Source organism: Schistocerca americana, chromosome 9 (genome assembly GCF_021461395.2).
Source record: "Schistocerca americana isolate TAMUIC-IGC-003095 chromosome 9, iqSchAmer2.1, whole genome shotgun sequence".
Lineage (NCBI taxonomy): Eukaryota > Metazoa > Arthropoda > Insecta > Orthoptera > Acrididae > Schistocerca > Schistocerca americana.
Window position 1 is genome coordinate 111,796,606 of NC_060127.1, and position 144,179 is coordinate 111,940,784.

The following is a 144,179-nucleotide window of genomic DNA, read 5'->3' on the forward strand; positions in this document are numbered from 1 at the left end:
ATGTATTAGTAAATTGCAATGTTGCAGGAACAGTTAGTGTGCTGACACCACAAAAAACTGTGAACCGATATGGTTAGCTTGGTACTGTGGCGGACTCGTTAGAACTAAAAGTCTTATTATATTTAGAAGAATAGTTGTGAACTTTCTACTATTTATTGGTTGTGTAAGAAAAATGGATTCATTTGGACAGCTTTTACAGTTTCTTATGTTGGCCATTAGTAATGCATGAATAAAAGGTGGCTGCTACAAATGTTTATGTTTCAGTAGTTTACAAGCTGTAGATAGTAATGAACAATGAAATAACTAAAAATTCTTAGCTTACACTACTGAACAACATGACTGCCACATATTATGAGAAAAATACTGATTAATAATTGTGTTTATGGGCACTATGAAAAATTACAATAGCATACTTTTTCCGAGAGATTAACAGAAAAGGGAACGTTAGAAAAAGAAGCTGGCCATTATAAAAGACAAATATATTATGGTTTGTAGATAAATACAGTTTCGGTATATATGTAATGTAGTAAAAATATGTAATGTGATAACGTTGATGATGTGTCTGGTGTCAGTATAATGCTTAAGCAGTTACAATACTACATAATGTAACAATTACTCAAATTTAACCAGCATTTCATCTCGTCCTTGTTCTGACAATCTGTGATGAAACTGAGGGTTATGCGTCACGATGAGATTTAAGGTCCCGTCGACACCAAGGTCAATAGAGATGTGTCACGTAGGCCTATGTGTATGAATCTCATTCGCGTTTCCTCAAATTCAGTTTGCGATTTGTGAGTTGGCAAAGCATATTTAGCGTGGACAATCTGTGCGAAGGAGAGTTGACAGGGAGTTACATGCAAGCATATGCAACTAACGGCAATAGTATGAAACAAAGCAGCATGAGGTCGCATGCTACGAACTGTACTTAAGGATGCAGTCACTTAGCGACGAAAATGTGAAGTAGTTTATTTTATTCTGTTCTGTGTACTAACGATATATTAAATGTGTTAGTTGTTAAAATGTTTGATAATGAGCTTTTGTTAAATATAAAACAAAGAAACGGAATAATATTGTAAACTTCCTTATGTGTTTAACGTGAGAAAAATGGCTAGGATTAATTTGCTGTGGCGTATGTTGAGGAAGTACTGTGGGGCAAAGCATACAATGCGATCCCGACTGCTACATTAGCAGCGGAATCGTTATGATGTCTGTCTTTAATGATCATAGTGGACAGTTGCTTTTGTAAACGTGAACGAGGAGAAATTTTAGTGCCTGTATTAATAATGCTACTTGCGAATAAGGTACACGTCACTGAAGTGGATTAATCGTGGCTCTGTTTCTGCATATAGAGAAAAGATAGTATTGAAACGGTCCTATGCATATGGAAAGGTTCTTAATGTATGGTGGCTGGTGTTTCATACTAAGTATTCAGCAGCTTTTAATGAGGTACAAGCTATCTTGAAGACTCTTAGGTATAATTGGTGCAGCTGTTTGAAAATTTAATTAATATTTCCAACAGAGATCGATGCAGTGCTCACTGTATCAACTGAACATTTAAGTATTTTTGTTCTGAGTGTTATCAGAATTTGTGAACAAGTCGTGCAGCATCCATTACTGAAAGTTAAGCTGTGGGCCAATCTCCCTTCAGTGTGATATGTGAAGTTTTTGAGTAACTATTTCGTTATTACCAAGATAGTGTTTTACCTGTTTATTCACAAAGTGTGCATGATCCCAAGTTCGTTTCCTTTGAATAATGTGATTCCATATTCAACGATTGTTAAAGCAAATTTGTACTATGAGGAAGCAATTTCCAACATCAAAAGATGGCACAAATCATAAGGGGAAATATCTTGCTGTCTCTATTTAAAATATCATTTAGCTAGAAATTACGCCATGACGTTGACGTTAAGAGGTAAAATGAGAAAATTTCTATTATAAACGGTAGGCACTGTGATGGTAAGAAAGTTGAAACAGTATATTCGTATTGCGCGTGACGAGGTGCAAGTGATCTTGAAATACTGTGGCAGTTTGTTAGAAATAAGTTCGACCAGTTAACTAGTTTCGTATCATTACTACGAAGTCAAGCTGTGCTTACTTTTAAACTCTATAGTACCTGATGAATAAACGCGTTGTGAGTTTCTTATTAAAATACCAGTCACAACAGCACACCTCAAGTTTGCAGCCCAGTGCAGGTTAGCTGTCTGATTAACATCTGAATATTAATTACTTGAAGTGTTTTTCATGTGATGACAGTTTCTGTTCTTGAGCGCATGCAAGTTCAGGTATTTTATGCTTAAACTGTTTTATGGGATCTGTTAAGGACCCTCCAACAGTCAGCTCAAAATGACAAAATAATGGACAACACAAGTTGTATACCTTCATCTATGCAATGAAGAATTCCCATTAATTATGTTTATTTGTATGAACAGTCGTGTAAAGAACTGTACTGTGATAAAAAGTTTTACTGAGAAATTACTGCATGAGATCACTAGTGTTCCGTAGACCAATTATACAAGGTCAAACGCAAGCCATTTCTAATTAGGAAAGGACTATTTACTTGAAAAGGAATGGTAGTATCGCAACAGCTGAGGTCACTGCCACGCAGATATCTGAATCCCTAATTCATCAAGTGGACCTCACTGCGGAAGGAAGATAAGTTAATTTTTACAGTGCTGATTCAGGTGAAGAACTGAACCCCAGAAGGGAGAATGAATGTGGAAAACTGGTTTTCACCCCAAGGCCAGAATGATTTCTCAAAAGATTTTGCCTAGAAAACAGATTTGCAATAACGAAACCGATGAAATCTCAACTGGAAGAGGCTAATGTGAATGCATCTGAACGCACCGTTCGCAGAAAGTTCAAGAATATTATTTTCAAGGTCCGTCGACCCGACAGAAAACCAAAATTAACAGCCACTATGAAAGCAAAGCACCTGAAGTTGGCTAGACAGTAGTGTGATAAGGATGTGGACTTCTGGAGATCGGTAATTTAACTTTAAAATTATTATTTACGATGTGATATTAAAAATGTACATTTATTCATAGCATATCAATTATGTTTCTTGATGTTTACAGGTATGCTTCAGCAATGGAAGCACGTTTGAAATTTTAACTAATAAATCTCAGTACGTGACAGGAGAAAAATTTCACCCCGACTGCATTATTCAGACCGTAAAACAGGCAACTAAGGTATTTATTTGGTCTGTCATCTATGGCAAGGGAACAGGACTTCTTTAGGTGGTTGGAGGCATAATGAGGCAAGACCGGTAAAAGGAAGTCCTGCAAAAACGGTTAATACCACAGGACAGAGAATGGTTCCCATTTATTTTTTTGCAGGTTGTAGCTCACTGTCACACAGCCAGGTCAGTTTAATCCTTTCTGGAAGAACATCCCTCTGTTAGACTGGCCAGGTAACAGTCACGACATGAACCCCATAGAAAATGTATGGGAACTAATGAAGAAGGAGGTGGCAAGAGATGTCATCACAACAAAAACACAACTCTTAGAGAAGATCATCCATGTGTGGTGTCATCATCCTCAAATGCAGGACGCAGTACTGTCCTGCGTCGACAGCATGCCACGGCATATTAAGGTTTTCATGGCGGAAAAATGGGGCCCAACAAGATATTAAAACTAATGTTTTCACTTCCTTATTTTTTAAATTTTTGTTGTAATTATTGAAATAAAATATTTTCAACAAATACTACGTTTTATTTATTTGTTGTATCGCCTTAATTATGAAGTAGACCACACATAATTATATCATTATAATTTATGTATTAAAAAAACAAATTTCGTTAGACATAAATCAAAATTTGCTTAAAAACTGTAGTGTGTCTTTGCCACAAACAGTGTCTGGCAACAGTGGCCCTACATTTGGCTTTCCGGACAACACTGCAGGGATGTACTCTCGGCAACACGCAGTTTCCAAAGCTCGTGAGACTGTACCTTTCCCACACTGGGCTCCTGAGAGCAGCAAAATGACTGCTACACCATGTCCTCTTCCAAAACGCTTTCCAATAATACAGAAAAATATCTAAATTGTATTAAAGAAATTGGCGAAGTGTGAGTAGAATTTGCGCACTGAGGGTTCTGTACAAACTTAAAAATTGTATATGCATTGTTCATCCATCCTGGGAATCTAAAACTTCAACGACTTTTGCCTGTTATCGATATCGATACAGCCAATATACTGGTCCCAATAATTCCAAGAACGTATCACAAAATCTCTACAGTAGTTTCTCAGACTAGCCGAGACATACAACAATATGCGATTAGTTTAATAAAACAGGTTTTATTTGCTTATTAACGTATTCCTACCAACTTACATTTTATGTTTGCACGCGGTAATGTTCGTCTATAATGTTTTTTACGGCTGATGAGTACAATGTATGTCCAAATGGCAAAAAGGTATTTTTATGTGATGCAACTACGATTCAACCAGTTGCAGACTTTTTACTTTATCAGTACTGGGAAACCATGCTTCTCTCTGGATTACGTGATCGTTAGTCAACGGGAAGTACCCTACAGGTTTTGATGTGTGACTTTGTGAGTTTCAAAATGTATAACGTAAATGGATGAATCTTTTCATCGCATTGACTTAGAAACGGAAGCTCTTTACTCCATCCAGAGACTGTAGACATTAACATGTGATGTGTCATACATCTACCAGTTCTGAAGAAAAAGGATTCCTAACAGTGGAACAGACAGACAAACAGAAAACAAAGCGATCCTCAAGAGTTTCATCTTTACAGATTGAGGCATGCTATCATAATAATTAAGAAAAGATACACTAAGTCACTGTCATGATTCAGAAACTACAGACTTAAAAAAATTACTTGCACGAGTCGGAGAAGTCGCCTCAACTTCTGCAAACAACGTAGCGAAAACTACTCCTCAGTGTATTTACACCTTCAGGATATATTTTGATTCGCCAGTGGCATTTCGCTCCTACAACGTAGTAAAAATCAGAACTCACTGTTATTACAGAGCTTCCTGGAAATGTAATCAGCTAATGTTTTCATGTACCCGCCTGCTTTAGCGTTTTGAGGTTGGGAGAACTGTGCAGACACACACGAACATTCAAGATTCTCCGTAATAATCTTGCAGCTTGGACTGTTTTGAAAGCAAATGTTTCCCTTTGAAATTAGTTTTGTTTCCATGAAGAGTACCTCGTATTCTTCCTTTTTATACCTCGTGGCTACTCCATTTTCTAAAAAAGATTGTGAACAAGCTTAGCAACGCGGGCACTGAACTTCAAGTCCTTGCGTATCGTTTGACTCAAGCGCCACTAAGAACAGGATGCGTTCTTAGAGAAGGTCGGAAGATACTGGGAGATCCCAACTGAATTAAATCATTGTCATACGGAGATTCCAAAATAAGGTATTCGGCTTTAAGGTGCACCCAGGAACAGATACAAAATCGTATAACTGGTTGTTAGTGATGAAGAACAGAATGAAGTATCCGATAATCGCGACGAATAATAACTGTGGAAGGAAGAAGTGGAATACAGAAGTACTGAGGAAGGATGAGAGGAGCTTAAAGTTCTTGAGGCCACAGATACAGCTATAATGAACACCACAGCAAGCAGTTAAGCTCAACTGGTACGTCTGAAAAGGAAAATAACAAAGTCTGGACAGACTACATACACTCCTGGAAATTGAAATAAGAACACCGTGAATTCATTGTCCCAGGAAGGGGAAACTTTATTGACACATTCCTGGGGTCAGATACATCACATGATCACACTGACAGAACCACAGGCACATAGACACAGGCAACAGAGCATGCACAATGTCGGCACTAGTACAGTGTATATCCACCTTTCGCAGCAATGCAGGCTGCTATTCTCCCATGGAGACGATCGTAGAGATGCTGGATGTAGTCCTGTGGAACGGCTTGGCATGCCATTTCCACCTGGCGCCTCAGTTGGACCAGCGTCGTGCTGGACGTGCAGACCGCGTGAGACGACGCTTCATCCAGTCCCAAACATGCTCAATGGGGGACAGATCCGGAGATCTTGCTGGCCAGGGTAGTTGACTTACACCTTCTAGAGCACGTTGGGTGGCACGGGATACATGCGGACGTGCATTGTCCTGTTGGAACAGCAAGTTCCCTTGCCGGTCTAGGAATGGTAGAACGATGGGTTCGATGACGGTTTGGATGTACCGTGCACTATTCAGTGTCCCCTCGACGATCACCAGTGGTGTACGGCCAGTGTAGGAGATCGCTCCCCACACCATGATGCCGGGTGTTGGCCCTGTGTGCCTCGGTCGTATGCAGTCCTGATTGTGGCGCTCACCTGCACGGCGCCAAACACGCATACGACCATCATTGGCACCAAGGCAGAAGCGACTCTCATCGCTGAAGACGACACGTCTCCATTCGTCCCTCCATTCACGCCTGTCGCGACAACACTGGAGGCGGGCTGCACGATGTTGGGGCGTGAGCGGAAGACGGCCTAACGGTGTGCGGGACCGTAGCCCAGCTTCATGGAGACGGTTGCGAATGGTCCTCGCCGATACCCCAGGAGCAACAGTGTCCCTAATTCGCTGGGAAGTGGCGGTGCGGTCCCCTACGGCACTGCGTAGGATCCTACGGTCTTGGCGTGCATCCGTGCATCGCTGCGGTCCGGTCCCAGGTCGACGGGCACGTGCACCTTCCGCCGACCACTGGCGACAACATCGATGTACTGTGGAGACCTCACGCCCCACGTGTTGAGCAATTCGGCGGTACGTCCACCCGGCCTCCCGCATGCCCACTATACGCCCTCGCTCAAAGTCCGTCAACTGCACATACGGTTCACGTCCACGCTGTCGCGGCATGCTACCAGTGTTAAAGACTGCGATGGAGCTCCGTATGCCACGGCAAACTGGCTGACACTGACGGCGGCGGTGCACAAATGCTGCGCAGCTAGCGCCACTCGACGGCCAACACCGCGGTTCCTGGTGTGTCCGCTGTGCCGTGCGTGTGATCATTGCTTGTACAGCCCTCTCGCAGTGTCCGGAGCAAGTATGGTGGGTCTGACACACCGGTGTCAATGTGTTCTTTTTTCCATTTCCAGGAGTGTATATACAAGCAAGGTAGCTGAGAAGAAACGTTATCAGATGAAATACTTCAACTGATCGACAAAATAAGGAAGCACAAAAATGTTCAGGGATACACAGTAATACATAAATGTCACTGACGGAAGAAATAAATACACTAAATTGGCAGAGAAACTGGTATAGGCATGTTACGTAAACAGGCAGCATAAGGCTCTGTGGTTGGCAACGCCCATATAACACAACAAGTGTCTGGCGCAGTTGTTAGTTCGGTTACTGGTGCTACAATTGCAGGTTATCGAGATTTAAGTGAGTTTGAACGTGGTGTTATAGTTGGCGCAAGAGCGATGGGACACAGCATCTCCGAGGAAGTGATGAAGTGGTGATTTTCGCGCACGATCATTTCACGAGTGTACCGTGAATATCAGAAATCCGGTAAAACATCAAATCGTCTACATCGCAGCGGGCGGGAAAAGATCCTGCAAGAACGGGACCAACGACGACTGAAGCGAATCGTTCAACGTGACAGAAGTGCAGACCATCCGTAAATTGTTGCAGATTTCAATGCTTCCCTTGATGACTGCACGACACAAAGGTTCTCGCCTCGCCTTGGTCCGTCAACACCGACATTGCACTGTTGATGACTGGAAACAAGTTGATTGGTCGGACAAGTCTCGTTTCAAATTGTATCGAGCGGATGGACATGTACAGAGGCAACCTCATGAATCCTTGGACCCTGCATGTCAGTAGGAGATTGTTCAAGCTGGTGGAGGCTCTGTAATGGTGAGCGGCGTGTGCAGTTGGAGTGATATTGGACCTCCTGATGCGTCTAAATACGACTGTGACGGGTGGCACGTAAGTAAGTATCTCGTATGATCGCCTGCATCCATTCATGTCCACTGTGCATTCCGACGACTTGGGATATTCCAGACACACTCCCAGAATTGCTACGGAGTGGCTCCGGGAACAGTCATCCGAGTTTAAACACTCCTGCTGTCCACCCAACTCCCCAGACATGAATATTATTGAGCATATCTGGGATGCCTTACAACGTGCTATTCAGAAGAGATCTCCACCCCTACTTACTCTTACGGACTTACGGACAGCCTTACAGGATTCTCGGTGTGAGTTCACTTCAGCACTACTTCAGATATTAGTCGAGTCCATGCCACGTCGTGTTGCGGCACTTCTGAGTGCTCGCGGGGCCCTACACGATATTAAGTAGGTGTACTAGTTCCCTTGACTCTTGAGTGTAGAAAGTGCAGGAAAGCCAAGGCGAAATGACTGTGCGATTCATGTGAACGAATCTAAACACAGATATTTGTCCGAAAGACTGACATCATATGGATAACTGAAAACAACTATTGAAGACACACCTTCAAGATTAGGAGAGCAATGGAAATTTCACTGCTAAAAGCAGAGGGGCGACTTGATAGATGGAAATAGCACAATGAATGTCTGTACCAGGGGGAAACTTTGCGCAGTGACGTGATTAACCCAGAAATGGGAGCCGATTTGGAACATACAGGGAGTACAGTATTTGAGTTTCCAGAATGAGATTTTCACTCTGCAACGGAGAGTGCGCTGATATGAAACTTCCTGGCAGATTAAAACTGCGTGCCGGACCGAGACTCGAACTCGGGACCTTTGCCTTTTGCGGGCAAGAGCTGTACCAACTGAGCTACCCAAGCACGACTCACGCCCCGGCCTCACAGCTTTACTTCCGCCAGTATCTCGTCTCCTACCTTCCAAACTTTACAGAAGCTCTCCTGCGAACCATGCAGGACTAGCACTCCTGAAAGAAAGGATATTGCGGAGACATGGCTTAGCCACAGCCTGGGAGATGTCTCCGGAACGAGATTTTCATTCTGCAGCGGAGTGTGTGCTGATATGAAACTTCCTGGCAGATTAAAACTGTGTACCGGACCGAGACTCGAACTCGGGACCTTTGCCTTTCGCGGGAAAGTGCTCTACCTAGGTAGGCGACGAGATACTGGCAGAAGTAAAGCTGTGAGGGCGGGGCGTGAGTCGTCCTTGGGTAGTTCAGATGGTAGAGCAATTGCCCGCGAAAGGCAAAAATCTCGAGTTCGAGTCTCGATCCGGCACACTGTTTTAATCTGCCAGGAAGTTTCAGTATTTGAGTTCAACAGACAGTTGGAACAATTTCGATAAACTATAGGAACTTCTGCAATCATTGGGCGAAGCGACATTCAAGAATCTATCATTCTCGGTACAAATCAATAGACATTCGGATTAATATAATCCACACCACCCCGAAAATGGCTCCGCCACTTAAGTGCGAGAACTATCGCACAATCAGCTTTACTACTCATTCATCGAAGCTGTTGACAAGAATAAGACACAGAAAAATGGAAAACAAAATTGAGGGTATGGTAGATGACGAGTATAATGGAAAAAATAGAAGATATGTTAGATGACGATAGTTTAGTTTCGGATGTCGTAAGGAGAGCGTAGAGGCAGTTGTGACGTTGCTCTTGGTAATAAAACCAAAACTCAAAACACGTTCATAGAAATTGACGACCTGGAAAACACTTTCGACAATATAAAATTATGAAAAACGCTGAAAATTCTGTCAAAAACAACTATAAATAAAGAATACATATGTTCAAGTACCGAGAGGAAACAATTACACTGGAAGACAAAGAACGAAGAGCTCGAATTAAAAATGGAATAAGACAGGTAAGTATTGTTTCGCTCCTTCTAATCAAGGTATGCGTCGAAGAAGCCGTGGATAACAGATTGGCTGATGACATTGTTGTCTTCAATCAACGCGAACAAGACTTACAGAATGTGAGTCTAATGAGTACAGAATATGGATTGAGAGACAAGATAGACGAAAGTAATGAGGAGTATGAGTAACGAGATTAGCGACAAACATAATGTCAAATTTGGTGACTACGATGTAGACGAAGTTAAGGACTTCTGCAACACTGGAAGCATAATAAGTCACGACAAAACGGTGAGGACATGAAAAGCATATCAGCACAGGCAAAGAGGGCATTCCTGCGCAAGAGGACTCTCCTACTATCAAATATCGGACTTAATCTCAGAAAGAAAGATCGGAGAATGTAGGCTGGGTGCACAACATTGTACGGTTGTGAATCATTGTTTCTGCGGTAGCCATAAAACGAGAGACTCGAAGCGTTTCAGATCTGGTGCTATAATATTGAAAATTAATGTGGAGTAATAAGATAAGAAATTAATTATCTGTAGAAGTGAAGAAGAAAGTAAATATGGAGAACAGTGACAATAACAAGGGACAGTATGACAGAATGTCTACGAATTCATCAGCGAATTGCTTCCATGGTAGTAGAGGGGCCTGGAAAAGGTCAAAACCATAGGGGAAGACAGAGACTAGAATACGTCCAGCAAACAAGTAAGGACGTAGGGTGTAAGTGCTAGTCTCGGATGCAGAGATTGGCACAAGAAACGAAGTCGTGGCTGGCAGCATAAAACCAGTCAGAAGACTGATGACTCAAAAAAAGTTTCCTCCTGTTAGGTGCCTAAAATAAAAATCCCTGGGCATCTTAATTTACCAGCATACAATCGCGACTGGGGCACTAGAACATCTATGAGTATGCTTCAGGGAATACACCTCGAAACGATATTAAGAATGTAGCTGGATGTAAACCTCCAACTGGATTAAATGGTGGAGAATTATGTAATCTTACGTCATCAGCTTCCACTCCTTTAGCTACGGCGGTTCCATTCAACACCTGTTCTCCTACTTCAGCTATTTTTTTAATTACACATTGCGAGGTTTGCGTCATAATATTATCTAAAGAAGCTACATTACTCTCCACTACCTTAATTCTTTCATTAAGTACGGACCGAAGTTCTTCAATCTTATAAAAATAATCCAATTAACAGAATTTCCTTTCATTATCTTTTATGCCGTAATTTTTCTCCCATTTTTGAGCTTCTTTAGTCACCTCCGATTCTACATGATTTAAAAAACTACATATCTTCTGAGTTGCTATACTTTTATTTTTTTTAGGCTGACTCGCAAGACCTTTTCCTTTCAGAGACTTCTTCCTTAACTGGATACGTAGCTTTCGCTTGATCCCTTTCTATTTCAGTAATAGAAGTTTTATAGTTAATCAATGAATTATTCGTTTTCTTCAATGCTGCTGCTAAATCTGCAGCGATTTCATCTTCAACTTTAATAAAGTTTTCATAACATCTAGTTACTGCTTATATGACTAGTCTCAGATTTTAGTTATATTTTTGATCCACTACTGTTAGTGTATAATTTAACAATTAATTCTTGATCCCTGGAACCAACTTTGAGGTTTCTCATCTCCGGAAATCTACGACTGCTCCTATGGGACTCATTCTCGTTATTTTCTTCTGGTGTTTTGTCAACTTCTTATTTATCATTGTAAATTTGCTTGAATCCAAAATTCTTCACCGATAGAGGTGGCACAGTGGTTAGCACACTGGACTCGCATTCGGGAGGGTGCCCGTTCAACCCCTTCTCCGGCCATCCTGATTTAGGTTTCACGTGATTTCCCTAAATCGATTCAGGCAAATGCCGTCATGGTTCCACTCAAAGTGCTCGGCCGATTTCCTTCCCCATCCTTCCCTAATCCGAGCTTGTACTCCTCCTCTAGTGACCTCGTTGTCGACAGGACGTCAAACACTAATTTCCTCTCTTCCTCCTCCAAATTGTTCGTATCAGCGTAGTAATTAAGATGTATTTCACTTTGTTACTTCCCTGTTTGAGTCCTTAGCTAACGATTTTTCCGCTATTATAACATTCCTATGTAGCTCACTACAGCTTCATACATACAGGGTGGTCCATTGATCGTGACTGGGCCAAATATCTCACGAAATAAGCGTCAAACGAAAAAAATACAAAGAATGAAATTTGTCTAGCTGGAAGGGGAAGACCAGACAGCTCTATGGTTGGCCCGCTAGATGGCGCTGCCATAGGTCAAACGGATATCAACTGCGTTTTTTAAAAAATAGGAACCCCCATTTTTATTACATATTCGTGTAGTACTTGAGAAATATGAATGTTTTAGTTGGATCACTATTTTCGCTGATAGATGGCGCTGTAATAGTCACACTCATATGGCTCACAATTTTAGACGAACAGTTGGTAACAGGTAGGGTTTTTAAATTAAAATACAGAACGTAGTTACGTTTGAACATTGTATTTCGATTGTTCCAATATGATACATGTACGATTGTGAACTTATTATTCCTGAGAACGCATGCTGTTGCAACGTGATTACCTGTAAATACCACATAATGCAATAAATGCTCAAAATGATGTCCGTCAACCTCAATGTATTTGGCAATGCGTGTAACGACATTCCTCTCAACAGCGAGTAGTTCGCTTTCCGTAATGTTCGCACATGCATTCACAATGTGCTGACGTATGTTGTCAGGCGTTGTCGGTGGAACATGATAGCAAATATCATTCCACTTTCCCCACAGAAAGAAATCCGGGGACATCAGATCTGGTGAACTTGCGGGCCATGGTATGGTGCTTCGACGACCAATCCACCAGTCATGAAATATGCTATTCAATACCGCTTCAACCGCACCCGAGCTATGTGCCGGACATCCATCATGTTGCAAGTACATCGCCATTCTGTCATGCAGTGAAACATTTTGTAATAACATCGGTAGAACATTGCGTAGGAAATCAGCATACATTGCACCATTTAGATTGTCGTAGATAAAAAGGGGCCATTTATCCTTCCTCCCATAATGCCGCACCATACATTAACCCGCCAAGGCCGCTTATGTTCCACTTATCGCAGACATCGTGGATTTTCCGTTGCCCAATAGTGCATATTATGCCGGTTTACGTTACCGCTGTTGGTGAATGACGCTTCGTCGCTAAATAGAGTGCGTGCAAAAAATCTGTCATCGTCCCGCAATTTCTCTTGTACTTAGTAGCAGAATTGAACACGACGTTCAAAGTCGTGGCCATGCAATTCCTGGTGCATAGAAGTATGGTACGGGTGCAATAGATGTTGATGTAGCATTCTCAACACCGATCTTTATTCAGATTCCCGATTCGCGCGCAATTTGTCTGCTACTGATGTGTGGATTAGTCGCGGCAGCAACTAAAACTCCTACTTGAGAATCATCATTTGTTGCAGGTCGTGGTTGACGTTTCACATGTGGCTGAACACTTATTGTTTCCTTAAATAACATAACTATCCGGCGTACGGTCCGGAAACTCGGACGATCTCGTCCAAGATACCGAGAAGTATACACAGCACACGACCGTTGGGCATTTTGATCACAATAGCCATGCATCAATACGATATCAACTGGCGGAATGTTACGTTATACCACGTACTTATACGTTTGTGACTATTACAGCGCCATCTATCACAAAGCGAAAAAAGTGGTCCAACTAAAGCACTCATATTTCTTTACGTACTACACGAATATGTAATAACAAAAGGGGGTTCCTATTTAAAAAAAACGCAGTTGATGTCCGTTTGACCTATGGCAGCGCCGTGTTACGGGCCAATCATAGCGCCATCTGGTTTCCTCCTTCAAGCTAGACGAGTTTCGTTCTTTGTAGTTTTTTCGTTTGATGCTTATTTCGTGAGATAGTTGGCCCGAACACTATCAATGGACCACCCTGTATAACACAACAAGTGCCATGCGCAGTTGATAGATTGGTTACTGCTGCTCCAATCATAGGTTATTAAGATTTAAGTGACTTTGAACGTGATATTATAGTCGACAGACGAGCGATGGGACACAGCATCTCCGAGGTAGCGATGAAGTGGGGACTTTTCCTCACGACCATTTCACGAGTGTACCGTGAATATCAGAAATCCAGTAAAATATCCAATGGTCGACATCGCTGCGGGCGGGATAAGTTCCTGCAAGAACGGGACCAATGACGACTGAATCGAATCGTTCAACGTGACAGAAGTAGAGCCCATCCATAAATTGCTGCAGATGTCAATGCTGGGCCATCAACAAGTGTCAGCGTGCGAACCATTCAATGAAACATTATCGAAATGGACTTTCGGAGCCGAAGGCTCACTCGTGTTCCCTTGATGACTGCACGACACAAAGGTTTTCGCTTCGCCTGGGCCCGTCAACACCGACATTGGACTGTTGATGACTGGAAACATGTCGTACGAGTCTCTTTTCAGACTGTATCGATCGGCTGGATATGTACGTGTATGGAGACAACCACATGAACCCATGGACCCTGCAAGTTAGCAGGGGACTGTTCAAGCTGGTGGAGGTTCTGTATTGGTGGGGTGCGTGTGCAGTTTGCAGTTGGAGTTATTTGGGACCCCTGATACGTCTAGATACGACTCTGGCAGTTGAAACGTACATAAGCGTTCTAACTGACACCTGCATCCATTTACGCCTGTGCATTCCGACGGACTTGGGCAATTCCAGCAGGACAATGCGATATCACACACACTCAGAATTGCTACGGAGTGGCTCGAGGAACACTCGTCCGAGTTTAAACAATTCCGCTGGCCACCATACTGCCAAGACATGAATATTATTCAGCATATCTGGAATGCCTTACAACGTTATGTTCAGAATATATCTCCACCCCTCGTATTCTTACGGATTTATGGAGAGGACTGCAGGATTCACTGTATCAATTCCCTCCAGCACTACTTCAGACATCAGTCGAGTCCATGCCACGGCACTTCCGAGTGCTCGAGGGGGCCCTACATGATGTTAGGCAGGTGTAGCAGTTGCTTTGGATCTTCAGTGTAGCCGGACGAAGTGGCCGAGCGGTTCTAGGCGCTAGATTCTGGAACCGCGCGACCGCTACGGTCGCAGTTTCGAATCCTCCTTCGGGCATGGATGTGTGTGATGTCCTTAGGTTAGTTAGGTTTAATTAGTTCTAAGTTCTAGGGGACTGATGACCTCAGAAGTTAAGTCCCATAGTGCTCAGAGCCATTTGAACCATTTCTTAAATGACGTAAGCCTGTAAGTAAGTTTATCTGCGTAATATGGTGACACCGTAAGTTTATTTGGGTGATATACGCTGTGTATATAGATTATTAACATAAACGTGGAGCAGTATTTAATACTTCTTTCGATATCACATTTTCGTGCGGTAGCGTTCTCGTTTCCCACGCCCGGGTTCCCGGGTTCGATTCCTGGCGGGGTCAGGGATTTTCTCTGCCTCGTGATGGCTGGGTGTTGTGTGCTGTCCTTAGGTTAGTTAGGTTTAAGTAGTTCTAAGTTCGAGGGGACTAATGACCACAGCAGTTGAGTCCCATAGTGCTCAGAGCCATTTGAACCATTCGATATCACATTTACGTGTGTCGTGATTTTGTGCATTGTTTTAAGTATTTATGATTATGTTTCATATGTTAGTGTACACAGTCTGATCCGTACCAGAACAAAACGCGTGTAACTATAAAAGAAAAAAATTTAAAATTGTTTTAAAAAAGTTGAAAAATATAAAACAAAATAACGAAATTATAAAAATCATAAAAATGTGAAAAAATTATAAAAGTAAATCAGAAAACCTCCCAGAGGAATGCGACCTTGGCGTGGTGGGGAGGTTTCGTGTTTCCTGAGCACCATAAGGCTATACTGGACATGTTCAAATATACCAGGCAGGTAATCGTAGAGGAAGCAGGCTAACGATGCCTAACTCAAGCAACAAAATGCCAAGCTAGAGCGGTGCAACGTCAGGACTATGGTAAAGGAGGAACCAAATTGAAACATACCCCTATTATAGCAGTAAAAAGGCGAATATGTCTCGGGCATATTTAGGAATACAAGGGAAGGGAAATAGCCGTTCGATTTACTTGACAGCTTTAAAAACGTTTACATCAAAATATCTTGAGATATTTGCGCTTTCTGTACTAGGTAACTATACTTCCCCGGTGCAGAGAGCTCTCTTAGCTGCACGTTGTTGGCACACGCGTATCTTGCACTTTATAGGCTTAATTCCCTGATCCGGTGCCTAAAATCCAGAAGACTCGCCAGCATAGTAAACAATATATAATACTATTTGGCTGAAGAGCGTAGATGTAGTAGCTATAAAGTTTTCTGGGTATATAAAATTTCTGGAGATGTATTTGTTCCTGGGTGGAAGCTATTTTCTGATTGCTGGGATGGGGGGTGATTGACTTTCTTCACCGACAGGACCATTTCTACCCCAAATCCGCATGTATGGTAAGGGGTGTAAGAACAAATAGACACAATTTTATGTACTTGGGAAATATCCCAGAGTGGGGTTCATCTACAAAAAGGAAGTAATCCAGAGTGGGGATGCATGCATCCTAAATTTTAATGACATGCTTTGTCATATTGCACAACATGACAAACGCCACTTTGGATGACAGGATGGCACGTGTCACGTCATACGAGATAACATCGTGACACGATGTGTTATACTGCGTGCCACGGCGAGTAACAGCAACAAGTAAAGAAGCACGGGCGAGTCAAGATGTTTTGATTTAAATGTCTTTCAAGTTGCCACATAAGACGGAAAGCTAGTTCCTGTCTTTTACATTCCCAACTCTGCTTACAGCATTTCACCTTTTTATGCTAAGATAAGAGCAGTTTTCATTTTGGTTGTATAGTTGGTAACAAGATAGCAGTTATTAAGCATGTATTGTAACTGCCTTGTGTTAAATACCAATGACCGGCTCCAAAATGTAATAGTAACGTTAATATTTGCAGTAACTATCTGATCGGTTATTGTTTGATGCACCTGGCCATCTCTGAAAAGATCCCAAAGCGTTGGTTGTCGAAGATGAAGCGTTACTCGCTACAGCAACTGGCAGACTTGCGATTGGTGTGATGGTAGAGTTAAAAGCTGTTACTGGAGTGCCGAACGTAAGTACACAGAAAAGTTTCGGCATTGGCGCTATTCTAAATGGAAGACTTTTTGACGCCGTGGATAGAAATTTAGGAGAAGCTAATTTGTACTGGCCTCAGAGGTCTACCAGGTAAATCCGTGGAGATTTTACAAACTGTCGAGAATGATGAAGAAGTGGAAATTTATCATTTTCACGAGTACGTCAGGGAGCGTGGTCCGTGTTGTGACTTGGAAAGACAGCCAAGCCACTAGGATGTAGCCGAAAGGCACGCGTTTAAGCTCACGCAGGCTGGCGTGAGGTCTGGAACAGTTAAAGGAGTTGAGTCTAGTAAAAAAGTACGTAGCTTCTGGAATACTTAACTTTAATCCATAATTGGTAAACATCTGTCTGACGGTACATGCTTCACAAGATAAGTAGCAAATGATAATGGCACCTTGTTAGGTCGTAGCAAAGGACGTAGCTGAAGGCTATGCTAACTATCGTCTCGGCAAATGAGAGCGTAATTTGTCAGTGAACCATCGCTATCAAAGTCGGCTGTACAACTGGGGCGAGTGCTAGGAAGTGTCTCTAGACCTGCCGTGTGGCGGCGTTCGGTCTGCAATCACTGACAGTGGCGACACGCGGGTCCGACGTATACTAACGGACCGCGGCCGATTTAAAGGCTACCACCTAGCAAGTGTGGTGTCTGGCGGTGACACCACAGTCCGGAAATGCACCAAATCGTTCCAGGGCAAGCGCATATCCATATCTCGGAAGTAGTTCTGTAATACGCATGGCTGCCTGAGAGTGTTCATGCTAGACTACACTTACAATGAACGACCAGATATTAAGTGTGCATATTGTGGATTTTGTGCTCACTGCAGAGGTCTGCCGTGTTGAATACAAACATCACACATACCTCCCATTGCTGAATACACACATCATTACCAGCAGCTGTACCAACCATTTCTATCATTAAATGATGGGGGGTCTCCAAGTATTAGGCTAGGTGTGTCTGCAACTTCTTCCTCCGTGAGGAATGGTCTTTGACAATGCTCAACCAATTCAGTCCAGGGAACTTAGGTATGTGGTTGTCCCATCAATCTGGCTGTCTTCCTCGAGATCTGTCTTTGAAGCTTGGACTCCTTTCCAGCACTACCTTTGTTCATTGGACATCATATCTTCTGGCAACATGGCAGGTCCCTTGCCATTTCGTTGTGGCTATTGTCTCCAGGATATCTTTGACATCAGTAATTGACTTGAAGTCTTATGACCTTTTTTGACTTTCCTTGTACATCAAACATAGACATTTGCAAGCCCAGCTATGCAGTTCTAAGGTCATGTCTTGCATATTCATTAAGTACCCAGATCTCACAGATCTAAGTCAGAAAGGGGAAGTCAAACTGATCAAAAACTATTTTTTCCGGTTTGCCATGCTAGAATTGAAAATAGGTGAATATCTTCCAAATAGTCACCTGTCTAGGTTGATGCGTTAAGAGATTACCGATCTTATATCCCCCATCATAGTCAAACACTGGGCAAAATACATGCATTCTCTCATAATGTCAAGTTACTTTTACCTCAAAACGGATTGCCACTTTGAATTAGTCGCTGGTGAATTTAACACTAAGATAGGAACACATAAACAGGGTGAAGCGGTAGTAGGGCCGGCCGGTGTGGCCGAGCAGTTCTAGGCATTTCAGTCCGGAACGGCGCGACCGCTACGGTTGCAGGTTCGAATCCTGCCTCGGGCATGGATGTGTGTGATGTCATTAGGCTAGTTAGGTTTAAGTAGTTCTAAGTTCTAGGGGACTGATGACCTCAGATGTAAAGTCCCATAGTGCTCAGAGCCATTTGAACCATTTTTTAAGCGGTAGTAGGGGGATACAGGTTCACATATTCAAAATTTCTATTTGTTATGATGTAGCTCTAAATGTGGAAAAAGGTAAGCTAATGCTTCGATTTATTGAGGGTGTTTTGGGAAATTCTGGTTTACCTGCAAAAGTGATCCCACGTAAGATGTTAGTGTGACCTATTCCTGACTACTGTTCGAATGTTTGATATCCATACCAGGTCTGATTAATGGAAAACATCGAAGCAATTCAAAGATTTGGCTGCTACATTTGTTACTGGTGTGTTCGAATAGCATGCGAGTGTTAACACAGATGCTTCTGGAATTGGGGTGAGAATTCCTGGAGGGAAGGTGAAGTTCATTTCGAAAAACACTACAGAAAACATGTAGAAACTGCTTAATAGAGCTGACAACAGAAGATACTACTGCCGCCAACACACGTTTCGTGAAAGGACGACGAAGATAAGGTACGAGAAATTAGGGGTCATACAAAGGCATATAGACAGTCGTTGTTCCCTCGTCCTGTGTGCGAGAAGAATGGGAAAGAAAATGATTAGTAGTGGTACTGGGTACCTTCTGCCACGCACCATATTGCGGCTTGCCGAATATTTATGTAGATGTGGATAATTATCGGATCCACGATACAAGTCAGACAGGAGAATGACTACCGTAATTTGCAGAAATTACTAAAATGCCAGTAATAAACATATTTTCCAGAAAGCAAATGAGCGTGGAGAAACTCGAAACATTATTTTAAAAATGTGACATTATACTGTGAATTCTCCTCACACTGTTGGAAATTTCTCTGGTTTTAAACAAATTTAACACTGGCAGTGACCACCAACCAGTATGTGCAAGAACTTAGATAAATGGAAAGGGAAGAACGTTATTTTATTCTAAGTTTGAATGTTTCTTTACATGCAGCCATCGTACATGGAGAGGCACTGTGTAATACAGTTATGGAAAGATTTCTGCAGTATCGGTGAGGCAGAATTTTGTTTAGAAAATTTTCGTTATGTGTTCTTATGCCCACCATCAAATGTCATGTAAGTGGAATATTAACTTTGTTCAGTTGGAGGATGGCAACTAGGATAATCCGATCCGATTCAGTGAGCTAACACTATAATTTTACCGAGGAAGTGTGAGTGAGTGTGTGTGTGTGTGTGTGTGTGTGTGTGTGTGTGTGTGTGTGTGGAGAGAGGGGAGAGAGAGAGAGAGAGAGAGAGAGAGAGAGTGAGTGAGGAAGAACAACAGATAAACAGGGAGATTGAGGGGGACAGAGAAGCAGATAAACAGGTAGACTGAGTGGTAGAGATAAAGAAGGAGAGAACACAGAGATAGATTTAAGGGTTCGAGAGTGTTGTGTACATAGTTCTGCATAGTCAGCACGTACACAACTTTCCCAATAGAGCGCGCCCCGCTAAGCACAACGGCGCAGGCGCAGCGCTCGTCCATCTCCGCACTACGAGATGGCGCTGTCTTAGAGACGGACCAAATTCTGCTTCCGCCGATCCGAGTATTAATATGTAAAGCAGCCAATGAGATTGCTGCTAATGTAGAACCTTTTCTCCTCGAAGATCACACTCGCGCAGTGATACCTGAACGCTCGAGGTTTTATAACGAGTGTACAGACCTCCGATTAGTCCTACCTTACCCCCACAGGCCGTCCTCCTCCACCATGAATCCCGTCGTCTCTACCGTGCCTTCCTCCGCACGCGTGACCCGGACACACTACGACGCTAAGCAACTACAGCGACACATTCGTAATTTGCTCGCAGCTAAGAAATGCCGGGACTGGCGACAGACATGCACCCGTTTAAATGCTACCCTCCCAATAAACTCGTCCAAGTTCTGGTCGGCCTTCCGTCGCCTTACCGGAACTAAACCCTCCCCCCCCCATTATCCTCTTCTCCATGATGTTCACCCTTTCCCTGACATCCTTAGTAAGGCTAATCACTTTGCCTCCTACCTCTCCGATGTATTTTCCATCCCCGATGATCCCCAGTTCGATTACTCCCTCTTCCTGGATATCCGCGATCGAACTGACACCTCTATCCCTCCCCTCATCCTGGTTTCCAGTACTTGGACAACATTGCACACACGGAACTCAATGCCCCTATCACTGCACAGGATCTCATTGATACACTCCGCGCAAAATGCAACACCGCTCCTGGTCACGATCGTGTCACCTACTGTCACCTTCGTGAAGCTCCTGTCTCTTTCCTCTCCACCCTGGCCAGGCTCTACAATGTAGTCCTGTCCACCGGTTACTACCCCAACCTGTGGAAAACCTCCCGTATCCTCATGTTCCTTAAACCTGGCAAACCGCCGTTCGCTGTCTCCTCCTACCGTCCCATTAGCCTTACCTCGGTCTTCAGCAAGGTCCTGGAATCTATCCTCACCCGACGCATCCACCAGCATCTCTGCCAGCACCGCCTCCTTCCCGTTACCCTGTGTGACTTTCGACCGTCCTTCTCTTCCGACGACCTTCTCCTTCACCTCACTCATCTCCTTTCCAAACAGCTTACTTCCCATCGCTCCGCAATCTTCCTCTCCCTGGACCTCGAACGGGCTTATGACCGCGTATGGCATTCCGGTCTCCTCTTCAAGCTCCAAACCTTCGCCCTTCCTATTAACTACGTCCGTCTGATCGGCTCTTTTCTCTCCCGCCGTCCTTCCTATGTCACCATCCATAACTCAGATTCCTACACCTTTTTCTCCTTCGCCGGTATGCCCCAAGGCTCCGTCCTCTCCCCCCTTCTGTACCTTTTGTACACGGCGGACATGCCGCCGCCGTCACCACCCGTCCACCTTCTCCAGTTTGCCGATGACACCGCCTTCCTTGCCCTTGCCCCCATCTTACAGCGCTCCCAACACCTTCTCGAATCCCATCTTGACCGGTTCACCGCTTGGTGCAACCAGTGGTTGCTCAAGGTCAATCCCTCCAAAACCCAGGTGATCATTGTAGGCAAAACCACCCCTTCCTTCCGCCTCCTTGATTTCTATATCACCATCTATGGACGTCCTATCGCCCTCACTCCCACCCTTAAGTACCTTGGCGTCACCCTCGACAGCCGCCTCTCCTGGACTCCCCACCTCCGGACAATCCAAGCCAAGGCACGCTCCCGACTCGGTCACCTCAAGCTCCTCTCCGGCCGTATGTGGGGTCTGGACCCCTCCACTATCCTCCACACCTATAAATCCCTCATCCACCCTATCCTTCATTATGCCCATCCGGCTTGGATCTCCGCCCCCCCTACCTTTTATAAATCCCTCCAAATCCTTGAATGTGATGCTCTCCGCCTCGCCTATCGCATCTGTCTCCCCTCCCCCACGCGGATCCTGTACGATCTCATCCCCTTCCCCCACCTCCTCCTTTTCCTTGAAAGGATACGGATCCTGTACACCTCCTGCAAGCTCGATCCTCCTCACCCGCTCGTCTCCCCGATCCTCTCCCACCACCGCACGATGCAGCGCCTGTATTCGCTCATCCCACCTGGTCTCCATCTCTCCACCCTCCTTACCCTCTCCCAAGGTGGCTTCCGCCAGCTCCCCCTCCCTGATGATGCCCTCCTCCCCTCCATCTACCCCTCCTACCAACTTTGATCCTCCCGCCCTCCTCCTGTGCTTGCTCCTCTGGGGACCCTCCCTCCCTTCTCTCCCTTTTCCTTCCCTCCTCCCTTTCTCCCCCCTCCTCTCCTGGGCTTCCCCTCCCCTGTCCCTGTCCTCCTGCCCCCGTCTCCTCAGCCATTGGCATCCTTTTTCTCCCTTCTCCCCCACCTCACCCCTGTTCCCCTCTTGGCAGGTCCCCGGACTCGCACATGCTCAGTGGACATTCGCGCGCCGGTGATCACCGCCATCAGTGTTTCGTGTGTGCCGTCATGTTTAGTGTTCAGTGTTTCACCGTCACACTCCATCGTTCACCAGTGCCATCGTCTTCTTCAGTGTTTGTGCGTCGTATCAACAGTTTGCAGTGTGGATTATCGTCGAGTGTGAACGGCTCCGTGTTTGTCTTTATGTGTCTACTGTTTTATTGCTCACCGTTCTGTAACTTATGTGTCTTTTCAGTGTTTCTTCTCTTTGTGTATCCTCTGGCTGAAGAGCGCGTTGTATGCCGCTGCCAGCCTGCCTGATTGTTCAGGTGCTAAAATCACAATGAAGTAAAAAAAAAACCTACGATTAGTCAGTCTGCATTACTCTGTAGTCAAGTTTCAGTCTGCGCCTAATAAGATTATCAGTTTCCGCTCGACCAACAGCAGCCTACTGCAGACCGACACTTAAGAGACGCCAAATGCAGATCGACAGCGAGAGAGAGGCCTTGTCATATGGCACTCACGGTGTATACGCTGAAATGAAATGTAAATAATACGTCTTTTGTAGTGGGCGTCGCTCTACTGCAGTGTCACACATGCCGAATGAATAGGAGAACAGTAGAACGTCTGCGTAGGGCCATGTTTTTACCTCCACTGTCACGTGGCTGATTGTGTATAAGGCTCTGTGGCATCATTCAAACACAGCCAAATTGTCACACTAGCTGTGTATCTCTATCAAAGATAAATGAATAGACACTTTGTCAAGTATCAGAGATATGTGAGAATAAGATTAACGTACCAAGACCAAACGAACTTCAGATTGTCAATTGTAAATAGCATCCAGAACCAAGTTATTTTATTATTATTTTATTATTATTTTAATAAATATGTGTGAAAATTAGTCAAGTTCTGTTTAAAGTTGGCCACCGTCAATCTGCTACTCTAAGCGTGCAAGTGGCATTTCTATCGTCTGACCTAACGGCAGAATACAAACACGCCACGATAAGACCACGAGACATATTGCTGATACTCGCCTACTTCATTAGAGCGACAAGTCAAATAATCTGATGGTGTGTGTACCGAAGGTCTTACAGTACGCACACCACAGAGAGTGAAAGAGAGAGAGGCAAACAGAAAGATAGTTCGAGATAGATGGAGAAAGAGAGGGAGAGAGAGAGACTGAATTAGAGACAAATGCATTAACTGATACGATTGGTTTCGTGAGTTACTGACGATGTGGAGAAGCAACGCCATGTGAGTGATGTGTGGAGCTCTTGTTCCCCCCACCCCCTTTCCACTCCCATAGCGGGTCTGTTTGACACCGGAGGTAGTGCGGTGCGATCTACAGATCAAAGGCAGAATTGTTTCATGTGCGGTTCAGCGCTGGCCTGTGTGCGTGGGTGGAATCATTGTGTGCTGTTTATCGATCCCCCCAGTCGGGCATCCCAGCTAGGCATTCCGCGAAACGCAGAGAGAGAATTTGCGGATTCCGCACGGCAGCAACCAGGGGGCTCCACGCAGTTGCATGTGTTGTGTTGCTACAGCGAGTGAATTGCGTTTACTACTCTGTTTGATTGTGTGGTTTTCAGTTCGTAAAATATCCTGTAATTGCCTGAACACCAGTCACCACAATAAAGCACGATGGTAATGCAGAGTGTACGTAAAGGCTTTCCCCAATTGCAAAAAATTATTTGTGAGAACTATGCTAGTTACGGCTGTGCGGTTTGTTGCAAACGGTAACCTGAATCATAAAGCATTTTTCGACTATCTCCCACATGTGCTACGTTTGTAATCCGTAGTAGGTCTATGTCTTGCCAATCACCTATACACTATAACGTAAGTCCACAAAGAAGTAAAGATTCTCATCTCCGAAGAAAGTTGTTGTTCGATCGTTTCCACCGATACATTAGTCCGAGAAGGTTTCGTTCGTGAACTGGGAGCAAGTATTCGCCCCTGCCGCAATGCACCATCTTGTTGAGACTGTAACCATGGTTGAAATTCCAGTAACTGAGATGCAACGTGGAGTTGCGGCATGTCCAGGTAAACGGTTGCGGTAGTGGTAGACTCAGGGAAAATGAACAGTTCAGTGACGATGTTGTGCCTTAAGCCACAACACACATTCACTTTCGGGTTGTTACTTTTATGCCTCTTTTGCCTCTTTTCTTTCCCAGAGAATTTGGAAATTTGTGGTAAGATCTTATGGGACCAGACTGCTGAGGTCATAGGTCCTTAAGCTTACACACTACTTAATCTATTTTAAGGTAACTTACGCTAAGGACGACACAAACACCCATGCCCGAGGGAGGACTCGAACCTCCGACGGAGGGAGCGACGCGAACCGTGATAAGGCCTCTGAGTCCGCGCGGCTACCCAGAGCGGATTCTTTCCCAGAGATATTGAAACTTGCTTCAACGCCCAAAAAACAAATGTTGTGATAGGCATTGTCTGTATTAATCCGTTCCATCATGCTTCCCGCAAACCTTCCACGGCCGGGGCTATCATCTCGCTATAAAACTCGCAATAGCTGCACTTTGGATGCATGGAAATGCAGCCATTTTCGTAAAATCTTCACCACAATGCTATGAGATATGCCCGTTTCCCTGCTTTTTTGCGGACTGTGTTGAAATTCTGTAAATGCGGTATCAACAGTGTCATAACTCACTCTAGGTGTGTCGCTTCTTCCTTAGTCAGCAACACTGTCGGTCTTTTCAATTTTTCTTAAAATCTTCCGATGCCCTTCACAACCGGTGGATCAAGACCACAGGGACTTTAGGACTGTCTGAAGTGTAATAGGTGACAGTGTCTCACGAAACCTCGAAACACATTGCTTTCGACACCGTTCCTCACAAGCGTTTTCTAATCAAACTGAATGGCTATGGAATATAGCCTCAGTTGTGCGACTGGATTCGTGATTTCCTGTCAGAAAAGTCACACAGTTCGTAGTAATAGACAGAAAGTCATCGAGTAAAACAGAAATAATATCCGGCGTTCCCCGAGGAATTGTTGTAGGCCCTCTATTGTTCCTGATCTACATTAATGACGTAGGAGACAACGTCAGTAGTCATCTTAGATTGTTTGCAGATGATGCTGTCATTTACCGTCTTCTAAAGTCATCAGATGACCAAAACGAACTGCAAAATAATTTAGGTAAGATATCTGTATGGTGCTGAAAGCGGTAATTGGCCCTGAATAAAGATAAGCGTGAAGTATTTCACTGGAGTACTAAAAGGAATACGCTCAATTTCGATTACGCGATAAGTCACACAACTCTGAATAATGCAAATTCAACTAAATACTTAGGGATTACAATTCCAAAATACCCTAACAATATGTTAGCACCCACCTACATAGCGAGAAATGATCATCACGATAAAATAAGAGAAATCAGGGCTCGCTCAGAAACATGTAAGTGCTCGTTTTTGCTGTGCGCCGTTCGAGAGTGGAACGGTAGATAGTCAGCTTGAAAGTGGTTCACTGAACACTCTGCCAAGCACTTTATCGTAAATAGCAGATTAATCACTTAGATGTAGATGTATCTAGCTATTTTCCAGAGGGTTACAGCAATAGAATGTTTTTAAACCGAACATTATATGAATGACAAACACTAACTTCACATATTCAGTACTTGCACATACAAGAGCACGGAGCAAACTGCCTCCGGCCAGAACACATACAGTGTATATACAGCTACAGAACATTCCAGTATAATGATTTTTGACATTTGTGGATACTTCTACTATGTACTCGAACAAAATATAGAAATTAAAATATTACAGTCCAGCTGTGTTTCTGAACTCATTCAACAGTTTAGTATCATAACCACTACAACACGGTGCTACTCAGCTTCTTCTGTGACAATTGTGTAGCTGGCGCAGCTGTGGACAAATCAGTTTAAAACAAATTTCTTTCGATTCTAATTAGTGAGCTACAAACATTCAAGCTTTTAATGATGGTTTCTACATTCTGTACATGATTGGCTGTATTGAGGTGAATTTTGATGTGGCGAGATAGCAATTTATGAGAGGTGCTTAAATGCGTGTCCATTTTCCGCAATGTACAACTCAATGTGCCTTCTAAACGACTTGTCAACTGATGTTAAGTTGATGTAACTATCTGGATAAATAACTAGGTGATGTGTGTTCATAAGTTTGCAGAAAGAGAGCAACAGAACGTAAAGAACCTAAAAGAAAATAAATGATGACTAACTGATAACCTCAGCTGCCGACAGGTGTTGCTGTTATACCTCGATGTGGACAGCTGAAAATGTGTGCCCCGACCGGGACTCGAACCCGGGATCTCCTGCTTACATGGCAGACACTCTATCCATCTGAGTCACCGAGGTGAATAGCGCGACTGCAGGGACTTATCCCTTGCACGCTTCCCGTGAGACTCACATTCCCAACTGTCCACAATTCTACATATGTATTGTACCTTACAGACATTTGCCCACCTAATCATCACTCGCGCACGCTTTGGCGATTCCCGTAAGAGTTTGGGCAACCTGTGCGCATTCGCACAGACGAAGGTCAATGGCTGGGTAGCCTTTAACATTATATATATGAAGACAGTAACTTGTTCTCGAAAGAAGAGTAACTGTTGATGACCGTGCAGCGATTCTCTGGAATAAATGATAATAACTGTGGAGTTCACAACTTATTTACTACTCTGTATAACATGATTTCACTTCATTTAAAATAAAGTTGAGAAATAGCTAAGATGTTGGCATCACTTCACATAGAAAAACACTTCTCTTTAGTCAAAACGGACAAGACGCTTCTGATATATGCGAAAATCAACATAAATGCTGTAAGTAAAAGTCACGCCCATATATTTTATAGCCAGCTGTTTTCAGGTTCAGAAGAAAACTGAAACTGAAAATAAATTTCTACTCAGATAACTGATAATATTTAAGTGACTAATGAAACTCTTACAGTAAAACAAATTCAAGTTCTTTACGTTCTAAGATTTTTTCGAATACCTTTAGCAATGTTACGGTAACTAGGGACACTAAATGCATGAAAAGCAGCTGTCTGTATTAAATTATTATTACAAACACTTTCAGTTATCAACTGTCTTCACAGTATCGCTCCTCATCAGATGTAAGCATAAACTGACAGAAATTCATGCAGTACATTCCGTTGAAATGTGTGATTTTATAACCTTACAATTGCAAATAACTCATGTATTAGTTTTGTGTAAATTGTTGACATGTCAAGCTTATTAAAAGAGTCTTTGTTTCTTATCAGAACTTCTGTACAGGGATGTGGTACTATATAGTGTCATTAGTTAAGAAGTTCCAATACAAATTATTATACTTTCAAACTTCTAGATTTTTGTTTTTGAGATTCCATTTCTTTCTGTTACATTTATCTTGAAGTAAGCCATATTACTATTGTATATATGTTTAACTTTAAATGATGAGTCTCAATATAGGCTATTTTCATTTTTAAACTTACTGTTGGTTTTAGATAAAAGCGTCTTTACTGACGAAAATTGGTTCAAATGGCTCTGAGCACTATGGGACTTAACATCCATGGTCATCAGTCCCCTAGAACTTAGAACTACTTAAACCTAACTAACCTAAGGACATCACACAACACCCAGGCATCACGAGGCAGAGAATGACGAAAATTGTTTCTGGTAACTTATACAAAATTATTTATTAATTTTGCAATTGATTATTTTAAGGAACCTTAAGTTACTTCTATTGACATGCATTCTCTTTACAGAGGATTGTATCATAATATATCTATCTGGCCTGATGCTCTTGTTTACGATTTACTTGACGATCGTTTGTAATTGTGTCTACACATGTAATGCACTAGCATTGTACTTGCTCTTGAGTACTGATAACCTGTTGAGTATTCCTTTCTGTGGATATCGTGGATGATCTTTAATAAGGTACAAACATTTTATAATCAGTTCATAATTTAAGAAATATAATAACGATGTTTGTCACTTTCATATTCAGTAAGTTTTAATAGATACAAAGCTGTATTAATAACAACATGTCAAATACTGAACTGACACAGAGGTAATATATGGTTTTTGGAAAATATTGGTTTGTACAACCTGACATATCAATTATATGTACTCTATGCATTACAGTTCGTTTTATGTTCTTATTTACTGTACGCAGATAGCCTGAATATTGTTCATAATCGAAGCTGGTTGTATTAATGAAACAAATGTAGGCAGCTGCATCTAATTCACTTACTAAAATACGGACACATCAGCCAAATAAATGAAGAATTTGTGTTTCTTATGTATGACAGCTTTTTCTATAAGCTTATGGACCAGCTAAGTACTCTCACTGACGACAAGAGACGTTCTAGTGAGTGGGAGTTGGTAGCCTGAGGCGAATTAATCACATTAGCAGTTAAACGTTCGACCGATACGTAGTGCGATCACTGGCCGGCATCAACAGGTAGAGCAGAGCACGGGCTGCACAGCATGCAGGGGCAGCTCCGCTGTGTGTAGCGGGCCGGCATACCACGCCGGGCACAGGCGCAGCCGTAATTAAGCCGGCGGTAGCTAGCTCTTCCCCAGGGGTCTGTGCTGGGCTCATGATTACTTTCCCTCTGTACACATGGCGGGTGCACGATAAAAGCGAGGGGGCTGCTTGGCAATTACAAACGATTGTGTGTACTTGTCTGAGTTTGGGGAAGGAAAATATTATTACTCAGAACAGACCTCTTACCTTTATCATCAGCTGCACTGACAAGTAAATTAACTCAGTAAGACTCAGCTCATACAAACAAAATATTTCTCATTTAGGTAAGTTAGAGTGTCATTTCTGTATGTCACTTGCCGCCAAAATTAAATTGATTGTTTAAACCGAATTTAGTAGGCAGGGAGACATGGAAAACCGTATTGTTAGTTAAATATCTGAAAATCTCAGTCGCTAAGTTGCATTGTACCATATTCTAAGATCAAAACGTTTTCTAGAAACGAAGTGTTAGTTATATTTGAACAGCAAATTACGATTTTTTGTTCATAGACTGGATCTGCTTTAGATGAATTTTATTATAAACAGTTAAAAAACATGAACACCTTCATCTCCTCAGATAGATGTGGGCATTTTGAGAACTGTAGAACTAAGGTTCAAATGGTTCAAATGGCTCTGAGCACTATGTCACTTAACTGCTGAGGTCATCAGTCTCCTAGAGCTTAGAACTACTTAAACCTTACTAACCTAAGGATATCACGCACACCCATGCCCGAGGCAGGATTCGAACCTGTGGCCGTATCGGTCGCGCGGTTCCAGACTGCAGCGCCTACAACTGCTCGGTCATCCTGTCAGGCCTGTAAAACTAAGAGCGTGAGTTATATACTGTTATATCAACCTCATTTTAACCATTAAAAATATGTTCAAGTCATTTGATGCCTGTGGTTCAATATTTATCTCTGTAGCTAGATGTGGATACATTGGATGCTGAGTTTATTAGAGCATGTGTTAACCTGTAACGGCCCAGGTGCGGTCAAACAGACTGCCAGGATTTATTGTTGCTCTATTGTTAGTGTGTAGGTGAAGTAGGAGCACACGACGTTGTCTAGTTGTTTTTTCCTTAACCGGCCGTGGTTTCCTCTGTCAGTAGTCGCTGGACGTAGCGTGGACAGATACTACTGCAACGCCTTTCGTGCTAACAGTCCATCAGACCACAACTGAGCCTTTGTGTTATGGATTCGGCATCCATATCTTCGTTTACTCTTCATGTTATAGACTCTTACTTTGAGGATATTGCTTTAAAATGGTTCGAGAATATTTGAGAAAGTGATGTTGAATTAGATAGCCACAACTAAAATTAAGGTGAACATAATTTGGAATCGGAACAGTGTGAAAGTGAAGGCGAATTAGTTTCGTCACCTGTGAGTTCCTTGAATGAAACAAGTGATCAAAGCTATGAAAACTGTAGAGACCGAAATGGTAATGGTTGTGCAAAAAATATATTTGGTCGAAACAAATATCGCTGGTCATCGAAGCTTCTTTTAAAGTGATCCCGTATTCGTCAGATGAATATCATTCATTTGGCAACTATGCGACCACCTGCTCAAGTAGATAACAATCCAGTATTTCGAATTTGCTTATGACTGACGATATTTTGAGTATCATACACGAGTGGACTAATGAAAAAGTAAAGGAAAACCTGAACATGATCGACGTGTTTACTCCACCACCCTCTGATTATGATGCGAAGATTACAGCCTCCATTTCAAATAAACGGGAGTATTTTCCCCGTAATTGTATGTTTGTGGTCCGTCTTATTTTGAATGCAGGTGATTGTCTTATGCAGAGAACTGATTGTCTCACGTTGATTTTGGTTCCAGTTGGCACCGAAGATAAATATGATTCCTGAACTTTTAAATAAACCACAGATCTTGTATAATTGCGTAGGCTTCCGCGGCCAGAGTCAGACGACATAAAAGTTTTCTGGGTATAGTACCGCATCATAATGTAAAAACTACTGTTGCTGGAGAAAAACCAACGTTTCGGCCACGACTACAGCGCCCTTCTTCTGGGTCTAAGAAGAAGGCTGCTGCAATCGTGGCCGAAACGTTAGTTTTTCTCCAGCAGCAGTAGTTTTTTACATTATGACGCAGTACTACACCCAGAAAACTTTTATTTTCACAGATCTTGTAGTTTGCAAGCTACATCTCATCCTCATCAACTGAGATATTAACGTATATTTTAAACAGGAAATTTTGCATTCCGTTGCCTAAACTAAATCTGAATGTTGTTCAAACCTCATTTCTGGCCAAAGATAATGCGTTTGTACCCCAATAATCGGAGGATATGTTACAGTGCTCATAAATAAAAATCAACCAAATAGAAGAAAGCAAATGGCATGTTTCACTAAGACACAATGTTTGGAATTGAAGATGGATGCACCCAATATACTGCACACCTTTCTGCACAAGAGTTAAGGAAGTCCGATCCAAATGCAGGTTCAATTGCTGCTGAGTATTAAATGAGTTAAACCTGCTTATTCTTGGGAATAAGGTAATATTGTTAACAAGAAATGAAGGTAGGGAATATGTAGATTGAGAGGCGAATGTCAAAACACCCAGACTCGTGAACAGGGGTCGACAAGAGTTTCGTTAACTCAAACCACTTATTGCCCGAACCGCTCGTTTCTGAACCAAAAATATCCTTTTAGAATGAGACGAGTTACCCCAAAATATAATATCATACGACATAAGCGAATGAAAATAAGCAAAGTAGACTAATTTTTGTTTCGAACGATCACTCTCTCCAGATACCGTTCGAATAGTAAAAATGGGAGCATTAAGTCTTTTAACAACATCCTGACTGTGGGTTTTCCAAACTGCTTACCGTTTATCTGGACACCTAAAAATCCGAACGGTTTACTTTCACTAATCATATGCCCATTATGTGAAATTAAAACGTTATGTTTTGTTGAATTATGTGTTAGAAACTGTAAAAACTGAGTCTTACTGTGATTTAGCGTTAGTTTATTTTCTATAATCCATGAACGTAGGTCATGAACTGCAGTATTTGAAACCGAACCAATGTTGCACAAAACATCCTTTACTACCAAGCTAGTGTCATCAGCAAACATAAATATTAGTGGCCCCAACACCGATCACTGAGGCACCCTCCCACTTGACTGTACCCTTTTCAGGCTCCACATCACAGCCATTCTCTACATTGTGATTAATGATCTTTTGCTGTCTGTTACGAAAGTAAGAAGTGAACCAACTGTGAGCTACTCGCCGTATTCCGTAATGGTCTAACTTCAGGAGCAATATTGTATCAGCAACACAATCAAGCCGGCGGCGGTGGCCGTGCGGTTCTGGCGCTGCAGTTCGGAACCGCGGGACTGCTACGGTCGCAGGTTCGAATCCTGCTTCAGGCATGGGTGTGTGTGATGTCCTTAGGTTATTTAGGTTTAAGTAGTTCTAAGTTCTAGGGGACTTATGAGCTAAGATGTTGAGTCCCATAGTGCTCAGAGCCATTTGAACCAACACAATCAAATGCCTTTATTAAATAAAAAAATATACCTAGCGTTAGAAACCTTTTGTTTAACCTATCCAGTACCTCGCAGAGAAAAGGGAATATATCATTTTCAGCTGTTAAACGACTTCTAAGGCTGAACAGTACATTTGATAGGAAGTCGTATGAAATAAAATGATCAGTTATCATTATATACATAGCCTTTTCAGTAACCTTAGCAAACACTGACGGCATAGAAATAGGTCTAAAATTGTCTACATGATCCCTTTCTCCCTTTTTATAAAGCAGATTTACTACTGAGTACATTAACCGTTCAGGAAATTGACCATTCCAAAATGCAAAATTACAAATACGGCTAAATACAGGGATAACATGTGTAGCACAGTACTTTAATATTCTGCTAGGCACTCCATCATATCCATGAGAGTTATTAGTCTTCAGTGATTTAATTACTGACTCAATCTCCCCCTTGTCTGTATCATAGAGGAGTATTTCAGACATCAATATCGGGAAGGCATTTGCCAAGAGAGTTACATGATTCCCTGTAGAAACTACACTCCTGGAAATTGAAATAAGAACACCGTGAATTCATTGTCCCAGGAAGGGGAAACTTTATTGACACATTCCTGGGGTCAGATACATCACATGATCACACTGACAGAACCACAGGCACATAGATACAGGCAACAGAGCATGCACAATGTCGGCACTAGTACAGTGTATATCCACCTTTCGCAGCAATGCAGGCTGCTATTCTCCCATGGAGACGATCGTAGAGATGCTGGATGTAGTCCTGTGGAACGGCTTGCCATGCCATTTCCACCTGGCACCTCAGTTGGACCAGTGTTCGTGCTGGACGTGCAGACCGCGTGAGACGACGCTTCATCCAGTCCCAAACATGCTCAATGGGGGACAGATCCGCAGATCTTGCTGGCCAGGGTAGTTGACTTACACCTTCTAGAGCACGTTGGGTGGCACGGGATACATGCGGACGTGCGTTGTCCTGTTGGAACAGCAAGTTCCCTTGCCGGTCTAGGAATGGTAGAACGATGGGTTCGATGACGGTTTGGATGTACCGTGCACTATTCAGTGTCCCCTCGACGATCACCAGTGGTGTACGGCCAGTGTAGGAGATCGCTCCCCACACCATGATGCCGGGTGTTGGCCCTGTGTGCCTCGGTCGTATGCAGTCCTGATTGTGGCTGCTGGGAAGTGGCGGTGCGGTCCCCTACGGCACTGCGTAGGATCCTACGGTCTTGGCGTGCATCCGTACGTCGCTGCGGTCCGGTCCCAGGTCGACGGGCACGTGCACCTTCCGCCGACCACTGCCGACAACATCGATGTACTGTGGAGACCTCACGGCCCACGTGTTGAGCAATTCGGCGGTACGTCCACCCGGCCTCCCGCATGCCCACTATACGCCCTCGCTCAAAGTCCGTCAACTGCACATACGGTTCACGTCCACGCTGTCGCGGCATGCTACCAGTGTTAAAGACTGCGATGGAGCTCCGTATGCCACGGCAAACTGGCTGACACTGACGGCGGCGGTGCACAAATGCTGCGCAGCTAGCGCCATTCGACGGCCAACACCGCGGTTCCTGGTGTGTCCGCTGTGCCGTGCGTGTGATCATTGCTTGTACAGCCCTCTCGCAGTGTCCGGAGCAAGTATGGTGGGTCTGACACACCGGTGTCAATGTGTTCTTTTTTCCATTTCCAGGAGTGTATTTAATTCGCCAGCAATGCTTAGAAAATGAATGTTAAATACAGTACATATATCTAATTTATCAGTAAGAGAACTATTTTTACTATGAACTGACTCGATATCGTCGACCTTGTGCTGCTGACCAGACACTTCCTTCACAACTGATCATCTTGTTTCAAATTTATCCTGTGAATTAGCTATTCTGTTTGCATACCAAATACACTTTGGCTTCCTGATAACATTTTAAGCACCTTACAATACTGTTTGTAATGGGCTACTGTGGCTTCATTGTGACTACTTCTAACACTTCCATATAATTCCCGCTTTGTTCTACATGATATCCTCATCCAACTTGTCAGCCACCAGGTCTTGCTATTACTGCTAGTACCCCGTTTAGAACGTTCTAATGGAAAGCAACTCTCAAACAGCATGAGAAATGTGTTAAAGAAATCATTATATTTATCATCTGTGTTATTGGTACTATAAACATCCTGCCAGTTTTGTTCCTTGACAAGGTGTAAAAAGCTCTCCATTGCTGTTGGATTACCTTTCCTTCATAGTTTGTAATAATATGTGACATTTGTTTGAGTACAAAAGCCTTTTACTGTTAAAATTTGTACATCATGGTCTGATAGGCCATTTACCCTTTTACTAACCCCTCAAGGAACTCCTTGAAACATAACCAGCTAATCTGTCTCCTGGTAAAGAAAACCTCTGAATTGTCGAATTAATTAAGTGGTGCTCTGATATACCAATAATGTCAGAGTCTACATCTTTAAGCAATTCACTAACCTTATCTCTAATACCTCTTATATTTTGATGAAATGTGTTAATTCCTTCTCTAATTGGGAACGTGACATCCTCTGAAGGTGAGCCCTTAGTTAGAGGGCCTTCCTTTAATCAGGTATGATCTAAAAAAGGTGCAGCTGTAACACCAACTACTATAGGAATTTTTCCTAAAGTGGCCTCAGCACACTGTTACCTATAAGCTTTGCCAGTCTCCCCTACCCACACCTATTGAGGTGCAGGCCATTCCTAGTGAAACCCGACCTACTGATGGACCCAACTGATACCACTGAAATGTGACCTATGCTGACTGCCATCAGTGACCCCTCCAACCCCATGTTAGCGCACCTAACGGCCACATTAAGATGAGGCCGATCATAACCCTGAAATAGTTGCATGAAATGCACATTATGGCCACCAGTTTGAGTAGCTATGTTTACCAGGTCACCACCAACATCATATTCCCCATCCTGATCAAGACTGTTCCCCGCTGAAACTACTATCACTGCCTGATTCTCATTCGTAAAATTCCTACATGATCCCCTATGCTGTCAGTCACCTGAGCCAACCCTGCACTAGGCTTCACAATGCTGGTGACCACGTAATCACTCCCCAAAGTTTCCTGCAACTGCTGGCCCACACCTCTACCATGCAAACTACCTAGCAGCAGAACTTTCTTCTTTCTGTTAGACTTTGTAACTTACCTAGGCCTCCTAATGACGTCTCTCAAAGGCACTAATGTCGCCCTAAGGTACTGCCTCGCCATTGCGTGGGTACTGTGTTAATAATTATGCCCCAGACATTGTGGAGACATTCTTCTAGCGTACATCTATGATACTGGCGCAAACACGGTCATCATGTGGAAGGAGCCCTGAGCTTGTAACCTGTTCACTGCTGCATGTTTACATTAACCCTTGCACCATCACATTGACAATGCGACACAGATATTGCTTCACAATTGCATACTGCAGTCTCCTTCTAGACGTCTCTCCAAAAGACAGATGCCACCCTTAGGAGCTGGCTCGCCATTAGGTGCGCGCATGGATATTGCATAAGTCTCTAGGTCATTGTCGGAGTCATTCTGCTAGTGTACATCTATTATACTGGCGTGGCTACAGTCTTCACATGGAACTTCTCCTGGGAGTCCAGTAGCTTGTAAACGATGCACCGCTTCCCATTTACTGTAACTCTAGCACCCTCACATTAACGATGCTTCGCGATTCCATACAGGCTCCCTGTCGACGTCTCTCCAAGAGACTAACGCCGCTCCCAGGAATTGGTTCGCCATTAGTCGGGTACTGAGCTACTGCATAAGCCTCAAGGACATCGTCGGAGTCATTCTGCTAGTGTACATCTATAATACTGGTGCGGCTATGGTCAGCGTATGGAACCCCTCCTGAGAGTTCCATTTATTTATTTATGTATTTCATTAACAGTACAGATTAACCCACCGCCTTTAAATTAAGGTGGGTCGGATGCTTCTGAATCTGACAGCAAAGACTTATCGTTGTTGTAGTCTTATTGTTATATCGTTGTTAATGCTTTTTTAAATAATATAAAGAACATAATATATAAAGATATCTCTGAGGGTACAGTGAATTGTATGCCTAACAATTGTTAAAATGGATGCATATAATTTGTTACTACCTAGTTGATGAGAATATCATTTATATAATGCAAATGTCAAAGAAAAATTAAGAAAAATGTAATACAATGAGTGTGGTGAAAATAATTGACAGTATGTAGAGGGAAGTGATACGCTGTATTTGGATGTGTAATGTAGTCTAAGTAGCATGTTGGTTGATAATGGCCTATTTCTATCTATTTCAGATGAGAAGGTCTCGGTACAACCGCGAGCTATTATCATCTGAAATGGTTTGTGCTAATGTATGTTTACACAGATTATACAGATTAAATTCTGACTGAGCACTTCATACATGGGATACATGAATTTTAGCTTTACATGAGAAATACACTTATGTTTGTAATTTGTTTGTAGAAATAGAATATAGTTCATTGCTACTTAAATGCTTTATTCTTTAAATAACTTAATACATTACTGATGTATAAAATTCATTCATAGTAGCTTTGAATAGAGAAGAGAATATACTACTGTCTGCACACAGTAAGACGAACAATACAGTACTGCTTGTGTGCAGTATACTTTAAACATTATGCAGTATGTCATTGGGGAGGAGGAACCTCGGAATAAAAGTTCTTCGAGCCTTCTCCTCCCAAAAGATATTGCCTTATTACTATAGTCTTAGTATGTGGTGCCAGTGTTTACTTGTTTTATGATTTTTTAGTTGTTTGTGACTGCGTTGTGGCATGCAGTGTCATGCATTGTTGGTTTTGGTCCCTTAGATGCTGATCTCTTCTGAGTCATGCTCACTTACTGTTCCTTCCTCGGTTTCGGAATTGTGGTCGTGTCTGTATCCTCCCATGTGGTTTATTGTGTTGTTTGTGTTTGTCTACGCCTCCTTCTATATAGATTTCGGCGCTTGTACTCAGAGTGTTCGATACAATATCGGCTACGCTATTTATTGTGCTCCAGTCACCGGGATTACGTACTATTCTGGCGATGTCACTGTCGTTCTGTATAGTTCTCACTTAAGTGTACTGGATACGGCCCGTGGCCTGTCAGGAAATGGACCATCCCCCGGCTTGGGTCGACATATTTCAGTTATTCGCGTACGTCAGGAAAGGAAGAGTGTATTCGGCGACCCTTGTCGGATGCACACCACTCTCTCTGCCATGTTTGAATTGGTAATTGTTTCAGTTGTGTTTTGTTGATAATGTTGGTTCCCGTAATTTCGGTGATTTTATCGAACCTATCCTTCTTAAGCCAATAAAGTGCAGCTCTATAACGTATTGTTAAGTTTATAGGGCAGTTCCTTATCGCAACGCAAAGTGCCTGTGGTGACGTAATGTTGAAGGCTACACTCATTTCCAGGAGTACACTACGTTGACTCGTCTTGAAATTGTCTTGTTAATCTGTGTGTTCAGTCTGTAGGCCCAAGCACTTGCGGCGAAGCATGTGAAGGATTCAAATATTGCAACGTGGTAGGTCCTTATAGTCTTAAAAGGTAATTTGTACTGAGTTTTGTTTAGTCTTGCTAGTTTATGCCTAACTTAGGAGGCTTTGTCAATTGTCAATTTTATATGATGGTTGAAAGCCTGTTCTTCGTCAAGATGCAGTCCGAGATAACGTGTTGCTTCCTTTCTCTGTATAGTTTTATTGTCTAATTTTAAAATTGGACTCCTCTGTAGTGTCCCTCTGAGCAGTAAATATTCAGTTTTGTTGGGAGCGATTTTAAATTTATTTTCTCTGCACCATCCGCTAATTTTCTGAAGCAGTTGCGTGCCTTTGGTCTCTGGTGGTGCTCTAGAGTTCGCTGACACCACTACGAGCCGGTCATCTGTGTAAGCCACCACACCTCTTACCCTGTTGTCACTGTCCAGGGTGTTCAGCAAGGGCTCGAATGCGTTGGTCCGAAGATCGAGCCCTGTGTGGGTATCCCTTTGTTATTCTCTTGACAACCTTCCGTGTACCAGCCCTCCACTCCGCCACTCTGCCTCTGCAGTAGTCGAGGGGGCTAGTGTAGAGGGAAGCTGATAGCCTCATTTCCCTTAACCTGGCGGAGACGGACGGCCACCACAAGTTGTCAGAAGCTCCGGCTATGTCGATTACTATGGTAGCCACGTATTTGCGCTGATGCTGCTTGTAACTGTCAGTGCTTGTTTGACGGCGTCTTCTATTTATGTCTACATCTACATCCATACTCCGCAAGCCACCTGACGGTGTGTGCCGGAGGGTACTTTGAGAACCTCTATCGGTTCTCCCTTCTATTCCAGTCTCGTATTGTTCCCGAAAAGAAAGATTGTCGGTATGCCTCCGTGTGGGCTCTAATTTCTCTGATTTTATCCTCATGGTCTCTTCGCGAGATATACGTAGGAGGGAGCATTATACTGCTTGACTCCTCAGTCAAGGTATGTTCTCGAAACTTCAACAAAAGCCCATACCGAGCTACTGAGCGTCTTTCCTGCAGAGTCTTCCACTGGAGTTTATCTATCATCTCCGTAACGCTTTCGCGATTACTAAATGATCCTGTAACGAAGCGCGCTACTCTCCGTTGTATCTTCTCTATCTCTTCTATCAACCCTATCTGGTACGGATCCCACACTGGTGATCAATATTCAAGCAGTGGGCGAACAAGTGTACTGTAACCTACCTCCTTTGTTTTAGGATTGGATTTCCTTAGGATTCTTCCAATGAATCTCAGTCTGGCATCTGCTTTATTGACGATAAACTTTATATGATGATTCCATTTTAAATCACTCCTAATGAGTACTCCCAGATAATTTATGGAATTAACTGCTTCCAGTTGCTGACCTGCTATATTGTAGCTAAATAATAAAGGATCTTTCTATCCATGTATTCGCAGCACATTACACTTGTCTACATTGAGATTCAATTGCCATTCCCTGCACCATGCGTCAATTTGTTGCAGATCCGCCTTGCGGAAGTCAAGAACCACGGCATCTACCTGGGAACCCGTGTCTATGGCCCTCTGAATCTCGTGGACGAATAGCGCAAGCTGGGTCTCACGCGATCGTCTTTTTCGAAACTCATGTTGATTCCTACAGAGAAGATTTCTAGTCTCCAGAAAACTCATTATACCCGAACACAATATGTGTTCCAAAATTACACAACTGATCGACGTTAGAGATATAGGTCTTCCCTGAAGCCGAATTGATGGGGCGTTAGGGCAAGGAGCCGTCTGAGCGATTGTAAACGATCACACTGGAGCCTTTCCAGTACCTTGCCGAGGGTGCTTAAGAGGCTGATAGGTCGGTACGTTTTGCGGTCTGCTGGCTCTTGTGATTTCCTGATTATTACTACATATACAGTTTTTCAGAGGCTGGGAATTCTGCCTGTTACTAGTGCCTCGTTGAACATGTTAGTAAGAAAAGGTGTGATTTGTGTTACTCTTTGTTTTAGTTCTGAAAGTATTTTGTCTGAGCCGGGTGCTTTTCGGTTCTTATGCCTGCTGATTAACGTCGCGACTTCTTCTTGCTAGAATAGCATGGTTACACTGCCACTGATGTATGGTTGCCTCATGTTCTCTCTTAGGTCAGCGTGGTGTCGCTCGTCTTGTGTGGGGTCGCCATCCGGGAGGAGCCTGTTCAGAAGATATCCTGCTGTGCTTCTCCATACTGTGGTCATTGTGCCGTCAGTTTGCTTTAGCATTGACAGAACTGTCAGTGTCTTAACTCGTTCTGTTTCTATCTTGAATGGTTGTCCTCAGACGTCGTTCTGTATCTGGGTTTTTACAAAATTGGTCCACTAGTATTGCCTTGTTGTCTTTAGTTGTTTCTGGTATTTCTGCTTAGCGTCACGATACAGATCACGTGCTATCTGTCTTCCAGGAGCTGTCTTTGCTTGTTGGTAGTACTTTGTTTTGTAGCGTGAATCCTTCCCTAGTCTTGCCAGTTCTGTCGACCACGGTGTTTCTGTCCCCACCCAGCTTTTGCCCGTGGTATAGCTGCTTCCTGTGCTCTTTGTAGAACATCTGCCAGTACAAGCGCTTTGTAATTTATATTGCCTTGAACAGTGTATAATGACGACGTCTCAACAATATCTGGAACTTTTTGCCAGTCGGCTCTTCCTATGAGTAAATGCTGCTGTTCATGGTCAATTTTATGTGTATTGATGTATCTGTCTGTGGTTATGAGCATTGCGTTGTGGTCGCTGTGTGCGGCTCCATCTAATACTCTCCATGTACTGACTAGTGGAAGAGATGTTGCGTTCCCTAGAGAAAGATCTATCTTACTTACACCATCGGTCTCTCTGCGGTAGTTAGGTGGCTGATCCTTCCTATTCAGTATGAAGAGGTTGCATTCATATACACGTAAAGCACTAGTTGCCCTCTGTCGTCAGTTCTGAGTTCCACAAGGGCGATTTTGAGTTGATATCTGTTACAGTGAGCAGCCTTTTTCTTTCTAAGTGTCGTGCAATTTATTTTGTCTAAGATAGGGTCTTTATCATACGAGTACTGAGAGTACATAGACGACATGAGCCATACATCCTGTCCGTCTGTTATTTCTGCTGTGGCAATGTGTTCAGAGCAAAGCTGGGTGATCTGTGTTACTAGGAGGTTTTTATTAACTACTATTATCGCGGCTTTCGCGTTCGGTTTTCCTGCTATTGTGATGTAATGTGAGGGGAGCCCTGAAATCTTCCCGCCTCCCAGAAAAGGTTCCCGAACGCAGGCGAGGTCTGCTTTTGTTTCTTCTAAGAGCCTACCTACTTCCATATTTACTAGGGTACGTCCCTGGCAGTTTAGTGGTATTACCTTCAGAAGGGATATCTAGTGAAGGAAAACCACACTTGGGTGTTGTTTCTTTAAAATCCAGAAACACATTTCCATGTGCTCTCACGAAGTCCTTGTATACTTTCTCTAGATTTAGGCCCTCTCCCCATCGCGCATATGCTTCCCCTAAAGGCTTACATAGTTCTTTTGGGGTCGTTGGCAGATTTTCAACTCTTAGGAACATCCTGTTTGTTCTGTTGTTGGGAAGCAGATTTTATCCCCGTTTCCATGCTTAATTCGTATTACATAACGAGGAGCTGTTTGAAATATATCCTTATTTTCTAGTCTGCTAAGCCGTAGGCTAACTTATAAGTATCCGTAGTTTACATAATTAAAGGTATTCAGCTTGAGGTCCTTGGCAGTGTCGGGTTGGTGTTCTTGACTGTGTTTGTTTGTTGGTTCGATTTCGAGTAATTTTGTAGCGCAGCACGTCTTTCCTGCTTTATGATTTGTGGTAGTATGGAGTTTTATGTATTTACGCTGAGTATTTCCCCTAGTAGTGACTTGTTGTTTTTGACCTCTAACGGGGACTAGTTCGTAAGAAGTGACTGTTCTTTGTCCGTTTCTGGGGTGGTTGTGTCTGGTGTTGTGCCGTTGCAGGATGTGTCTTTCTGTTCTGCTACCTTTCGTAGTGACTGTGTGTGCTATCCCCGTAGAAAACATGTGATGTTTCAGGTGCCTGGCAACCGCATAGTCAATTGCACCCTTCATGCACATAACGTCTATATAGTCGGTAATTCTGAAGTACCTACGCTGTATTGTCTCCCAGAACTAAGCATTAGTGTTGGTATCTGCATTTGGAGGTTGTAATATCCCCATGTGTTGCCGCCACGCAACGTCACGCCGCCAGCCTCTCATCCTAGCCGACGGCGATTTGTACCTTGGCCTGTTTGTGTAATTAGTTACGTCTGTTCCTGCGTGTGTTAGAGGAGAACATTCAGTATTGTAGAACACTCAGTATAATGTCGTTTATTTAAACTGAACTACACTTCTCGAACAATCACTATATACACACAAAAAAAAAACTTGTAGACTACCATTCATCAAGAGTGTCTGTGAAGTTCGTCGGAGCTGGTTCTAGCTCGGCGAGAAACTGGCTGTATTGCTGCTGCGATGGCCTTATAAAGCCGGCGGAGGCCGGCGGAGTACTCCAACTTTCCCTGTATCTGTGAGGCGACCTCTGCAGAAAAAGGTTCGCATTAGTCTCTAGCAAGTTCTGATTGTTTTGGAGAATTGTTTTACTCTTGGTTGCGCCTGCAAGTACTTGTGTATGTTATATGGTACACAGGGGTGTCTTGAGTGTATTCTGCCTGGCAGGGGCCGTCTACGGCAGACGTAACAGTTAAGGGGATAGGTTTCTGATAACTATGTTTGCACTCCTTATTAATGGACGTTGTCCAGAACATCGTATTCGGTGCGCTCTACTTGTCTTTCGTAGAGCTGTTTATATGTAGGACAGTCTGGCCCCCCTACCTTACCGCATGTTCTGTTTCTGTGTTTGCATGGTAGGCAGCCTACAAAATTATCCTGCATGCATTGTGACTTTTTGTGTCTCGGTTTTGCACATCTCCCGTATACTGGATCTTTGTTGCAACACTTCGATGGGTGACCGCAGCCCTAACAGTCAAAACATTCTTGTACAGCAACAAAGTCGTTGATATACAAAGATTAAAACTGAATAAAAGCTGTAGTGTTGGCAGAAGAGCCAACACTGTTTTTCTAGAGGAGGCCTTAATGCACGCGTTTAATTGCATGCTGACGGGCGTGAGGTCTGGAACAGGACAATAACTTGAGAATTGCAAATAAAGTACGTAGTTGATATAATACTTAACTTCAATCCACAATTGTAGAACATCGCTCTTGATGATACATGCTTCACATAGTAAAGATCAATTGAATACGGCGCCTTGCTAGGTCGTAGCAAATGTAGCTGGAGGCTATGCTAACTATCGTCTCGGCAAATGAGAGCGTATCGGTCAGTGTAGCTTCGCTAGCAAAGTCGGCTGTACAACTGGGGCGAGTGCTAGTAAGTCTCTCTAGACCTGCCGTGTGGTGGCGCTCGGTCTGCTATCACTGACAGTGGCGACACGCGGGTCCGGCGTATACTAATGGACAGCGGCCGATTTAAAGGCTACCACCTAGCAAGTGTGGTGTCAGGCGGTGACACCACATTCCTCCCCCGCAAATCGGCGAACGTTTGCGTTATAAGGCTTCCGCCCGCCGTGGTGAGGACCCCATGTTGACGTATGCGACGAGGTGGGGAGCCTAACAACAGGCGAGGCTGTGCCACCCGCACCCGGCCATTCGGTCCGAGGGGGGCTAGGAAACGCCTGAAAACCTAGTCCAGCGTGCACGCCAACATGCGGTTTATGCGCCCGTAGAGAGACAGGAGGGGCCGAAGGTTCGATCTCCATCGCGTCGGGGTACCCGACGGGCGAAGACGACATCTGGTCCGGAGCCGGCAAGAGTTCCAAGTCGGAGGACAGCTGGTCACGGGAAGCGATCGGCGGCGCATGACCCAGGGAGGCGCCTGGCGGCTGCAGCGAAGCGACCACTGTGGGCGGCGCCGGCGGGAGAACAGGCGGCGGCGGTGGCGGCGTCGCGTCGCCATGTGGCAAAAGGGAAGGCAGCGTCGGTAACACCTGGGGATGAGGCGAGCCAGTAGATTGGTCCCCAGGGCGCTGACCGGACGGCACCGTCGCTGAAAGCAGACGGGGAGCGGCAGAACCCGTGCGACGACAGAGGCGCAGCTGATTGAGATGCCGACGCACCTCACCAGAGGCCCCCAAAACCAGATACATAGCGCGGCCGAGGCAGCGAAGAATGCGCCCTGCGAGCCAACGCCGTGAACCTCGATAGTTGCGATAGTATACAACGTCGCCTGGAGCAAAAGCAGTTGGCTGCCGCTGCACAGGAACCGGATGTGGCGGATGTAGCAAAGACATCAAGGTTCGATGAGGACGACCGTGGAGCAACCCAGCCGGCGAGCTACCATCTCGTGGCTGAGAGCCATACGAAGACAAAAAGAGCAACAACGCGTCCTCCCGAGAATGCGACGCTTTCAACTTCAACATCTGCGACTTGAAAGTCCGGACCAATCGTTCAGCGGCACCGTTTGACTGAGGCGAAAACGGCGCGGATGTCAGATGTTGAATACCATTGGCCTTGCAGAATGACTGAAATTCTGCGGACATGAATTGTGGGCCATTGTCGGAAACAATAGTCTGTGGAAGACCTTCAATGCAAAAGATAGCGGATAACGCTTTAATGGTGGCTGAAGACGTCGTGGAAGACATCCTGACAATTCCAGAATGAACCAGCAAAATCGATGTGTAAGAGTTGCTAAGGGGAAGTGGCTTTCGGCCATGCAAAGAATTTCCGCGGTGGTGCGGATTGTTGTTCGGCACACGCCATGAAAGAAGAGCAAATATTCGTAACCGCAGCATCGATTCCGAACCAAGTACAGTGCTGACGAGCAAGTTGTTTCGTGCGCACTATACCCCAATGTCCTTGGTGGAGAAGCCGTAAGACAGAGGACTGTAACGAACGTGGGACCACGACCCTGGACTGATCATTATCAGAACGCAACAGCAAAACACCACGTCGAACAAAAAGTCTCTCCTTGTGAGCAAGAAATCGGCGAACCAACGGATCCTCGATCCGTGATTTCGACAAGGGCCATTGCGTAGCAACAAAACGCAAAACGGTAGCAAGGACTGGGTCAGCATTTGTGGCTGTAGCTACACGACGAAAATCAATCGGAAACGATTCGACCACGTCATCGGTTTCCGAATCAATGAACATGCAAGCAAGTTCGGAAGGATCGAAGGCTCGATCCTCAGCAACAGGCAAACGGGACAACGCATCGGCATTTCCGCGCTTAGCAGTGGACCGATACAAGATATCGTAGCGGTACTGCGAGAGGAAAATAGACCAGCGAATGAATTTCTGCGATGTACGTGAAGGTACAGGCTTGTTCCGATGAAAAAGCGATGTCAAAGGTTTGTGGTCTGTGATGATGGTAAAGTGACGACCATACAAGAAATCATGGAACTTAGTAACACCAAAGACGAGAGCCAAAGCTTCTTTCTCTATCTGTGTATAATGTCTTTGCGCAGACGAGAGCAATTTGGACACAAAGGCAATAGGGCGATCATGCGAGCCATCTTTGTGCGCAAGCACAGCACCGATCCCGAAATCCGATGCATCTACAATCAACAAAAGGGGTTTCTGGGGATCGAATGGCGTAAGGCAAGTATTTGAAAGCAACGCCGATTGCAACTGGCGAAAGGCGCGTTCGCATTCCGTCGTCCAGACGAACGGAACACCTTTACGGCGTAAGGGATGAAGCGGAGCTGAAATGGAAGAGGCATGTGGTATAAATATATATGGTAATAATTAATTTTTCCCAGCACACTCTGTAGCTGCTTCAAATTCTGCGGCGAAGGCAAGTCTTGTATGGCACGGAGGTGCTCTGGACTGGGATGTATGCCTTGGGCATTGAGTACATGGCCCAGATATGGTAAGTCACGAGCAAAAAACACACATTTGTCCTTCCGCAAGCGAAGACCATTTTGGCGTAAGACCTGAAATAATGTTCTGAGATTGGCTAAATGTTCTTCTTCCGTCTTTCCGGAGATCACAATATCGTCCAGATAGTTTGCTGCAGTAGGGACCGAGGCACAAAAAGTTTGCAGATATTGCTGAAACAATGCAGGGGCGGATGCACACCCGAATGGCAGTCTTTTGAATCGGTACAAACCAAGATGTGTGTTAACCACCAAGACGCGCTGGGATTCTTCGTCCACCGGTATTTGCAAGTACGCATCTGCTAGGTTCAACTTCGAAAAATATTTCCTCGGGCACAGTTTGTCAAAAAGATCTTCCGGGTGGGGTAAAGGATAAGTTGCAATCACTAGTTGTGGATTCACTGTAGCTTTGAAGTCCACACAAAGTCTCAATTTTCCGGAAGGTTTTGGCAAAATTACTAAGGGTGAGGCCCAGAGAGAAGCCTGCACACGTTCAATCACACCTTGTGACCCCAAATCGTGTAAGGTTCTTGCGACCTCATCACGCAATGCGTGGGGAACATTGCGCGCTCTGAAAAATTTCTGTTGCGCGTTTGCTTTCAGTTCCAAATGTGCTTCATAGTTCTTAGCGCAACCAAGGCCCGATGCAAAAATGTCCGCAAATTCTTCACATAGACGAGAAACACTGGCTGAAGGCACAGTCTGGTTCACTGATAGGACCTGATTCACTATAGACAAGTTAAACAACTGAAATAAATCTAAACCAAACAAGTTCACTGCAGAAGAAGAACGAAGTACGTAAAATGACACAATTTTTGTTTGTCCTTTGTATGTTGCAAGAAGGCTGCACTGTCCTAACACAGGGATATTCTGACCAGAATAACTATTTAACTTCACATTTGCGACACGCGAGGGAGGTGTGCCCAGTTGTTTGTACGTGTCTTTATTGATCAATGAAACTGCAGCTCTGGTATCGAGCTGGAATGGTATCGCGGTGCCATTAATCACCAAGTCTACAAAAAGTTTATTGTCCTGCTGACAACAAGAGCGACTGTCTCGTGCAACATGAACAGGCACTGGCACAGGAGCACTTGCTACTTGACGTGATTTCCTGAGATGTCGACGTTCACTCTATGTGGGATGCACACAGTCACTTTTAGAGAGAGTGGCACTGGGCGGAGTGGAATTAACTACGTGAATGTCCATGGGCGAAGGTTCAAGAGACTGAGTATTCTTGGTTCGATTCCGGCGCGAAGCAAAGGGCCTGGAATGGCTGTGATTGTCCAATCTGAGCTTTTTCTGGCAAACACTCTGAACATGTCATTTTTTATTACAGAAGAAGCAAATAGCATGGCGTGACGGGCAATTGTCACGCGAATGTCTAGTAGCAAACCGCAGGCATGATTTCAGCACTGCATTTGCTTGCTGCCGCGGGACACGTGGTTGAGAGCTTGGCGGCAGCTGCGCGGACGAGCGCGAGGGCTGTTTACTGTTCCATGCAGCTCGCCCGGCGGACCGGTTAACGTGACACACGGCTGGCGAAGGTTCAAACGATTCCTGAGCAAAGTCAAGTGTGTATTGCCTATCCAATATGTCTATCACTTGTTGAAGGGAGGGATTGACTAGTTTCAAAATTTGCTCCCTTATACGAACATCAGAAACGTTCTGTGCAATTGCATCACGCACCATAGTATCTGAATAAGGGAGTCCACATTCAGACTCAAAAGCACAGTCCCTAGTAAGGCCTTGCAAAGTTGCAACCCACTCCCGATTAGTTTGACCGGCCGTGCGTTTTGTACGAAAGAAAGTATACCTTTTTGCAACTACATTGACTGATTCTTTGAAATATGCATCTAATGCAGACAAAATTTCTGCGTAGGACAGAGTTGCTACGTCGCGTCGGGGAAACAATTTCACTATCACACGGTACGTCAGCACCCCTACACACGCCAATAAGTGAGGCTGCCTCTCGAATTCTGTAGGCGGCGAGATGGAATCCAAATTGGCGTGACCACTCCGTCCAGCTTTCCAGTGCCGCATCGAAATGACGAAAAGGCGGTGCAACTGCATGTTGTGGCTGCGGTAGCGGTGGAGCGGCGGCGGCCGCATCGTTTTGCTTTGCACGTTGACCCTGGACGAGCTGTCCAAGGGCATCCAATACGGCCTGCGTCTGCTGATTCTGCAAGCGATAAAATTCGGACAGTACATCTGGAGATTGTGGCGAAGCCATGACACAAGTAAATTAAGCAAGTAGAAAAAAGAAGACCCTTTGGAGACTCATCGCCAATTTGTAGTGTTGGCAGAAGAGCCAACACTGTTTTTCTAGAGGAGGCCGAAATGCACGTGTTTAATTACACACTGACTGGCGTGAGGTCTGGAACAGGACAATATCTTGAGATCTACAAATAAAGTACGTAGTTGATATAATACTTAACTTTAATCCACAATTGTAGAACATCGCTCTTGATGATACATGCTTCACATAATAAATATCCATTGAACACGGCGCCTTGCTAGGTTGTAGCAAATGTAGCTGAAGGCTATGCTAACTATCGTCTCGGGCAAATGAGAGCGTATCGGTCAGTGTAGCTTAGCTAGCAAAGTCGGCTGTACAACTGGGGCAAGTGCAAGTAAGTCTTTCTAGACCTGCCGTGTGGTGGCGCTCGGCCTGCTATCACTGACAGTGGCGACACGCGGGTCCGGCGTATACTAATGGACCGCGGCCGATTTAAAGGCTACCACCTAGCAAGTGTGGTGTCTGGCGGTGACACCACAAAAGCCCCTTGTTTTTGAAGCAGCCATAATCGTATTCTTGGCTACAAAATTGTTTACTGACCTCTTCATCTTTGTCCCGTTGTAATTTTTATTTTAACCCCGTTATGGAACTCATCTTTAGTAATGTGTTCACTCAGGTTTATTTCGCAGAGCTAAGAATCCTGGCCAGTTAAATATGTTGAGACACGGTGCATTGCCAGCAGGGATCTGAACTACTTGGGTTCTTCATACCTAATGTCCTTAAGTTGTGCTGTTTCTTCTGTTATCTTTTTCTTGTCTACTTCTGATTCTGTTTCAATTATTACGGTGTTTACTGTTGACCTGATTTATTTCATTTTTAATTTGTCTTGCTAGCGGTTAATTGTTTTAGTGATGGTCTCTTTAATGGTTCTTGCATCTCGGTTGGTTTCTGGTTTAAAGAAAAGTGTGCTGAACCGTTTAGCTTTTGTTTGTTGAATGCGTTTCTGTTCAGCGGCAACCGCTGCAAATGAGAGTGAAGGGGTTTATTTTCTAATTTTAGTCTCTGATTTTCGGATTTGAGCTCCGCTATTTCTTGTTCCATGCGCTGAATGCTTTCCTGGTCTTCTAGTGCGTCTGCAACCGCTAGTTCTTTTCTGTGTCTGGTGTTTTCAGTTATGAGCACTTCATTTGGTCCATAAAGCCTTGCTTGACCTAGTGTGACAGCCCAAATTTTGTCTCTAACCTGCGAGGTAATTGTGGTTAACGCGCTTTTTTTTTTAGTTCATTCTGGAATTCCGCTAAGATCTCATCTAAAGCGCTTGTCATTCTAGTTTCCACTTTATTTCTTTTGGGAATTAACTCTTCCACTAAAATACAGACCCATATCGTTAACGTCGATATGCAGGAGGATTTTGAAACATATATTGTGTTCGAACATTATGAATTACCTCGAAGAAAACGGTCTACTGACACACAGTCCACATGTGTTTAGAAAACATCGTTCCTGTGAAACACAACTAGCTCTTTATTCACAAGAAGTGTTGAGTGCTATTTACGAGGGATTTCAGATCGATTCTGTATTTCTGGATTTCCAGAAGGCTTTTAAAACTGTACGACACAAGCGGCTCATAGAGAAATTGGTGCTTATGGAATATCGTCTCAGTTATGTGACTGGATTTGTGATTTCCTGTTAGAGAGGCCACAGTTCGTAGTAATTGACGGAAAGTCATCGAGTAAAATAGAAGAGACTTCTGGCGTTCCCCAAGGTAGTGTTATAGGCCCTCTGGTTTTCCTTATATATACAAACAATTTGGGAGGTGATCTGAGCAGCCGTCTTAGGTTGTTTGCAGACGACACTGTCGTTTATTGACTACTAAAGTCATCTGAAGATCAAAACAACCTACAAAACGATTACAGATCTGAATGGTGTGAAAAGTGGCAGTTGATGATAATTTCTTGATAGCGACCTACATAGGGAAGAACGATCACCATGATAAAATAAGGGAAATCAGAGCTCGTACGGAAAGATATAGGTGTTCATTCTTACCGCGCGCTATAAAAGATTGGAATAATACAGAATTGCGAAAGTGGTCCGATGAACCCTCTGCCAGGAACTTAAATGTGATTTGCAGAGTATCCGCTTAGATGTAGCTGTAGGTGTAGACGTACACTACTGGCCATTAAAATTGCTACACCACGAAGATGACGTGCTACAGATGCGAAATATAGCCGACAGGAAGAACATGCTGTGATATGTACAAGGTTGGCGCCGGTGGCGACACCTACAACGTGCTGACATGAGGAAAGGTTCCAACAGATTTCTCATACACAAACAGCAGTTGACCGGCATTGGCTGGTGAATCGTTGTTGTGATGCCTCGTGTAAGGAGGAGAAATGCGTACCATCACGTTTCCGACTTTGATAAAGGTTGGATTGTAGCCTATCGCGATTTCGGTTTATCGTATCGCGACATTGCTGCTCGCGATGGTCGAGATACAATGACTGTTAGCCGAATATGGAATCGGTGGGTTCAGCAGGGTAATACGGAACGACGTGCTGGATCCCAACGGCTTCGTATCACTAGCAGTCGAGATGACAGGCATCTTATCCGCATGGCTGTAACGGATCGTGCAGCCATCTCTCGATCCCTGAGTCAACAGATGGGGACGTTTGCAAGACAACAACCATCTGCACGAACAGTTCGACGGCGTTTGCAGCAGCGTGGACTATCACCTCGGAGACCATGGCTGCGGTTACCCTTGACGCTGCATCACAGACAGGAGCGCCTGCGATCGTGTACTCAACGACGAACCTGGGTGCACCAATGGCAAAACGTCATTTTTTCGGATGAATACACGCTCTGTTTACAACATCATGATGGCCGCATCCGTGTTTGGCGACATCGAGGTGAACGCACATTGGAAGCATGTATTCGTCATCACCATACTAGCGTATCACCCGGCGTGATGATATGGGGTGCCATTGGTTACACGTCTCGGTCACCTCTTGTTCGCACTGACGGCACGTTGAACAGTGAACGTTACCTTTCAGACGTGTTACGACCCGTGGCTCTACCCTTCATTCGATCCCTGCGAAACCCTACATTTCGCCGGCCGGGGTGGCCGAGCGGTTCTAGGCGCTACAGTCTGGAACTGCGTGACCGCTACAGTCGCAGGTTCGATTCCTGCCTCGGGTATGGATGTGTGTGATGTCCTTAGGTTAGTTAGGTTTAAGTAGTTCTAAGTTCTAGGGGACTGATGACCTGCGAAGTTAAGTCCCATAGTGCTCAGAGCCATTTGAACCATTTAGCTAAACCCTACATTTCAGCAGGATAATGCACGACCGCATGTTGCAGGTCCTTTACGAGCCTTTCTGGATACAGAAAATGTTCGACTGCTGCCCTGGCCAGCACATTCTCCAGATCTCTCACCAACTGAAAATGTCTGGTCAATGGTGGCCGAGCAACTGGCTCGTCACAATACGCCAAACATTACTCTTGATGAAGTGTGGTATCGTGTTGAAGCTGCATGGGCAGTTGTACCTGTACACGCCATGCAAGCTCTGTTTGACACAATGGCCAAGCGTATCAAGACCGTTATTACGGCCAGAGGTGGTTGTTCTGGGTACTTATCTCTCAGGATCTATGCACCCAAATTGCGTGAAAATGTAATCACATGTCAGTTCTAGTATAATATGTTTGTCCAATGAATACCCGTTTATCATCTGCATTTCTTTTTGGTGTAGCCATTTTAATGGCCAGTAGTGTAGATTCCACTCGTCTTATTGCCCCCGTCCTCCTGCCTGTCGGAGACGCGTCACTGTTTCGACGCCCTCCGACTGATGTGTAGCTCACATTGATTCCCGGAGTAGGTTCGGCATTTTCGAAAGTAGCAGCGACTGCCGCCAGTGGGGAGCTGGTTGTGTGCTCCAGTGTCCGCGTATACTCGCGGACGTGGAGCTTAAGTTAGTTGAAATCCGATGCAAACGTCCAAAATGCTTCACAGAGTGAGGCAAAGAGAGCGCGCGCCGGACGAAATTTGCTGTGCGGCAGCCGATTCCCAAATTCTGGAACCGTTGCGCATGCAGTTCGTCTCTAAACCGAGCGCAGCCAGTTCTGTTAAGTGTAGTTCGCTCTGTGATTTGTTCCACAGTTTGCCGCGCTGTTACTCGGTAACGCCAGGAACTAAGAGCCACACGCCAGTTGACAGTACCTGCAGCCAGCTTTCCGTAGGCGGCGTCCGCTGAGCCGGCCGCTGCTGTCTGGGACGCCTGACGCAACGAGCAGCTGTGGCTCGCGCAGCCATTCCGACGCAATCCGCGCTGTCAGCACATTCCGCGTCAGACGTCACTGAAGCCCGCTGCACTCCGCGCCGTCGGCAGAAAGGGCAACGTGTCACAGCCCACAGAGAAGACAATAGGCTCCCGTCCGCCGACAAAACTTGCCACACGGCACGGAAGAATACATTCGCTATCACGGAAAAAAGACCTCTCACGGTCAAACTACGGTCTCCGAACTTGTGTTTAATCCCTAACGTGACAGATTAAGCCTTTAGCTATCCACGTTGAAACTTTCGCAGCACTCAGACCACTTATTCCCAACACAAACGCGAAAGCAAGTGGAGCGCTCGCCGAACACGTCCGCACGCAACGCCACTATAGGCTCCATGCCGACGTCTCTCCAACAGACTAGTGACGCCCTCAGGAGTTGTCTCGCCATTAGGCGGGTGCTGGACTACTGCATAAGCCTCGAGACGTTCTGGAGACGTTCTGGAGGTGTACATCTATGATACTGGTGCGACTACGGTCACCGCATGGAACTTCTCTTGGGAGTCCAATAGCTTGTAACCTATGCACCGCTGCCCATTTACTGTAACCCTCGCACCGTCACAGTGACGATGCGACACAGTAATTGCCTGGCGTTTGCATAGTACCGGTGTAAGTAGGCTGTTTAGGTTTTTATATTGGTAACGCAACGTAGCGCTCTGTATGAAAATCACTGACTGTGCTGTGTGCAGTCTGTGGCTGGTTTGCATTGGTGTTGGCTATTGTAGTGTTGGGCAGTTGGCTGTTAACAGCGCGTAGCGTTGCACAGTTGGAGGTGAGCCGCCAGCAGTGGTGGATGTGGTGAGAGAGATGGCGGATGATCTGGACGTGTGTCCATCAGAAACAGTACATTTGTAAGAATGGATGTCATGAACTGCTATATATATTATCTTTTGAACACTATTAAGGTAAATACATTGTTTGTCCTCTATCAAAATCTTTCAGTTGCTAACTGTGCCTATCAGTAGTTAGTGCCTTCAGTAGTTTGAATCTTTTATTTAGCTGGCAGTAGTGGCGCTCGCCGTATTGCAGTAGTTCGAGTAACGAAGATTTTTGTGAGGAAAGTGATTTGTGAAAGGTATAGGTTAATGTTAGTCAGGGCCATTCTTTTGTAGGGATTATTGAAATTCATATTGCGTTGCGCTAAAAATATTGTGTGTCAGTTTAGTGTTGATCAGAATAGGTAAAGAGCGAAATGTCTGAGTACGTTCAGTTCTGCTCAGCTGTTTGAAAATCAAATAATGTACGAGGGCAGTTCAATAAGTAATGCAACACATTTTTTTCTCGTCCAATTTTGATTGAAAAAACCGGAAATTTCTTGTGGAATATTTTCAAACATTCCCGCTTCGTCTCGTATAGTTTCATTGACTTCCGACAGGTGGCAGCCCTGTACGGAGCTGTTAAAATGGCGTCTGTAACGGATGTGTGTTGCAAACAACGGGCAGTGATCGAGTTTCTTTTGGTGGAAAACCAGGGCATCTTAGATATTCATAGGCGCTTGCAGAATGTCTACGGTGATCTGGCAGTGGACAAAAGCACGGTGAGTCGTTGGGCAAAGCGTGTGTCATCATCGCCGCAAGGTCAAGCAAGACTGTCTGATCTCCCGCGTGCGGGCCGGCCGTGCACAGCTGTGACTCCTGCAATGGCGGAGCGTGCGAACACACTCGTTCGAGATGATCGACGGATCACCAGCAAACAACTCAGTGCTCAACTTGACATCTCTGTTGGTAGTGCTGTCACAATTGTTCACCAGTTGGGATATTCAAAGGTTTGTTCCCGCTGGGTCCCTCGTTGTCTAACCGAACACCATAAAGAGCAAAGGAGAACCATCTGTGCGGAATTGCTTGCTCGTCATGTGGCTGAGGGTGACAATTTCTTGTCAAAGATTGCTACAGGCGATGAAACATGGGTTCATCACTTCGAACCTGAAACAAAACGGCAATCAATGGAGTGGCGCCACACCCGTTCCCCTACGAAGAAAAAGTTTAAAGCCATACCCTCAGCCGGTAAAGTCATGGTTACAGTCTTCTGGGACGCTGAAGGGGTTATTCTGTTCGATGTCCTTCCCCATGGTCAAACGATCAACTCTGAAGTGTATTGTGCTACTCTTCAGAAATTGAAGAAACAACTTCAGCCTGTTCGTAGGCACAAAAATCTGAAAGAACGTCTCCTTCTTCATGACAACGCAAGACCTCTGACAAGTCTTCGCACCCGAGAGGAGCTCACAAAACTTCAGTGGACTGTTCTTCCTCACGCACCCTACAGCGCCGATCTCGCACCGTCGGATTTCCATATGTTTGGCCCAATGAAGGACGCAATCCGTGGGAGGCACTACGCGGATGATGAAGAAGTTATTGATGCAGTACGACGTTGGTTCCGACATCGACCAGTGGAATGGTACCGCGCAGGCATACAGGCCCTCATTTCAAGGTGGCATAAGGCCGTAGCATTGAATGGAGATTACGTTGAAAAATAGTGTTGTGTAGCTAAAAGATTGGGGAATAACCTGGTGTATTTCAATGCTGAATAAAACAACCCCTGTTTCAGGAAAAAAAAGTGTTGCATTACTTATTGAAATGCCCTCGTAAGAGGTTTATCAGCACAGTAGATCACTAATTTTTCTAAGGGGACGTGTCACCGGCTTCCTGCCGACTTCTGTCCAAGACGCTAATGACGTCTACAGTTGGTTGGTTGGTTGAGTTAAGGATTAAAGGGACCAAACTGCAAAGGCCATCGGTCCCTTGTTTCATAAACACACAGAGCATATTTAAACCATCCACCAGTCAGGCTAAGCACTAAAAGAAAAATTCCGGCGAAGAAAAGCCCCAAGGTCAATGGTAAGGCAGCATGGAAAATGGAGCACAGCAACAAAAACAACATAGAGAAGAAAGGCAGAAAGAATTACAACTGTACAGCAGAGTACCGTGGCTGGCTGATCACGAAAATAAAAAGATGAGCCAGCCACTCTGAAACACGTTAAAACCTCCAGCCTAAAAGATTAGGGTGGAGTCAAATTACAGCACAAAACTAAGTAAAAGATACAGCACAAAAGAGGGTGATGCAATAAAATTAGATGGACCTATAAAGGCCGCTTGTGCGAATAAAACTTAAAACCCGATCTGCCATAGAGACATGGTCACCTAAAAGAGATGATAAATCACCATGGAGATTAAAAGTTCACCTGATGGCGGTTAAAATAGGACATTCCAACAACATATGGGCCACCGTCATGTTTGCACCACAGCGACAATGAGGGGGGTCCTCTCGACGCAGCAGATGACCATGCGTCAGCCAAGAGTGACCAATGCGGAGCCTACAGAGAACAACAGAATCCCTGCGAGAGGCCCGCATGGAGTAACCCCACATAGTCGTGGTCTCCTTTACTCGCCGCAGCTTGTTGGGTGCAGAGTGCGCCATTCGTCTCCCCGCATCCCAAAGACCCGACGGCGCAACAACAATCGGAAATCTGTTGCCGGGAGGCCGATCTCCAACGTCAGTTTGCGGGTAGCTTCTTTGGCTAACTTGTCGGCGAGTTCGTTTCCCGCTATCCCAACGTGTCCCGGGGTCCATATGAACACCACCGAACGTCCACGCTGTTCAAGAGCGTGAACGGACTCCTGGATGGCAACAACAGACTCCTACAGTGGTCTCGCTATTAGGAGGGTCATAGGCTATTGCATGAGCCTCGAGGACATTGTCGGAGACATTCTGCTGGTGTACATCTATGATACAGGTGCGGCCACGGTCGCCGCATGAAACCACTCCTGAGAGTCCAGTAGATTGTAACCCGTTTACTGTACACCTCACACGCTCAAAATGACGATATGACACGGAAAAAGCTTCGGGTCCCTGCTCACGTCTCTCCAAGAGACTAATGCCGCCCTGAGGAATAGCCTAGCCGTTGGGCGCATGCTGGGCTATTGGATAGCCTCGAGGATATTGTCGGGGTCATTCTGCTAGTGTACATCTATAATACACATGGGCCTTCGGTCAGCGCATGGAATGTCTCTTGGGAGTCCAGTATGTTGTAACCGATGAAAAGCTATACGTTTACTGAAACCCTCGCACCCTCAGATTAACGATGCAACACATAAATTGCTTCGAGGTTGCATTAACACAGCAACCATGCCGACGTCTATCCTAGAAACTCATTTAGTCATTAGGAGTTGTCTCGCCGTTACACAGAGGCTGGGCTATAGCATAAGCCTCGAGGACATTGCCGGAACCATTCTGCTACTGCACATCTATGACGCTGGCGTGGCAACGGTCACCACATGGAACCGCTTCTATGTGTACCGTAGTTTGTAATCGTTGCCCCACTACCCTTTACTTTGACCGAAGTTCCATGCGGCTTTTCGCGGATGATGCTGTACTATACAGAGAAGTTGCAGCATTATAAAATTGCAGCGAAATGCAGGAAGATCTGCAGCGGATAGGCACTTGGTGCATGGAGCGGCAACTGATACACAATATAGACAAATGTAATGTATTGCAAATACATAGAAAGAAGGATCCTTTATTGTATGATTATATGGTAGCGGAACAAACACTGGTAGCAGTTACTTAGTTACTTCTGTAAAATATCTGGGAGTATCCGTATGGAACGATTAGAAGAGGAATGATCATATAAAATTAATTGTTGGTAAGGCGCATGCCGGGTTGAGATTCATTGGGAGAGTCCTTAGAAAATGTAGTCCATCAACAAAGGAGGTGGCTTACAAAACACTCGTTCGATCTATACTTGAGTATTGCTTATAAGTGTGGGATCCGTACCAGGTCGGGTTGACAGAGGAGATAGAGAAGATCCAAAGAAGAGCGGCGCGTTTCGTCAAGCGTTATTTGGTAAGCGCGATACCTTTACGGAGATGTTTAACAAACTCAAGTGGCAGACTCTGCAAGAGACGCGCTCTGAATCGCGGTGTAGCTTGCTCGCCAGGTTTCGAGAGGGTGCGCGTCTAGATGAGGTATCGAATATATTGCTTCCCCCTACTTATACCTTCCGAGGAGATCACGAATGTAAAATTAGAGAGATTCGAGCGCGCACGGAGGCTTTCCGACAGTCGTTCTTCCCGCGAACCATACGCGACTGGAACAAGAAAGGGAGGTAATGACAGTGGCACGTGAAGTGCCCTCCGCCACACACCGTTGGGTGGCTTGCGGAGTATAAATGTAGATGTAGATGTACTGTAACTCTCGCAACCTATCATTGGGCATGCTACACAGAAATTGCTTCTCAGCTGCCAACTACAGGCTCCGTGCCGACGTGTCTCCAAGTACTAATGCCACTTTCCTTAATTCACCGTCGTTGGGCTGGTGCTGGAATACTTCAAATGCCCTGAGGACATTGTCGGAGTAATTCAGTTAGTGTACATCCTTGTCACTGGCACGGCTATGGTCACCGAATGCAACCTCTCCTGGCAGTCTAGTAGATCGATGCAAAGCTGCCGGTTTACTGTAACACTCGCGCCCTCACATTGACGATGATACAAAGAAATTGTTTTGCCATTACATTCTACAGGTTCCCTCGGTGCGTCTCACCAATAGACCTATTCCTCTCTCTGGAACTGCCTCGCTGTTAGGCCGGCGCTAGGCTATTGAATAAGAATCGAGGACATTGTTGGAGTCATTCTGCTAGTATACATCTATGATACTGGCGCGGCATTGGTCACCGATTGAAACCTCTCCTGGGAGTCCAGTAGCCTGTAACCGATGCCCCGCTGCCCGTTTACTGAAACCCTCGCACCCTCACATTGATGTTGCGAGACACATTTCTTCGCGATTCCGTACTGCAGGCCTCTTGCTGGGTCTATTCAAGAGACAACTGCCGCACTCAGGAGTTGCTCGCTATTAGGACGGTGCTGCGCAATTGCAAAAGTATCGCGGAGATTGTCGGACTCATTATGCTAGTGTTCATCTATGGTACTGGCGCGGCTCTAGTTAGCGAATGGAACATCTCGTGGGAGTCCAGCAGCTTGTATCCTGTGGTGTGCATACTGTAAGACCATCAGTACACACAACATCAGATTATTTGACTTGTCGCTCTAACGAAGTAGGCGAGTGTCAGCAATATGTCTCGTGGTCTTATCGTGGCGTGTTTATCTTCTACCGTTAGATCAGACGATAGAAATGCCACTTGCACGCTTAGAGTAGCAGATTGACGGTGACCAACTTTAAACAGAACTTGATTAATTTTCACACACATTTATTAAAATAGTAACAAGGATAAAATTTACTGAAGTTGATTCTGGATGCTATTTACAATTGACAATCTGAAGTTCCTTTGGTATTGGTACGTTAATCTTATTCTCACATATGTCTCTGATATTTGACAAAAGTGTCTATACATTTATCTTCATGGCTATGTACAGGAATATGGTAATCTTATCAGGCGCAGACTGAAACTTAACTATAGACTTGTGCAGACAAATGTAGAACTCGTACAAACTGGTACAGACTAATGCAGACTGGTACAGACTGGTGCAGACAAATGCAGACTGACTAATCGGAGGTCTGTACACTCGTTATAATACCTCGCGCGTTCATGTACCACTGCGCGAGTGTGATTCGTGAGTTCTACATTAGCACCAATCTCATTGGCTGCGTTACATATTAATACGCGGATCAGCGGAAGCAGAATTTCGTCCATCTCTATGGCAGCGCCATCTTGTAGTGCGGAGACGGACGTGCGCTGCGCCTGCGCTGTTGTGCTTAGTAGGGCGCGATCTAGTGGGAAAGTTGTGTACACGCTGACTACGCAGAACTATGTACACAACATATCCGATGCATTGCTACCTGTTTACTGGAACCGTCCCACCCTCACATTGACGATGCGATAGAGAAGAAGCTTCGCGATTGCATACTACAGGCTCCCTGCTGACATCTCTCCGAGAGACTAATCCTGCCCTTAATTCTCTTATCATTAGGCAGGAGCTGGGCTGTAGCATAAGCTTCGAGGTATTGTCGGAGCGATTCTGCTAGTGTACATCTGTGGTACTGTCATGGCTGCAGTCAGAGAATGAAGTGCAGCAGCTGGTAACCGATCCACCTGTGACCGATCACTGTAATCCCTGCACTCTCACATTGACCATGCGACACAGAAGTTGCTCTGGGATCGCATACAGGAGGCTCCGTGCCGACGTCTTACCAAGGGAGTAATGCCAAACACAAGAATTGTCCCGCCATTACGAAGGTTTTGTTCTATCGCATAAGCTTCAAGAAGATTGTCGACGTCATTCTGATGGTGTACATCCATGTTATTGGCGCGGCGACGGTCACCGCATGTAAACTCTCCTGGGAGTCCAGTAGCTTTTAACAGATGCACCACTGCTGGTGTCATGAAAACCTCGTACCCTCACATTGACAATGCGACACCTAAATTGCTATGTGACTGCATACTACAGGCTCCCTGCCGACGTCTCTAAGGCACAAACGCTGCCCTCAGGAATCCGTTGGCATTGTACATGCCTGATACTAGCGCGGTTACGGTCACCGAATGGAACCTCTACTGGCAGTGTAGCAGATTGTAACCGATGCACAGCTTCCCGTTTACTGTAACCATCGCACCCTCACATTGACGAAAGGACAAAGAAATTGTTTTGCCATTGCATACTGTTGTGTACATAGTTCCGCGTAGTCAGCGCGTACACGCCCCGCTAAGCACAACAGCGCAGGCGCAGCGCTCGTCTGTCTCCGCACTACAAGATGGCACTGCCATAGAGACGGACCAAATTCTGCTTCCGCCGATCCGCGTATTAATATGTAATGCAGCCAATGAGATTGGTTCTGATGTAGAACCTTTTCTCCTCACAGAGCACACTCGCGCAGTGATACATGAACACTTGAGGTATTTTAACAAGTGTACAGACTTCCGATTAGTCAGGCTGCATTTGTCTGCACCAGTCTGTATCACTCTACGTTTGTCTGTACCAGTCTATAGTCAAATTTCAGTCTGCGCCTAACAGGATTACCATATTCCTGTACATACCCATGAAGATAAATGATAGACACTTTTGTCAAGTATCAGTGATATATGTGAGAATAAGATTAACGTACCAATACCAAAGGAACTTCAGATTGTCAATTATAAATAGCATCCTGAACCAAGTTAAGTAATTTTTATGCTTGTTATTATTTTAATAAATGTGTGTGAAAATTAATCAAGTTCTGTTTAAAGTTGGTTACCCTCAATCTGCTACTCTAAGCGTGCAAGTGGCATTTCTATCGTCTGACCTAACGGGAGAGATAAACACGCCATGATAAGACCACGAGATATATTGCAGACACTCGCCTACTTCATTAGAACGACAAGTCAAATAATCTGATGTTGTGTGTACTGAAGGTCTTACAGTACACACACCACACACACTACAGGCTCCCTCGGTACATATCGCCAATAGACCAATTCTGCTCTCCGGAACTGCCTCGCTATTAGGCGGGTGCTAGGATATTGCATAAGAATCGAGGACATTGTTGGAGTCATTATGGTTGTCTACATCTATGAAACAGGCGCGACTACAGTCACCGCATGGAACACCTCCTGTCAGTCCAGTAGCTTGTAACCGATACACCGCTGCCCATTTACTGTAACAGTAGCACGCTCACATTGGCGATTCGAAAGAGAAATTGCTTCGCACTTGCATACTACACGCTCCCTACCGACTTCTCTCCGAGATACTAATGCCGCCTCAGGTGTTGACATGTCCACAGGCGGGTGCTGGGCTATTGCATAATGCTCGAGAACTTTGCCGGAGTCATTCTGTTAGTGTACATCTATGATACTGGCTCGGCAAAGGTCATCGGTGGGAACCTCTCCTGGGAGTCGAGTAGCTTGTAACCGATGCGCTGTTGCCAGTTGACTGTAATCTTCGCACACTGACATTAACGATGGGACACAGAAACTGCTTCGCCATTGCATACTACAGGTTCTCTACCAATGTATGTCCAACGCATTAATGCCACCCTCAGAAACTACTTCGCCAATGGGCGGGTACTAGGCTACTGCATAAGTCTAGCGGACATTATCGGAGTAAAACTGCTAGTGTACATCTGTGATATTGGCCCAGCTACTTTCGGCCTTGGAACCTAGTCTAGGAGACCAGTAGTACGTAACCAATGCACTGCTGCCCATTTACCATAACCCTTGCACCCTCACATTGACCATGCAGCACAGTAATTGCTTCGCGATTGCATAGGACACGACTTCTCTCAAAGAGACCGACGAGGTCCCCTGGAAGTGTCTCGCAGTTAGTCTGGTGCTGTGCTACTACATAAGCCACGAGGACATTGCCGGAGATAGTACCATCACCGTCAGAGGGTGGCACGGGACCACAAGCCCCACCGCCACACCTCCAAAGTGAATTGCAGTGACGCAGTCACTGCCCTGTGGAAACCCACTGCCTCACCAACACAGCTAGACCGCAATAGACCGGTGATGCTGTATTGCAACATATCACCACGGACTACAAGTCCATTAAAAAAAAAAATAAGCCGGAGACATTCTGCTAGTGTTAAAGTATGTTATTTCAGAGGCTGTGACGGCCGCATGGAACGTCTCCTGAGAGTCCGGTAACTTGCAACCGATGCACAGTTGCCCATGCACTGTAACTGTCTCACCCACGCTTTGCGATGGGAGACAATAACTGTTTTGCGATTGCATAGTACTGGTTCAAATGGCTCTGAGCACTATGGGACTCAACATCTGAGGTCATCTGTCCCCTAGAACTTAGAACTACTTAAACCCAACTAACCTAAGGACATCACACACATACATGCCCGAGGCAGGATTCGAACCTGCGACCGTAGCAGCCACGCGTTTCCGGACTGAAGTGCCTAGAACCGCACGGCCACCGCGGCCGGCTGCATAGTACTGGCTCTCTGCGGATGTCCACGAGACTAATTTCGCCCTCAGGAATAGTCTCGCCACTAGCGGGTGCTTTGATATTGCATATGCCTCGAGGACATTGTTGGAGACATTCTGCTTGCGTGTGTCTCTGATACTCGCGCGATCTCAATCGACACATGGAACCTCTCTTGGGGCGCCAGTAGCTTCTCACTGATGGACAATTGCCCTATTACTGTAACCCTAGCACCCTCTCATTGACGACGCAACATATAAATTGCTTCGGGGTTGGATACTACAATCTCCCAGCCAATGTCTCTCCAAGAGACGCTACTCTCAGGAATTGCCTCACCATTAGGCGGGTGCTACACAGTGGCATTAGCTTCGAGGACATTGTCGGAGCCATACTGCTTGTGTACGTCTGTGATACTGGCGTGGCTACGGTCACCACATGGAACCTCTCTTGGAAGGCCAATATCTTCTAACCGAGGCACTGTTGCCCAATTACTGTAACCCCCGCACCCTCACCTTGACGATGCGACACAGATATTTCTTCGCAAATCCATATTACAGTCTCCTTGCTGACGTCTCTCCAAGAGACTGTAGCCGCCCTCAGGGGTTATCTAACCATTAGGCGCGTGCTGCGCCATTGCAAGAGTCTCGATCAGATTGTCGGAGTCAGTCTGCTAGTGTAGACCTATACTGGCGCGGCTATGATCAGCAACCGTTACATCTCCTGGGGTTCCAACAGCTTGTATCCGATACAATGTGAAACGCCCGCCAAACCCGCTGGGTAGAAAAGGTGATTAGGATTGTGGAAAGAGCCAAATGAGAGGGCGGTCAGTTTCACTTCATAATTGTAATTTAATAACACATTTAAACAAAAACTGCACATAGCCGAACATTTACGAGTTTCAAAATCCAATACATTCACGGCTGAAGGCCGCCAAACAAGAAATCTTAAAAATCAAAAAAATAAATTTCAAGTGACTGAAACGCGGCGCAAAACAAACATCTGAAGGCCACAACTAAATTTTAAAATATATTATCGTAATCTTTTAAGGCAGAAGGCCGCAATGTTTTCCCTTAAGGAGAAATTTTGAGAGTAAAGCTTTAAGCGGCTGAAGGGCCACAGTTGATTTTCCAAAAGTTCAAAAAATACCTTAACGTTTGAGTTTAAGTGGCCGAAAGCTCACTAAATGAAAAAGCAACGCAACGACAATAAATTTAAGAATAAGGTTTTACGCGGATGAAGGCCCACAACTGATTTTCCAAAAATTCAAAATACTTTAAACTTTTGCGTTTAAAGTTGCTGACAGCGCACTAAATGAAAAGATAGCATAACAACAGTAACTTTCAGCAAAATATCCACTTGCCAGACTTCAAACTTACTTATACGGGCTGAAGGCCCTTCAGTTACATGAAACACAATAAAAAAAAATTTCTTTTAAAGCATTGGCTATAACAGATTACCAACAGACCATTAAACACCCATGAAAAGGACAGAGTAGACAATGGCACTCACACACCTCCATGGGGGGGGGGGAGGGGGGGGGGCTGCCATCGAAACAGTAACTTTCACTTAGGTGAGACAAGTGGTGAGCCCTACTACACTTGATCCGTCAGTAACCCAAACAAGAGACAGTCACGGACCGACCGACCAAACGACTTGCTAGCCACCAATCGGTACATGAACTCAAGGACCAAACTGTTACGGACGTGATTATGCACAACGAAATATGTATTAAGCTATGGTGGACAGCGACAACAGGTGAGGAAAGGACACTGCCTGAAATTACGTCAGTGTCCAGGGCAGGTAATCGGAACACTAAAGGCCACAACGCAGAAAATTACGCCAGTACACTTGAGTTTGAAATAAGGTAATATAGTTAACTCCACCAAAAAAAAGAACACTGCCTCAATTTACGTCAGTGGCCAGGGCAGATAACTAGAACACTAACAACCACAAAGTAGAAAATTCCACTGATGCACTTGAATTGTAATTAACCAATATAGTTAATTCCACCGCACGGCGGCTCGGTTTCACCACTACAAACAATCGGTGTTGCTCACGGGTTCAAAATGGTTCAAATGGCTCTGAGCACTATGGAACTTAACTTCTCAGGTGATCAGTCCCCTAGGACTTAGAACTACTTAAACCTGACTAACCTAAGGACATCACACACATCCATGCCCGAGGCAGGATTCGAACCTGCGACCGTAGCGGTCGCGCGGTTCCAAACTGTAGCGCCTAGAACCGCTCGGCCACCTCGGCCGGCGTTGCTCACAGGAAAACCTCCCCTAACAGCGAACCACCGAAACTAACGACACAACATGAACGGACGAGGTTTGGGTGCTTTAGACACCACTCAACTTTGACGTCCTGGGTCGGTGAGCCACGAAGTTCGTAGCGATCGGACAGCTCCACACACGCACCGACACTGTGTAGGGACCGCCAGCGGACCCAGCCTACCGCGCCGCACGGAGACATCCTCCCTGGTCCGCACCAACCGACCAACTCCCCTCAGAATACCGACAACATCTAAAATAGCCATCAGTGGAAATAACGCCAACTACACACACAACCTGACAAACACTTTCATGAAGACCTGAACGATATCCAACAATAACTAAGCACCCACAAAGACAAATCGGGAGTCGATGCACACACAGACTCATGAACGATCGGTGAGCCAAAACGCGTCGTCCGGCTGGACGACCGACCGACGATCCACCAAGACCGTGGCCCGGCTCAAGTGATGCGTGGCGACAATGGTCGGGCGAGCCATGTCGCCGCATAGCTCACTGCTCCAACCCGACTGCACTAGTGCAGCATTGCAGCTCCCGGACTGACAGGTCCGGACTGCACTCCAGACTCGTTTCAACTGATGGCAGCCCGAACTCGCGACCCGAACTGGCTTACGACAGACAACGACTGGGAAGTAATAGCAGTCGAGCAAAGATACTATGAGAGGGGATATATTGATACGCGCTGCTAGCGCCGCTCATGGCCAGGCAAAGCAGTAACTCAGTGACACCAGTAATTTAAATTAACGTAGTACGTTAAAAACAGGGTGTAAACTCCGTGATGGCGGGAACACGAGTCACGCACGCATCACAGTGCTGCCAGTATCTGTAACCGTCGCTCCCTCACATTGGCAACGCGACTGAGTAATTACCTCGCTATTGTATGCTACAGGTTCGTTCCCAACGTCTCTTAAGGATATTAGTGCTGCCCTCAGGAATTGTCTAACCATTATGCGGTTTTGTATACGCTGCTTGTATACAATGCACTGCTCGCCGTTTACTGTAACCCTTCCACACTCACATTGACGATGCGACACAGAAATTGAACTGTCGACATCTCTAGATTCTATGCACGAGGACATTTTCGGAGTCATTGTGCTAGTGTACATCTATGAGACTGACACGGCTATGTTCACCGCAAGGAACCTCTTCTGGGAGTCCAGTAGCTTGTAATGGAAACACCGCTGCTCGTTCACTGTAACCCTCGAACCCTCACATTTCCGATGGACACAGATATTGCTTCGGGACTGCGAACTACAGGTTCTCTGCCGACATCTCTACAAGAGACTAATGCTCAAAATGGTTCAAATGGCTCTGAGCACTATGCGATTTAACTTCTGAGGTCATCAGTCGACGAGAACTTAGAACTAATTAAACCTTACTAACCTAAGGACATCACACACATCCATGCCCGAGGCAGGATTCGAACCTGCGACGGTAGCAGTCGCTGGGCTCCAGACTATAGCGCCTAGAACCGCACGGCCACTCCATCCGGCCGGACTAATGCTGCTCTTAGGAATCGCCTCGCCATTTGGGGGGGGGGGGGGGGGGGGGGTGGAGTATGGAGCTATTGCATAAGCCTCGAAGTCATTGTACTAGTTTACATATACGATACTTGACGCGGCTACGGTCACCACATCGAACCATTCCTGTAAAGCTTATAACCGATGCGCTGCTGCCCTCGCACACTCACATTGACGATACGACGGAGATATTCCTTCGTGATTCCGTAATGCAGGCTCTATGCCAACTTCTCTCCAAGAGAATAATGCTGTCCTGAGAAGTTGTCTCGCCATGAAGTTTGTGTGTGACACAATTATTTATTTATTCTTGTTGCACACTACAAGTTCCCTGCCGGTGTTGGAATTTACATATGTTTTGGAGGTCTTTTTGATTTGTTAAGTTTTAGAATGACGGTACTTACTATATGTTTCCTGCTGTAGTTGGCAGAAGAGCCAACACCGTGTTACTAGAGGAGGCCGAAATGCACGCGTTTTACCTCACGCAGGCGGGCGTGAGGAGGGAAGAACTATACTGACGTCAAGTCTGGAACAGGACAAGGAAATTAGAATTTAGAAAGCGGACGTAGCTGGTGGAATACTTAACTTTAATCCATTAATGATGAACGTCGCTCTTGACGGTACATGGTTCACAATATCAGTATCAATAGTAACTGAATATAGCGCCTTGCTAGGTCGTAGCAAATGACGTAGCTGAAGGCTATGCTAAACTGTCGTCTCTGCGAATGAGAGCGTATTTAGTCAGTGAACCATCGCTAGCAAAGTCGGCTGTACAATTGGGGCGAGTGCTAGGCAGTCATTCTAGACCTGCCGTGTGGCGACGCTCGGTCTACAATCACCGATAGTGGCGACACGCGGGTCTGACGTATACTAACAGACCGCAGCCGATTTAAAGGCTACCACCTAGCAAGTGTGATGTCTGACGGTGACACCACATTTCCAATTATATTTGATAGATTAATCGTCTAAGTGGCATAACGATAGACTGAGGGTCTTGTGAACAAATTCTTATGATGTTGTAACTTTTCCATTCACGTCTTCATTACAGTTTCACTTAGAGTAATTGTTGGATTCAGGTGCTGAATACATTTAATACAATTATGATCAAATTTGAAGGTACAATCTGCTGTATGTAAGGCAGAAGTCTTGCAGAAACCTATTAAAAAATTTTAACGAGGCTAATACACTAATACAGCTACTGTGTTGTTAATCATCAAACAAGTTGATATATTCATTCTTTTATTATGTACCATACTGTGTAACAAACAATACATATGTGTTTAAATTCTGCTTGCCTTAGGAAACATGTATTTTACAATATGTAATGTTGTATATTCAGGCTCATACTTACGCTCCAAAGTTCTCATTATTACAGTTACCTATATACTTCAGTTTTTAGGCAGCAGGATGAAGTGGTCAGTAATAACTACGAAACATTTTTTTGAACCAGATTAAGTGTGACTAATAAGAGATCCATAGAGAACATCTTTGGAGTGGAATCTACAATCTTAGACGTTGCTTAGTGACAGAAGAACATATCCCCTTTCAGTCTCTCCATGTGCTTCATCCTGTCAGTTCCTTACCTTACACATGAGTCAGATGTTTTCACGCATGCTGTGTTTTCGACGTGGCAGATCTGTGTCGTCTGGTAAGTACTGATTATGTGACGAATGTTCAGTAAATATATGGTGATTGTTTTCCTTTGTGGTCACTGTAGCTCATTATGATATCTTCCACTGTACAAACTGTGGTGTCACCGCCAGACACCACACTTGCTAGGTGGTAGCCTTTAAATCGGCCGCGGTCCGTTAGTATACGTCGCACCCGCGTGTCGCCACTATCAGTGATTGCAGACCGAGCGCCGCCACACGGCAGGTCTAGAGAGAGATTTCCTAGCACTCGCCCCAGTTGTACAACCGACTTCGCAAGCGATGGTTTACTGACAAAATACATTCTCATTTGCTGGGACGATAGTTAGCATAGCCTTCAGCTACGTCATTTGCTACGACCTAGCAAGGCGCCATAATCAGTTGCTATTAACATTGTAAAGAATGTACAGACAAGAGCTACGTTCAACATTGATGGGTTAAAGTTAAGTATTCCACCATCTGCGTCCGTTTTTCTGGGTTCTGATTTCCTTGTCCTGGTCCAGACCTCACGCCAGCCTGCGTGAGCTTAAACGCGTGCCTTTCGGCTTCCTCCAAACTCCGTGGGTTGGCTCCTGCCGATCCACAACACAAACATACCAGATAATGAATTTTTGTTTGATCAAAATGTTTTTTAGTGATGTATCTCTATTGCTCAGATCGCGATTTTTCAAAAACAATATCAGCCTAGCAAACATAGCTTTTAATGATAAAATATGATTCCGCCTTTATAGGCCGTCCCATATAAAACAAGTGCGCCTGAAGCCCGAGATTCAAGTATGAGTGAACTAACTAAGAAAGAGTAGGCAATAGTAACATTAAATACATGTAGTTACCTGTCTATAAATGGTGCTGGAAGTGGTGGCCATGGGCATCCAGGTATCGCCGACTTCGTGTGGTGACGTGACCAACAACACGCTGTAATTCTGCATGCGGGATGTTGTTAAATTCTCAAGTAAAGTTACGTTTAAGATCGTCTACTGTGCAAGGATTGTCGGCATCAACTTTGCTTCTAGTGTGTCCCATCAACAATCTCACAATGTTAAGGCTGGGGACTTTGGAGGCCAGAGGCCTCCACTGAGAAGCCTGTCTTCAGGGAACAAGTTGGTGAAGTGGCTCGTACTTTGGTCGGATGTGTGAGTCGTTGCTCCATCTTGCTGGAATACAGCCTACAGCTTCTCTGCATCTGTTAACTGTGTAAGTAGGCTGTTTAGGTTTTTTTATTGGTAACGCCACCTCTGTATGAAAATCACTGGCTGTGCTGTGTGCAGTCTGCGGCTGCTTTGCATTGTTGTAATACTCGCCATTGTAGTGTTGGGCAGCGGCAGCTGGATGTGAACAGCGCGTAGCGTTGCGCAGTTGGAGGTGAGCCGCCAGCAGTGGTGTATGTGGGGAGAGAGAAGGCGGAGTTTTGTAATTTGTCATGAACTGGTATATTTATATATGATGATATCAAGGTAAATACATTGTTTGTTCTCTATTAATATCTTTCATTTGCTAACTATACCTATCAGTAGTTAGTGCCTTCCATAGTTTGAATCTTTTATTTAGCTGGCAGTAGTGGCGCTCGCTGTATTGCAGTAGCTTGAGCAGCGAAGATTTTTGTGAGGTAAGTGATTTGTGAAAGGTATAGTTTAATGTTAGTCAGGGCCATTCTTTGGTAGGGAATTTCGAAAGTCAGATTGCGTTGCGCTAACAAAATATTGTGTGTCAGTTTAAGCACAGTCATGTATAATTGTTGAAAGGGGACGTTTCAACTGTGCCTAGAAATAGTCAAAGATCTGCAGATATCTGGAACTGTATGAGGAGTAATTGAAAAATATGGGGCCAATAATGCACATGCCGAGGAATACACACAAAACGCCTGTCTTCTCTGAGTGGAGAGACACTTCATACAGAATATGTAGGTTGTCCTGCGACCAGTATCTGCAATTCTGTGAATTTACGTAACCTGACAAATGAGATCATGTCGCATTTGACGTGAAGTAAAATAGGAGGTCCACGTAAGCATTAACAGTTGATGTTAACAACCGGTTAAATAATGAATTAATTTTTTCCTTATCCTCAGGTTAGAACTGTTGCATATAAGTTACACCATAGACTTTTAATTTCATATATTTTAGTACATGATGACTCAACCTGCTGCGATTACTTACCGACTTGCGGGGCCTTCTCGTAATGTCCATGCGAATTCTGTGTGTAATTTCAGAGGCTCTGAGTGTCGGTAGCCTATTTCTTTGCGCATACTGAACAGGTCCTACATCCTCCATTTATGGTACAGAACTAGAATAGCGCTGGTAGTGGGGAGGTTCCTATCAAGATACTTCAAATGAAAAATTTCTTCAAATCCTTTGATGGAGCCTGTCTTTATATAACACTTCACAATATCAATTCGCTGTCCTAGTACAGAATGCAGCATTTCTGCAACAATTCAACAATACGAGCTTCTCACAACTGACGCACGAACATACAGCTGCACACAACTCTCCGGTAGAATGCAGTGTAGCCAACTTTCGAGACAGTGTTGCCACTTCAGAAGCAAGTTGTCTAGAGGTGATCAATCGGGTTGTGAGTAGTAACAGTTGTAGTGTGAGACGCCATGTATAAAAATATGATTGCAAGTAACGCTGCAAAAATAATATTTAGATTAGATTAGATTAATTATTCATTCCATCGACCCATAAAAGAGGGAATCCTCCTGGGTGTGGAACATGTCAGATAAACACATTACAAAAATGTAATTATAAAAACTTGAGTTTCATTAATTTTAATGATCCATAGCTGACTACTCTCCAAGGGGAAACACAGTAGTCACAGAGTTGACCAAGACTGGTTAAATGACATTAACGTGAAACTTAAAAGTAATAATGGGTCAGTGTGAAACAGATAAAGGGCGAGTGAAATAATTGCACAGAAAATGGTCTGTTAATTTCGTTGAGGAAAATAAGATTTGTAGGACACAAAGAGACAACATAGGCAAGCTTTATGTCATATTCATAACGTATTCAATTTATTCTCACTGATTTTGAAAAGAGATTTGGAATCATAGTACAGCAAGATCGAGATCAAAATCCAAAAAACACGAAAGAGGGAACCCTCTAAGATGCATCTTGAATTACATTGGCAATCCACAGCACCTATTCAGAGATAAATTGAATAAAATCATTAGTCAAAGCTACCCATATCTGAGACTGGTGTATTATACGACCAAAACTGGTTATTTGTGAGAAAGGAACTTTACAGTTATTGTGCAAATCGCCGTTTCCCCAAAATACCTACTTTGGTGCGTCGCTACGTATTCAGAACCTGTGACAGCAGGCAGATATGTGGGTGATGGGTGCAGTAAGGCCCTGGAGAAGTGAGAGGGAACTGGGGCGTGTACTCGGCACGTGACGGGCGGAACGCCTCGCTGAGCCCATCGGGACGGACGGCTGCGGCGAGAATCCGCGCCTCTTCCGGAAATCGACTGCGGCTCCGCACTTCCGGAACACGCCACGTCACTTCCGCCGGCTCCCACTCTGCCCGCTGCCGTCTTTTCTCGCCGGCTGCTCCCGTTGAGAGATTTTCTGGTGGTTGGCGCCTCCGCCACAAATCTCCTCCCCTTCAGGAGTGCCATTCTTCTCGCCTGCCCCACTCCGCCCATTCCACCCCAAACACCGATCACTCACCCCTCACCATATCTTGCACACCCGCTACTCAACGACTCGCTGTTCCCTATGACAAATGACGTTCCACTCCCTGAGAACTGATGTCGCCACTCCCGACCAATCTAGACCAATATGTTTGCCATTCTTTTATCGCAGCAAATACCGAGCAGTGGTACTTCCCATAGCATGCATTATTGCAGCTAATATGGGCTCTAAAACGCATTTCTCAAAATGTACAAACCCTTGTTCATCTCCGCTACAGTGAAACACTTCTACTACAAGCCCTTTGCTATTGAGAATCACCTACAGAATGCAGCAAACAAATGAGGATGCATTTCAGCTGTTATTTTCCTTGGATTCAGCATACACAAAACATCAGTCAATGTTGTCATAGTAAACTGTATACTACTCGATTCTTTACAAAGTGAAAATTACAATCTCACCACAGTTATTTAAAGGAGATAGGAAGCCCGGGATTACTGGTGATGGACAAGCTTGTGATTATTGTACAATTTGACTCAAAACAAATTTTATTATAAGCTTCAATTCGGACATTTGCCCTCTTACTGATACAATATACAAATCTTCACTTTGATTGAATTAAATAACCACGAATAAGAATCATATTATTTTGCGTCCACAATCAAAATCATTGATAGTAGGCACGGTGAATGATCAATCACAAACAATTGTTCTTCTTTAACTATGTTTCTAGAGACTAATAACGCTATACACATCCAACCAAAGTTACACAGCCACACAATACCACAACTTCGATCGTAAAGCATAATAAAACTGAACTGCCCACATAAAGGTATACAGTGAAACATTCTTATACGAAGAATACAAGGTGGGCCAACCATGTTCGCAAAACTTGCAAACAGAAATAATAAACTGCATGTTCATTAAAGATACACAAATCATGAAAACAGGTGTTAAATAAAAATGGCTACTAATAACTGAACCAGTAAAATAACTTACAGAAACACTAATATGATAACACGGTGGCCTCACCTAACGGACATAATGACTCAGAATGATTCCCAAATTGCACTTAACTTTAGAGATAAGCGCCAAGGTCCAGAGCAGTGTTTGGAAGCAATAACGCTACGGCCGGCAGGCAATACAAGCGTTCACTGCCCACGGCTCATGCACAGGGTCACATAGCGGGCGGTATATACACTCCTGGAAATGAAAAAAGGACACATCGACACCGGTGTGTCAGACCCACCATACTTGCTCCGGACACTGCGAGAGGGCTGTACAAGCAATGATCACACGCACGGCACAGCGGACACACCAGGAACCGCGGTGTTGGCCGTCGAATGGCGCTAGCTGCGCAGCATTTGTGCACCGCCGCCGTCAGTCAGCCAGTTTGCCGTGGCATACGGAGCTCCATCGCAGTCTTTAACACTGGTAGCATGCCGCGACAGCGTGGACCTGAACCGTATGTGCAGTTGACGGACTTTGAGCGAGGGCGTATAGTGGGCATGCGGGAGGCCGGGTGGACGTACCGCCGAACTGCTCAACACGTGGGGCGTGAGGTCTCCACAGTACATCGATGTTGTCGCCAGTGGTCGGCGGAAGGTGCACGGGCCCGTCGACCTGGGACCGGACCGCAGCGACGCACGGATGCACGCCAAGACCGTAGGATCCTACGCAGTGCCGTAGGGGACCGCACCGCCACTTCCCAGCAAATTAGGGACACTGTTGCTCCTGGGGTATCGGCGAGGACCATTCGCAACCGTCTCCATGAAGCTGGGCTACGGTCCCGCACACCGTTAGGCCGTCTTCCGCTCACGCCCCAACATGGTGCAGCCCGCCTCCAGTGGTGTCGCGACAGGCGTGAATGGAGGGACGAATGGAGACGTGTCGTCTTCAGCGATGAGAGTCGCTTCTGCCTTGGTGCCAATGATGGTCGTATGCGTGTTTGGCGCCGTGTAGGTGAGCGCCACAATCAGGACTGCATACGACCGAGGCACACAGGGCCAACACCCGGCATCATGGTGTGGGGAGCGATCTCCTACACTGGCCGTACACCACTGGTGATCGTCGAGGGGACACTGAATAGTGCACGGTACATCCAAACCGTCATCGAACCCATCGTTCTACCATTCCTAGACCGGCAAGGGAACTTGCTGTTCCAACTGGACAATGCACGTCCGCATGTATCCCGTGCCACCCAACGTGCTCTAGAAGGTGTAAGTCAACTACCCTGGCCAGCAAGATCTCCGGATCTGTCCCCCATTGAGCATGTTTAGGACTGGATGAAGCGTCGTCTCACGCGGTCTGCACGTCCAGCACGAACGCTGGTCCAACTGAGGCGCCAGGTGGAAATGGCATGGCAAGCCGTTCCACAGGACTACATCCAGCATCTCTACGATCGTCTCCATAGGAGAATAGCAGCCTGCATTGCTGCGAAAGGTGGATATACACTGTACTAGTGCCGACATTGTGCATGCTCTGTTGCCTGTGTCTATGTGCCTGTGGTTCTGTCAGTGTGATCATGTGATGTATCTGACCCCAGGAATGTGTCAATAAAGTTTCCCCTTCCTGGGTCAATGAATTCACGGTGTTCTTATTTCAATTTCCAGGAGTGTATTTATATAAAATCCGACCGGCCCCACAATGAGCGGTCCTGACAATCCATAACCGCGCCGACTCCAAGGAACTAGCAGTCGTAAGAAATGGCCTACAGTACAAATAGATTGCAATGAAGACAAGGTCAAATAAGAGCCACACTGGAATATTTAACAAGCGCAGCCCCAAATTCTCACGGAGCAATACTCTAACATTACCCATCTCCCAGTAAATTACCGGGAAACTTTAGAGATCACTTCCAGTGGCCTAAAGGCACTTTTGGCATTAAATAAACATACCAAATGCTGCTGTGCAAATGCTTCAAACTTCAACTGTACGCCAGCCGCTGTAGCCGAGCGGTTCTAGGCGCTTCAGTCCGGAGCCGTGCGACTGCTACGGTCACAGGTTCCAATCCTGCCTCGGGCATGGATGTGTGTGATGTCCTTAGGTTAGTTAGGTTTAAGTAGTTCTCAGTTCTAAGGGACTGATGACCTCAGATTTTAAGTTCCATAGTGCTTACAGCCATTTCAACCATTTTTTAACCATCAACTCTACGGCTGACGGGCACATACACAACCGCAGCCAGTCCCAAATTTGGCAATATGCGCTAAAACAAGTTAAAATTTGCATGAAAACCACTTAAAACACACATTCCACGGAAAAATAGAAACGGAATGTGGAACAAAAGGCTCCTTAAAAATAGCTACTGTGCCACCAAGTTCAGAACCAACTCCGACACCTACCCATGCCACCACAAGTTTCAACAATCTTCTTAGTTGAACGCAGAATAAAAGTCATACGCAACTTGGAGCTTGCAAATTACGAGCTGGGAAGCTGTTCAGCGTGAGACGACAAACCCACCACAATTCTGCACGTCAAGGAGCGGCGAGCACGGCGAGGCGCATGTACCACGGTTAGGGACGCGGTCTTGTTTTCAACACAAGTTGGCTCGATGAACCCGACCGGAGACTCACTCGTTAGACGTTCACCCGGAAAACCGCCAAGGAGGCAGTCAAAGGTACGAGTAGTAGGACAGTCGATATCAGCGATGCAAGTGGAGCACCCTAGTGCCAGCCACCACTGCTCAGGATTCACAGTTGTGGTTGAGTGCAGCGCATACTTCAGTTCTAAAGGAGACACGTTGTGTTTTAATAAGTTTATGCACTGAGTTGACAGAAGTCATGGGACTCCTCCGAATATCGTGTCGGATCTCCTTTTCCACTGCTTAGTGCAGTAACTCGACATGATGCACATTCAACAAGTCGTTGGAAGTGCCCAACAGAAATACAAAGCCATGCTGCCGCTATAGCTGTCCATAATTGCGCAAGCGTTGCCATTACTGGGTTTTGTGCACTAACTGAACTCTCACTTATGCCAGATAACTGTCCAATGGAACTTATGTCTGATGATCTGGGTGGGCAGGTCATACGCATCGAATTGTATAGAAGGTTCGTGAATAGAATCGCGAACAATTGTGGCCAGTGACACGGCTTATTGTCATCGACAAAAATTCCATCTTTGTTTGGAAACATGACGTCCATGAGCGGCTGTAAATGGTCTCCAAGTAGCAGTTTGACTAGGGAACCCAGTTCATTACTTGTACTCCAGTCCTCACCATTATGGAGCTCCCAACAGCTTACACAGTGCTTTGAATCCGTGGCTTTTCTGGTCTGTGCCAGACTTGAACCCTACCTACAGCTCTTACAAACTGAAATCGGGACACATTTGACCAGGCCACAGTTTTACTGTCGTCTATGATCCAACCGGTAAGGTTACGAGCCCAGAGGAGGCGCTGCAGGTGATGTCGTGGTGTTAGCAAGGGCAGTCGCGTCGATCTCCTGCTGCCATAGCTCACTAACGTCAAACTTCGCACTGCTCTAACAGGTGCTTATCTCGTACGTGCCACGTTGATATTTGCGGTTATTTCACAAAGTGTTGCTTGTCTGTCAGCACTGACAACTCCACGCAGGCGCCGCTGCTCTCTGTCGTTACGTGGAGGCCTTCGGCTACTGCATTGTCCGTAAAGAAAGGTAATGCTTGAAATCTCGTATTCTCAGCACACTCTTGACAATGTCGATTTCACAATACTGAATTCTCTAACGATTATCGAAGAGCAATGTCCCATACGTCTACTTCCAGTTACCATTCCACGTTCAAAGTCTGTTAATCTACGTCGTGTGGCCATAGTCACATGGGAAGATTAGATTAGATTAGATTAGTTTTTCATTCCATAGATCCGTGCTGAGGAGATCCTCATGGATATGGAACATGTCAATTTTTTTACTGCTGAAATAACAATACTAATAGTATTAATATATACAATACATCATTTGTTCCTATTAAAAAATTCGGCAATGGAATAGAAGGAGTTGGCCACTAGTAAGTCTTTCAGGCTCCTTTTAAACTGATCTCTATTTGTAACTAAATTTTTTACGTTCCCTGGCAAATTATTGAAGATGAGTGTTCCTGAGTAGTGGACCCCTTTTTGAACTAAAGTAAGTGTTTTAAGTCCTTGTGCAGATAATTTTTGTTACTGGTATTGTATGTATGAACTGAGCTGTTTATTGGAAAAAGAGATATACTATTTAGGACAAATTTCATTATGGAGTAAATATATTGAGAGGCAGTAGCTAGTATACCCAGTTCTTTGAAGAGGTTTCTACATGACGTCCGTAATTTACTCCACAAATAATACATATTACACGCTTTTGCACTCTGAAAACATTTGTTTGACTTGAAGAATTACCCCAAAATATTATACAATATGACGACATTATGGAATGAAAGTAGGCAAAGTATGCAAGCTTTTTCATTTTTATGTCGCCTATGTCTGCTAACACTCGAATTGCAAATACAGATTTGTTAAGGCGTTTCTGCAGTTCTCTGGTGTAATTCTCCCAACTGAATTTATTATCAAGTTGTAATCCCAGGAATTTAAGACTGTCAATCTCTTCTATCTGCTCTTCTTCATACTTTATGCATCTGCTGGGTGGGAACCTCTTACAGCTTCTGAATTGCATATAGTGAGTCTTTTCGAAGTTTAATGTCAGTGAGTCGGCTTTAAACCATTTATTAATATCCATGAAAATATCATTAGCAGACCTTTCTAGAACTACACTCGACATACTATTTATTGAAATACTTGTGTCATCTGCAAACAAAATGAACTCTGCTTGTGGCAGTGTAACTGATGAGAGATCATTAATGTACATAAGAAAAAGCAATGGCCCTAAGATGGATCCTTGTGGGACACCACATATAATTCCTTCCCATTTTGATGATGACTGATGACTTAATTCACTAGTCTCTGCACTGACACCCTTTGTTTCCTGTTAGCAAGGTATGACTTGAACCATTCTGCTGCACTGCCCGTGACACCATAGAATGCTAATTTATTTAAAAGGATGTTGTGGTTCACACAATCGAAAATTTTTCGCATGAATCACCTACGTGCAAACGACATGTTCGCCAATGCACTGCCATTTTATACCTTGTGTACGCGATACTACCGCGATCTGTATATGTTCACATCGCTACCTCACGACTTTGTCACATCAGTGTACATTGTAGTTTTACCTTTACTTACTCACTTTCATTATTGTCTTACGTAAGTCGTTTGTAACACCAAAGAGCTTGCAGCAGATGAAATTTGTTCCATATTGGCGAAGATGAACAAGTGATAATGGCTCTTAAGTTACGCATTTTAGAGTGTATATTTACTACACATAAGGCAGACTCATAATATTGAACACTTTCTCTAATACCTTACGTACAGAATGAGTCCTTGATCATATTACAGACTTTCAGTGATGATGGAGAACAGTTCTTGTATCAACGCTGGACCCTAATCCAGGAACAACCGAGTGAAAGTTATAAGCGAAAATCTTTGTGACACCTGTGGCAGGGCAATTGATATATGGGTACTGTTATCGCTAACATTCTAGGACAGACAACTTACAGAGGTGGTAGTATGCACCAAAACAGCAAAAACGTCTAGTAAACATGGGCTGTAAATTTCATAGCTTAAGAAGTAAGCCGGCCGTGCGATTCTAGGCGCTACAGTCTGGAGCCGCGAGACTGCTACGGTCGTAGGTTCGAATCCTGCCTCGGGCATGGATGTGTATGATGTCCTTAGGTTAGTTAGGTTTAACTAGTTCTAAGTTCTAGGGGACTAATGACCTCAGAAGTTGAGTCCCATAGTGCTCAGAGCCATTAGAACCATTTTTGAAAGAAATATGAGACTTCTTCACTTTCGCTAGTGTGAGAGACATCTGTTTTACTGAACACGTACCCATAGCTCTTGACATGTGTATTTTGGAATCCATATGTACTGGACTCTTTTCTTTTTTGGCGCATACTACGTCCTCCATAAATGTAGAAGCCAAGGAGCTGGTAGAAAAAGAGATTTCTTTCACCCAATCGAAGATGAATGTGTGCTCACAGAAGTTAAGGTATGCATTTTAGAGCGCATGGAAAAATTGGAAAGTTGTGATAAGGTCTTATGGGACCAAACTGCTGAGGTCATCGGTCACTAAGCTTAGACACTACTAAATCTAACTTAAACTAACTTACTCTAAGGAGGACAAACACACCCATGCCCCGAGGGAGGACTGGAACCTCCGACGGGGGGAGCCGCGTGGACCGTGACAAGACGCCCTGGACCGCGCGGCTACCCCGCGCGGCTTAGAGCGCATGTTTGTGGTACATTTTTATCTTGTTTTGGTTCGCACTAACACCTCTGAAAGTTGCCAACTCTGTAGTCTTAGCAACAACACAACCAGTACACCTGTTCCACTGTCAGATGTATCAGAACGTTTCTCAGTTATAACCTTCGATTCGACCCCTTACCTCAGATTGATACATTTGCCCTTTTCCATCATCCCTAAAGGTTTATAACATCACCACGGAATGGCCCTGTACAGTGCACTCAGTATGTTACTGTAACAAATAATCCGTAGAACTCCAAGTCTAAGTCTCAATTTATATCTCCACAGAGATCTCCGTTTCACAGTAATTATCAGTACTACCGTATACGCGCCACTGCCGCCATGTAAGATTTGAAGACGACATTAAAACCGGTTATACAAGATGGAGAAAAATTGTGTCACGAAATTTTAACTTTGGATAGCTGATGCCAATAGGAACCAAAATTACTAATGTTATGTTGGTCGACAACGCACCATTTTTAAACTACGGAAACTTGGCGCCACGCGCTCCGATTGGTTGTGTGATTGCCCTGTTGCAGTTCGTCGGTTGACGGGCAGCGCTATTGTTGTCGGTTCACACATACAAACGCCCCACGCCCCGTCACTGCCCCAACGTGATACGCACACGTGTAGAATAGGTCTTGCTGTTTGTCTCCACGTCTCGTCAGAGGCATTCACACGTAAGCTTCGCTTCGGAGTACACACACGTCACCTGCGGTCTACTCATACAGTAAGCACGGTTGCACAGTATTCCTTTGAAGAACAACGAGATGTGGCTTTTGTTTATGGACTATCCGACGTTAATACGCATGAAGCTCGACGATTGTATGAGGAACGGTACCCAACAAGACGCCACCCATACCCGCAAACGTCTACAGCAATTCACCGGCAACTTGACGAGACAGGCTCGTTAGTGGGACATCATGGTGATGCTGGAAGACCTCGAACACGACGGGATGCAGCATTTGAAGAGACTGTTCTCGAGTGCTTCGAGGAAGTACCTACGACCAGTACTCGAGCAATTGGACACGACATGGGGGTCACTCATCGGTTAGTCTGGCAGTTTTTGAGGGATGACGGCCACCATCCATTTACTTTCTACCCTGTTGAAGACCTAAATCCTGAGGCAGATTATGAACAAAGGCGGGGGTTTTCCGGTGGTTTTTGCGACGTTTTGCACGAGATCACAACTTCCCCGCCATTGTGTTGTTTGCCGACGAATTCACCTTCCATCGGGATGGCCTTTACGACACCAGAAACGTTCATCACTGGGCAAGGGGAAATTCGCACGTCTTATACGTCCACAGACACCAGGAGCTATTTTCGCTCTACATTTGGGCAGGAATTGTGGGTGACCGTCTGAATGGGCTAGACCTTGTACCTCCTCTACTTACCTCCAGCTTTTGCGAGAAAATCTACCAAGCCTGGTGGAAGATGTTTCCTGGACATACGTCTACGCATGTAGTTGCAGCATGGTGGGCGCCCGCACATAACAGTCGTGCTGTGCGCAAATTCTTAAATGAACTCTTAGACGGCCGGGTAATTGGCAGAGGTGCTCGTGGGACATGGCCCCCACGATCACCAGACTTCACACCATCAGACTTCTTCCAGTGGGGATTCTTCAAGGTTCTAGTTCACCCACCTAGAAACGAAGAGGAATTAACGGATCGCATTTAACATGCCGCAAATCACATCAGGGAAATTCCAAGAATCTTTGAAAGAGTTCGGCAAAACACAATTTGACGTTACCAAGCTTGTGTCGCCTTAGAAGGTTGCCGGTTCGAGCACGTGCTTTAAGGAAAGGATCTCCTAGCTACATAAAGGCCCTTTTCGGGGCCGACACAATTTGTAAAAGACTTTCTGTACGCGAACTAACAGCTGTTGACGGGTCTGTTCTCGGTACGTATTATCATGAAGCATTCGCCCCCAGGCCCCCAGAGTGGAAGGCTGGCGCGCTACCACCGAGCGTGCGGGCCGCCTTGGATACATCGCCTCTCCGGCAGGCAAAGCATTCGCAGTCATGCGTTGTCCAGAGCATCCGGCAACAGGGCAATCCCGCGGCCAATCGGAGTGCTTGGCGCCAAGTTTCCGTACTTTAAAAATTGCACTTTGCCGACGTACACGAGTAATTTTGGTTCCTACTGGCATCAGCTATCCAGGGTTGATATTTCGTGACACAGTTTTTCTCCACCCTGTATATGTAAATAAAATAAATCTTAACATGACTGATAATTCTAGAGTTCCTGCAAATGACGATCTTACGGAACCGAGGCAGCTCTGCTTCTCCGCGAGGTTCGTGAGGCGGCAAGTCCCTGCCTCCATATTAATTCCTGTTTTTCTCGACTTCCAGATGGCCTTAGATACTGTTTCGTACTGTTAGCAATGAAAAACATACGATCGTCCGGAATATCAGATCAGCTTAGCAATTGAATACAGTAAGTCATTCTTAACGGAGAGATATCCTAACTTATGATTTATCCCACGTCACCATTATAATGTCGGAAACTGCGCGAGGCTTTCTGCGGATGATGTTTTTACACACAGACACGTTGTAACGCTGGTACATTGTAACGAAATGCAGGAATACTTGCAGGGATAGACGCTTATTGTTGTTGTTGTTGTGGTCTTCAGTCCTGAGACTGGTTTGAAGCGGCTCTCCATGCTACTCTATCCTGTGCAAGCTTCTTCATCTTCCAGTATCTACTGCAGCCTACATCCTTCTGAATCTGCTTAGTGTATTCATCTCTTGGTCTCCCTCTACGATTTTTACCCTCCACACTACCCTCCAATACTAAACTGGTGATCCCTCGATGTCTTAGAATATGTCCTACCAACCGATCCCTTCTTCTAGTCAAGTTGCGTCACAAGCTCCTCTTCTCCGCAATTCTATTCAATACCTCCTCATTAGTTATGTGATCTACCCATCTAATCTTCAGGATTCTTCTGTAGCACCACATTTCGAAAGCTTCTATTCTCTTCTTGTCCAAACTATTTATCGTCCATGTTTCACTTCCATACATGGCTACACTCCATACGAATACTTTCAGAAATGACTTCCTGACACTTAAATCAACACTGGATGTTAACAAATTTCTCTTCTTCAGAAACGCTTTCCTTGCCATTGCCAGCCTACATTTTATATCCTCTCTACTTCGACCATCATCAGTTATTTTGCTCCCCAAATAGCAAAACTCTTTTTCTACTTTAAGTGCCTCATTTCCTAATCTAATTCCCTCAGCATCACCCGACTTAATTAGACTACATTCCATTATCCTTGTTTTGTTTTTGTTGATGTTCATCTTATACCCACCTTTCAAGACACTATCCACTCCGTTCAGTGGCTCTCTCAAGTCCTTTGCTGTCTCTGAGTGAATTACAATGTTATCGGCAAACCTCAAAGTTTTTATTTCTTCTCCATGGACTTTAATGCCTACTCCGAACTTTTCTTTTGTGTCCTTTACTGCTTGCACAATATACAGATTGAATAACATCGAGGATAGGCTACAACCCTGTCTCACTCCCTTCCCAACCACTACTTCCCTTTCATGCCCCTCGACTCTTATAACTGCCATCTGCTTAATTGTAGGGGTTGGCAATTGTCCCTCAACATAGCGACAAATTTGACTTATTGCGTATAAACAGACAGAAAGACACGTTGTATTTGTGTTCAGCCGGAAAAATCGTCGTCTGGACACACTATTTTGGTCATCAAAAACTGTCGATAGTGTTTGATATCGATTTATGGTTTCTGGGAGCTTTCACCACCGATGCTCTGTTGTGTCTGTCGCTAGAGGTCCGTTATGTTCTTGTACGAGCGGCGCACCCACGGTCGGTACATAAAGGAGCCGCTACTGCAGTCATCTCCGGCGGTAATCCGGAAGGATACCGCCCTTCGATTGTGCCTTTCCGGTTCTAATCGAAGCGATAGGTCTATTGCAGGTGCCAGCCACCCTGCAGCAGTCCAGCCAGCACCGAGCAGCGGTCCCAGCCAGCAGCCAGCAGCAGTTCCTGCCAGCAACCAGCAGCGGTTCCTGCCAGCAGCCAGCAGCCAGCGTCCAGCAGAGGTCCCAGCCAGCAGCCAGTAGCAGTCCCGCCAGCAGCCAGCAGCCAGCAGCGGTCCCTGCCAGCATCCAGCAGCGGTCCCATCCAGCAGCCAGCAGCCAGTGGCGAGCGACTGGCAGCTGTCCCAGCCAGCAGTGGTCCCAGCCAGCAGCAGTCCCAGCCAGCAGCGGTCCCAGCCAGCCTCCAGCAGTAGCAGCAGCTGCGGCGCCCCCACTGGCCAGCCAGTCAGGTCACCCCCTCCACCAGCAGCAGCAGAGTTGGGCTTCGGCCCCAGTCTCCTTCATCGTTCTCCATCCCTTTTACTCTGTGTCTCTCGTCGCCTTGTCCGTCCCTCGTTTGCTTCTTTGTCCTGTCCTGTGTTTTTCCCCTTATTGTAATGTCGACCCCCACCACCACCACTACTGCCACCACCACTGCCATCATATACACATCACCCTCCGCCGCCGCCACCACTATCACGAGGTGTGCCCCATCACCCCCCCTTCAGTCCATCCTCCGACTCCTCACTCTCCCATCTCCCTCACTATTTGTCGCCACATCCCCTACTCCTCCCTCCCGTGCCTCCTCTGATCCCTTGCCTCCACTCCCTCCCTCTGCTCCTTCCATTTCCGTGGCCCCCGCTCAACTCTCCCCTTCGCCTTCATCACCGTCGCCTTCGCCATCGCTCTCACCATCTCCAGCGCCGACTCCAGCACTGGGACCTGCCACTCCCCGCCACATTCCAGTCACTCCCATCCCCCACACCTCCTCCACCGCCCTCAAGCGCCCCAGGGGCACCCCTGCCTCCTCTACTCCCAAAAAGGCTCCACCTCGTCCCCCTTCCCCAGCCCATGATGCCATGGATGTCTGCCCACCTGTCCCTGGCCCCTCCCCCTCCTCCTCCTCCTCCCCCTCCTCCCACCGCTACCTCCTCTCCCAACCCCTGTGTCACCCACCGACCCTCACCGCCATGATCACTCGGCTTAGTCTGGCGATCACGGAGGAGGAGGTGTTGGTGGAGCTCAAGGCGCATTCCCATCTGGAGGTGCGTGCGGTTCGCCGCATCCATAACTCAGCCAGCCCCACTCGCCTTATGCGGGTCTTTTCCGAACACGCCCCACCATAGACCGTCTCCTGAAGGAGGGTGCCCTTCTCTTTCAACAACGCTACCAAGTTGACCCTTCCCGTTCCCCTCCTCAATCCCTCCGCTGCCAGAGGTGCTTGCAGTATAATGCACACCCGACATCTTAGTGCCACGAGGCCCCCACCTGCCCGCTATGTAGGCAAGCCCACTTCTTACGGCAGTGACCCAATCTCCAGTCCCCCCCCTCCTGTAATACCTGTAACCTCCCTCATCCTACTTATTCCCAGAAATGTAAGGCCTGACCCCCTCCTACCACTCCTGATCTCACCGTTCCTGTCCGCCCTCTGGACGCCCCCACCCCTCCCGGCAATTCCCTTCACCCACACCCTACCACTGAGGACATCATCAGATTCCTCACCATTGTCCTCCAAAATGTTCACCCATTCCAGCGCCCCCACACCCTCCAACAGATATCCCACGCCACCCGTTCCGTTTTCCACTTAAAAATGTATGCCACCTATTCCAACAACCAGGCCCATTTCACCTTCTCCCGTCTTGACACCCTTGTCTAAATCCCTGTCATGGCGTGACAGCACCATATCCTTTTCAACAACATCTGCTCTCATTCCGCCAATAAGAACCTCCTCCTGCACACCCTTGCCACCCACCACGTGGATGCCTTCCTCCTCAATGAAACCTTGCTCCAACCCCACCACACTGTCCACACATCGCCCTACCTCCTTCACCAATCCGATAATCCCCTCCCGATTGCGTGTGGCGGAGTTGCCATTGGTCACCACCACCAGATCCCAGTTCGGCTCCAACCTCTCCTTCCCGACCCCACCGAACACCTGATCCTTAGTGTCTTCTTCCCCGGCCTAACCGTCACCTGCGCCACCATCTATGTCCGCCCTAACGTCCCTATTCCTTTCGACTTCCTCTCCCACATTGACCGTACCTTCTCCTCCAACACGATCGCCGCCAACCTCAACATCCATAGTCGTTCCGCCGCCCAGTCACGGCGGTGGCATCGATTCCTCTCCTCCCTTCAAGGCGACCTGATCCCCATCCCCCAGCACACCCGTCCCGAATCCAACTTCACTCCCGATGTTATCCTTTCCTCCCCTAACCTCCTTGGCCGCATAACGGTGGATGTCCTGGAGCCTATTGGTAGCGACCATCTCCCTGTCCTCCTCACTGTTTCAGGCTGTCGTCACCCCTGCCCCAACCCTTGTAATGACCCTCCCCAAAGTACGTCCAAGACTATTCCCGTGCCAACTGGAATGCCTACCGGGATACCCTCTCCACCCAGGTCGATAGCCACCCCTTCACCTACCATCACCCTGACGATGTAACCCCTCCTTTCTCCTTTCTCCACCATCCATAACATGGATTTCTAGACCTTTTTTCCCTCCGCCGGTGTGCCCCAAGGCTCCGTCCTCTCCCCCCTTCTGTACCTTTTGTATACGGCGGACATGCCGCCGCCTTCACCCCTCGTCCACCTTCTCCAGTTTACCGATGACACCGTCTTCCTTGCCCTCGCCCCCCCCCCCTACAGCGTTCCCAACACCTTCTCCAATCCCATCTTGACCGGTTCACAGCTTGGTGCAACCAGTGGTAGGTCAAGGTCAATCCCTCCAAATCCCAGGTGATCATTGTAGGCAAAACCACCCCTTCCTTCCGCCTCCTTGATTTCTATCTCACCATCTAAGGTCGTCCTATCGCCCTCACCCCCACCCTTAAGTACCTTGGCGTCACCCTCGACCGTCGCCTCTCCTGGACCCCCCATCTCCGGACAATCCAAGCCAAGGCACTCTCCTGACTCCGTCTCCTCAAGCTCCTTTCTGGCCGTACGTGGGGTCTGGACCCCTCCACCATCCTCCACACCTATAAATCCCTCATACACCTTATCCTTTCTTACGCCCATCCGGCCTGAATCTCTGCCCCCCCCCTACCTTTTATAAATCCCTTCAAATCCTTGAACGTCATGCTCTCTGCCTCGCCTATTGCATCCATCTCCCCTCCCCCACGCGGATCCTGTACGACCTCATTCCGATCCCCCACCTCCTTTTCCTTGAAAGGATACGGATCCTGTACACCTCCCACAAACTCGATCCTCCTCACCCGCTTGTCTCATCCATCCGCTCCGCTGCCACGCCTGTGTTCCCACGTCCCACTCGGTCTCCATCTCTCCACCCTCCTTACCCTCTCCCAAGGTGGCTTCCGCCAGCTCCCCCTCCCTGATGATGTCCTCCTCCCCTCCATCTACCAGTCCTATCAACTTTGATCCTCCCCCCCACTTCCTGTGTCTTTTCCTTTAGGCACCCTCCCTCCCTTCTCTCTCCTTTTCCCCCCATCCCCCTTCCACCACCCCTCTTCCCTCGGGCTTCCCCTCCCCCTTCCTCCCTTCCCCCTATCTCCCATGCAGGTGGTTTCTCTGCTCTCCCCCCTCCGTCTCCCCCCTCCTGCTCTCTTGGCAGGTCCCCGGACTCGTATACGCTCAGTGAACATTCGCGCGCCGGAGATCATCGCCATCAGTGTCTCGTGTGTGTGCCTTCGTTTTGTGTTTAGTGTTCTTTCGCCGTAACGCCACCACTGTTCACGTGTGCCGTCGCAGTCATCCGTGTTATGTCTGCCGTGTCAACAAGTGTTAGTGTTTTTTCTCGTCCAGCGTGAACGGCTTCATGTTTATTGTTTTTCGTGTCTACAGTTTTTGCCCGCCGTTTTTATTGTGTTATCTGTGCCACCTATATGTCATATTATTGTACCACCCTTGGCTGAAGAGCAGCGTAATATGCTGCTGACAGCCCGCCTTGTATGAGGTGCTTAAAATAACATTAAAGAAAAAAAAAGCGAGTATTTTATTTTAATTCCGGTGAGACAGTGCTATGGCCTACTCACCTGAAGATAGCGGCCAAGTGGGCCGCCGAAATATTGTGTCCAGATGACGAACATTTCCGGTTGAAGACTCGACATGAATACAACCAATTATTGGGCGCAGGAAGTTTACGGAGCGAGGAAGACTCGTAATTGTTTGATTATAGGACTGCAATCACCAGAAGCAGTAAAATCGGTTGAATACTCAGAGGCATGCGTGTGGACTAATTCAAACTGCAACGACCACATTAAACTAACAGCAGGTGAGGAAGGTGCCACACTGATATTTATTGACAAAATCCATCCATCCATAGCTTAGAAAACCTTCCTACGACCAATACTCGAATTCTGTGCTCATGAGTCTGGGAATCGCACCAGATAGGACAGAGGAAACTGAGAAGATCCAACAAATAAGAGCTACTCCTTTCGTCACAATTTCCCCTGCTTATCTCGAAAAGGTCTCGTAGTTGTTCATCTGATTATTGTGGCAAACGCTGCTAGAGAAATTTTTTCCGTCACACTGTGTTTTACTGCAAAGTTTTAGAGAGTGTATGTACATTCCTAGAGGAGTCATCCAATACATACTTCCCATCTTGGGAAATGCAAAGGGAAATGTATCTGTTGCTAAGAACAATTAGAGATCCTGCAGTAGTTGCAAACTGCAAAAACTAGTTAAAACTACTAAGAAAATTATTCAAAACCAAAGAACGTGTACACTGTATCAGAAATCGGTAATTCTCACAACAGTCTTAAGGCTACATGGAATGCAGTGAAATGAGAGGCAGTGCAACTGGCCAAAGAACAGGATATCAGTATTGAATTAAATGGAAGGTCCATAAATGACAAGTCACAGGTAGCAAACGCGTTTAGTACTCAATTCATAAATGTGGAAGAAAATATACGGACAAGCAGGCCAAGAGAAAAATAAAGCTGTGATATCAGGAGAGGATTGAAGTTAATGGCGCTATACGAGACCTATGCTTCTTTTTCAGCCGATACTGTTTGCGCCCGCACTCATTACAAAAATCCCAGGTGTAACTGAACTGCTCCTGTTGAAATGGAGAAGGCATTACGCCGTTTGTTGCAGTCTTGTCACATTGGGTGATTGATTTAGCAGCACCTGGGAGACACCTACCGGCAACAACATGAACCACCATCATACAAACGGCGCCAAAGCAGAGTTTTGGTATTGATAAGTAATTTGAAATTAACTCCAAGTTTCTGTTTCCAGTCACATAGCAAATACGCGGTCCAGTTCCATTAATGCGACCACCATCTTTCTTCGACGACAAAGTGCTATTGCCACTCAAAGACAGCAGAGGACAACACTTCGATTGGAGTATACGTAAAGTGTGTCACAAGGGCGCGGGAAACAGCGTAGTTGTTTTCTCGGTGCGGACACGTGGGCGATTTATGTGACGCCAAAGGGACACAGTCGTTGCATTTCGGGCAAAAGGTTAAAGCATTTCCAAAGCGGCTAAGTTTGTAAACTGTTACACTGCCATCGTACTTAAAGTAACTATACCGTGCTTAGCAAGATGGCGCTGTCCAAACCCTTCGGCGAAGCAACTGTGATATTACACAGACCATAGATGACAGATGGGAAAGACGGCTGTGGTGATGTGTATGAGCCATCAGAGGTGCAACTGTTGAGCAGAATGAGATTTTCACTCTGCAGCGGAGTGTGCGCTAATATGAAACTTCCTGGCAGTTTGGAAGGTAGGAGACGAGGAACTGGCAGAAGTAAAGCTGTGAGGACGGGGCGTGAGTCGTGCTTGGGTAGCTCAGTTGGTAGAGCACTTTCCCACGAAAGGCAAAGGTCCCCAGTTCGAGTCTCGGTCCGGCACACAGTTTTAATCTGCCAGGAAGTTTCATATCAATGCACACTCCGCTGCAGAGTGAAAATCTCATTCTGGAAACATCCCCCAGGCTGTGACTAAGCCATGTCTCTGCATTATCCTCTCTTTCAGGAGTGCTAGTTCTGCAAGGTCCGCAGGAGATTCAAATATGTGTGAAATCTTATGGGACTTAACTGCTAAGGTCATCAGTCCCAAAGCTTACACACTACTTAACCTAAATTATCCTAAGGACAAACACACACACCCATGCTCGAGGGAGGACTCGAACCTCCGCCGGGACCTGCCGCACAGTCCATGACTGCAGCGCCTTAGACCCCTCGGCGAATCCCGCGCGGCGGTTCGCTGGAGAGCTTCTCTAAAGTTTGCAAGGTAGGAGACGAGGTACTGGGAGAAGTAAAGCTGTGAGGTCGGGGCGTGAGTCGTGCTTGGGTAGCTCAGTTGGTAGAGCACTTGCCCGCGAAAGACAGGGTTCCCCAGTTCGAGTCTCGGTCCGGCACACAATTTTAATCTGCCAGGAAGTTTCAACTGTTGAGCAACTGCTCGCCCAGATGAACCAAAGGGATAACACTAGAGTCTCCTCAACGACCGTTACGAGAAACGTGCGGCGTATGGGCCTCATAGCAGGCTATTTGTTTATGCAATGCTGGCTACTGTTAATCGGCGATGTAGGCTGGAATTTTCACCCGAGTACCGCAACTACACGTCAGCGCAGTAATAACAGGTGGTCTTTTAAGATGAATCACGTTCTATGCTCCATCACATACTTGGCCGTTGGCGTGTACCGCGTGAAACATGTGAAACAAACACCCTGGAACATTCGTTAGAAGGAGGCAGCGTTATGGCCTGGGGAATGTTTCCATGGCATCGCCTGGCTGATCCTGGAAGACACCATGGATCAACACAAATAAGGTGACCATTTCCCACCATTATGGGCAGTTCGTTTCTCCTTGGCATGAAGGCATCTACTTGCACAACAGTCCAACGTGTCACACTGCTCACAGCATACGTTCGTAATCAAAAGAGCACCAGGATGCGTTTATTGTTCTCCCCGGGCCACCAAACTTCCCAGATATTACACCCAGTCAAGAATCTGTGGGATCACCTTGGTACGGGAATACGGAGAGAATAACGCCAGTTTGCACTGTGGCCAAGTTTATTGATAGTGGCTCTTCCTGAGCATTCCACCCATCTGGTTTCTGTGGGCATAGATGTGACAATATAGCATTTTTAATGTCACCATTCCCACTCCTTCCCTCCTCCCCCACTTCCCCTCCGTTCCCAACTTCCCTCTTCCCAACTGCTCCACCCTCCCCACTTGGAAACTGGAGTGAAAGAAACACAGTATGCTCTGAGATGCTGGGGAAGAAGGACGTCAGGTACTGTCGTTCTCTATTTACATCATTTAATTTTGAGGGTGTCATCCTGTTGCTGGATTGTCCTACAGATGCCCCACCACCCCCAATTTCCACTGCCTCCTGCCCCAGATTTTCTGATTGCGCATGTGTATGTTCACCTCGAAATTTTAAGACCTATTGCTCTAGTCCACAATACCGACTCCGGAGCGTGCTTGGAACTGTCCCACAGCCAAACCCACCCGCCTCTGGTTTTGCTGTCCCCTCTATGTATATGACCGCCTTGCTGTGTGCCCTAGTCCCCAATACCATGCGAAAATGGTATGAAACTGCCCTACAATAGCTGCCAGAAGAATTTCCTCCCACCGACCTAGAAGTGTATATCTGCTGAAAACTTGTACACAGATACATGGTAGAAAGGGATATGAAAGCAACTACCAATGAAGGAAGGGTAGCCTCCTACCGATCTATTACTGAAATAGCTGCTGAGGTACTTGTAGATGGATAAATAGTAAGGAGAGATAGGACACCAAACTTTAGCTGAAATATAAGAACAATTGCCTCCTACAGATCTACAAATGTACACTGAAGACTCAAAAGATTATGACCACCCCCCATTGTGAGGCTGAATGCCTCATGGCGGTGTTGCGGGCACATGAAGCGGTGAGGAAAGAATGTAAGCGGAAAAGAGACGAATGGGCAGTCATTACAGTGAAGATACAGGCTGAAAATGCGGAAATCCACTGATGTAAATGGTTTTGACAAAGGGCACAATGTTGTGGCGCTGCAGCTGGAAATGGGAAGCTCTGAAACGACGAAGCTGGTCGTCCATTGGCGTACTATTATCGTGAGCACCTACAGAATGTGGGTGGAGGAAGATGAAATAGCGAGTAGGCTGTATGGTATAGGACGACCAAATCTCATCACAAAACATAGTGGTGAGAGAATTCCCCACCGTGGCAGAACGGGAGACAGAGGACAATGCTGGTGCAGGCAGAAGTGTTTCGGAGTAAACCATTCAAAGGCCATCGTTGAATATCGAGCTCCACATCACATGACCCATACATGTTCTTGTGTCGACCCAACCCCGTCCTCAGTTACGATTGTAGTGGGAACAGCACCACTGAGTTTTTGCTGTGAATCAGTAGAAACATGTCACCTGTGGAATGAACCGCATTTCTTGCTATACCAGGTCGATGGGTCCTCATAAGCTGTCATCCAGGTGTATGGCTGCGTGTAATTTCCACCGTTGCACAGATACAGGCCAGTTAGGGCAGAATTATGCTGTGAGGTGCACTGAGTTGAGCTTTCATGGGATCTGTGGTGATAATCGAAGGCACAATAACAGTAGAGAATTATGTGGACACTGTTGCGGACCACTTGTATCATTTCATGCCAGAAGTCCACCCATACAATGGTGACACCTTCCTGCAGGACAACTGTCCGTGTTTCGACGTCATAAATGTGCTATAATGGTTTGAGGAGCATTATAGTGACCTTATATTGATGTCTTGTCTATATAATGTGCCTGATCTGTACCCATTGGAACACATATCGGGCACCACCGTGTGGCCGTAAACCATAATCCTGTAAAGTGCGGAAATTTCTTGACTTGTGTATAGACATCTGGTGCCACATACTTTTGGAATCCTTCAAGGACTTGCAGAATCCTTGCCAAGCAGAATCGCTGTTGTACTGTGAGTCCAAGTGGGACAACACACTATTAAACAAATGGTCAGAAGTTTTTGGCTAATCAGTGTACAGCTGCTGAAGAACTTGTACAGAGGTACAAGGCAAGAAGAGAAAGGACAGCAAACTATCACTGAAGTGTAAGAAGAGATACCTCTTACCGATCTACAAGGGTACAGGCGCTGAGGAATGAGCACACAGGTACGTGGTAAGAAGGGATAGGGCAGCAAGCACTCACTGATGTGTAGGAGGGGCAAATCACGCTACCACAACTGACTTCTGCTTCATTGCTCTAATTCACATAGAAATTGTTGTTAGTAAACAACGGAACATAAAACAACTCAAACATAGGGAATTGTAATTACAAAACTATTGCAAAAAGTGACCCTAAAAGATCTCAGCAGAAGAGAGTAGCGGCAACTGCACGTGTGTGCACCTCGATGTGTGGATACAGACTAAGCAGCTTAGAAACAGTCTCATCTCCACTCCTACCAGCCCTCTTATTCCCTTTCCTCCCCCTTGTAGGTTCGGATACCAGTCTTCCAGGCCTGTTCTAGCCTGTCACTGATCATCCACAAACAGATCCATCTGCCGCCTACTAAGACGACTGGCCCCCAGGCCAGTGCATTTACGTGCGTTTTACAATAGTTTGTATATACCGTGAGTTTGTTTGGGGACAATATATTGGAGTTTGATGGTATAAACAGAAACAGCAAGTTACAACTGCCGTGTAATATCAGTGGACTGATGACCTCAGATGTTAAGTCCCATAGTGCTCAGAGCCATTCGAACCATTTTGTAGTATTATATACATATGATGTGAAAACTGATGGAAAATACGTGAAAATGTGGAATATATAACAAAAATGAAACCTTACCTGACTGTATGAAAATTATTCCATTCCTCCACTGGCGAAACTGACAAGTGGTTGTGCATATTGTCTATGCTCTATGCGTTCAAGTCCTGCAGAATACAACCTGTTGCACATGTGCTTATGAACTGCAAGCTATTAAAAATAAATGATGCAGTGTCCAAAGAGGGATCAATGCCCTTGGTCTCTTCGAAAACTGAACACCAAGACATCTGCTACCCCGTCCTGTGGAACATGAGATTAAATTTAGTGGTCATCATTATTGTATCTGTTAATTCCAGCACCCCGTGTGTGTTGTGGGAGCAGCATACCCGACACCGTGTGATGCCCAGCTTTCTGTGAGAGACAATGAATTGAACCATATTAATGTCTGTTTAGCACCTGACATAGACTTCAGAGTCATGGTATGAAAAGAGAATGTGTGGCAGTGTATAATGCTGTAGTTTTACATTGCTTAGATGTGTTGCAATAAACAACTATGTATCAAACTGTTTACGAAAGTACCCTTTATTGTGATTGCTAATCTGTGGGATACGGTTTTCTTCCAGTAAAGGCGACAAAATTTTACACAGGTTTGTGGAAGCGACTTCGGTCACTGACCGCCTGCTCCAATGTGTATGTAATGGGGTCATCAAATATGCTCGATATCAATTCGCAGACGGATTTGCTTTTGATATATCGAAAGAGAGAGAGATGGCATACATATCTCATCGAGTTCTCTACCATGTGACGTTGGTAAAGTTTTTTTTGTAGTAATTTCACTCTGTCGGATGTTGCAAAATAACAAGGAAGGATAGGGGAGCGGGAGAGAGAGAGAGAGAGAGAGAGAGAGAGAGAGAGAGAGAGAGAGAGAGAGAGAAATAGAGATGCGAACTGTAGCTGTTGTTGAATGTAAAAATGACTGTGGTTTTTTTTTTCGAATATGCGAATAGATAGCATGAAAAAAAAAGTTCTGTACTGATATTTCATGCATCTGAAGATCACGTAATATCCACGTGCATGACAATGTGTTTACAAGATTTCTACACACACAAATTTTGTACGTGGCTAATGCCCTCAAATATGCCAACTTATCCCTGAAGCTGAAAGATATCAGTTATCTGTTATCATGGATCCATGCCTTCCTCATAGCCATTGCGAATGTATGTGCTTGTGTGTTTTTATTTTATTCATTAATTTTTTTTAGTCTGAACGCCTATAAGAAGTAAGTTGACGTTAGAAACAACTCTTCCACTGAAAATTTGCGTCACACAACTGCTTATAACGTAGACCTTTTGGTAGACGGAATGTTTTTGGAGATTGAAGATCTTAGTCTTACTCTGATGAATGTTCCGAAATAACAAGGGCATTCTGCGGTGATCGGTAGTTTTTACATCAAAATAGTTGAATTTTTCGATTCGTGTAGGGTATGTTATCGACTTTGTAGATGGTGTGACAGATTAATGCATGTATCAGATTTATTGCTATACAGTTCCATCTCAGCAGTTTGCTCATCCGACGTCGATAACAGTATCATAAACCGAATTCATAGTTCTACGCTGTTGAATGTTACAAATAAATGAGGAGTTACGGGACGTGAATTGTAGCTTGCTGTCAGGTGTAAAAACGATTGGTTTTTTTCCAACATGTGAATGATAGCATGAAGCTGCTGTTCTGTACTGATATTTGTGCATCTGAAACGTATATAATACCATGTGCGTAACAATTTATTTACAAAACTTCCACAGACAGTAATTCTGACTGCTCACAGGCTAGAAGAGTGCACAAGCTGCAGAAGGCTGCTGGAAGCTGCCGGCGGCAGTGCGGTCGGTCGGCTCCAGTATACTGATAGCAACAGTGCGCGGCGACCTCAACAGCTGCTGGTCACGGCCTCCATCCCACTCTGGTGAGCGCAGCAACTGGAGCTGCCTCTTCCTGCCGCAGTATGTAGCCAAGGCCCATATCATGCTGTTGGCCATTCTTCTCCGGAAAGTAGTCTTTGCATCATCCGTGACAAATAGCCAAGTATTTCACTACTGTTCCATTGGTCGACATTTCCTACGTATATGCAGATATTTGCAGTCTGAAACAGTCTGTCACTGTCAACGGAACACCGACCAAACCAGAGCATCGCCAACAGATGGATCTCTTTGTGTACCATCAGCCCCAGGGTAGAAGAGGACTGGAATCAAGTATCCCTACCTTCTTCTCACCACAGCATGTAGAACTTGCTGGCTGAATGTGTGGTTAAGGACTGCTGGATGATGTTATGTGCTTGTTTTGAGGGGAAGGGAACTGAGACTGGTAGGGGAGGGGAGGGGAACTAAGACTGGGAGGGAGAAGGGAACTAAGACTGGTTCTAAGTTGCCTAATCTGTATCGACACATCGAGCTAAACACATGCACTGTCTTGAGGAAGTTATTTTTTTGTTTTTATAGTTGTGTTACGATATCACAATGTTATGTTTTCCTGTAGAACCAAAACCAGAATGTAGTCATAGTGTAACAAAGGCGTTGGTTTTGCGTTTCTGTTAATAGTTAATCGGTTATAAAAAATTATGTATCTCGCCTCCTAATACACACTCGCACCACCAGCAAGAGAAAATACAGCTATGTGTCCCAGAATGTTCGCTCAGTACTGGTTAATGTGTTGCTGTTTGATCCTACCAGCATTACGTTATTTGTGAGGTCTTCTTCTCACCACAGCATGTAGAACTTGCTGGCTGAATGTGTGGTTAAGGACTGCTGGATGATGTTATGTGCTTATTTTCTAGTATATTCAACGTACAAATGGTTCAAATGGCTCTCAGCACTATGGGACTTAACATCTGAGGTCACTCGTCCCCTAGAACTTAGAACTACTTAAACCTAACTAACCTAAGGACATCACCCACATCCATGCCCGAGGCAGGATTCGAACCTGCGACCGTAGCGGTCTCGCGGTTCCGGACTGAAGTGCCTAGAACCGCTCGGCCACCACGGCCGGCAATTCAACGTACAGGCAATGTTCTATGCTCAATATTCAATGCGTAAGTTAATACCATAAGAGTGAGTTTACCCGTATTTAGCTGGAGATTTCGTTAATTTTAGAACGATTTCACTATTAACATCACTTTCTTCGTCTTAAATACTCCTTAAACGATGTGAGGTAAGGTCTGTCGGTACAGTATTCGTTGCTGCAAGCATAAGAATCACACCTAGAGATTGAGTTCACATTTATTTACCTGAAGACTTCACTGATTTTAGTATTATACCCAATATTTGGACTGTCAACTCATTCGTTTTAAAAGCACTAGTCTACTAATTGTATACAAAGTGAGATGAGGTCTGTCAGTATTATATTTGTCCCCAGCTCGTGGTCTTGTGTCTAGAGTTGCTGCCTCTGTGTCCCGGAGTCCCGGGTTCGATTCCCTGCCGGGCTGGGGATTTTCTATGTCCGGGGATAGGGTGTTTATGTTGTCTTCATCATTTCATCATCATTCGTGACAGTGGCTAGAATGGACTGAGTAATAATTTGGACTGTGTCAAAATTCGGACTTCGTACGGGCGTTGATGACCGAGCAGATAAGCGCCCCACAAACCAAACATCATCATGAGTGTGATATTGTATCAAGCCCAAGAGTCAAACCTGGTGAATACATGACGGTAATGCTTCATGCAGCAGGTAGGTGTTCATATTTACGCAGTCACTTTATTTAATGAATGAGCTGACATTAAAGCAGTTGAGCTGTTAAGAAAGGCAACAGTTTAGGCAGACACGCAATGTGATACTCCATCAGCAGCAAGTGACCTGTATCAAATTTCTCCTCCGTCTCTTTCTTGGCTGCCTGTACAGCAAGAAGCTCATCCATCCACAGGATACAAGAACACACACACACACACACAAACACACACACGAAGCTGTCATTCGGTACAGTGGAGTGTGTGAAACCTCTATCAAATAGCTTTCGGACTGTTTACCTGAAGAAGTAGAATAAACATGGGCGATGATGGGCTATAACTGCATGGACCGGCGCACATTGAGGTGACTCATTAAAGATCCGTCAGTGTCGCAGTATTTCTCCTACTTTAGTCGAGGACCAATTTCAGAAACTGCCAGCACATCCCGAACCTTTGAAAGCATGCAGCTGTTGACCATTCAGTTCTTCATCCATGACGGAGAGCCAGGTATTTCGCTATTGTCCTAGGGGGTCAGTCTTTTCGAGAAATTCATTTAACAGCTTGCTGGAAGCGTACTGTTCTAGAGTCTTTTGTTCATCTGCGACTGACTTCGCAGACAGGGAACAGTATATCGCCGCCAGCAGATGGATCTCTTTTTGTACCATTTGCCACAGATTACAACAGACCTGGAAGAACGGTATACCTACCTAGGGCGGAGAGGAGGTGAGAGGGGAGTTAAGACTAGCCCTAAGATGCCTGGTCTACATCCACATATCAAGGTGAACACACATGCAGCTGCCACTACTCTCTCCTGCGGAGGTCTTTTGGGGTCGGTTTTTGTGGTAGCTATGTTATTACAATTATTTTTCTCAATTACCAGTGCGTGTGTTGAATTATGATCTGTTGTTTAAGAGTAGTGTTTTTTTGACAACAATTTCGATGTGTAATTAGACTCGTGAAGCGTTTTCTGCCGGTTGTGGTAGCATTTATTGAGCGTCCTACACTTCAGTGATGATTTGCTGCCCTGTCCAATCTTAGCAAGCATCTGGGTACAAGTTCCTCATAAGCTCTATATTCGTAGATCGGTAGGATATATCTCTGCCTACACTTCATTGATAGTCTGCTTCATACCTCGTATATCTGTGTACAACTTCCTCCACAGCTATACACTTGTAGATCAGTAGGTGGCAACTCTTCTGGCAGCGGCTGCAAGGGCAGTTTCCCACCAACTTAGCGTGGTATTGTGGACTCTGGCACACAGCAAGGTGAATATACACACAGACGCAATCGCGAAAAGTGTAGGCAGTGACTGGTGGGAAGTGGGGGGGGGGGGGGGGGGGGGGGTTGGGTGATGGTTGCAAGACAATATCGAGCATCCTCTGGTTCACTAGAGCAGCCGGTCTTCAAACTTCGGGGTGAAAATACACATGTGGGGCGGGAGATGGCGGAAATTGGGGGCGGGGAAGCGGTGGAATTTTGAGGCAGCTGTAGGACAAACCAGCACTCTAAAAAATAAATAAAATAAAAATAGTACCTTACATCCGTCATCCCCAGTTACTCATAGCTGACTGTATTTTCCCCGAAAATTTCCCATTGGAGGAGGGGAATGGAAGGGGAAGAGGGTAAAGTGTAGGAATGCAGGAATGGGAGGGGAAGAGGGGAGGAGTGGCGGTGGTGACATCAACAATGCATCATTCCAACATCTACCCCCTGTAGAGAGGTGACAGGGACCACCCATGGAGAACTGCCATCTTGAATGCATTTGGGAAGAATGCAGACAGGCGTCATTGTCTCTTTATTCCCCTGCTCACCTCGACTGGGGCTTTCACGGCGTGGATCCTCAACCAGACAATCTAATGCAGCTGGCCATGGTTCCATATCCTTGCCAGTACCTTCCAGAACCTCACTGACCCTTTTCATGCGCGTCTCAGAGCGGTCCTGGGCCCCAGATTCTGGTTACTGAGGTTTTGTCAGGTGGTCTGTTTAACCCTTTCGTGGGCAAAATTATTGAGCACTTTTTTTAAATGAATACAGAGCAGAGAGTAGTTAACAGATAGGTATATTTATCATATAGAATATCAAATTTGCTCAAACTGCGAAAGTGAGGTCACACAACAAGGTGGGAAGTATTCTTCCCACTGCACTTCCTTGGAGTTAAATTACAAAAACAACTTTTTCAGTATATGTCATATTTATTTTATAAATTTTCTTCTCTTGTTACAATGATTGTTCACAATTACTTGCCATGAAATGTTCTGAAACATGGGTCTATGCAAAGTGGTATTTGACAATATGTACAAACACAGCGAGTGCTCTTTTCCGCAGCATTGGTACTACAATGACGGCACGTCCAGTAGGTTTCTCTTAAAATGGGTTGATGCTCCCCTACAGTCACATGACGCAAATCTTCAGGTACTTTACCCCTTTTTGCCAGAAAGACGGGTTTTTGTCCACGCCTTAATTGGGATGAGAAGCCAGCGATCAATTTAGATGGATCCTGTATGTGAGCTGATCATGCTGTCGACTTTCTCTTTCACTTATTTTCCGCAGGATAAAACTCTTCACAACAGCAACGTCCACCAGAATATACAATATTCTGTACCACCATTTTACAGAACGTCTGCCAATATCATACCTTTCTCGTAATTTATCAAACTTATCGACACCACCCTTTATTTTGTTGTATTCTGCCATAACTACAGGACAAGAAATCTCTGTACTAGTACCATCCTTGTTTTTCCTTTTCACTGTTGCTGTTTCTCATGAGGACAGGAAAGTGACTGGACGGTTATGCATCCATTTTACTGCAGAAATGGCTCCTTTTGTTTCAAACTGGAATTCTCCTCGTTCCAATTTTACGTTTTCCTTCATAAATTTGGGTAAATCAAAAGTATTTAACTTATACTATATCTTTGAGGAAAAAAACACAAAATGTCACGCAAACAGCACTGAAAGGCTCCTCTACAGAGCAACACTCAGCTATACAATGCCTCTGCGCGAAGGTACAGCAAAAACGGCGGGAACTTCCGATTGGAAGCAGTACACTATACTGTTCACTAGCTGGGAGCACCGTACAGAGGTGGGAACTGTGAATCTCACGGGACTAGGAGCGAGTTCATTGTAGTGGGAAGCATGTTTCCCACGGCTCACGAAAGGTTTAATGTCAGCAGACAGTGTATAGTCTTGCGAAGACCGATTTACTTTTTTGAAAAATCCTGAGCAACAGAACAAATCGTTCAACAGGCAACCGACAGCGTTCCCCCGACTTCTCTATCTCCAGCCCGTGTCCCCCTGGTCAAAGCACTCCGATATAGCGTGACAGCGCATCTCGTAAAAAAATTGCTCTCGAAACATCGTCTATGATGTGTGGCTACAAACGGTATATGTTTTGACTTTTACCTCCCTTTACGTGTAGATTCAGAAACAGCCGGAAATAGTGACTGTAAACGTATTTTTTGATTACTCCTAGATTAAAAGAAAACGTATTCCCCCGAGCTTCGCTGTGTGGCGTAGCAACTAGCGCCCCTGGCTGACATGCTACAGATCACCAGCTCATACGCGACGACCGGCGGTTATTTATTATTCTGTATTTATCGTTTCTGGAATTTTTCCGAGATTTCTCATTTTTAAAATGTTTGTATCTTCTGCAATATTCGATGCTTGTATACAGAGCAGCGCTCTCGTTTCATGAGGTCAGTTCTCTTCTCAACTGGCTGTAGGTTCGTCTTCCGAATTATCATGTTCTCAGTGCTAAGTACGGCACCTCGTTGAAGACCCTGCTTTCGGATACGGACTCGATTCTGATTACGACTGCAACTGAATGAATATATATTTGTCGATCCGACAGTACTCAAGTTCCAATATAACTATAGCCGTGCCTACATGTACTGTCATGGACAAAACGAGCGAGACCCCTCGCCTTCTCGTTATGCTGATCCGCACAGCTTTAAAGTCTGCTACACAGCATAACAGTCTAGGCGACGAAGTGCTACCAACATATTATGCACAGGCGTGAAATTGAAAAGCTATCAGAACTTTGTCAGACCGTTTTCAATCATGTGTAAGACTATATTAATGCTGATTAGTGTGTTAAACACAACACGTAAATATAAGATATAAATAAAAAAGAATCACTAATTAGTATGAACTGTACTAATGAAGCTGAATTTCAGCTTATAGAGATAACAGAACTGTTTTAGTAAGACAAAGAACCCCAGATCGTTACGAATTAGCAAAATATTATGCGCGTTCGACGGCGTTCGTGTTCGCACAGGTTCCAGACTATTTCTCTACCGTTTCAATCTCGAGCAGAGCTGGGAAAAAGGAACACCAAATCTGTCCGTGCGAACGCTAATTGCTCATATTTTGTTACGATGATCATTTCTTCTTACGTAGATGGGAGTAAAAAAGAATTTTTTCTTTGCATTCGTAGGAGAAAGTTGGTGAGTGTGATTTCGTTAAAACGTCTCGTAGCAATAAATAACGCAATTGTTTCGATATTCGGCATTCCAATTCCATCATATCCGTCAATCTCTCTCTGTGGTGTCACCGCCAGACACCACACTTGCTAAGTGGTAGCCTTTAAATCGGCCACGGTCCGTTAGTATATGTCGGACCCGCGTGTCGCCACTATCAGTGATTGCAGACCGAGCGCCGCCACACGGCAGGTCTAGAGAGACTCCCTAGCACTCGCCCAGTTGTACAGCCGACTTTGCTAGCGATGGTTCTGTGGTGTCACCGCCAGACACCACACTTGCTAGGTGGTAGCCTTTAAATCGGCCGCGGTCCGTTAGTATACGTCGGACCCGCGTGTCGCCACTATCAGTGATTGCAGACCGAGCGCCGCCACACGGAAGGTCTAGAGAGACTTCCTAGCACTCGCCCCAGTTGTACAACCGACTTTGCTAGCGATGGTTCACTGACAAATTACGCTCTCATTTGCCGAGACGATAGTTTAACATAGCCTTCAGCTACGCCATTTGCTGCGACCTAGCAAGGCGCCATATTCAGTTACTATTGATATTGATATTGTGAATCATGTACCGTCAAGAGCGACGTTCATCATTAATGGATTAAAGATAAGTATCAAACTAATTACGTCCGCTTTCTGAATTCTAATTCCTTGTCATGTTCGAGACCTCACGTCAGTATAGTTCTTCCCTCCTCACGCCAGCCTGCGTGAGCTAAAACGCGTGCATTTCGGCCTCCACTAGTAACACGGTGTTGGCTCTTCTGCCAATACAACACTCTCTCCCCTCTTTGACGAAAATACAGAACGAGTTGCCCTTCTTTGAACTTATTCGACTTCCTCCGTCAATCCTATCTAGTAGGGATCTCATATCTCATTGGAATCCTCCAAAATAGCACAGACAAGCGTATCGTAGGGGCTCACCTTAGAACATATGTGGCATCTTGTACGTGTTGTGGTAATAAACACAGTTTTGGGACTTTTGCCCCCACAACAGTTTAAGTTGTTGGTAATTGTAATCCCCCGGTAATAAGTTCAATCGGCAGATTTTAAATTTGTGTGGTTTATAGTGTAAAAGAAATGTAATGGACTTTACTTTCCCATACAGATGACCTCACACATTTTATTGGTAGCATTCAGTTTCCATTTTTCGTACCATTCAAACATCTTGTACAAATCTTTTATGATTCGTTTTCTTCTGATGATGATTTTACAAGAAAACGATAGCCTATTCAGGAAACAATCTGCGAAGGCTGCTCAGATTCTCTCCAAAGTCGTTCATATAGATTTATGGATGAGGGTCTATAATAATTCGTTGGGGAAACACACATTTATCGCCCAATACGCCTCCCTTAAAATAAGCGCTTTTGAATACAGAACACTATTTGCAAAAGCATCGGTGTCGTTAAGGCAGCGTGTTTTACATCCAGAGTAACAACCTTAAATTGCCCCTCCTTCATGGAGTCGTTATTTAAACATGGAACGTCTCATACTTTCCTACGGCGGTAATTAATGCCTCATTAGTAACTTCCACCCTGAAACGTGATGCGATTTTCCGCGGCTCGCAACATCCAATCGGATTTAGCGTAGCTTTTCCCTCTAACGGGAAATTCTGTGATAACAGCATTAGTTGCTGACGAGGAGGACGCTCAAAAGAGTCGGAAGCGGCTTCCAGAAGACGAGAAGACGCGAAGCTGACTGGTCTCGCACCTTCACAGAAGAAGGAACCACCGTACTGCTTCGGCTCGTATAAGACGTCTGGCTATTACTGTTGGGCCAGGACAGTCAAGTCATATATACGTTGTGTGCAGCGAAACGTACCACGTAAAGTAATGACACAGAAAGTTTAGTAAAATACCACTGAAAATATTTATAAAAATACAGCATTCTGCTTTAATGTGAATTTGATGGAAATATTATTGAAAAGGATTATGAAGTAAATGAAGATGAGGTGGGAGAAACGATACCGCAAGAATAAAGTCCCTTGTGTACGCTACAAACCCTCCCAGATAATGTGAAGGAGGAAGCCGGAGATGGATTGACACCAATATAGCACTGGACGAAGTGATCAGGCAGTGGAGAGCAATAAACGAGGAAGTGGGAAAACCAAAGACCCATGTGGGGGACAAAAAGGACAACAGGGCTCAAGTGGAGTGCCTAGCCTTTGTAGATGACATAGCAATGGTAAGTGAGATGGAAGAAGACGCAAAGACACAACTCGACAACTTAAGTAAGGTAGCCAGATAGGTGGGACTGAGCATCGCCTATAACAAGACAAAGACATTAAACACCACTGCAAACTGGGAAACACCGGAGGGCACTGTGCAAATGGTGGACAAATTTAAATACCTGGGAGAATTTATAACAGGAAGGAACAGGAGCAAGGAGGGAATAACAGAGAGGATAAAGATGATGAGGTCAGCCATCTGCATGACGAGAGAGGTATACAATAAAAAGAATATATCCACAGAGGCAAAGATAAGCCACTACAAGGCAACAGTGAGGAATGCAGTATTATATGCTGCTGAGACGATGACACTAGGAAGAAATGGGGCAGAGCAACTAGAGAAAGAAGAGAGGAAAATACTGAGAGAAATACTAGGTCCCAAAAGAGGTGGAGAGAGGTGGATGCGAAGACCTAGGGAATAATTGTACCGGAATATGAGAACAATATCCGGGGAAATCAGACTCAAAAGGACTAGGTTTGCTGGGCATGTAGTTAGGATGAGTATGGACAGAATGACGAAGAGAGTGTGGGAAACAACAGGGACGACAAGGGGAAAGACAGGAACCAAGTGGATTGTTGAACTTTGGAAGGACAGGTTGGAATTGGGGATCAAGGTCGAAGGAAAGGAAAATTGGAGGAACAAATATACACCGACAAATATGCCGGAGATCAATGACATAGAAGAATACAGGAAAAGATTAGAATGTCACCAGTGGGGCCGCCAGAAGAAACGGAAACTGAAGATCTCGGAAGAAGAGCGGGAGAAGAGAAAGAATGAAGAGGTTCTGGGAGAAGAAGAGGAAAACGCAGTCCACGAAGGGGCTACCCGTGATCCTACAGAGGCCGTAACACAAGAAGAAGAAGAAGAAGAAGAAGAAGAAGAAGCCATGATAAAGCTATTGCACTTGCAGCGCAAGATGTATGAGACTGGCGAAGCACACTCACGATTTTTGATGAGTATTATAGCTCCACTTCTAAGTAAGGCAGGAGCTGACATGTATTGCTACAGCCGAACCATCGGTCTAATAAGCCATCATTGCAAATGATTCACGCGAATTACTTACACTGCAATGGAAAACTGACAGGCACCGATTTCGGGGAAGATCAGTTTGGGTTTTGGAGAATCTAAGGGCTGATCGATAAGACAAACTGAACAACGGCAAACATTTATATGTGGTCTCGATACTTTAGAACACGTCCGGAAGAACAGGCACCACATATAGAACTAAGGAGAGGATGGCCAATGATCCCTTCAACGCTGATGCACACCATGCTTGAACTCTTACGGAAATCGGCGAAATGCCTCGAGTAATGAGAGAAATGGGGAAGAGGTATTGCATCTGTAGCGTTTGGATAAGTTGAGAAATTGGGTCTTACAGAAGGCGAGCTAGGGTAGTCCGGGCAGTTGCGGTAACAACCGTGTCTGGGTGGCGTAGTGGTCAGCGCATCTGCCTAGTAACCAGGAGACCTGGGTTCAAATCCTCTTCAGCACAAATTGTCAACTTTCCTCACTGATTTAAATCAAAGGCCATCTTTAATTCCATTGTGTCTTAAAGGCAAATCTACGTTTATAGCATCTGTACATTTAGAGAAATACCTGTAAAATGTTGACTGGAAAACTAATCTACAACCTGCACAGAAATATGACTCCAGTTGCAACAGTCGAAGAACGTGAAATGGATGTAGTGGTTAAGAATGAAGTGAGAGAGGTTGTTGTTCAATCTCTACACTGCGCAAGCCTTAGTGGACATCAAAGGGAAATGTGGGAATTACAGTTCGGGGAGAAGAAATAAAAAATTTTAGGTGTGACAATGAAGTTGTAATTCTGCCACAGACGACAAGGGCCTTGGAAGATCAGTTGAACAGAATGTGTAGTGTCTTGAAAAAATATCGCAATGTGAATTTAAAACAGGAGTAATGGAAATTATGTTGAACTAAATCGAAGGATGGTGAAGGAATTAGATTAGGTCATGAAACACTAAAAGTAATCGATGGGTTTCGCCATTTGGGCACCAAAATAGCCGATACAAGCTACCAGACTGGCAATAAAACGGAAATACAGTTTTTGATGAGGACAGAGTCCACAGTCTTAATGTATGTTTACCGTTTATGGGTCTTAAAAATATTTATTCCGATTTCAATTTCGATGTTTTCTCATTTTCAGGTGGGATCCATCATGTCAAGACTTAGCGTTGTAGAGTGGGCTTGAACATCATACTGGGCTTGAAAATGATGAAATGTTATTGCAATCACTAGAAGTAATTTTATCAGTTATACGTGGAATTACTGTGATCAGCAATAAAATCCTTTGGAAAAAAGAAATTTGCTAACATCGGTTATAAATTTAAATATTTTTATTTTCTTTCAGTACCCGTCACTGTTACTTTTTGGTGACTAGTTTCTGACTACCACGTCCGTTTTCAAACCACAGCCATAGTGGTAAGTGTAACCATACAGTCCATTAATGCACATGTGAGAAAGCGAATGTTATTTATTGGTTATTAGAAATTTTTACCAGAATACAAAATGTTACACTCCATTTGAGTTCACAATGAGATCTTTTCCATGCGAACGCAGCATACTTTAAATGTTATGAAATATTTACAGAAGTTATTTGCCTCGCGTGTATCATTGTACGGAGATGCAACGTATTGAGTCCAACTGGGGTGCAAAAGAACTTTATGCCACATGCACACTTAAAGAAGGGATCGGTTGATTGGACACATCCTGGGGCATCAATGAATGGTCGGTGTTGTAATGGATGTAAGCATGCGAAGTAGAACTTTTACAGGGAGACCCAGCCTCGACTACAGTAAACAGGTTACTCCGGTGTGGACAGCTGTATCAAACAAGCTTTCAGACTGAAGAACGCAACAGGAAGCTAATTAAATACAAAGAAACTGTAAACCAACACTTAACAATATTATATAAGTTAGCAGATAACTAGAAAGGTACAGTGAGGTAGTCTACGTTTAGCAGGAATTACCTTCTAAGTTGATGGGGGAAGACAGGGTGTCAGTTCGGAGTAAACCTGGGATCTAATATTAGAGCCAGTGTTCGACTGTGATTTGAAAGACTATTGGCCAAATTATACTGATGGAATGGATAACATAATACCGCAGAATCTAAAATCAATGGTGGGAAGTGACAACTAAATGATATTTCGCAGGAACATCCTGGAGACAAAACAGTCAGACTTTCGGAAGAAAATCTTCTCACTATTCCGAAAAATCCGAGGCAGATACGTATAAGAACAATCTTTCAAACATCCTTACAGCTGGTGTATTCAAGTTCCTGATCAGAATGTTATCCTACGAAGGAATGGAACAGTAAACTGGGGATCTATCACATAATGATCATTTAACGGTTTGCAGTAGGGTTTTGGAGTATATACTGTATTCAAACATTATGAATCACCTCGAAGGGAACGACCTATTGATACGTAATCAGCATGGTTTCAGAAAACATCGTTCTTGTCCAACGCAGCTAGCTCTTTATTCGCACGAAGTAATGGCCGCTATCAACAGGGGATCTCAAGTTGATTCCGTATTTCTAGATTTCCGGAAAGCTTTTGACATCGTTCCTCACAAGCGACTTCTAATCAAGCTGCGGGTCTATGGGGTATCGTCTCAGTTGTGCGACTGGATTCGCGATTTCCTGTCAGGAAGGTCGCAGTTCGTAGTAATAGACGGCAAATCATCGAGTAAAACTGAAGTGATATCAGGTCTTCCCCTAGGGAAGCGTCCTGGGACCTCTGCAGTTCCTGATCTATATAAATGACCTGGGTGACAATCCGAGCAGTTCTCGTAAGTTGTTCGCAGATGATGCTGTAATTTACCGTCTAGTGAGGTCATCCGAAGACCAGTATCAGTTGCAAAGCGATTTAGAAAATATTGCTGTATGGTGTGGCAGGTGGCAGTTGACGCTAAATAACGAAAAGTGTGAGGTGATCCACATGAGTTCCAAAAGAAATCCGTTGGAATTCGATTAGTCGATAAATAGTACAATTCTCAAGGCTGTCAATTCAACTAAGTACCTGGGTGTAAAAATTACGAACAACTTCAGTTGGAAAGACCACATAGATAATATCGTGGGGAAGGCGAGCCAAAGGTTGCGTTTCATTGGCAGGACACTTAAAAGATGCAACAAGTCCACTAAAGAGACAGCTTACACTACACTCGTTCGTCCTCTGTTAGAATATTGCTGCGCCGTGTGGGATCCTTACCAGGTGGGATTGACGGAGGACATCCAAAGGGTGCAAAAAAAGGCAGCTCGTTTTGTATTATCACGTAATAGGGGAGAGAGTGTGGTAGATATGATACGCGAGTTGGGATGAAAGTCATTAAAGCAAAGACGTTTTTCGTCGCGGCGAGATCTATTTACGAAATTTCAGTCACCAACTTTCTCTTCAGAATGCGAAAATATTTTGTTGAGCACAACCTACATAGGTAGGAATGATCATCAAAATAAAATAAGAGATATCAGAGGTCGAACAGAAAGGTTTAGGTGTTCGTTTTTCCCGCGCGCTGCTCGGGAGTGGAATGGTAGAGAGATAGTATGATTGTGGTTCGATGGACCCTCTGCCAAGCACTTAAATGTGAATTGCAGAGTAATAATGCAGATGTTCATTAGTAAAGTAAAGGTAGGAGAGAAACGATTGCGTTCATGAGATTGGTAACGGTAAAACACGAGATAGATCAGCGGAGTTTCACAGGATTCGTCGGTAACCAAACACAGTACATGAAATATTGTGCGAGATGCTAGGAATTCTCAGAACAATTTATATACCCCACAGGAACCGAGGGATGGAATGATTGTGTGGCATTGTTGGCCATTAGACGCCATCCCAGGAAGGTTACAAGTCTTATTTCAGGCGACGCCACATTGAGCGACTTGGTTGTCTGTGATGATGATGAAAGCATGATGAGGACAACACAACACCCAGTCCACGGTCGGAGAAAGTTTCCAACCCGGCCGGGAATCGAAGCAGGGCCCGCTGCATGGTAGGCGAACACGTTGCCACTCAGTTAACCAGGCGGACGACGGAGGGATACTAAACAATTTGTTATTGTTGTTGCGGTCTTCAGTCCCGCGACTGGTTTGATGCAGTTCTCCATGCTACTCTATCCTGTGCAAGCTTCTTCATCTCCCAGTACCTACTGCAGCCTACATCCTTCTGAATCTGCTTAGTGTATTCATCTCTTGGTCTCCCTCTACGATTTTTTGCCCCCACACTGCCCTCCAATGCTAAATTGGTGATCCCTTGATGCCTCAGAACATGTCCTACTAACCGATCCCTTCTTCTAGTCAAGTTGTGCCACCAACTCCACTTCTCCCCAATTCTATTCAATACCTCTTCATTAGTTATGTGATCTACCCATCTGATCTTCAGCATTCTTCTGTAGCACCACATTTCGAAAGCTTCTATTCTCTTCATGTCCAAACTATTTATCGTCCATGTTTCACTTCCATACATGGCTACATTCCATACAAATACTGTCAGAAACGACTTCCTGACACTAAAATCTATACTCAATGTTAACAAATTTCTCCTCTTCAGAAACGCTTTCCTTGCCATTGCCAGTCTACATTTTATATCTTCTCTACTTCGACCATCATCAGTTATTTTGCTCCCCAAATAGAAAAACTTCTTTACTACTTTAATTGTCTCATTCCCTAATCTAATTCCCTCAGCATCACCCGAGTTACCTCGACTATATTCCATTATCCTCGATTTGCTTTCGTTAATGTTCTTCTTATATCCTCCTTTCAAGACACTGTCCATTCCGTTCAACTGCTCTTCCAAGCCCTTTGCTGTCTCTGACAGAATTACAATGTCATCGGCGAATCTCAAAGTTTTTATTTCTTCTCCATGGATTTTAATACCTACTCCGAATTTTCCTTTTGTTTCCTTTACTGGTTGCTCAATATACAGATTGAATAGCATCAGGAAGGGGCTACAACCCTGCCTCACTCCCTTCCCAACCACTGCTTCACTTTCATGCCCCTCAACTCTTATAACTGCCATCTGCTTTCTGTACAAATTGTAAATAGCCATTCGCTCCCTGTATTTTACCGCTGCCACCTTCAGAATTTGAAAGAGAGTATTCCAGTCAACATTGTCAAAAGCTTTCTCTAAGTCTACAAATGCTAGAAACGTAGGTTTGCCTTTCCTTAATCTTTCTTCTAAGATAAGACGTAGGGTCAGTATTACCTCACGTGTTACAACATTTCTACGGAATCCAAACTGATCTTCTCCGAGGTCAGCTTCTACCAGTTTTTCCATTCGTTAATTATTATAATAGATAATTATTTCAAGTATTTTAGCTTCAAGGGAATTTAGTCTGTTGGTTTTTTTTTCATAAAAATCATTACAAAGCTTGTGCTTATTCACTCCGTTCCCTCCTGAAGCAAGCATCCTCTGAATTTATCGTCTTTCTCACGTTTCCGTTTGGACACTTTAGTGCTTCAGCAGTTGTCCAGCAATCACATTTCATTTACTTCGGCATTTGCGATGTAGATTTCTTGGATGCCAGAAGCACACTGACGAAAATAATATCGCATCTCTGAAAAGTGATTAATGTACAGTTATGAAATTTACGGGAATACATTCGTCTAGGTAAAATATTTAAGTGATTCACAATGGCACTTCATACGTAAATGTAAGCATGAGATAATGCATTGGAAATGTCAAATACTGGTTCATAAGGAACAAGTGTAACCGCGAGATTGTTGAATGAAAGCACGGAGACGCGCATGTATTGTGTCGTACAGGTGTACGAGATGGGTTAGAGTTCCATGCCTGTTGCACTTGGTCGGTCAATGCAGGGACGGTTAACGCTGTTTATGGATGACACTGGCATTGTCGTCCGATGGTGTCGCACATGTGCTGGATTGGGGAGAGATCTGGCGCTCGAGCTGCCCAAGACAAAATCTCGCCGGCCGCGGTGGCCGAGCGGTTCTAGGCGCTTCAGTCCGGAACCGCACTGCTGCTACGGTCGCAGGTTCGAATCCTGCCTCGGGCATGGCTGTGTGTGATGTCCTTAGGTTAGTTAGGTTTAATTAGTTCTAAGTCTAGGGGACTGATGACATCAGATGTTAAGTCCCATAGAGCCATTTGAACCATTTTTTAACAAAATCTCGACGATCTGTAGAGCGTTATCCTGTTGGAAAACACCCTCTGGAATACTGTTCAAGAATGGCACTACAACAGGTCGAATCACCAGAGTGACGGACAGTTTTGTAGTCAGGGTGCGTGGGATAGCCACGAGGATACTCCTACTGCAATACGAAATCGCACCCCAGACAATAACTCCTGCTGTGTATGTCCAGTGTATCTCGCAAGCTGACATATGGGACGGAAGTTGTCAATTGGCTACCTTCTCCCACCAACACGTAACCATTACTGTCACAGAATCAGAAGCAGATTTCATGAGAAAACACAGAGACCCCCACCTTGCCCTCCAGTGAGCTCTCGCTTGACTGAAGTCGCAAATGGCGATGCTTTGGTGTCAGTGTAATGCACGCTACGGTGCTTCTGGCTCGTAGCTGTCCTTGAAGTAACCAATTTGTAACAGTTCTTTTTGTCACTTTGATGCCAACTGCTGCTGCAGCTGCAGCTGGAAATGCAGTGCGATGGGCCACAGGAATACACCACCATGATGGTCTTCCCACTCGGTGGTGAAACGTGGCCGTCTGCTCTTCTTGTGACCGTACACTCCTCACCACCGCCAGCAATCATGTAGAAATGCTCACATTCCTACCAAGTCTTTCTGAAGTATCACAGAAGTAAAATACAGCTTCTCGTAGCCCTATTAAAACACTTCGTTCAAGCTTAGTGAGGGGATGGTTATAGCGTCTTCGTCGCTTTAAAGACATTCTTGACTCACATCACCTCCCCAAGTCCAATCTCAAACTAACGCTCATCACCATTACAGAGTGTCCATCAAATTTCCTCTACTGATATTTCGGCCGCGTATCGTCCGGCCATCCTCAGAGCGAGTCACAAGACTGACGACAAGGTGCCAAGCGCGGCTTTATATGCTCCTCCGCGGCGGTACTGCGCATGCGGGTCACAGATACTGGTCGGCGGCAGAAACATACGCTTACTTATACATGCGCCGCCTGTGGCGAAGGCGTACAGACATTCGATCCGCTTACCGATGTTTGATCGGCGGCGGTGACACGGTGACGACTTCTCTGCTGTTTAATTACTCCAAGAGCCGGATTCCATGCTTTGTCCAAATGAAAACCATTATCTCTGTTTATTAAGTTGTTAGCTAATCGAATTTCTATAGCTTCCTTGAATACAGATTCCCAAAAAGAAGAAGTGGATGTTAAAATCTTCACATCACTGTAATTCATGGAATGACCCGTGTCAATACAATGTTCGGCCACAGCTGACTTCTCTGGTTTTAATAAGCGTGTGTATCTTCGATGCTCCACACACCTCTGATGAACGGTGCGTGTTGTTTGACCTATGTATGACTGCTCACAATTTCCGCAAGGAATCTGGTACACACCCGCTTTATGAAGCAGTAAATCGTCCTTCACAGAGCCGAGTAAAGCTGCAATCTTCGTGGGTGGCCGGAAGATCACCTTAACACAGTGTTTCTCGAGAATACGGCCTATCTTTGAAGAAAGAGCACCCACATAGGGCAAAAACGTACTAGATCTGAAGAAATTACTATCTTCTTCTCCATCACATACCTGCTTTTTAGGTTTTGCATCGAATGTTCTAAGAATTTTTTGCGGAGGATGCCCATTCGATTTAAAAATGCTCTTGAGGTATGTTAGCTCTCCTTCCAAATTGTCTTTATCGGATGTACAGTGCGCCCGATGCACTAAGGTCTTAAGGACACCTATGGTCTGTGAAGGGTGATGGCAGCTACTGGCGTGAAGATATAGATTTGTGTGCGTTGGTTTCCGATACACGGCATGTCCTAATGTGCCATCACTTTTACGGCGAACGAAAACATCCAAAAACGGGAGGCAGCCGTCTTTTTCTATTTCCATTGTAACTTTAATGCTAGCACTGATGGAATTCAAATGCTCAAGAAATCGATGTAATTCATCCATACCATGGGGCCATACCACGAATGTGTCGTCCACGTACCTCCAGAAGACCGTAGGTAGTCCAGTGACTTGTCCTCGAAGTCTTCCATGAATAAATTAGCTACCAGAGGGGAGAGGGGGCTTACCATGGCAACACTGTCAATTTGCTCATAAAATTCACCATTAAACTGAAAATAAGATGATAAAAGCACATGTTCAAATAAGGCCGTAATGTTCTTATCAAAATGTTGGCTGATAAGAGATAAAGAGTCCTTTAAAGGTACCTTGGTGTATAATGATAACACATAAAAACTAACAAGCACATCCGTACTATTTAGCCTGACATTGCTAAGTCTCTGAATAAAATCCATAGAATTACGAATGTGGTGACTACATTTTCCTACCAATGGTTTTAATAAGGAAGCTAAATATTTTGCAGAAAAATATGTTGGTGAACAAATAGTGCTCGTTATAGGACAATACGCGGCCGAAATATCAGTAGAGGAAATTTTATTTGTGCGGCTACATGCCCGAAATTTAATGGATTATTAATTACGCCACGAGAAGATGAAAATGCACATTGCAGAGTGTATTTACAGAAAATCTGATTTCACGCTCATAATCGCGCGACTAGCGACAATATCATGCGGCTGGTGCGAAACTTGAATAGGTAGATATGGAAACGTGCCTACCAATTTTTCTTTCTGTCGAAAAACACTTCTTCGGTGTGCGTTTTTTTTCCGTCAATGTATCATCCTCCTTCAGCAACATTACCTTCTCTTCGGATCACTCCATCGCTCACCGCAACTCATTTCAACGATAACAGAATTGTACAAGAGAACGAGCAAAAGCTTTCTTTACAGCTGTTACCGAGGAGGAGAGGACGCGAACTCCCTGTGATGTTCCGCTGAAAGATTGACAACCAGCGAAAAACAAACGAACGTAAGATAATACCAACTGAAGACGACAGAATGCCGTTTGCTCACGAGTGACCAGTATATAAACAATAGAGAACGCGCGTTCGCTCTTACATGTTCGCTTGTGTTTATTTAGCTGCGAACGAAACCAGTCAATTTGTCAAAACACGTTTAAACGCGTCAAGAGTACAGTTATTCAGCCTACCAAATCAGTCATACAGAAACGCAAGTCGTATCACATTATGGCTTTGGCAACGATGCACAAATAACTCCATTTTGAGTACTCTACAATCATAGACGCGCAAGCCTCGTATACACCTAACGTAATATGTTAAGAGTCATCCAAATAGAAAGGCAGGGTTGATGACCATATCAAACCTGTTCTGGTATGGAAACATCAAACCTTCAGTAAATTAAAGAACACAATCATGCGTTTAATCTTCTAGAAGTAGGAGGGTGAGTCAAATGAAAACCTTCAATTTGTAATAACAAATCGAAATTTCGCGCCGTTATCCTGTAAGTTGGTAAGCGTGCTACAAACAGCGTGCAGAATGGCCTGTAGGTGGCAGCATAGTGCAAATGCTCACATACCGTTGCAGTATCAGTATAAAGATGGCCGCCCCACTTGCGACTTGCACCAGGGAAGAACAACGTTCAGTTATTCGGTTTTTGCGTAGTAAATGTGAAACCTATTGAAATTCATCGATGAATGAAGGTTCAGTATGGTGATGCATGTTTGTCACAGCAGCAAGGCTACGAATGGAGTAGGAAGTTCGCAAATGGTGTGACTTCAGTGGAAGATGCTCCTCGTCCAGGTCAGGCACAATGAGTTGTGACTCCACAGAACATTGCACCAGTTGAAGCCATAGTGAAGGAAAACCGCAGAGTGACACTGAATGATATTGCAGCATGTTTACAGATTAGTCATGGGTCAGCACACCACATTGTGCATTATGTGCACCTGTTTCACAAAGTGTCTGCAAGATGGGTGCCACGGCAGCTGACTCCTGAAATGAGAGAACGACGTGTTGATGCTTGTGAAGAACTTCTTCGGCGCTTTGAACGAGAAGGTGATGGCTTCCTTGCAAGAATCGTTACTGGGGATGAAACCTGGGTTCACTTCCACCAACCGGAAACGAAGAGAGCGAGCAAAGAATGGCGCCATTGCTCATCACCAAAACCAAAGAAGTTTCGAACTATCAGCAGGGAAGGTTACGCTGACTCTCTTTTGGGACGAAAAAGGCGTCATTTTGGAGCATTACATGCCTAGAGGAGCCACTGTCACCAGTGCATCATACACAGCTCTCCTAAAAAAGCATCTGCGGCCTGCAATCAAATCAAAGCGACCTGGATTGCTCTCAGCAGGTGCCATTTCGCAAGATGACAATGCAAGGCCCCACACTGCCGTACAACAGTTGCAACAATCACAGACCTGCATTTTGAGTGTCTTCCTCATCCACCATACTCACCAGACCTTGTCCCAAGTGATTTCCATATGTTTGGACTACTCAAAGACGCAATGGGAGGAAAGGAGTTCCGTTCTGATGAAGAGGTACGCCACGCGGAGCATGAGTGGTTGAGCGGACTGCCAAAAGTATTTTTTTCGAGAGGAATTTATGCACTTTGTAAGCGCTGGAGGACTTGCATTGAGCGTGGGGGAGATTATGTTGAAAAGTGATACAGCTTTGTACCACTTCTGCACAATAAATAATATTTTAAAAAATATTTAAGGTTTCCATTTGACTCACCCTAGTAGTGCTAAAAGACACATGTGATTAATTCACACTTTACACTTAATTGTTTGGAAGATTGTTGATGCAAGCGCTTTCAAACAATTTCTTCATTGTTCCACTGTAGAAAAAATGGGAGCTCTTGTATTGTTACAATGTCATTTATCCTCATGTAGGTGAGAGTCATCAAACTGTTTCGCCTTTCCGAAGAGAAAGTTAGTAACACAAATTTCGTAAAAAGTTCTACCCGGAGCGAAAAACGCCTTTATCTTTATGGTTGACAACCTTCCCTCCCCCCCCACCCCCACCCAAAAAAAAACAAAAAAAAACGCGCATTACATCTGTGACAGTCTCTCTCCGTAGAATTGGATGTAAAGGAAATGTGAGCCTTTGCTTTGTGACAATGGTCATTTATCCTTATGTAGGTGGGAGCCAGCAAACTGAGCTTCCCAAGGAGAAACTTGGTGACTGAAATTTCATCAAAATGTCTACCCGGTGCGAAAACTGCCTTTGTTTTTATGATTGACACCTCCCCCTATTCCAACATTACAGCCGTGACAGTCTCTTCCCTGTAGAATTGGATGTAGAAAAAATGAGAGCTCTTGTTTTGTTACACTGGTAATATATCCTCATGCAGGTGGGAGTTAGCAAATTGGGCTTTCCGAGGAAAACGTTAGTCAGTGAAATTTCGTGAAATGTTCTACCTTCGGAGAAAAACGCCTTTGTTTTTATGATTGGCACCCATCCCCACCTCACTCTCAAATTCGCGTATTATATCCAAGACAGTCTCTCCCAAGTCGGCCGGGGTGGCCGAGCGGTTCTAGGCGCTACAGTCTGGAACCGCATGACCGCTACGGTCGCAGGTTCGAATCCTGCCCCGGGCATGGATGTGTGTGACGTCCTTAGGTTCGTTAGGTTTAAGTAGTTCTAAGTTCTATAGGACAGATGACCTTGGAAGTTAAGTCCCATAGTGCTCAGAGCCAGTCTCTGCCCTATTGAACTGAATTCAGAAAAAAATGCGAGTTTTGTTACAGTGGTCATTTATCGTCATGTACGTGAGAGTCAGCAAGCTGGGTTTTCCAATGAGAAAGTTAGTAACAGAAATTTCGTAAAAAGTACTAGTCACAGCGAAAAAGACTTTTTATGATTGACACCCCCTCCCCCCATTTCGCGTGTTATTCCATGACAGTCATTCCCCTGCAGAATTGTATGTAGAGAAATGCAAGTTCATATTTTGCTATGATGGTCATTTCTTCTCATGTAGGTTGGAACACCAAACTGGGATTCCCGAGGAGGAAGTAACTGAAAGTTCTTAAGCAGTTCTACCAGGAGCGAAAAACGCCTTTGTTTTTATGATTGACACCCACCCTCCTCCCAATTCGCGTATTATGTCCGTGACAAACTTTCCGCTACCGTGCGGTAATACGAAACGAAATGTTCGTCTTTGAACTTGTTCGATTTTCTCCGTAAATCCAAAACGCAAAGTATCCCACTCCGTACAGCGATACTCCACAAGAAGGTAGAAAAGCGTAGATTCGGCTGTCTTTAAAGGATTTTTTGCACGTTGGAATTTGCTAACAATAAAACAGTCTTTGCTGGGCCTTGCCCACAAGATTTTCAATGTGATGGTTTCAATTTTAGTTGCTCGTAATCGTAGGCTCTGGGTATGTAGTTGAATCTACGAGTACTAAATTTATGTCGCTTATCGTGTTACGGAAATTTAACTAATACCTTTTAGTGGTCGTGTGGAAGATCTCACACCGTTAGCATCACTTGCTACTTTTCGCACCATACAGGTATCATGTCTGAAGCATTTTGGAGTTGTTTTTAATCTTTCGATGACTTTATTAGACGGTAAAGAACTACATCATACGGAAAAAAAAATCTTAGATGGTTGATTATATTGCCACCTAAATCATTAGTATATGTAAATAACGGTAGAGAATCTATAACGTTTTCTTGTGGAACTTCAAACACGACTTGGGTTTCATTAAACGACTAAATTACTACGACTTGGGACCTTCCTGAGAGGAAATGTCGCATCCAGTCACATCGGACTCTCTGGATGGCATCGACATTATTCGCCTGTGCTAAGCTATAGGAGCACCTACAATTCCTTCGTTCTCCGCTCAGGCACAACACAAATAATTAACTGCCTTAGCATTTGATTAAGGTAGGTTGCTGCCCGCAGATTTTCGCAACCGTACTGTTACACCTAAAATATTTTGCAGGATATGCTCTTCCATACCCACATGCAATTCTAGTGCAGGGCATCATTTGTCGTGATGCCAGTGTCTTTTACTTCTGATCTTGACATTGATAAACACGCAGTATTCGCATATACCGGAGCCGCGCTGCTGCTACGGTCGCAGGTTCGAATCCTGCCTCGGGCATGGGTGTGTGTGATGTCCTTAGGTTAGTTAGGTTTAAGTACTTCTAAGTTCTAGGGGAGTAATGATCACAGCAGTTGAGTCCCATAGTGCTCAGAGCCATTTGAACCATTCGCATATACAGAGCGATACCGTGATGATGTTAAAATCTTTCAGGGATGATGCAGAAGGGTAAAGGTATCAATTTCGGATAACAGAATCTTTTCGAAAACGACCGAAGCGAAAGTTATGAGGCAAAATAATCCCTATGAGAGTGTAATACATGTATCGGTACTGTTGTTGCTAAGCTTGTAGGATAGGTGACTTTCAGAGGTGGTAGTATGGACCAAAACGTCCAGTAAACAGGGACTTAAGAGTACTTGTTCATCTCATTCTTCTTCGAAACTGCAAGCTCTTTGGAGTCCGAATGTTTGGAGAAGGCAGTGTCGACCAAAACAAGAAAAGAATTAATAGTAAACATGGACCCTAAAGTGTGTACCTTAAGTGGTATGTGTACCTTTTTTTAGTAGCAGAGATATGTTTGATAGTAGCGAAGAACGAGTGCCCGCAGCCTTTGAAAAAAAAAAAATTGAATTACATGTTTCTTGAGTATTTCTGTCCTGGTTTCGTCCATGCGACCACTTCTGAAAATTACCTGCGCTAAAGTCTTAGTAATAATGGTATGAGTACATATATTCCACAGTTGGAGGTATCAGAACCATTTTCTCCTACACCTTTCGATTCGGTCGTTTCCAGACAAGGGTCTCTTAGTACAGACTGATACATTTACCCTTCTCCATCAACCCTAAAGGTTTGTATCATCAGCACGGAATCTCCCAGTAAATGTGTACGTTTGTGCGTGCGCGTGTGTGTGTAATATCCGAAAGATGTTACAATATCGGATCGATGGTTATAAACATGTGAACTTACATTATCTATCTTGGTATCAGTAATTTGAAGCAAAGTTCCCACGTTGGACGCCAAAGAGCTTTTTGTTACATCTAGCCATAAAACAATGTCTTTTATAAAATTTCGGTGAAAAAGCTACGGCCAAGAAAAGCAATATGGCAACACAGTATCATCACACTTTGGAGAACTGTCTTCGTTGAACACTGTCTCGGTGTTTATGCCCAGTTATACGAGTGTGCGTAGTTTTGCGTCAGAGTACTGACGTTTCTGAGTTCGAGTTCTGGTCTAGGTGTAGATATATTTCCTTTCTAATTGTGTTCTGCGTAGTAATGCTTTAGCATACACTGTTTCTCAAACGATGCACATCCTACAGAACAGGTATTTTAACGTTGGAAACAACAGTTATTGATCACATATGTCATGAAAATAATTACTGATTAGTTAAAAATAAGTTACCTGACATAGAACAGAGATCACCTGTAAGGGACAGCACGTCTTTCGTTGTAGTCTTATTTCTGTGTTGGTTTTAAATAAATAGCTGGACGCGTGTTGAAAAAAGCCAGCCGTAACTGCTATACAGTGATGAGCCAAAACATTGTGACCACCTGTTCAATAGTGTGTTGTTCCACTTTTCAAACGCGGTATACAGAGATTCATCTTGGTATGGATTCTAAAAGTCCTTGGCAGGATACCAGAAGTATGTGGCACCAGGTGTCTCCGCACAGGTCAAGCAATAGCAACAAATTACTGGCTGGTGGTTGACGGGCACACAGCCCGCCCGATATGTATTCCACTGGCTACAGGTCAGGCACATTTGCAGGCCAAGGCATCAATGTGAGTTCACTATAACTCCCTTCAAACCACAGTGGCACGATTCTTGTTAAATCCTGCCTAGTCGTCAAATATGGGGCGTCTGGAAACTTGCTTTCTCGGATCGGTAGACAGCATTCAAACAAATCGCGTTAATGAGTTTTGTTACAAAATGAACAAATACAGTACTTGAGTTTGTTTAATACAGATGTGTTGCAAGCAAAGGGCGACATACGAAATAATCAAGTTTCTTCAGTGTAGACAATGCTACATAGTACAAGCGAAATGACTAGTCTTCAACCTACTATTGAACTGGCCGCGACCAGTCGGGTGGGGCACATGTCCTCTTCACATAGAGGCCGCTGCTGTCGCGTTGTCGTCCTGGAGAGTGGTCGGTCAGCGAGCGATTGGCTGACCTCTTCTCCCAGCCATCTCTTCTCTGATGTTCCCGACTGGCGTACCGGCGCTTAACTTTACGCTGTAACAATTCTGACATGTACCACGGATGGATATCATGTTGGAAGATATCAGCAAGTGGTCCGCACTAATCAGGCAATCATCGTAGATAACACCACCCCTACCTAACACTATCTCCTAGATTTTTACCTATCCATATATGGCCGCCTCATTAACCTCACCCCCACCCTCAAGTACCTTCGTGTCACCCTCGACTGCCGCCTTTCCTGGACCTCCCTCTCCAGACAGTCCAAGCCAATGCATAAACCTATCTCCTCAAACTGCTCTCCGGCCAAACGTGGGGTTCGGACCTCTCCACTATCCTCCACACTTACCAATCCCTCATCTGCCTCATCCTCTGCTACACCCTTCCTGCCAGGATGCTATAAGTCCATCCAAATCCTTGAACATCATGTGCTCCACTTCGTCTATCATATCTCCCTCCCATCCCCCATGTGGATCCTTTATGACTTCATTCCCTTCTTGCACCTTCTCCTTTTCGTCTAGTGGATACGAATCTTTACACCTCCCACACCCGCTTGTGTCTCCCATCCTCACCCATCCCGGCCCATTGCTGTGCCTGTACTCTTGCATCCCACCTGCTCTCCATCTTCACACTCTCCATACCCTTGCCCAAGGTGGATTCCGCCATCTCCCCCTCCCTGATAATGTCCTTGTTCCGTCCATCTACCCCTCCTACCAGATCTACCCTCCTCCCTCTCCCCCCTTTTCCTCCTGGGCTCCCTCTCCCCCCCCCCCCTATATTCGTTTCTCTCCCCTCCTCTCTCCCTTGTCTTCCCCTTCCTCCACTTTCCCTCCCTGGGCTTCCAACCCCTACCCTCTCCCCTCCCCCTCCCTTGTATTTCTGCATCCCTCAGTTTCTCGGATCATTTTTGTACTTCCTCATCAATCAACTGAAGTATTTCTTCTGTTACCCATTCCTCTTTGACTGCACTGCCTACTAGACTATTCTGTAATGTTGTATCAATAGCCTTAGCGAACTTCAAGCATATCTCGTCATTCCTTAGTACTTCCGTATCCCACTTCTTTGAGTGTTGATTCTTCCTGCTTCATATCACATTGGAATTTCGTCGAATAGTTTTGAACATGAACTAGAAATAAAAAGACATGAAAGGGAAGCAGTGGTTGGGAAGGGAGTAAGACAGGGTTGTAGCCTCTCCCCGATGTTATTCAATCTGTATATTGAGCAAGCAGTAAAGGAAACAAAAGAAAAATTCGGAGTAGGTATTAAAATCCATGGAGAAGAAATAAAAACTTTGAGGTTCGCCGTTGACATTGTAATTCTGTCAGAGACAGCAAAGGACTTGAAAGAGCAGTTGAACGTAATGGATGGTGTCTTGAAGGGAGGATATAAGATGAACATCAACAAAAGCAAAATGAGGATAATGGAATGTAGTCGAATTAAGTCAGCTGATGTTGAGGGTATTAGATTAGGAAATGAGACACTTAAAGTAGTAAAGGAGTTTTGCTATTTGGGGAGCAAAATAACTGATGATGGTCGAAGTAGAGAGGATATAAAATGTAGACTGGCAATGGCAAGGAAAGCGTTTCTGAAGAAGAGAAATTTGTTAACATCGAGTATAGATTTAAGTGTCAGGAAGTCATTTCTGAAAGTATTTGTATGGAGTGTAGCCATGTATGGAAGTGAAACATGGACGGTAAATAGTTTGGACAAGAAGAGAATAGAAGCTTTCGAAATGTGGTGCTACAGAAGAATACTGAAGATTAGATGGGTAGATCACATAACTAATGAGGAGGTACTGAATCGGATTGGGGAGAAGAGGAGTTTGTGGCACAACTTGACCAGAAGAAGGGATCGGTTAGTAGGACATGTTCTGAGGCATCAAGGGATCACCAATTTAGTATTGGAGGGCAGCGTGGAGGGTAAAAATCGTAGGGGGAGACCAAGAGATGAATACACTAAGCAGACTCAGAAGGATGTAGGTTGCAGTAGGTACTGGGAGATGAAGAAGCTTGCACAGGATAGAGTAGCATGGAGAGCTGCATCAAACCAGTCTCAGGGCTGAAGACCACAACAACAACAACAGTTTTGAACGATCCCTAACGGGTCCATTCAACTCACAAGAGCAAAAATTGCACTCACGCTACACTGCAAATGAGTGCGATAACATTCAGTTGTATTACAGGCCCACAATATCCTCAGATAAGCAATGAACCGTCTGAAGGTATCAAGAGTGTCAAAGGCCGTGGAGAACCTTTTCTGTAATGCGTCGCACTGCGAACAATGGGTTTCGACGGCGAGAAGTGTGGATATGAACGCCAAACGGAAGGTGTGGTTTTATTGATGTCTTTTATGGCACCACTTGAGGACTTTTAGTGTCGATTCTGAGCGGTGGTGCGTGTAAAGCGTTTTCCTCGGCCACCCAAAAGATTTTAGCGGAGGGCTTTGCCGTTGTAACCGTCATCCCAGAGGCGTCAAGAGAAATGGTGAAATGTTGATGGGAAATGGGTGTGACGACCTTACCTTCGTGTGGCACGCGCATCAACGGTGGCATTGGGCAGGATTGCGGTCAAAACTGGTTCAAAATGGATCAAATGGCTCTGAGCACTATGGGACAACATCTGAGGTCATCTGTCCCCTAGAACTTAGAACTACGTAAACCTAACCAACCTAAGGACATCACACATATCCATGCCCGAGACAGGATTCGAACCTGCGACCGTAGCAGTCGCGTGGTTCCGGACTGCAGCGCCTAGAACCCCGTGGTCACCGCGTTCGGCTGAAAATTGGTGCCAATGTCGCGGCGAGGCGGTGTCTTTCATTTACAAAGTTTGAAACGTCCCGTTAGAAAAATTTATGAATGACTGTTCTGGTAAACCCCTTACGTTATTTGATTTTCAAACAGCTGAGCAAAACTGAACGTACTCAGACATTTCTCTCTTTACTTATTCTGATCATCACTAAACTGACATACAATATTTTTAGCGCAACGCAATCTGACTTTTAATAATCCCAACAAAAGAAGGGCCCTGACTAACAATAACCTATACCTTTCATAAATCATTTACCTCACAAAAATCTTCATTACTCGAACTACTGCAATACAGCGAGCGCCAATACTGCCAGTTAAATAAAAGATTCTAACTACTGTAGTCACTAACTACTGATAGGCATAATTAGCAAATGAAAGATTTTGATAAAGAACAAACAATGTATTTACCTTAATAGTGGTCAAAAGTCATATATTAGTTCATGACATCCAGTCTTACATATTTACTGTCTCTGATGGACACACGTCCAGATCATCCGCTCTCAAAACTCCGCCATCTCTCTCCCCACATCCACCACTGCTGACGGCTCACCTCCAACTGCGCAACGCTACGCGCTGTGAACAACCAACTGCCCAACACTACAATAACAATGTTCCAACAATGCAAATCAGCCACAGACTGCACACAGCAAAGCCAGTGATTTTCATACAGAGCGCTACGTGGCGTTACCAATATAAAAACCTAAACAGCCTACTTACAAGTTCCACTCGTCTGGTGTTGAATTCCTTCTTAGACACACACGCCTCCTTGAAGATACTGACATGCATTCCTCAGGCGGAAAAAAATGCTGTAGAAAAAACAGCTGTATATACCATAGTCTTCAACTCGCCCTCAAATAGTTTTGGCGGTGGATGGAAATAATTAAATGAAAGTATTGGTGTGCATAATATTTCACTCTGTTACGATAAGCTTGCATACACCGGTCACTACTAAGCTTTATTCTAAACTGTACATAGTCTGAAAAGTTCAATGCACGCCTCATCCATAGCCGTAGTCAGTTTATGGTAATACTTCACCGAAAGTTTACAAGCAAATTATTTCTTTTAGAACTGTTCGCTCAAACGTCGGTAGTATTAGTCTCACGGAACAAAATGTTCAAGTTCGCGTGTAAGCAACATGCCACGCGATAATTAATGATTTAAATGTCACTAAAAGTTTTGAATTTCACACTGTGTTTTACGTCGAACTTATAATAAAAAAATAAAATTTGCGCATATGGAAGTGATGAAATTAATAAATGGTAGATAAGAAAATATTAAAAAGATGTTCTCAAATCGGAATTTTGATTACTGCCTCCTATGAAATTTTCCGGCTTGTCGGACAAGCACAATACGTTGAGGTATGCCTGTAAATCGGTAAAAAATCTTTTCATATTAATTCTACATAAATGAAATACGAGTAGTTTCTTTGTTGTTGTAGCTCATGCTTACCAATTAATAATACTTCGTCCTATCGCAATATCCACCTACCGTATCCTTCATAATGTTGTAATGGGATCTTCGTGATAACTCCGAAGTCCACAGGCGGGGTACTTGGTGTTCTATATACTGCAGTGCTACTTGGAATAATGAGTCATACCACTTTTCATCGATGAAACAATACTATATCCTTCCTTTGATGCACATAAAAAATACAGATATTTTACTTATTCTCACAACCAAAATAGCTGCCGCCAATTACGCTCTAAAATAACATGCGTCTACCTTTGCTCATTAACAGAGAGCGAGCCCTTCCCCTTATCGAGGATCAGGAAAAACATCTGCTGTTTTTGTAGCATTTGAAAATCAAAAATACATGACGGAAGGCGCAGACTATTTGTGGGCTACCGTTTCACATTTTCTCTTTGCCTTTAAGGAAAAAGAAAACATAAAAGCAAGAAACGCAAAAGGTACATCGAAAACTCTCTTCCACAGTTTATGACTGTTCTCAAACATTTTAGTACCGAAATATCACAGTACCAATCATTCTCAGCGGAGCACATATCAATAGGTCTGATCACTACGAGATTCATGCCTCGACTCCGATCCTCTCTCTATACAAAAATAACCTTCCAGTGGCCAAAACACGCGCGAATACTCTAATTTCTCATTGGCAGAGGAACATCACAGCCAATCGAAAAGTAGCATCAAGCCAGCTCAATCCCGCGCTTCAATACAGAACCACTCAAAACTTTTAACTAAATCATAACAGCAAATTATCATAAATAAATCTAGAAAAGCCACAAATATAAAATTAATTCCCTTTTAACAAAGATATTTTACCGAAATCATGATCTCATTTCCACAAACTGACGAAATATTTTACAATAATTTGCCCGATACGAATGATTAACACACGCGTCATTCCCGAACACTCCAATAGTATAGTATAAAAACGTGAAATAAAACGGTATTTCACATTCACACCTTCTTTTTCTCTCATTAATATGCACAATAATAGTAGTAATTAATAAAAAATTAGGAAAAGAAACAAACAAAGCTGGAAATAAAATTAACAGTATTTTGACTGCATCTCCAACAGTGTCCGTCAGCTAGTGCCATCTGTTAGACCGCATAAAAACTACATACGCTCGAGCCATCAGATGCCAACTGTCTTGCTCGTGACTCACACTGCACACCTGTTCGCAGACCTCGTCCCATCTCAATAGGGACGATGGAGAGTCGCTACGCCTGTTGTGACATCATTAATCCATCTTACTCCTCACATGGACTTCTGAGCTATGGCATTTTGTTTAGCAAGTGTCCACACATTGTTGGCTGAACCGTTGCCGAGCTCGAGTGTGAGTCACGGGGCGCCACCCCTTAGCACTACTACAGAGAGAGGTTTTGGGCACCAAATTTCAAATACCTGGGTGAGGATGGGAGAGAACTCGGAGTTTAGAAAAGGTAGCCTGTTTATGTGTTTGTACGTTGGCAGCGCTATGTAGTGCTCTGCATTAATAACTCTGACTGCGCTGTGCGCACTCTGTATGAGACTCTGGGGCTGGTCGGACTTGGGTGTGAACAGCCAGCAGTGATGGAAGCTGGGAGTGGGTAGTCAGCAGCGATGGAAGTTAGTGGTTAATAATTAGCAGTGTTGGAGGTTTGCAGCATTAGCGCGAGTGGACGGTCTGAACGTGTATCCGTTATGGAGATTTTTTTACTGATGATTTCATAATTTTTTTAACTGGTAGTCACATGATTAAGCTAAAATCTACTAAATACATTGTTTGCTCCGCGACAAAATTTTTAATTTGCTAAGCACACGCCTATTAGTAGTTAGAATCTTTTGCTTAGCTGGCTTTATCGGTGTTTGCTGCATTGCTGTGGTTCGTGTAATGAAGATTTTTTGTGGGGTAAGTGACTTATGATATGTATGGGTTATTGTTAAGATTTCTTCTTATTCAGGGCCATTCTTTTGTGTTAATTATTTGAGCAGTCAGACTTCGTTTGAGTTGTATCTGTCAGGAATAATTCTGTAGGTCAGATATGAAATGATAAAGACAAGCAAAGAGACAGTACGTCAGTTTCACTCTGCAGTTTTAGAATTAAATAACGTAGAAGTTTCACCGTCTCAGTTATTTCACCTTAAGTAAAAATTTAATTCATAAGTTTCTCCTGTCGACCCTTAGCCGAGGATATCTCACTGGAATCTTCTGATTTTTCTTGTAGTTTGAATCATTAGTCCCTGATTAGAAATTAGTTATGGTTTACTGCTAGCACGTAATTGTATAGAGAATTTCCTTTGTAGTTGCAGTTTTTTATTGTTGTATTATATTGTAGTGAACAAAGCAGTTGTGGCATGCATGTGGATTGGCATTAAGTATCTCGCAGTCACGTTTGCAACTAATTAGATATTTATTATTTTCAGTGCTATTTTAGTGTGTCTCGATTTTTGTTATTCTAATTGTGTTTTGTGTGTGTAATTGTGCAAAATAGTGAGACAATCAAGGAGTATGAAAAACGTAACAATAGGCTGCAAAGCAAATTGAGAAATGACAGTGACGACGAGCGTAGCTTGTTAGCACACATAATGAAGTGACAAATATTCAAAATAGTAATTTGGTAATTGTGCATAGAGAGATGGACCTGGTAGTAAATAACGGCGTAGATACTGAAACAATTAGTGAACAGGGAAGTACTGTCGATCGATCGGTCGGTAACTGTTCGCCTCAGGAATGCGAAATGACCGAAAATCTTGCAAATACCGTAGATTCAGGTTTTGCGTCATTACACTTTTCTCACTTAAGTCAAGACACACCGTCTGCTTTTCAAAATACGAATATTGCCGGTGCAAATGCACTGCCGAAAAGCACAAAGGAGCGGATTCCAGGCACTGATGCATAATAATTGCAGTTAAAGCAACAAATGAAGTAAACGCAGCAAAGCTTCAAAAGTTAGACACAATGGAACAAAATCAGAAACGAACACAGCAACAGCTTCAAAAGTTAGATACAACATCTTCAATGTTTTTTGTCCTGTCTTCCTCAGTTGCGTGTAATATTACGGTATATTGATAATTTTTACTTATGGACCGTCTGACAGCAACTGAATAAAATACAATTTTAGTGCCATACGCGTCTTTCCAAAATACAAAAGAACTCACAAGCTGAAAACTTACAAACACAGTCAACAAACACACACAATGAAAACACCACACAGAAAAGAACCAGGTGGTACACCATGACCTACACACATAAACTAACACACAGAGTTGCAAACATCCTAAAGAAACAGGGATTCAAAATAGAATATAAGCCTGGGCAAACCCTCCAATCACGCCTAAGTCAGCCAGCTGCCAAGAGGGTCAAATTCCAACAATCAGGAATATATAAACGTCAATGTCAAAGTTGTAATGCAGTATACATAGGCATGACATGCAGGAATATTGAAACAAGATACAAAGAACATATCAGATGTTGGAAGTATGAAACAAACCATTCCACATTTACAGAGCACTTAAAACACAATAACCATCATCCTACAAACATGGAACAAGAAATGAAAATAATGAGAGTAAGCAACCATGACAAACATCTTATACAAACGAAAGAAAACTTCCACATCCAGAAAGCCATAGCAGAAAACAAACATGTGATCAATGAACAAACACAAATCAGCACAGGCTCCCCACTACACTTAATAAAGGAAACACACACACACACACACACAGAGAGAGAGAGAGAGAGAGAGAGAGAGAGCACAGAAAAATTATAACACACACACACACACACACACACACACACACACACACACACGCACAGCACAAAAAATTATATCACACTAAAAAACAGTCACACCCACATATACAAACGCACACACAAATACATATACGAGCGCATCACAGAAAGTTCAATAATTACACTCAAAAGTTTGGCAATAACATTCGATCTTTGGTAAAAACATTTTACAGTCGGCAGCAGAAACCAAAACATTGCATTGAAACAAGCGTTCACTTCATAGTGCTGTGGTATGTGGGAATAAAACCGCAAATTGGCATTCATAAGAAGAAGTACAACACCAAAAATGCAATAGGAGCGTAATATGTAAGAAATTGTCCACGCAACCTGTAAGTACAGTTCAAAACATTACTACTTAATAGGAAATACCAACCACCAGAATTGTTTATAACCTATAGGCACAGTGATAAAAATGTAAATGAAATAGCTAACATATGTACATATTCCAGGCCACTGATGATACCTTGCAGAAAATAAAGGCGATACGCGTATGGCACTAAAATTGTGTTTTATTCAGTTGCTGTCAGACGGTCCATAAGTAAAAACTATCCAAATACCGTTAGATACAACGCTTGAAGAAACACGTGAAGATTTAACTGCTGAGTTACTTAAAATCGAATCTAAATGTCAAAAAGTTTGTAGAGATGTAAAAATACAAATTTGTGAGTAGTTTCAACGTAGAAGTTTCACCGTCTCAATTATTTCACCTTAAGTAAAAAGTTAATTAAGAAGTTCAGGCTCTAAATGTGTTGCGCACTGTAGTAGGTTTTCGTTTACAAGACTTCTAGAACCAGTTACTGATGTTAGAGACTTGCGTTACTGAATAGTACTATTATACTAATAAAGTAGTGAAATAGTAGTGTTAACAAAATAAATTACTAGCAATACCAAGTGAGGCGCTGTTTCTGCAAACAATGGCTGAAAGGGAAGATTGAAGAGAAGCATCTGTATCAAATTCTCGCATCAGGCGCAAGAGATCGGTAGAGACAACGTGCTACTTACATTAATTGCCGATCCTGGCAGCTCACGCGCCCCCCCCCCCCCCCCCCCCCCTCCAGGGCAATTTCTGGATAAAGCCCATCTACGAAGCGCCAGAGTTGCGGAGAAAACGCGCTCCGGTGAACAACAGAGACCGGGCTCGCACTGACGGATTAATCCGGCAAGAGAGAGATTCCACTATTTCCGCTGTCCTCGGCAAATGCTAGCAATGTTGCCACTTCACCGATCTCTTTGCACACCCTAGCAGCTGGAGACTGCAAAGCGAGGGAAACTAAAATCGAATGCATGTGGGGCGTGTTCGGTTTAGATGCCACCGCTGCAGGACGAAAAGCAACGCCAGTCTCCTACTGGCTACTGCACGGCATTAGTGACTCGGCAGCCAGTGGGTCGTGATGGCAACAAGTTCCGGACCAGCGGAGCGAGAAGGGCTGAAGGGCTGCCGGACCCAAGTCGGGGACGCTTTCAGCGCGATTCGGCTCTCGTGTACACAGCACAGCACCACGTAGGTCTGTCCACTAGTAAACCTTTATCTAATTCACCTTCTCCGCACTACTCTCTCTCTCTCTCTCTCTCTCTCTTCCTGTGCACGCACATATGTATGCGCGCGTAAGCGCTCCTGTGTGTCTGTGTTTGTGCGCGCGCTCGCAAGCGCTTTAGTGAAAGTCTCAGTACGTTTACACAAGGCTCCCAAAAACGAATTTCATAAACCCCTTCTGGCTGGTAATGTAAACACGCCAAAAGCGATTCCTGAAAATGGCGTTCCATCTGCTGGGTTTTTCCGTCTATTGTCAATTATCTCTCCCACATAAACGCGCTGCTGCTTACTAAATGTGCTTGAGTTCTCAGGCTACGTTCGGTTTTTTTAAAATTTTCGGCTAATGTAAATGGAATAACTCAGTGTGAAGTTGTCCACCTCCGATATTTAACTGTAGAGAAACAGCCACCGTGCTGACTGAATTAGAAGCAGCAGCTGATTGCCAGAGGTTATTTGTGTAAAACAGCTGACGATCAGAAAATCTTTATTTGACTTCTGTAGGAAAACTGTTCCAGGCCTTAGCATGTAAACACAACACCGTTAAATAGATTACCAAATTCTGTTTCCGTCTTCTGAAAGCTGTGTCTTTCGTAAAAGCAGCAGTGAGAGGAAGGCAGAGAGGGAGATGGAGAGAGAGAGAGAGGGAGAGAGAGAGAAAGAGAGAGAGAGAGAGAGAGAGAGAGAGAGACAAAAAAATTGTTCAAGTGGCTCTGAGCATTATGGGACTTAACATCTGAGGTCATCAGTCCCCTAGAACTTAGAACTACTTAAACCTAACCAATCTAAGGACGTCACACACATCCATGCCCGAGGCAGGATTCGAACCTGCGACCGAAGCGGTCGAGCGGTTCCACACTGTAGCGCCTAGAACCGCTCGGCCACTCCGGCTGGCTGTGGAGGGCAGAAACAGATGCTAGAATACACAGTGTATCTATTAAACAGGTCACTTTCTTTATCTTTTTTTAAAATTTTTATTCTGGCCTTCGGACATTTTCTACTCAGCCAGCCTCCAATACACGATATGTTACAATTTCATAGGTAGGACCTACATCCAATCACAGTCATCACACACGTATATCACAAGACTCACACACAATATTTACATTGTTTTATACTGAACAGTTAGCTCATGATGCGTTGAGCAGCCAAAAAGGTACGTATTGTGTCAGCTACTATGGGAGAGCATTAACACAGACAAGAAAGGAGAAAAGTTGTGCTGGCTGGTGGCAGGATTCCAAAATGATCTGTACATAACACTTGCACACTAATAGAACATTTTATTTCTGTAAAGAAAAAGAAACATGATTTCTCGTTATGTACCTTCTGCGCTCTTACATGCAATTACTTTTACACACTATTACTATTCGTAGAACACAGGCTAAGTTTCGTCTTCTTATTAGTCAATATTGATGCTCTCGAAGTCTACGACCAAACTGAACCCGATCAGTGATGGTTAAGTCACGGTTAACAGGGGTCGCTTCCTAGAGGTGTGGCACTGCTCGCTCTTCCCATTATCCCGCAGGTCAGCGCCTTCTCGATGCCGCAGTCGATGCTGTAGGACTCATTAAAGAAAGTTGACGCTCAACGGATGTCTGGGTGCAACCCAATAACTTCGCTTATCTATGCGCTTGTTTGACGCATTTTATTTTAATTGTAAATGACGTTGTGTCGCCAGAGAGACTTGCTTACATTCGTCATTCGTCTTTTACAACGTGTCCTCTGCTTACGTGTACTACAGGTAGTCACACAACTGATAGTTCTCCATTCAAACGTGGCAGGATATTCATTACGTGAGCAGGAAGACGTGATTTTTACTTATGAAATCAGCATGGCCACGGACACGAGGCTTCACGCCTGTATCAGACGGCGTTTCCACACCGAAAACAGCCGAGTCATCCAATCTTTTGTGCTCTGCATAGTCGCCATGCTGAGAGATGATGAGTAGCAACACAGAGTATGGATCGAGGAACACCACATGTTGCTCATATGCCTGACCAGGAACGGCACATTCTACAGGCTGTCGGACAAGAGCTCAGCTCAAGACAGCTGGCTCTGCCTTGTGATACAGTCCTCGTTAGGTACAGAGAATACTTCACCAATTCGCATCAGCTTCGACGTATGCAAGGCCTTATGCAGACCAATCACCCACCACAGGAGAACTTTAGCCTTTGGTTTGTAGCACAAACTGCCATTCCGTTGCCTCTGTTGTTTACAGACGATGCAGCTTCTGGAAGAGATGGAGTAACAAATTTTCGCAGCTCAGACGTATGGGCTGATCTTAATCCTCGTGCTACAGTACGGATTACACATCAACATCAGTTTGAGATTAATGCGTAGATTGGAACTGTAGGTGACCGTCTCGCAGGGCCGTACGTTCTCCCAGAACAGGTGCTGTGAGCAGCGACTTTGTCCAGAACACCATCCCTGCACATAAGAAGAAACATGTGCTATACGCATGATGGAGCTGCAGCACATTTCAGTCTCAGTGTTCGAGGTGCACGTGATGGTATCTACCATGACAGATGGACAGTTGCAGGGGGACCAGTTCCATAGGGGTGAAGACTACAGTATAAGAGTTTAACATACCGTCAATAATGCCCTCATTTTAGATGGATTACAAACAAAAGGAGAAGGAAATAAGCTGTGCTTTTGTCAAAGGAATGATCCCAATATTCACAGAAAACTTAACTCTGTAAGGTCGGGTGGTGATTTGAACCGTCGTCCTCCCGAACGCGAATTCAGTGTGCTAACCATTGCGCCACCTCGCTCGGTGATAAAGTACGTGATGGCCTCATATCAGATTCCCTGAGTATCCAGTCTGCAGATACGTACTTGAGGAAAAACACGTTACAACAGGTGTTCCACATGGCCACCGTTCATACAAAGGCAGGCTTCTACTCAACATTACATCGGCCTCCACACACGTCCAAAAGTCCCAGCCGTATTCCGAGTGCGTTGAGAACAATCTTCATTGGGTTCCCCGAGTTCATCCACACGGTCAAAAGGGCCGGAACACAAAAAAGGTTTTAAATGTATGTGCACATATACAAAAAGAAAAAATATCTACTGAGTTGAATTTGCGGGATCTATGAGAAATTGCAGATGACGATCAGTTAGGCTTTAAAAAAGGTAAAGTCAGCAGAGAGGTAATTCTGACACTGTGGTTGATAATGGAAGCAAGACTACAGAATAATCAAGACCCTTTCATAGTATTTGTCAACCTGGTAAAAGCGTTCAACAATGTAAACTGGTGCAAGATGTACGAAATTCTGAGAACACGGGTCATATACAATATGACCGTGAGGGAATAATAAGAGTGGACGACCAAGAACGAAGTGCTCGTATTAAAAGGGGTGTAAGACAGGAATGTAGTCTTTCACCCCTACTGTTCAATCGGTAATCGATGGAAATAAAAGAAAGGTTCAGGAGTAGAATTAAAGGATATCAGTGATGAGATTCGTTGATGAAATTTATATCCTGAGTTAAAGTTAAGAAGAATTATGTGCTCTAATAAGTACAAAATATGGGCTGAGAGTAGACGGAAGTAAGACTAATGAGAAGTAGTAGAAATGAGAACAGGGCGAAACTTAATATCAGGATTGATGGTCATGAAGTAGATGAACTTAAGGAATTCTGCTATCTAGGCAGCAAAATAACCCATGACGGACGGAGCAAGGAGGATATCAAAAGCAGACTAGCACTGGCAAAAAGAGTATTTCTGGCCAAGAGAAGTCTACTAGCATCAAACATAGGCCTTAATTCGAGGAAGAAATTTCTGACAATGTACATTTGGAGTACAGCATTGTATGATAGTGAAACATGGACCGTGGGAAATCCGGAACCGAAGAGAATCAAAGGCTTTGAGATGTGGTGCTACAGACGAATCTTGAAAATTATTTGGACTGATAGGGTAAGGAATGAGGAGGCTCTCTAGAGAATCGGAGAGGAAATGAATATGTGGAAAACACTGACAAGGAGAATGGACAGGATGATAGGACATCTGGTAAGACATCAGGGAATGAGTTCCACAGTGCTAGAGGGAGCTGAAGAGGAAGACAGGAGATTATAATACTTCCAGCAAATAGTTAAGGACTAAGTTTGCAACTGCTACTCTGAGGTGAAGAGGTTGGCACAGGAGAGGAATTCGTGGCGCGCTGCATCAAACCAGTCAAAAGACTGATGATTCAAAAAAGAGAAAAAATAAGACGTTGGTACTGGTTAGCCATGTGCGATACACTTGTCATCGAAACGCTACTTTCCAGCACTTATGTATACGGAACGATGATAAAATGAAATGAGGGCAGCTAATCACTTTACTGGCACGCCTCGCTTGCGGTATTTTGAAGTGAACATAATGTGACTGCTAGGGCGGCTCAGGGAGTAAGTCCCAGGTGGACAATGCACTTAAAGTTCCAAAGGTTTCTAATTCATTTCTGGTATTCAAGGAAACTGATGTGAGCTTTATATTGTCATTGGATGTGTCATATTTCACACTTGTACGCTAAACGATTTTTAAACAGTAGTTTTCGATAGTAGTTATGTTACGCCATAGAGGTTCTGAGTACAAGCACAGTGATTTTTCATTGTCATAAGTATTCTGAGAGGAACTAGTGAGAGAGTTGGATGTTGGGTATGTTATTATACCGTCTTCAAATAGCTTGCAGAACGCAGAGAGAAATGTGAAAAAGCCTACAAAACAGATGTTTTATTAGTAAGATCGCATGCGATACAAATCCCGACTGCTCGTTTTGGCATAATTATATTGCCATCTTGAATTCACTGGATACGCGAATTATAAAGCCACAACATGTGGTACATTGCCACTGATATCGAGATTTCTCCCCTTCAGGCAATGTCAGGTAATTACTACACAGAGAGGAAATTATAGAGAATGATGATTGGTGAAATATAATTTTTGTAAAATTGGACGAGAGGAGGTCTTTAAGGTAGAGTAATGCTGCACTCCACACATGCACGTACTTAAAGTACATTTGGATAACGGAAGTTCTTTATTCTTTATTGGTTTGGGTTAGCGACTTTCATCGTTCAGATACGAGTACGTAAAATTACCAGTTCATATGGTTTATATTAGAAGTTATAGCCATTTTCAGTAACTAACAACGTGATAGAGAAATATTTGTTATAAAAGATATTTTTTGTGAAGTTGACTGAAATAATTAGACAATGAGTTTCAGTTTTTGCAATACAGTTCTACGAAGTTTTTTTTTTTTTAATTATGTTGCATGTTTAAATTCCAGTACTGTCCTCTCTCGAAAGAACTCCAAATCTTCTGATTATTTTTGTCGCTGCATTGGATACAGCGAAACACAGTTGCTTAAAAGGTGAAGCATGATCTACTTAGAATAGTTAGTGCATTCTTTGCAATGCACTGAACAAGGTTTTCTTTCCTATTTAGCTTGCATGCTGCTGCGCTGCATATTTTATGTTCATCACTTCGAGCAGTACCGAGTTTCCTTTTCCACAAACAAGCCATAAAAATCGTTAGGGCCAGCTACATTACAGTCAAGATGCAGTAAGAACATTTAGCGTTAAGCGTAGATTTTGGAAATTATTATCAGGTTCAGTTTAAGTAAGGATCAGTTCAGGTTTCATTTCGTGTACTGACAGTTTTATTTCACAGTACAGTGTCACTTTTGTGTTTGTAATTTTTGTGTAGTTAGATTGAGGGCAGTTACTACAGAAAATTTTTGATGGTATAGTGGGCATGCGGGAGGCCGGGTGGACGTACCGCCGAATTGCTCAACACGTGGGGCGTGAGGTCTCCACAGTACATCGATGTTGTCGCCAGTGGTCGGCGGAAGGTGCACGTGCCCGTCGACCTGGGACCGGACCGCAGCGACGCACGGATGCACGCCAAGACCGTAGGATCCTACGCAGTGCCGTAGGGGACCGCACCGCCACTTCCCAGCAAATTAGGGACACTGTTGCTCCTGGGGTATCGGCGAGGACCATTCGCAACCGTCTCCATGAAGCTGGGCTACGGTCCCGCACACCCTAAGGCCGTCTTCCGCTCACGCCCCAACATCATGCAGCCCGCCTCCAGTGGTGTCGCGACAGGCGTGAATGGAGGGACGAATGGAGACGTGTCGTCTTCAGCGATGAGCGTCGCTTCTGCCTTGGTGCCAATGATGGTCGTATGCGTGTTTGGCGCCGTGCAGGTGAGCGCCACAATCAGGACTGCATACGACCGAGGCACACAGGGCCAACACCCGGCATCATGGTGTGGGGAGCGATCTCCTACACTGGCCGTACACCACTGGTGATCGTCGAGGGGACACTGAATAGTGCACGGTACATCCAAACCGTCATCGAACCCATCGTTCTACCATTCCTAGACCGGCAAGGGAACTTGCTGTTCCAACAGGACAATGCACGTCCGCATGTATCCCGTGCCACCCAACGTGCTCTAGAAGGTGTAAGTCAACTACCCTGGCCAGCAAGATCTCCGGATCTGTCCCCCATTGAGCATGTTTGGGACTGGATGAAGCGTCGTCTCACGCGGTCTGCACGTCCAGCACGAACGCTGGTCCAACTGAGGCGCCAGGTGGAAATGGCATGGCAAGCCGTTCCACAGGACTACATCCAGCATCTCTACGATCGTCTCCATGGGAGAATAGCAGCCTGCATTGCTGCGACAGGTGGATATACACTGTACTAGTGCCGACATTGTGCATGCTCTGTTGCCTGTGTCTATGTGCCTGTGGTTCTGTCAGTGTGATCATGTGATGTATCTGACCCCAGGAATGTGTCAATAAAGTTTCCCCTTCCTGGGACAATGAATTCACGGTGTTCTTATTTCAATTTCCAGGAGTGTATTTATCGTCTACTGTATCAGCGCTATAAACATCTTGCCACTCTTGTTCCTTTATAAGGTTTACAAAGGTCTCTACAGCAACTGGATCAGCGTTCCTGAACAGCTGATGGCTATATTTAACACGTGTTGCAGCACAGAACTCTTTTAAAGTTAAAATTTGTGTATCATGATCTGAAAGGCCATTCACCTTTTTGCTAACAGAATGCCCTTCTAGTAATGAGGAATGAACAAAAATGCTGTCTATGGTTGTTCTACTGTTCCCTTGCACTCTCGTTGGAAAGAATACGGTTTGCATAAGATTATATGAATTAAAGAGGTCTACCAGCATCCTCTTCCTTGCACAATCACTTATACAATTAATATTGAAGTCACCACATATAACTAACTTTTTGTATTTCCTATAAAGTGAACCAAGAACCTCCTCTAGCTTTAGCAAGAATGTTGTGAAATCGGAGTCTGGGGATCTATAAATAACAACAGTTAGAAATTTAGCTACGATAAATTTAACCACACCTGCACAACATTGAAACACCTTTTCAGTGCAGTACTTTGAAACATCAATTGACTCAAATGGGATGCCGTTTTTCACATACATGGCTACTCCCCCACACCGCAAAGAGCTCCTCGAAAACCTGACAGCCAACCTGTAACCTGGTAATGGAAGCCTCTGAATTATCTCCTTATTTAAGAAGTGTTCAGATATACCAATAATTTCAGAGTCAACATCTATAAGCAGTTCACTAACTTTATCTATAATACATTGTATATTTTGATGAAATATACTAATTCCCTCATTATTCGGATACCTAAGCTTTGTCAAAAGTGATTCCTTTGTTACAGAGACTTCCCTTAAGCAGGAATACCTATCAACTGACTTCAATCTAAAAAAGGTGCAGCTCTAACACCCACTACTGCAGGAATTTTCCCATGAGTGATCCCACCAACCCCACCTATGCTGTCACCAATAAGCTCTGCCAACCTCCCCTTCCCATACCTGTTGAGGTCCAGGCCATGTCTAGTGAAACCCGTCCTGCTGATAGACTCCACCGACACCACTGAAATGTGACCCATGCTTTCTGTCATCAGCGCACCCCCAAGTCTCATGTTATTACGCCTGACGGCTGTATTAAGATGAGGCCGATCGTGACGCTGAAACAGTTCCACGAAATGCATATTCGTGTTGCCAGTCTGAGTGGCTATCTTTTCCAGGTCACCATCTATGTTATACTCCCCATCCCTATCAATACTATTACAAGCCCCACCCACAATCACTACCTGATCCTCTTTAGTAAAATCCCTACATAACCCCCCTATGTTAACAGTCACCTGAGCCAACCCTGCATTAGGCTTCACAATGCTGGTGACCTGGTACTCACTCCCCAGCACTTCCTGCAACTGCTGGCCTACACCTCTGCCATGAGAACTACTTAACAGCAGAACCTTCTTCTTCCTCTTCGACTTTGCAACTGTTCTAGGCACAGTAACTACTGAGGTCTGCTGCATACTTCCTACATCTACAGCCACTAGAGATTCCTCTCCACTAGACTCTGACAGTTGGTCATATCTATGGTAACACCAATAGTAAAACTATCTGAAAATCTTCTTCTCCTAGCAGATCTCTTACCAACAGCCAGCTCTCATTCCCCAACACCTTTCTCCCTCCTCATCCTATCTAGCTCCTCCTGTGCGTTTTTCAACTGCACCTGAAGGGCACAGATCTTACGCTCCTGCTCCTCTATCAACTTACTCTTGCTACATAACCTGCAGTTCCAGGAGAGGGTCTCACCAGAATGCCCACTGGCTTCCCCACTGCATTCCCCCCAGTGAAAATACTTCGAACAAGTTTCACACCGCAATCCACTACTCACGAACCTACGGCAAAGCCCACACTTCTCACTCATGGTAAAATTCTACTTTTTCTAAGTTCCGCTACTACAATAAGAAGATGTTAAAAACCTGACTACAATAATCACAAACTTACTCTACAAGGGGAGTAACTACTATTATAAACAGTATTAATAAACAACAAATGTGAATATAACAAAATACTAATACAGAAAGAGAATCAAACGTCTAATGACACAGTAACGAAGCTGAAAACAGTTCCCAAAAGGTTCTTCTGAAATTATTTCACCACTAACCACCAAGAACACCGGTTGAAGACTACTGAAGTTCCTAAATAAACCAATATACACAAACAATTAATTAGTATTTAGCTTTCGATGCGCCGCTACAGCTGCAACTGGTCAGCGCGGAATGTAAACACAGGCAAGATGTTAAGTTGCTCGATACGAAACACTCACAAATATCAGGTCTAATAAGGCAGAAGGGATAGATAACATTCCATCAGAATTTCTAAAATCATTGGGGGAAGTGGCAACAAAACGACTATTCACGTTGGTGTGTAGAATATATGAGTCTGGCGATATACCATCTGACTTTCGGAAAAGCATCATCCACATAATTCAGAAGACGGCAAGAGCTGACAAGTGCGAGAATTATCGCACAATCAGCTTAACAGCTGCTTACAAGAATAATATACAGAAGAATGGAAAAGAAAATTGAGAATGCGCTAGGTGACGATCAGTTTGGCTTTAGGAAAAGTAAAGGGACGAGAGAGGCAATTCTGACGTTACGGCTAATAATGGAAGCAAGGCTAAAGAAAAATCAAGACACTTTCATATGATTTGTCGACCTGGAAAAAGCGTTCGACAATATAAAATGGTGCAAGCTGTTCGAGATTCTGAAAAAAGTAGGGGTAAGCTGTAGGGGGAGACGGGTCATATACAGTATGCACAACAACCAAGAGGGAATAATAAGAGTGGACGATCAAGAACGAAGTGCTCGTATTATGAAGGGTGTAAGACAAGGCTGTAGCCTTTCGCCCTTACTCTTCAATCTGTACATCGAGGAAGCAATGATGGAAGTAAAAGAAAGGTTCAGGAGTGGAATTAAAATACAAGGTGAAAGGATATCAATGATATGATTCGGTGATGACATTGCTATCCTGAGTGAAAGTGAAGAAGAATTAAATGATCTGCTGAACGGAATGAACAGTCTAATGAGTACACAGTATAATTTGAGAGTAAATCGGAGAAAGACGAAGGTAATGAGAAGTTGTAGAAATGAGAACAGCGAGAAACTTAACATCAGGATTGATGGTCACGAAGTCAATGAAGTTAAGGAATTGTGCTACCTTGGCAGTAAAATAACCAATCACGGACGGAGCAAGGAGGACATCAAAAGCAGACTCGCTATGGCAAAAAAGGCATTTCTGGCCAAGAGAAGTCTACTAATATCAAATACCGGCCTTAATTTGAGGAAGAAATTTCTGAGGATGTACGTCTGGAGTACAGCATTGTATGGTAGTGAAACATGGACTGTGGGAAAACCGGAACAGAAGAGAATCGGAGATGTGGTGCTATAAACGAATGTTGAAAATTAGGTGGACTGATAAGGTAACGAATGAGGAGGTTCTACGCAGAATCGGAGAGGAAAGGAATATGTGGAAAACACTGATAAGGAGAAGGGACAGGATGATAGGACATCAGCTAAGACATGAGGGAATGACTTCCATGGTACTAGAGGGAGCTGTAGAGGGCAAAAACTGTAGAGGATACAGATTGGAATACGTCAAGCAAATAATTGAGGACGTAGGTTGCAAGTGCTATTCTGAGATGAAGAGGTTAGCACAGGAAAGGAATTCGTGGCGGGCCGCATCAAACCAGTCAGTAGACTGGTGACAAAAAAAAAAAAAAAAACTCATCTCTGGGAAAGGTTCGTGGGACCAGCATGCCCTGACCGCCCTTAGGTTGCTATCTGCTGGCCGTGCGGGATGTGGCAGATGTCATGTGTCGCCTGCAATGAAGATGGCTGCCCACGTAGGCTGGCTGTAATGTGAGTTACGGCCAGAGTGGCCGTGCGGTTTGTAACGCCGGAAATGCATATCCTCCTATTTCCATCTATTGTACTATTATTTTTTCCTTGTTTTGTTACCGCAAGATATGACATTTCTGTCTCTTTATATATTGTAATTGCTTTACTGTTTGGATATATATATATATATATATATTTATGCACTTATGTCGATGTATAATTGGTTTGTTTCGTAAATATTATTTGTATTTTTACGCTGGGTCTTGCCTAGGGAAAACTGCTATCGAACGATTACATCGATGGGTCGTGTGAAGAATCAAAGTGTGTAGGATCTTTGGTAGTGTTAACTCTGCCGCGTGGAGCGCGGGCAGAGCAGTAGGTGAGAGTCTGGCGGGAGTAGCGAGTGGAGCAGGTGTTGTGTGACGCTCCCGCGAGTTGGCAGCACGTAATTGCGCTCGACTCGCGATGATAGTTTCTGACATGGTGTCGCGGACGGGAAGCATTAGCTGGCGCACATCAAGAGCCCATTTCGCCTGGTGACCGTGTCGAGAAGAAGGCGCGCCAACATCCAGCTTCTGCAACAGCGACGGCCGACAATGAGTGACTGTCGCCACCTCCTCGATCGACGGCTTCAAACCTTCAATCAACCAACAAGGAAGACTAAAAGCACGTAAAGTTTCAGAACTGTATGGCAGACCTCAGCTTTTCAAATTGTTCCATTTGCCTCGCAAAATTACAGCAACTTAGCATGAACCTTTGTTGCTTATTGTGCCAATTGCATTGCCAAGCAGGGTCCCTTCCTTTTCCGAAATGAACCCGAGTGTCGTTGAAATTCAAACACCAGCATTAAAATAATATAATTAGATTTCACTGCTTTAATTTCAAAGTTCAGTAGCTGGCTACAATATTTAGGTTACACGAGCACAAATTAAGAGTGCGAGTTTTGTTAGCATATTTTAGCTTACCTGTGACTGCAGCTCAGCTTGGTACGTACTAAATTTTACTATTGTTAATAGTTCAGAATCATTTAATTCAAGTTCAAAGTTAAATCTCTTGTTTCTAAATTGCGTAGAGTCAAGTTGCTTTTGAAATGATTGTTGAGGTAGTCCAAGACTAACCGTATTTTACTGGATTTCGATGTGCTTCAGAAAGAAAGCTCACTATTAACTTCAGTCACTAAATTAACTTTCGATTTTCCGGTTTTATTAATTCTTTTGCTAAATTAAGTCAGAGTGTAGCGAAATTTATTACTTCTGACAAACTTTCAGATTTCACACTACACGTGTCAACCTTCAGTTGCCACGCTTCTAGTGTTAATTATATGTGTAATAACCTTTCTTTTTCAGTTACTATACTAATTGTCCTTAGGACTGGCGACCGTGATTTCCCCCAAATCTCAAATATCTAATTACCGCTAGTTAATTGTTAACGTAACGGCCGCACATTTACTTTCTTTATTAACTTTACCCCTTTTCAAAATTAATTTCCACCAGTTTCATTTGCATTTTTCCTTTCATTTAGATGTAACCCTTTCCTCCCTCTTTACCGATAGATTAACTTCGGTGACGATTGCTTTTCCCAAATTTCCATCAGGTGTACGCGGTTTAATTTTTCACTGTCATTAAGGTCGATAAGTGAGGGGGGAGGTTACACGTGGCGACCTGGTGACAGGACAATCTTCAGTTTTGAGGTTGTTCTGGACACGAATTTTGTATGGTGCAAATCTCGTAACAAAGTATTGGTTACGAACAGGTCGTTACGTCAGCGACATTAAGTAGTGGGAGTAAATCTAATTATATTTGAGACTTGGCATTTATATTGAAAATTATTAAAATGAGTGAAGGCAACAATTGCCAAAATTTGGTAGACTTGGATACGGAACAATCGGTCGAACAGTGGGAAACGCGCACCGCGGTACCCATTGTTCAGGGGCAGGCGGCTAGCATGAAAGACGCGACCGCCGAAACGCAACAAAGAGCAGAAATGGAATTCCAAACTTTAGAAAATGTTTCGGAATCAGAAGTGAAAATCAAATCTGAATCCCTTGATGACGAATACGGGGGGACAATTAAAGAGGAAGCCGCTACGGAAGTAAAACCGGTAGTTTCCGGGAATTTAACTGATTTATTGAACGTTTTGATTAACGAAATCATGAGTCAATCGGTCAAGCAAGAAGATCAGGCTGCCAAACAAGAAGCTCAGGCTGCCAAGCAAGAAGCTCAGTCTAAAAAATTTGAACGGATGCTAGACAATCAGAACAAAGCTATTAACGTTGTTAACAACAGTGTTGGAGTTGTTAACACAAAAGTTGATAAAATCAAAGAAGATATTGTTGTAATTAATACCGAAATCGGTAATCTTAAACAGGAAATGATAGGCGTTCAGGAGGAAATTGCGAGCATAAATACTCGTTTTTATTCCGAAATTAGCAGAATCGAGAAAAGAGTAGGAGAATCAGTTGCTCCGATCATCGAGAAAAACAATCGGTACAATGCAAATAAGAACAGGAATGACGGAAACCAGTATCATACTAACGTGATACGGGTTTCACAGAATAGTAATAACGCCAGAGGGTGTGATCAGCCGCCTCAGCAGCATCCGAGGAGCGTATCTGCTGGTACGAGACAGGGAAACCATTAGCCGCGCCGGTGAGGGGCCGACCGGGCGTGGAGAAATTTTGGCGGCCCAATAACAGGAGAAAACCCAGGTGTCGTCGTTATGAAAATTCCGTATGGAATAATCAACGGCGGGAGAGTGTGCCAGTATTAGGAGAAAGGAGTGCGCCCACAAGTAGTAGATCAGCTGTAGACACGGCAGTAGAAAATACGTTCACTGTCAGTGAGAACAATTTAAGTAGTGTTCCGGAAATCGACTATAAAGTGGCAGCTGTAATACCCACAGCGGAACTGGAGATTGAGTTTAAGAATGATTCGCAAGTGTTGAAAGAAGATCAGATGTCGGATAAAACGTCCGTCATCGAGCGAGGGGATGCAGAGAGGGATGAGGTCTGGTTAAGGCAGTTCGGTCGCTTATACGACGAACTAAGAGATTATAGGGGCCTGCACGGGAGAAGTGTTTATGGGGAGCGCGTGCAGGATTTTCCGCGTCTCGTCCCGCAGGAAGATAGTGTTTGTGAAATGATAGAAAGTTCTGGCCCTAACCGGCAGACTTTACTAGAAATAGTTGATGTTAATGGGGAGCACGAGCAAGATTGGTCGTGTTTCGTCCCGCAAGAGTTGGATGTTGAAGTAGTAACGGAAAGTTCTGGCCCTAATCGGCAGACCTTACCGAAAGTTTCAGTGGTAGAAGTAGCTGACCCATCCGACGCAAACCTCCAGTTTAAACATTGCGAAAGTATTAAGGGGAAAGATAACGAAAATTTTAGTGATAGCCGGACACGATTGGTAGGAAACCACGTAGATTACAGTGTGTATGAGTTTAGAGCTGACGTTATACGGTCAGACGATAACAGTGTGGGTTGCGCAGATCTAGAGGAAGTAATTGCAGATACTACTGGGCACATTTCTCCAGGTAGATTGGCAGATGAGATCAATCTGACCAAAGTGGAATCAACGAAGGTGACAATTAGTGAATTGATAGCAAAGCAACACTCACTAGTTGACGAGTTACAGGAAAAGGTTTCGGTATTGGAGGCGAAGCTACAGACTAAGCCTCAGGACAAACGTGTTGAAATTAAAACTGTATGTAAACAGAGGCTGAAAAAGCCGCCAGATAAACCGGATTTAGGATCAAAGCCGGATGGTTTATTCTGGAATGACCTGGATATAGACAAGGATTTACTGTGGGAAAATAAAGAAACAGTCGAGGACAAGTGTACACAGATAGTAGTGTCTGCTAATATGCACGGCCTACAACTAAACGTGTTGATTGACACCGGTGCAGAATTGAGTGCTGTATCTGGAAAAATATTTCAGTTACTGAAAGACAGACCTGGCATCGTAGTTATGCCAGTAACAGGGGTGAAAATTATCGGTGCTACTGGGAAGGCCAGTAAACCGGTCACAAAACAGACTTTTGTCAACTTCGAGATATGTGGGGCACGATTTGAACAAGAGTTTGTCGTCGTGCCAGACTTAACTACGGAAGTAATTATCGGGTTAGATTGGCTATTAAAGTACCGTGCAGTGATTAACTGCGAAAGCAAAACTTTGACATGTATGTCACTAGATAAAACAATGATAGTTAGTTTTGACGAGGCAGGAGACGGTGTGCATAGGCAATACCAGCCTATACACATTGTTAACTGGCCGGATGACATTGACGTAGGAATGAGTTTGAACTGCCGTAGTGTGAGGAAGTTCGGCATTGACAAAAGTGTAGAAAGTGAATTGGAAGAGATAATCAAATTCCCTCCACGGATTGACATTAGTATTGGTGTGAAAAACGATCGTTTGCGAGAAGTAATGAAGCTAAAAGCCGATGCTCGCATACGTCGTAATGACGCTAAAGTGCGTTTTGCTAAGTTTGCAATCGGAGACTTAGTACTTGTAAAAGCTCATGAGAAATCGAGCGAGATAGACAATGAAATCTCTAAATTTAAGTTTGTTTATAATGGACCATATAAAGTCATTGGTATACCTCACACAAATGCTTATTGCTTAGAGTATCCAAGCTCTGGAAAACGATTAGGTATACGGAATATAGTAGACTTGAAATTGTACCAACCTAGGATCGATTAATACCACACAATGCGTAATTTGTACAATATGTAAATATAGAGTGTAAGATTTAAGGTTTGCTAGATTGCCATGCTTTTGCCTGACCAAGAGGACATTAAAGAAGTTGTAATTAATAAGTAATTAATTTTGACTAAATGATTTAAGAGAAAGTGATTATTTATCAATTGAAAAATCCAAG

General features: G+C 44.5%; 1 non-coding gene across 1 annotated transcript; it reads right to left on the bottom strand.

Annotated features, from left to right (window-relative positions):
- Positions 1–26,771: 26,771 nt before the first annotated feature.
- Trnat-ugu lies at positions 26,772–26,845 on the bottom strand. Its single transcript has one exon. It is a non-coding gene; the product is annotated as a tRNA-Thr (tRNA).
- Positions 26,846–144,179: the final 117,334 nt, after the last annotated feature.